Source organism: Ammospiza caudacuta, chromosome 2 (genome assembly GCF_027887145.1).
Source record: "Ammospiza caudacuta isolate bAmmCau1 chromosome 2, bAmmCau1.pri, whole genome shotgun sequence".
NCBI classification, from domain to species: Eukaryota; Metazoa; Chordata; class Aves; order Passeriformes; family Passerellidae; genus Ammospiza; species Ammospiza caudacuta.
Window position 1 is genome coordinate 25642032 of NC_080594.1, and position 114784 is coordinate 25756815.

Here is a 114784-nt window from a genome sequence, read left to right on the forward strand (position 1 = left end):
TTTACCGTATTAGAACTTCACATGTGGTTGTGAGACCAGATATTTAATTTTTGACCACAAAATTCAAGGTCTCATTGTGGACTTCTCATTATGTATTTGAATGTGCATTTCAATACCAGGGTATAGTTTGGCACCTCCTTCTATTTTTTTCTTAAATCAATTGTCTTGCTTGTTTTATTTTAAAGGCACTTTGCTACTTTTATTTCTGTAGGCACAGGATAAAGCAAAAATGAGCCTAAACACGGTCAGAAATAATGAAGGATGCAATGAATGCCATCATGAGGAAAAAAATGAAGAAATTCTGTTTCGGGTTTTCTCTTTCCTTTCATATTTAAACTGAAAATATCTGAACAATTTGGTTAATGTCGGTGACCAGAAGCAGCTGAGTACTGCATGCAATAAAATAATGAATGTAAAACTAACTACCCTGCAAAATAACCAGCAAAACTCATATTCCACTTTAGCTCTTAAAACAGGACTTACATGAAATCCAAAGGGTACATCGGTTTGTGGAAATCACTGGATAGCTGTCGACTTCCTTTAAAAACCCAGGGGACAAAAAAATTAAAATTCTATTTAATTCCTTTCCTGTTTATAATTTTACCACCATATTACTTTGACTTCAGAGAGACAGAGGAACAGTCACACTGGAGTCTGTAACTGTAGGTAGAACCATCGCAGTATTTGAAACATAGTGCAATGCAGAAGTACTAACCTCAGAGATCATTGTATCAGGGAGCTCTCATACAGATGTAAGAACTCCTGGTCAAGGCTGAACCTTTTGCAGTTGCTGGCAATTAAAAAAAAAGTTACAGCATAACAATCTAAAACAATGCACGTCTTCAATTTTTAGCAAATCAAAAGGATGATGTATTTATTTTTGTTTCATTTATTTTCGCTTAATTTATTTTCAAAACAATGGTTTCGAAAACATACTTCCAATAATTTAGTAGGTTTCTTTTCGTATCTGAAAAGCTTTGTTTCAAAGTGTTTCAAACACAAAACTTCAGAAATAAGACTACTTATTTTGAACAGAAAACCTTACCTATACTAACATACACTTATGAAATGTTTTCTTTCACAGTTTTTGTGTGCAAAGTTCTGACCAAGACATTTTTTCAGCTCTGTTTCATTTTCACTTACTGCTTTCTGTAGATGCACAGTATCAAAATGTCAATATTTCAGTCCAAAAACCATACAAGAGTGCCAAGATGAAAGGATTCCACTCTACAGCTCGACAAGTCACTTGCCTCTCCCAAATTTTTAGTTAATGAGGCAAGTATTTGCTCTCTTGCATTACACACAGAGTTTGAATAGGCGCTTTGGATCTGTAGAGTCAGACTGAGAAGTGGAAACCTGTCAGAGAAGTTAGATAAAACCATAGGATAGCATCATAGAAACATTTACATTGGAAAAGACCCTTAGGATCATCAAGTCTGACTGTTAACCAGTACTGTGATGCTTTTGGCAGATTTCAAAATCTCTGCTCCAAGAGAAAGCATACAATGAAGGAGAAATTTTGAAAGACAGCAAGAATGAAGTTCCTGTGTGTCACTTATGTATATAAAGAAACTGCTTCATTCACAGCATGTCCTGCTGAATTTCTAATACTGCAATTAAACAGCTAATGGCATAACTCTATCTGTGACTGTAACCTTAAAACAAAAATGAAATATAATTATACTCATTGTTACCACATGCCTTTTACTTTCTTGGACAAGACTATCTAGCACGAAGAGATTTATTAGTTTCAATTAGCTGCTGCTTCTCTCCATAGCTACCAGCATTTAGCTGACTGGTAACACAGCTTCATCTTCAACTTCATTCATCCAACAGACACTGGAGTGAAAAATACTGCTACTTTTGCTCTAACTGACATGACCCCTACCTCCAGACTGGATATCTAAAAATGTTTTGTCCTCCTCTGTCAATGAAGAGATGCTCTATTACAGTGCAGGCTCTGCAAATGTTACTCAGCAAAACCAAGATGGTACATAGCTTTATTTAGGTAGGATTTTTAAAATAATTAACTGGTTTTGGAGCACCAACACCACTGACTTTCACTGGGATTTAGACAAAAAGGAATACTGGGGGGAATTCCACCTCGACTGGTTGTTTTTTCTGCTATGCTACACAGTAATTTTGAATCTTTTGGGGGGATGGGGGAGAAATGTGAAGAAAATGTGAGAAAAGTCAAGAAAAACAAACTAACAAAAAAACAAGAACAAAAGTCCCAGGAGACTTTTAAAGAAAGCAAGCTGCTTTGGGAATAGCTGTTCTGAACACTTACTTATTTGAAAGTTTTTAAATACCACATTCAAAAGTTACCATTTAAATGTCTCCTTCCAGTTCTAAGAGAACAAAAGCCTGCATCACAACACCCACCAAAATAAGTCTGCCAGAGATGGCAGGGATTGCATGAGTTGCAGACATTTTTCCTTCCTGGCAAGGTGGCTGCACAATGCAGACAGCATTTCTTCCAGCGTCTGCCTCCTTGCTGGAAGAAAACCCCCAATGCCCTACCCATGCTGATTCTCCTTGATAGTGCCCCAGTGATGCCTGGCAACTGCTGAAAGATCTCCAGGGAAGATGCTCAGATCTGTGAAGTATGTCATCATGCCTCCTTCAGTTTGTTATCTGTTTTCCAGAAAGTGTCAGGCCCTGATCTACTTTATGAAACAATTAAAAAAAAAAATCAAAACCACTACACCATAAAAAAAAAAACGCACCAAAAAACCAACCAAGCAAAACACAATTTAAAAAAATGCAACAAAAAAACTTAGAAATTAATCCTACTACCATCACTTGTCTATGTTCTGTGAGGTTTTGAGGCATTTTGCAAGTTACTGTTATATTATCATATGGATGGCCTAGGCTGAGAAAAAACAACCACACCTCTGGCTTAATTCCTTTGTTAAAAAAGAAAATATATTTATGCCCAAATTTTTTGTTGTCAGGAGCTCAGGGCAAACACCCACATTATGCATTTTAAGAGAACACTATTTAAACATGGAATAAATTACTCAAAGCCACAATGTATGAACACCTCTTCTTAGATAATGGAATGTCCTTTGTAATCAGCAGGTTTAAGTCCTCTCTACTCCATTCACACTTTCATTAATTAAGTCTACTCACGGCATACAGATGAGAGAAAACTTTTGCAAGTGTGAGGGCCACATGACTCATTTCCATTCCATGTTTTACACTTCAGACATCCCGCAGTCTGACACTGCGCTGATGCTGCTGAACATTTACTTTTGCAGTTACTCAAAACAGCCTGCTCTTAGATACAGCAGAATTTGTCCATCTTTCCCTCCACATGTGGGAAAGGGATACAGATGCCGTTTCTACAGGTCATATGAAGCTACAGGTCATATGAAATCTAGCCCTAGAAGGCAAAGAGAATCCAAGCAAAGAAATCTTGTGTCCACTTGGATGTCCAAAAAACATGAAAGTTTCAATGTGAGATTCAACAACTGATCAAAAGAATTGTTTTGTTGCTGTTTGTTTTGAAGGTTAACATTGCTGATATACAGAGACTACAGTCCAGTGACAAGCAACTTCATTCAGTATTTTGTGAATAGAAATCTAAATTAGTTCAATCAGTAGCTAGCAATAAGTTCCTTCTTTTCTATCTAACAAGATTCTTCCCTTTGTCCTTCACCAGCTGCAAAAAGATAGTAGTGGCTGGGATGTGGGTGTTTTATTTCACTCTGTAACAAGTCTAAAAGAGCACAATTACTGTGCTCTTAGATATTTAGATTATTACATCTGTCAAGATTTTTAAATTCCCAGGGGATGTTTTTTAATATCGCTATTTTTTGTACAAGGCAAAGAACAAAGAAGATTTCATTTAGCTCAAGGAGTATAGGCATTATTGTAAAACAAAAAAACCCCAAACATAAATCTAACCTTTGCCACTGGCACATGTCTGTACTGAGGATGCAGCTATTGTGGAAGCTGATGAAATCAGCAACAGCTGCAGACTCTGCCCACTGAGGGCTTAGAATTTGACACTTGTGACAGACAGTCAGTGAGCAAAATAATGGAATGAAAGGGTTACACCACCCTATGGTGTTTACTGGACCAGCTGCTGTTCCTATGTAAGTAAACAGTGGTGAGGGCAGCAAGCCATGAACTGCGCCACTTCCTTCCACCAGAGACCTTGGGAAGGAGTTCTGCTAATGGTAACAGGAGGGAGCACTACTAGAATATGGCTGGGAACAAGTTCTGACATCCCACTGAGTTCTTTCCATCTGCTATTTCCTTTGTATTGTATTTACACTTCTAGATAGAAGAAAAATATATAGCACCCATACAAAAATCAGAATCTGATTTTAACACATAATTATTAGCCCTAAGTGCTAAATCAACATCATTAAATACATTTCCAATTTTATCATGCAACAGATACCCTTTCAGAATTTTTTTTTAAGAAACATTTTTTTGCCTTAAGTTCTTGTGTTTGGTCTGTAGCCAGAGGAAATTATTTTGGGAAAGTGTTAAGGCCACTTGGACAAGAGATCCATGGGAAAGTGGACTTAAAAAAAACAAGGGGGGTTGTTGTTACTTGTCACTTCAGAAAAAAGATTGCTTTCCCTCACTCTTTTCTTGCTTACAAACATACCTTCAAAAGCTGGGTTAGAAGACAACTCTAAAAATTACCTTTTCTATTATGTAAGAATGCACAGGATTCTCTCTCATAAGAAAAAGCACACACAACTTTTGGAGATGATCACCAAACAACCCAGACTATGACTTCTCCATCATGGAGTGTTTAGTATCTATCTACCATGCCACTCCTGTACATATAATTTGGAATTAACATCGCAGGTATTTTCACTCACAGATGGTTTATTATGCATGGTAACAGGCCATACTAATATCCAGCTATCAAGACAACAGAAACTTCCCAGAGAAAGACCTTTTCCACATCCACCACTGTATTACAATTCTATGGCACAAGACAAAGAAATTTCAGTTTGTTCAACCCATTTCACAGAAAGGGGGCAAAAGGAATCACATATCTGAAAAGTATTTTCATGTCCTCAGACTAACCACACATGCCTTCTATCACCTGTCTGCCCCTAGCATACGTAGCACAGAGTTTCACCTACAGTCAATACAGTGTAATTCAAATTTACCTTGATTATGCCAGATATCTACTATCAAGAACCATCTAAAGATTTAAGTGCCACTCAGTCCTCTCCAGGTTTTTATAAACACTGTGCCTGAAATATCTTCCTTTATGGTCTATTTTAGACCAACAAGGAAAAGAATGCAGAGTATTTCTATTTCTTACCCAGAAGACACAGAGTGCCTAGTTAGTCCTTCTGCAAGAAGGGTCAGCTTGATGCCTTCACTTGGTGGCATCTGTGGCATTCACACACAAGGAAAAAGTCGTCTTTTCCTTCTAATCATTTACAACCATTTGTTTTGTTGGGGCTAGAAAATTGCAGCTCAGTGTAGAAAAGGGCAGCAGGCTCTCAGGGATTTAAATAGACATGGAATCTCTGACATGGAAGGGATTTCAGTGCAGGCAAGGAAGGATGAAGGTACAAGATAAATCTAGGCATATGCATCTTACTCTTTCTACTGTTTTCCTAGCACATGTGAAAAGGATAAAACAAATAACATTTCCAAGTCCCCTGAGGTGAATCCCAGTGACAGACCTACCTCCTCCCACAGTGAGGATCTCACAGGTGCTCAAGTGGACAAGCCAATTGTCATAGTTTAGCCCTGGCACAGAGCCAGTGCCCCCATAAGAATACCCTCTCCCTGGTGTCTGCTGTGAGATGTGACCAGGAATAAGCAAAGCAGGCTTCTGCTTAGAAATAAAGAAAACTTTATTAACTAAACTACAAGAAAAGAAGAAAAAAACCATAAGGGAAAAAATGAAAAAACCTTACAAAAGCACTTTCTTCCTCCCCCCCCACCAAATTTCCCAATGCAATACATTCCCCCAAATCACCAACTCTCAGTCCGGCACCACCCTTTAGAATACTCATCTTCAGTTCATGAAGAGGAGAGGAGTCCTTCTTGCACCATAGGCTTCCCCTGGAAACACGCTGAAACCTCGTGTGCTTCCATGTCACTCAGCACCGCCCAGAAAGTCCTTTGCCATTGTGGCATCTTCCTTCCATGCCCAGTGCTCTCACCACTGTGCATGGACCAGAGCTGCTTCTAGGGTTGTCTTTCAAGGATGCCTTGTCTCATTCCAAAAAAAGGCACAGTCTCTCCTTCGGGACATCTGTCCCCCCCAAATTTTCACCCCCTGGGGCCGAGGGGTACCCACACTGAACCCTCCTGGTTCTGAGGCACTGCCTGCCCCTAAATGCAGTCTCTGTGTCATAGGAAAAAAATGGTTCAGTCTATGGCCACACAAGAAAAGTCCAGCCAAAAGGCCACTCTGTCATCTCTCCCCCACTCAAGAGTCTTCTGCACTTCCCTCGTGGCCCATTCCCTGTTATCTCTTAATCTCTCTTCTCATTCAGCTCCAGGAGGATCAGCATTTTGCAAGGTCTCAATCATGCAAGAAAAGGGTTAAAAATTTCAGTCTCTGCCTGTCCCAGAGCTCTGGAACTCCCACGCTGCCCTGGCCGGGCACTCCCCCACTTCTCCTCCTGGGCCAGCGCTGCTATCGAATTCAGACGCCGGCTCTCCCTCTCTCTCTCCTGGGGGAGGAATGGCTGCCTGATGTCTCTTGGTCTCTTCCACCCTTCCATCCTTGGGCTGGGCCTACCTCATGGCCGTGTGGCTTTTCCCCTCCCCCTGCCCAGCCACCAAAGCCTTTCCGGACAGAAGTCCCAAGAGAGACGCCCAGGGTCGAAGCTCTGGTTTTAAACCCCTGTGTATTCTCAGAGGTGTGTCCAAACCCCACTGGCCACATCAGGTGCCAATATCAAAATCTGAGCACCCATTGGTTTGATCACAGCATCCCAGAATTCCCACTTCCTGGTCAAACCAGCACACCAATATAGCTGGAAAAGGCTCCCCTGTTATCCCCAAGCAACAGGGACACATAGTTCTGTCCAGAGCAAGGCCCACTGAGAAGCCAGGGTACACTCAGAGAAATGTAAAACACTATTTATTTTGTAACTATGACACAATATTACATCATCCCCCTTACTAACAATCTTATATTGCCCTGAAATATAATTTTCCTACATGCTCAGTTCTGTGGTTCAGACTCAGCAGTGAATATTCACAGCTAGTTGTACCTGCACTGCAGCTATGATAGAACCTCTGCAAATAATCCCAATGTACACAAGTTCAAGTATTTTTCTCTCTTCTACATACTCACTGGTTTAACTATATATTCAGTGACATTTTCACTATTGTAATGATTCCATAAACACATTTTTAGATTCTTGCCAGGGCTTTTCCTATGCTAAGTGCTTGCATGTGTATATTTTTGTGTATGCTAGTTTTTATACTAAATTTTTCAGTGTACTATTCTTTCTGACTGCCTGATGGTCAGGAATGGCAGTCCTACACCGAGGTTTTTTTTCTATGAGGCTTTCCAATAACACAAAAAATTATATCCAGATGAATTAATTGACTCTGTGTTTGTTTAGTCAGCTCCCCCCCTACCTTAATCAGGCCTCTACACACATCACTTTCCAATAGAAACTCCAGGTGTAAGTCAGAGAACATGCCACAGGCCACTTCACGAGCGTGTGATTACGTGATGCAGGTACCCTGCACTTGGGCTCACAGACCAGGATATTTCACCCAGAAAATAATGGATATTGAGTGAGGCCCACAGATTATTATCTGGGAAAAATGACAGCCAAGGAGGGTTATAGTAGTGGCCCATAAAATCATGACTGTTACAGGAAAATTATGATAGTTCTTCATTGCCTCTTCACACAAGAATTATAGGACAAAGTTGTTGCTCAAATTCAAATTCTTTGGGTGGCTCTGGCAGCAATAAGTAAAGTTAAAAGCATTAAAGAAAACCATAATCTGTTACAGAAATACACGTACAATGTGCTAGAAGCTCTCTGGAGAAAACTGATAAGGTTCTGCCCAGTCACTACATAAAAATGGTTCCTTACAGCTTTTCTTTCACTTAAGGGAGTCAGACTCCAAGCAACAGGTAATATTACAGAATTAGACTCAAGTCCTCAAAAGGTGCAAACAGAACTTGACTTGAGAGAAAGAGCTTAAAAATGGCTAATCAGGTAGGAAGACTGTGCACATCACGAAAAAAAGATATGAGGAAGCTAGGAGCACAAGTTGCAAGAAGACAGCTGTATTGCAGTAGCTGTATTTGAGATCAGTTGCAAACAAGAATGGCAAAATGCATCTCATTGTCTAATTTATGTCCTGCAAGTATTTACACAAAAATAATCAAATTTAGATAAGCAAGCATGGTCAGGTAGTTCAGTATTTGAGCCTTCCAAAGCAGTTAAAGCCCTGTTGTACCCCTGGACATGTACAATAAGATCTGGACTGTGTCTCCATTGTTCTTTATAGAGATTTTTTTCCCCTCTTTTCACTCATTTAACCACTATTTCAGACATTTTAGGAAGTTATTTCAGATTTTACTCCACAGAATGCAATAGCAAATGCAACATTTTGTCTGTGTTCTTAGGTAGCACAAAGTATCTTTTGTGATGTGTGCAAGAGAGAAAATGAGAGCAACAAAATGATGGGGAAGGAGAACAAGGAGGGAGGAAATTAGAGAAGAAAAAAACCCCTCCAAACAGATGGACAAACCATTGGAATTACCAGCTTTTGCCTAATATACATTCAGTTCTCCCTTAATTACAGAGTCTGGACTTAGCATTGGTTCAATTTCTAAATGATGGTTTATTCCTCATCTTCCTCTTTGGATTTTATGTGAAGACTTCTTTCTCTCTGGGAGGAATCATTAAGGAGATAGCTGCCCTTCTTTTAAACTATCCAGAAATGTGATCTGCAGTTACAGTCTCCATCACATGGGGAATAAGAATCTAGATTTATACTTTGCTCATTGGTGCCCTACAAAGCCAACAGGATGCAATGTTCTCTCTTTGGGCTCCTTTCTTCCCTCTGCAGAGGCACCTTCTGGATGCTATGGAATAGGCTTGCTGTCCCAGACCCTGAGATGTGACCCCCTCTGTATGGCCTGCATGTTTTTCTCAGGCCATAGGGATCCTTCTGAGCCCCTGCAGCAAAGAACAACTCCCCTGCAACTCCCCTGCAACACATGTGCAGCCGAAATCTCTCTTCTCAATAATTCTTTAACTGTATTTATACTAATTTTAATTTACTACCCCTTTTCCTATGAGTACATATCACCTCTCCCTAATAAAATTTTAAAGCATCCGTTTTAAGTGAATAAAAAATTGTACTGCAGATACAACTGAAAGTTCAACTATATTTACAAATAACGCAAGTTTGAACAGGGGATGAGAGGGATTCTCCAAAGAAATGTCTAAATTTATGGCATAAATAAAGATGCAACAAGTATCAGTTTTCAAAAAATGTTTCCTTCACCAATGTTTGATTGGCAACAGTCAAACCATGAGACAGTTCAATTTCAAAAAAGTCTAAATTATATTGTTCTGCTAAGAGATGTCCACAAGTACATGCACACACATGCACAAAGTAACTCTGAACTGCAGCAGTTTATCATTTGCTTTATTCTAAAAATTAAGAGAGTGTTGGATCATGATTCAGAAACAAATATAGCATTCTGTAACAACTTTTTATAATAGTTTACTATCTTCTGATACTGTCCCTGATTCCCCGTTTTATACCTGCATGCCTCAAAATTAGGATACAATGTGAAAAGCCTGGTTTTGCAGTACTCTTCTCATCTACTGGAAGTCTGAACATTAGCTAAGACTCAGGACTTGCACAACAAGCCTGCTTTCTTCTCTTGCTAAAAGCAGCAATGTGCCATCAGTGGAATCAAAGTTATTACCTAATATAATTTAGTAAGTTATATTAGATAGTTAGTTAATTAGTTATAAGTTAACAAGTTTCTCTCCTAACATCTATTTTCTTAACTTACTATGATAGTAATCTGATTTTTTTTGATGGATGAAGTCACTTCAAGAAGAGGAGGGAAACTGAAAGGTAGGGCAAAATGTCATTTAGAAATTGTAACTTTTGTTTTCTTCTTAGTATTATGGGATTTATCTGATTTCTATGATTCTGAAAGATAATGTGAAGTGGGTCAGTGTTTCTGTTTAAAATATAATTTAGAAAAGACCTTTGGCACATATTTTCTTTTTCCAAGAAACACATTATTCTTTATTAACAGCTCTACCAACCAACAAGGGCATAAACTGGAAACAATGGGCAACTGGAAACACACAGAAACATACAGAAGAAGATGGACATGGGAGACAACAGAAAACAACCACACTTTTAAAAATTATGTCCATGTGAGAGGAAGTAATGTGCAACATGAGGACTGAATAAATGGGAAAACCTGGAAATATTAATGCTGAATGATTTACAAGGAAAAAAATACTGAATGTGGCTGGACAGTTCATAGAAATAACTTAGGTCCTTTTAGTTCAGAATTAATTTCCTGAACAGATCAGCATTCAAAATTATTTAGGTAACTTTTTAATGTGAGTATATTCCACTTTATAGACTGCACACAAAATTTTCATAATCACAATGGCCCTAAGTACATACTACTCAAAGCATGCAATGTCATTTAGAGTGTTTGATACTGATTCTCACACTAACTCCCAGTGCAACACAGAACTCTCTAAAGTTGACTGTACAGATGTTCCAACAGAACCAGACTAGTTGAGATCCTTCTGTAAATAAAGAATTTAAATGACAGCAAACTCTGCTTTTTGTTAATCCAAATTTTGACCTTTTATTCATTTGCCTCTCCTTTGTAATGTGCTTCTACATACTTCTGAAGGCTTTTAGTGTCCCCCCTAAACTTTCTCCTTCAACCAAACTACCCAAGCTCTTCTCCATTTCTCATAGGTAAGGAGTCACAGACCACTGTGATAATTTTCTGCTGTATTCTGAACCCTCTGCCTCTGTATAATCATATCTTTAGAAGCAGAGTGCCTGAAGTGGGCCCTTGTCAGCTCTGTCAACAATGTGAATAGTTTCCTATGCAGAAAGACACCTTTTTGAAGAAACAGTCATGTTTTAAAATTACTGTGTGTTATGTGAACAACCAAATGCAAAAAGAGAGAAGGTGGCACCCCAAATATTCAGGTGGTAAAAGCTAGAACTGGTCTTTTTTAGTTTAAATAAATTAATTTTCTGTCTCTGGATATCCATAATCTATGTTTTTATTTTGGTCAACCTGTGTTAAGCACCAACAGAAAGACAATGAATAACCAATCAATAGGAACACACTGAACCCATTTAACTGCTGAACATGTATCAGTCCATGCAAGTTTCATTGGAAGTTGCTGAGCAAAAATTCAAACACTCTACCTAAAAAATAGCAGGGTGTTTAATACTTGGGGAACTAAATTAAGAGCTATAAGCCACCTTTCTAATAACTTACTATTAAGCCTTTTTACATCAACCCAGTATAGCACAGCTACATATGTACATGCACACGTAAGAAAACACACTCCCCCAGTGCTAAATCAAATAATTACATGGAAACAAAACTCAAAACTTAGGTTCATTCTTATTAAAAGGTCACAGATTTTTTCCTCATATATAGTATAATTTATTCTCAATTGTTTTAGGATTGTGAAAATGTTGTGACATGAATTGCAATTTGGGAGCATTAAGAAAGTTAAATGTTTATATTCAGGAACCACCCTTGATCCTTCTTCTGTAGCCAGTGTGCACAGTGCATATTACAGATTTAAATATAACTGCATTCCCATTTAACTTACTAGCCAATCTACAGACTATGACTGGTTCCCAACGTTCATTTTTAAGTAAATAAATTAATATGTATGTTGGAATTCCCCCCCCCCCCAGACAGTCACACTTGGAATACACTATTTCCTTTCCTAAAGATCCTAAGTTCAGTCAAACAAGGGGAAAAAAATCTCTTGAGGACTGTCCTAGGATGACGTTATGATGCTTGTATCCCCAGTTGTCTGTTCTGTTGGGTATGTTCTGTGCCTTCAAGACTGGCTCTGAAAAGCAAAGTTTTGTTTTGTTATCAGCCTGCTCACTCCCCCCCCCTCTGCCTCTGTATCGGCGGGACACAGAGATGGGGCAGTACAGCTTTTGCTTTTTGCTGTTGATTTCACTTTGCTCTTGCCTTTTTGCTTTTGCTTGTTAGTTAGTTTAGCTAGGCAGTGAAAGAGTGGTGTCATCCGGTATTGTTCATTTTGTGTGCTGGGGGGTGCTGTGCCTGTTAAATAAACAGGTTCTTTCCACTTCTCTCTGAGGAATCCTTCCCAAACCAGTTGGGGGGAGGGGCCCCCTTTAGCGGTTTTCTTCCAAATTTGCTATAAACCAGGACAAGGACACTCCTATTTTCCCTTCTCATAAGTCTGGAAAAAAATATGCTGAAGGAAAATGAGCTCAGAATTGTACATGAGACCTTTTTTGATTGACAATGAGTATTATATGGGTATGCTAATGTTAGGGTTTTTTGGCAGAATTTCTACAGAACCTAACTGTTATACAGAATTTCTTCCTGAAACAGCTTTATTTGAGGGAAAATGTTGGAAGTACTCAGTGCCTTCCCAAAATTTGCCCTTTTAGTAGTTTTTAGAGGGTTGTTTGTTTTTGGGGGTTTTTTTAATGTAAGAGATCCATAAATTTGTTAGCAAAGTTTACCACAATTTTAGCGACTTCAGTAATGGAAGTAGGACCCATTGTAGGGATCTCATTGACAAAAATAACCCCCAACAAAAAAGAGCAAAAAGTGCTAATAAGAAAATAAATTAATAAGACATTTTTGAAGTATAGCCATATTTGAATCCTCAAGTTGTAATTTTTTGTAATTTTAAAAAAGTTACAAAAACTATAACAGGATTGGCAAATTTCTGGAGTGTTATCTGATATTCACTCTGTCTTGTCTCCTCCTGTGGATTAAGTTCACCTCTTCACTAGTTCTCATGAACTTCACCCTGAAATTTGCTGCTCCAGAATCATAAAGTTGGCTACAGAGGCACAGTTTGGAAAGGCCTGATGGAAACTGGTCCTCATGAACTGAACACCATGAAAAAATAAATGAAATAATTTTTTGCTGTTACCACACTGTGGCATTTGCTATTATTGTACAACTTCACCACCTGCAATACAGAGGGAAGAAAAAAATAATTTTTTTTTGCTGGGCAGAGTAAGTGAGTTTGAAGGTAAGAATCAAAGTAGAGTGTAAGACAAGAAGTGGTAAAAAACTTTAAAACAATCTTAAGCAAATGGCAAACCTAGATTTCATGAAAAAGAGTGCATTACACAGCCTTCAAGCTATCTGCAACTTCATCCCATTTTGATTTGTTTACCATAATTAAAGAAATACTAAAAATTTTAATTTGCTTCAGGCAATTTGACTGGGATTTCAAAATCCCACTGGGATTTCAAAGTGCACCCTCAGTCAGTTCACAGACAACAAGTGGGTGAGTGTTGATCTACTAGAAGATAAGAATGCTTTGCAGAGGGGTTTGAACAGGTTGGATTGATGGCTGAGAGCAGTTGCAGGGATTCGATAAGGTTCACTGAGTGCCAGGTCCTGCACTGGGGTCACAACAACCCCAGGCAGCACCACAGGGTGAGGCAAGAGTGGCTGGAAAGCTGCCTGGCAGAAAAGGACCTGTGGGTGCTGGTGACAGCAGCTGAACACGAGCCAGCAGTGTGCCCAGGTGGCCATGAAGGCCAATGGCATCCTGGCCTGTATCAGCAATAGTGTGGCCAGCAGGACCAGGGCAGGGATTGTCCCTCTGCACTCAGCACTGGTGACGCTGCCTTAAGTTCTGTGTCCAGTTCTGGGTCCCTAAATTCAGCAAACAAATTGAGGTGCTGAAGCCTGTCCAGAGAAAGGCAATGAAACTGAGGAAGCCCTGGAGCACAAGTCCTATGAGGAGTGGCTGAGGGAGCTGGGGGTGTTTAGCCGGCAGAAAAGGAGGCTCAGGGGAGCGGGCACCTTATTACCCTCTACAACTGCCTGAAAACAGGGTGTCATGAGGTAGGGGTCAGTTTCTTCCCTCAGATAACTAGTGATGGAATGAGGGATTTTGGGGTCCAGCTAGCTGCCGGGGGCCCCAAAACTGGGTGGGTGCCGTCGTGTCCCCTCCTTGCCGTATGCCGCCGCGGAGGAATCCAGCCGCGGTCCCGCGCACTCGCAGCCCCGGATGTTTCAAGCTGACACAGCCGGACAGAGAGGTCTCGGGAGGCTCCGGTGAAATTCCAACAGGCTTTATTTGCGGGAAGTCCGAGGGTGCCGACAGGGGAGCAAAATGAGATGCAGCTCTGTTGAAGAGCGCCAGAGCTGGGCCGCCGAACCCCGAACCAGGGCAGGACTTAGATTTAAAAAGGGGAACTGAGTAGGCGAGCTCGAGGTTGCCCTTTGACCACTAGGACGGGGGTACAGGGGTGGTCTTTTGTGGGGTGACTTGAGTATACCAATCGAAAACCGGGGAGGGGGTGGTCTTTTGGGGAGAAATCCAATGGAAAGGGGGAGAGCAGGGAACTTTCTAGTACAAAAGCTATGTTTTACATTTGATTGATTGCTTCATCCCAGGGGGTCCCAGCTTCATCATCTTTGCCCCTCCCCCCACATCAGAATAAAAGGAAATTAATGTAAATGTGTTCAGATTGGTTATTAGGAAAAAAAATCCTCATGGAAAGGATTGTAAAGCCCTGGAACAAGCTGTCCAGGGAAAAGGCTGAGTTGCCATCCCTGGAGGTATTTAAAAGATGTGTAGATGTGGCACCTGGGCACATGGTTTAGTGGTGGGCTTGGCAGTGCTGGGGTAATGGTTGGACTTGATGATCTTAGAGGTCTTTTCAAACTGAGGCCATTCTGTGATTCTGTATTCTTCTAGCAGTGCATCTTACCCTCTGAGATGTCAACAGAAGAAGAGCTCAGTACATGTTGTGATTTTCTTTCTTCCATAATACTAAGCAAACAAATTAATATGAAAATGTTATTAAAGAAAGATTATGGAGAAAACTAGCTGATAGTTCCAAATCATTAATGAAGTACATACAACAATGCCCTCCTCATTCAAAACTACTCATCATAACAGCCTGAGAAAGAATGCAGTCATGGTATTTTCTCCAACACCAGAAAAGTAGAAAGAATCCTCCTCTGCCTTCTGCTGGCTATCCAAACCAATAAGTGAACAAGGACTTACCCCCAGAGTTTCTCTGGAATGTATATCTGATTAGACAACATTTTGTCATGCAAAACTGTGATAAACCATGGCACAGACATAGGGGTGCAGCACATCTGACAGCATTTTACACCAAATTTCTCTTCCCTGAGTGGTTCTTTGTTCAAAGCTGCCTCAGTTTTGTTGCATGGTAAGAATATGCAGAGTTGTCAAGCAGCAGCTGACTTGCCAAACAAACTACTTCCTTGTATACTCAACTGTGTACACCCAGTTCATTTCTGAACATCTCTGGGAGGAATTACTCTAGAGTTGTTCCTGGGAAGCCTAATGGAGCTACAGAGAACTGACTCCATCAGTTTAGAAAATCAGAACAAAACACAAAAAAACCCCACCCAAAAATATGCAAATAGAAAGCTTCTTCAATTCACATAAACTTAATCTGATGTCTGTGGGACAAAACGATTTTGGCTTAGAGCTTATTCAAAAGTTAACCGTAACATAAAAACATTGAACTGTTTGAGAAAACGTAACACTTGTTCACTCCATCCAGTCCAACATAAATAGAAATAAATGCTTTAAGATATGAAGGGCCTTTGCATTTGGATGGAGTAGAAAGGCTTTCACATAACATGGTATGCTGAGAATTAAAGCTTCAGTAGTTCAGCCTGCCTTTTCTTGTTGCAAGTGCGCGAATGACAGATGCTGGAAGAGTTCCTGTTCTTTTGTAAAATAAACAACCTTGAACAGAGCACTCACAGAAATAAAACAACGTCAAGTTCTCTATACTTTTAAAAGTTTGTAACACTGAGTTTGGGCACAGAGATAGGACTATAAGCAGTTTGATAAAGAGTTTATAAGTATTCTAGTGCAAAAGAGCCGCATTGTTAGAATAAGATAAGTCTACATAACTACCAGAGGAGAATGTAGGGTCTGTACTAGACACATTACTCTCCTTCTCTGGAAGTGGAAGCACACTGCTATTAAAAAGATAAGATAATTATGGATGCCTCACCTCCCTGACATTAATATAACTGCCTGCACTAGGAGAAAAATTCTGTGAAAGAACATAAAATGTTCTTTCCTTTTACTGATGTTCCTCTTAATATGCTGGCCAAAGGGAGATTGGAGATGAAGAATACTGGAAAATCCTTTCTGCAGGTTGATTTCTAGGTTGCCACTGAAGTCTCTCAAAGAGACAAACACAAATGAAAAACAAGCTTACTAGTATCATCTTAAATGCAAAAGGTCTAAGTAAAGTAAGTGGTGAACTTACTCTCCTGTCATTGGTCTAGCATTACTGAATGCATTAATGACGGCTACTTAAAGCTTTGGATAGATTAAATTAAAATAGTAATCACTGATCTAACTCCTCCACCTATATGAAAAGGATGAGAATGTATCCATAACATAAAATGAGACAAGTTTATAAAACCAAATAAATTGTTATGAACTTAGAGTTGTCTGAATTTCTAGAGTTAGGAAAAGGCCTTTGTCCAGAATATAATACATAGAAATGACTGTTTTCTATTCAATGTTTCAAGGTAATATTTTCAATGGTCACTAGAAAAGAGGGTTTCTTTCCAGATGAAATGCCATGGCAAAAAAAGAGACCAAAGTATTAATTTGGGAATGCATGCAGAAATGCTGATATGTCATTAAGCATTTCTTTTTTATTCCTTCTCTCCTCCTGGTGAACATGCTGGCAGGCAAATTTCTTACTCAATAATAAAAATCAAACAACTTGAAAAGTCTGAAGAGCACTGAAATTTACTTAAGTGTTTTATGTGCTCAGTAACAGTGTCAAAAAAACTTTTCATCCACACCAGAACTTTTGCTGTAGCTGCTGCCCAGTAGCAATGATTTCAAAGATCAGACACAAACTGGGCAGAAAACTCATGCCTTCTTCATCATATTGCTAAGATGAACTCAGAGGATTTTTTTCCATAATTCACTGCTCTTTTAGAAGCTCACTAAAGTACTTTGTTCTTAAAAAAATAGGAGGGTGGGGGAGGGCAGGAAGAAAACTAAAATAGGGGAAAAAAACCCTGTAGGGGTCCTTCACTTCCATGAACTTAGCCAGCCTACGATTCTTGGGAATAGGTTACCATTGTTTAATGTCTACACTAAAAGAGAGCAATGGAAACACTGAACTGTGAACCAAAATCAGTAACTTGCAACTTAACTTACTGCAACTTAATATATAATAAAAAAATGGGACTGATGAAAGGTCTGCAAATGGCATTGAGCTGACAGGCTCTTTGCTGAACACTCCATAGCCTATGCTCTGATCTATTACAGCAAAGTAAGAAGACTGAAATAGAATGAAGAATTGAAAAGCAACTGTACCAAAATCTGTGAGCACTGCTAACCATGTCTCTGCTCAAGCTCCTATTTTTCCACAGTACAACTGAGAGCAGAAGCTGCCCTGCTTCCTTAATAACACATTCTCAGGAGTTAGAGTAAAAAAAATACTGTGTCCCCCAGAACTAAAATTTTAATCAATTTGAAGAAAATGAGGGATGTTGCTACAAGATCTATTTTTGCCAGCAGTAATTCCTATTAGTGCTTTTATCATAATATTAGGCAGTTTGAACATTAATTGAGATTAAAAGTTTATTTCTGCCTTTATACAGCCTCTTTTTTTTTTTGTGCTGAAGGGAAAATAATTTATAAATGCTGTAACCAGGATATCAAATCAGTCTATTATTTAAAAAATGATTAATTGTGTAGTTAGGAAGTGAGCAATATCTGTGAGATAACGCATAAGACCTAAGCAGTAAAGATGGATGAGAAAACATGAACATTTTTATTCAGGTTCTGTTTCATTCCCTTTTTAACTTCAGTGTCACTGGGCCAAGTATTTCCTTTGATCATAAATTTATTTTCCCAAGGATGCTATCTTTCATTTGAAACAGAGCACAAATTGTCTTTCTAAAATAATTTTTAAAAATCCTACACAATCTTTCAGCAGAAAGTTTTCAAAGAATATATATATCTTACAGACAAAATGTGTGCCACTTGGTTTCATTAAATAAAATTACAGGAAGCTTATATAAAATATTAAAAATACACACACAGAGTGCATAATACTGCCACCAAGCACATTCTGGTGGAATGGAACATAAGTTTTATTTAATCCTTAATCGTGTGTTAAAAGGTTATGACTTCCATGTTTTATCTTGGTTACTTCTCAGAAATGGACAAACACTAGGTTTCAATACAGGGACAATTTATCAGGTTTGATCATCATCTGGGCCAATGTCCCAATCTCTGAAATACCAATGAACTGACACCCATCTAATCTGAACTCCTGTACAATATCACCTAAGTGGAAACTCAGCGTTTTTGTACAATGACATAGCAATACAGCATCATTAGGAATATTAGAAGATCTTTAGTGGAATCAGCTCCTGCTTGAAGAAGGGTCAGTCATGAAGTCAGAACAAGCTTCTCAAGGTTTATCCACTTGGCTTTTGAAAGCTTCCAAGGACGGACCTTGCACAGCATCACCAAAAACCTGTTCTGCTGCCTGATTGCTTTTGAAGGGTGTTGTTGTTATATTGCAAGTTCCATATTGTTGTCTCCTTATTGCAAGAGTTTTATACCTCCTTGATGTTTCTTGTAGACAGCTCCTCCAAGCACTAACTCTTCCTTCTTCTCACAGTAACCAACTGACACCAGTTCCCCCTCAACCAACCAATTTACTCTTTTATAGCACTCTTCTTTTTATTGGCTACAGCTGTGGCCTGTTAAAGTCAGGCCTGCTCCTAATCTTTAATAATTAGCCCAGCTGCAACTTCTTAGGTGTAAGATTACTTTCTATACTATCTTTATTTTCTTATATTCTAACCCCCTACAGAAGGGAAGAAGCTTTTCTTTATATCCAGACACAACCTCCTTTTTTTCAACTTAGGCCTGCTGTCAGTTGTCCTTCCATCACCATGGAGCCTGTCTCCACCTTCTTAATAACCTCCCCTTAGGTACTGGAGGCAGCTGTTTGACAAACCCCAAAACTGACTGTTGGGGCCAGGCTGGACAACAGTCCAGCAGCCTGACCTCCAAGGGCAGGGGCAGCAGCCCCAGATAGAACGTCAGTGGCCCCCGCTTACCCTGATGCATTTCACTGGCATCTTTCTTGCACCAGGAGACTCAACACCAGACATGATCTTCTAAATATGGCCTAGTAAGTGCTGGGCACAGGGAGATAATCACTTTCCCAAGCTACTGGCTATACTCCTATGATTACAGTCCAAGATAATGTCCTCCTTTGCTGCCATTAACTACTACTGGCTCGCATTCAGTTTGCTGTCTAGCAAGACTTCCAGTTTTACCAGAATTCCTTCTCCAGTCAGTGAGCTCACAAATTTTATATTTTCAATTGGGCTAATGCTGTATGCTCACCTTCAAGAAAAACTGTCAGTCTTTAAGTTAACACTGTAAAGAGTTGCTCCATTAAAAAAATGTATTATCTTCTTTTTTTCCGTTTTAGTATGGCAAAGCATCAACATCGGCTAGAGAATCTCAGTGGAAATTCCAGAGCTGACACATAGATAAAGGAATTCAGTAAATATAGGAGATAAATTATGCATTTGTAGACTGGATTGACTGAATTTATATTAACAGCTTTGGACTGTATTCCCTTTTCACTGGTGGGTGTAACAGAATCAGCACAGTCAAGACATACAAAATGGCATTAGTTACAGTTACAGTACAGTCTGTATCAATTATTTTTCTTTTTTCAATTCAGCCTCTATCGGGTGAGGTGCTAAAGAATCAACCTTGTAATACTGTAGTAAACATTGTTTGAGGTAGACATGTGCTTCCTCCACACACAGTAAGGCCACGGGTGTATGCTCATCTACAATGCAAGATCTGCATTTTCAAAATGTTTCCTGATTTTGTATCCTACACTGGATGGCATACAGTGGTTTTGTAGCCAGACCATCCCACTGGCACTAATCTACAGATACAAATGTGAAAGGCAATATCAGACAGATTCTCAGTATCATGCAGAGAAAACTTTGAGAACTTTGTTCACTCTCTCACATTACTCTCCCCTCTAAGTTTATGAATCTACTATTTTAAAAAGAAACCCACCAGCCAACAATACTCTATAAAAACTGCAATACTTTCACATCTAATTCTTTAAAAGGCAAACTTGCTGGAAAGACTTTGAATAAAACTTACAATGATGGGAAGCATGACAGAAGACAGAATGTTGCCTGAAACCACAGGTTAATAAAATATACCACTGGTGAAATGGAGACATTGTTGGTGTCTGTGGTCCTACAGTCCTACAGTCAAATAAGATGAAAAGAAGAATATACTTACATGAGGGTTGCATGGGGTAACAGAAATTTACTGGTAGGCTGTTAAGCATAATTTTATATTAACAACCACCAAAACAAATTTCCTGAATCATGAATTTTTTACATTTATAGCTGAAATTTGGAAGTGTTAACTTTTACCTCACAAGGCTGCTATTGCCTGTGTTATCTCACTTTATGTTAGGAGGCCTCCTTCTCATACTTTTTGGGTTGTGATTAAAAACAACATTGACACCTTTACCTTGATAGCTAATATTCTGCCATCACCATGCTATCCAGCTGTCTAGGGACTCCCTTCCTTTGAGGGAGTAGCCACTTCCCCGAGCTACTGCTGTGATGCTACATAAACAGTCATTTATCTCCAGAGGTTCAACCTCCCAATCTATCCATGGTTATTCTTTCCACTACCAATACTTTAGGTCACATTATTTTAGCTCTGTCCCATTCAGGGCAAACTGGGGGTAATCAATTCCTTTATGGAACAAATTTAGGAACTTTGGTTTTTAAAAGACCTAGAGTGAAATGCATGCCACTTGTACAGCTATAGTTCTCACCTGTCTCTTAAGGATGATGCTACCTCTGTTATTGATTGCTCTTTTGCCATGCACTTTGTATTCCAGAACTAATTTAATTTAATAGAAGACTCTACTACTAAACAAATTGACAGAAGACTCATTGAAAAGAAAATGTGCATCATTCTCAAAAGTGTCATGAACCATCTATCCAAGTTTGAGTACTTCATTTAATTGATTCTGTTACTAGCAGTTCTGTTCTGCACTATGTATGTAGACCTACCCTCAAGTAAAGCAAGTACCTGATACAGATTTTGGAAAGGACAGGCTGCCTCAAACAATTCTCTCAAGTTCATAGCAAACCAATCTAGATATTTTGAGGCAAGAATGGAGTAAGCGGGCTAGAGTGCTGGAGAGTCTTCTTGAAAAAGTAGTTTTATTTTTAAAAGGCAGATGGAAACTGAAAGTTTGGACATCACTCCTGGTCATAGGATCATGACAACCTTTCCTGCCATGTGTCCACATTGAATTTACTGTCCAGCCCGGCAATGTGCCCTGAAATCCACTTGATCATATGATGACCTAATTCAAGTTTCCCACAGATATTTTGGTGAACTTTCATTTACTAAAAGTCTCATTAGGGAAGATAAGTGTAGCAGTGACCAGAAACCTGTGGGTCTTGGGACAGGGCAGCCATGGGTGTGTTTACAGATTGGGGAACAAGAGGCTGGAAAGCAGTACTGTGGAAAGGGACCTGGGGGTCCTGGTCAATGGAAAGTTGAAATCTGAGTTAGCAGTGCCCTGCAGCCAGGAGGGCCAGCCCTGTCCTGGGGGCATCAGGTCCGGCATCACAGCCAGGCAGGGGAGGGGATTGTCCCACTCTGCTCTGAGCTGGGGCGGCCTTGCCTCCAGTGCTGGGGGCAGTTCTGGGTGCCACAATGTAAGAAGGATATGAATCTGTGAGAGAGCTTCCAGGGGAGGTTAATGAAGATGGTGAAGGGCCTTGAGGGGAAGCCATATGAGAGGCTGAGGTCACTTGGTCTGTTCAGCCTGGAGAAGACTGAGGGGAGTTTTCCAACAAGGGGATATGCAGGGAAAGGAACCAGTCTCTTCTCTGTGGTGTCCAGGGACAGGACTCAAGGGAATGGCCTGAAGTTGTGTCAGGGGAGGTTTAGGTTGGATGTTAGGAACAGGTTCTTCACCCAGAGGGTGGTTGGGCACTGGAACAGGCTCTCCAGAGAGGCAGTCACAGCACCAAGCCTGGCAGAGTTCAGAAAGTGTTGGAGAAGGCTCCTGGGCACAGGGTGTGATTCTCTGTATGCAGAGACAGGAATTGGTCTTTGGTGATCCTTGTGAGTCCCTTCCAGTTCAGAGAATTAATAATTCTATGAAGTCTCTGCATAATGTTGTAACCTCCTCAGATAATCTTCCATATAATTTCATCATGATGGTGCTTTAATAAATATTAATATAGGTCTAATACTTTTTATCCACATTATACGTTGGTATTTAACACTTGTAAAGTGCTTTAGGATTCCCCAAAGGAAGGAACTAAAGAAAAACATTAATTATTTTCTTCTAGAAGTATAAAAAGGTAAGGCTATCCTTGAGCCTGCAGTACTGTAGGATATGTGATCAGTGCATGCAACGCAGAGCGCAGGGAGAAGTATTGACTCAGTTCTGAGAACTGAAGTGGTGCTTAGCACCTGAAGCTTATGGTCAGAAGTTTAAAAAACAAACAAAAAATATACCAACATACAGCTAGTCCTTTACATTCAAACTTTCATTCCCAAGATAATAAAAAACCAAAACTTCACCTCCTGAAGGTAATGAGTTTATAGAAATATCCACCAGTTTTAGAAGGGACCTACAAAAAGCTCAGCAATTTTGAGAGAGCAGAGCAGTTTAATCATCAAAAAAGGATGAGGGTACCTATTTAGTCTCTAACTAACTGAAAATCTCAACCTAGATTTGTCTAAGTACAAAATAATCTGATTATTTAGATGCTAGCTGATTAGAATTCCACTTTATGTGTATCACTTAGTCACTTGAACCACTACGAAGTGCCATAACTGAACTAACTACATAAATTTATTGCAGTAAATTGTACCCTTTCTTTCCCTATTCCCATGTTATAATTAGTTTGTGTAGCCTTCCTCAAAGTACACTGTAACCTCCTTACAGCAGAAACTAATTTCTTCTTGAGAACTGTAAAAATACTTCAAATGCTGCAGAAATAACAAAATAACATAAATTCTTTTCCTAATTAGTTGCAATAATGTATAAAATACCCTAGCTAACAGCAAATCAATACCGGTGAGAAATATTTGCAATTAAACTAGTCCTTTTCAGTTTGACAATTCCAAATCTCAGAGGCTACATCACCAGGGTTATGCAATTTCTTTTGCCACATAACACTGTCATCTAAGTTTATGGGCGCTTGATGTTTAAGCCTTTTTGTAAAAAGACAAGACTAAATGAAGTTGTATGCAACTCACTATATTCTGATCAATTCACTCATTACTGCTTTTTAAAAAAGAAAAATCTTACAACTCCTTAACCAGTGATCAGTTTGGCCCTTTTGCAGAAGAAGTAACAGATATCATATCTCATCTCTACAAGCTCTGCTACAAACTTATCTCAACTCTATAACTAACATACTAATTCATTTTTCTGCCTGCTCTTTGTCAGATTTTAAGTCAGGATAGACCTCTAGACTTTCCCTTAATTGCACACTACTGTTCTCCCCTTGCTGTTCTATCTTTCCAGCTTTCTCAACCTATTACATGTTCCAATATGACACAGATTTTACTTGTGTATTATGGAAAATAATACAGACTCAGATGCCTCATGCAGGAAGATACATAAATAGAGAATTAGTGGTTTTTAGATGGGTACAGCTGTTTCACCTGCAGGAGCCAGTGTCTGCAATCTGTGCCATCCACTCTTCTGAGTGGAAAGCAATGAATGAGTTAAAATGAACAATGAATGATTTTACACAGAAACCACCAGGAATGCATATTCCTACTGGTTTGTCTTTTTGGCTACATTTGCCTTTTGAGAATACGAGTTGGTAAAATTGTTTAGAACTCAGACACAGTGAACAATAAAACTGCTCTAAACTGAACTGCTACAAAGTCAGTGTGTAGATGGAATGCGTTACAGCTGCCTCAAGAAAAAGCTGTGCAGCTCAGCAAAACAGAAACTTAGGAGGGTTCCGGAGCTGAGATCTAGCAGATGTTTGGAATATAAAGGAAGTTCAATCCCTGAGAAAACAGACAACTTCAAAGATCAAGGGGCTGATTCTTCATAGCTATCCCTCTTCAGAAAGGGAAACACTGACCTTTCTGATAAAGATTTTGTATTAGTATCTGACTGCCTCAAAAATCCTTCCAACAGATTGAGACCTAGTAGTATTGTAACTGCAACTGGAATAATACAGAGATTTAAATTTAGAAAAATAAATACAGTAGAAAATCTTCAGTTAACTACAGATTTACAGAAAAACAAACAAAAAACCAAACCAAAGCCAAAAAACTCCAGCAAATAAATCCAACATTATTTTTCATGTATATGCCATCTAGCTTGCTTTTCCTCCCTCTCTCTGTTCCCAAACACTGCAATGCCTCCTGAAGGCTGTCTGCCTGCTATCTTCACTGCCCACCTACCGTGGGGAGCAGCTCCTCCCACCTGCACATAAAAGCCAAGTGCATACTACCAGCAGCAGATCAGAGCACTTTCTCAGTCCTCTACTGTTTTCAGCCAGTGATCTTCTCTCCTTGGATCTTGTGTACTCAAGGTAAGATTACTGCTACTTCAGGTTTCTGTTCTACCCAGCTCTTGTGAGGAAGTCTTAATGTGAACTCGAGCACTGCCTTGCTGGGTGGTGCTGGCTCCCCACCCCCCGCCTTTTTTTTTTCAAATGTAGTGTCATCTGACATTTAAGTTAGTAACAGTCTGTTGTTTTAGCAGAGAAATAAAAACAGATCTTGCTGGGAAACACTGTAGCTGGGAAAAGGGCTTCTCTTCTTTTCTGATGGATTTTGAAGAGATTAGTATACCCAGACCAATTATAGCGATTTATTATCCCTCTTAATAGTCTCCTTTGCAGTCCAGTCAAGTTATGGGGAAAAAAATCACTGTAAAGCTTCCTTAAATTCTGTTTGAGGAAAAAAAAAAAGTTGTTAGTGGTCATTTAAGGAAGGAACTGGGTTTTATTGCTAATATCATTGACTAGAAAAATTGAGACAATCTTGGGACTGAAGTGCATCTTCACAGGTTTCATTGCCTTTGGAAAAGGTGTGATGGAACTTAAGCCCTCACAGAAGCACAGTAATAAGACTAATGAAATTCATTATCTTGTACCAAACATACTTACAGTAGATATTTTACAAGCAAAGTTGTGTTTCTTGGAACAAGAGACCTTGTGTCTCTATGAAACTTTTAGATCAGCTTGTTTATATTTTTCTGCAGTTCTCCTACACAGGCATTTCTAGCGTTAGAGGAAGGAATAGTTAAGTAGCTTAAAGACAGCTACTAAACAGTTAAAACATTTAAAAGTGGTTTAAAAACTATATTTGCATTCCCATCCATGCATTTGTCCATCCTCAGAGATTAATCTATTAGTGACCAGTAGCAGTTTTTTACTTTGTGTGAGTCAGTGTACTTTTAGCACACACAGTCACCTGTTTAAAGAAATTCCATCACAGAAATCCTAATCCTACAATGCCTCTCCCCAGTGCTCAGAGAGGAAGGAAAGCATGAGCTGCCAGAACCAGCAGTTAATGCTGTCTGTAAATGCAAAATACAGTCTTCAGTTAAATAGTGGTATTTTCTTCCTAATGTCTAATTCTCTTTCTAAACTGAGTCCTTTTTGCTCTTTCACAGATAGAAAGTTTTCTCTAGAAAAGAATTATGTCCATATATAACTGTATTCATGTTAGCTGCAATACTTTAAGTGACAGTACTGTATAACAGCAGAACTCTGCTCCAAGTAGCCTTTTCTGCTACTTTATCTAAGATTTTTTCTGATTTTATATGTTATCTATTCTAACTAGTGGGGAAAGAAAAACACTGCCTTCAGCTATTTGCCTGCAAGATTACATAAGTATCTTTAAAAAAACCCAAACAACAAAAATCCAAAACCCAAATACATTGAACTATTCAGAAAACAAAGTACAGTGTTTTCTACAGCAAACTTACAGTAAAACTATTTTTGCATCCAGGTAATTAATATAAATTGCCCATAGAAGACAGGAAGACAGCCCAGTGGTTTTCATCATAACTAACATTAACTCTGAGCTACAAAATTTTATTTCTTAGTTAACATGTGATTTTTACCCCAAACCTCCCCTTTCCAAAAACATCCCTGTTGTAAAACACAGATATGTGATCTTAAGTTTAATACATACAGAATTTAGGTCTACAGTGAGGCAGTAAAGCCTCACACAGAGTTTTACTCCATCAGATAAATCAAAATTTTTAATAGAGCAAATTTCATGGGAAAAAAAAATGCATTTGCCACAGGAAATGTGTATGTAGCAAAATACCTTTTATTAAAGCCTGCTGGGAAATGTAATATTTTGGCATTTGAAAAATGGATTGCAGGACATATTAAGAAAACTTTATTCAAAGGAATGCATCTAATTTAGATCAGAATCTCCTCTGAGCAGTTTCTCTCAGGCTGAGTAGACAATTCAGCTTAGCATCATTTTGCAGCAAGGGATGAAGGGAAACTTCGCACAGCAGGTCTCCCAAGAGAACTCAGATGTCTAGGAATGCATTTATTGACCTCTGTGCTCATCTGAAACACCTTTTTACAAGATCAAAGCACGCTGATATTAAAATAAAAGTACTGTTTAAAGTAATGCTACAACCTGAATTAAGGAAAAAAATAAGGAAATCATTGGGAGAGCGAGGAATTCAGATTTTTTGAATAATGATCATAACATTTTAAAATAATCAAGGTAAAGAGACTATATTAATTTTTTCAGCCAAAGACCAGTTAAGTGTTAAGCAGGGATGCTAAGTCACTTCTGTTGGCAGTTATGCTTAGTTTTTAAGGTGTTCATTTAGGGCAGTAATATCTACTTAATCCGCTAGCGTAACTCTCAGTGCTGTTTAAAGTGCTAGACTAGATACATAGAAACAGAGGATAAACATATCTCTCTCTGCTTATCTGTGCGTACTTCTGCCACTGCTTGGAGAAATTCTTACCTTCAGGAATTTATTTTCACACCTCTCTTTAGGGACAGATTATGTTTTCCTCTGGCCCTACTGTCACTAAATATATAAATTATTTTACTCAAGGTCACACTGCAAATTCGTGGAAGAATGTCAGATTTAGCTCCTCTGGTTTCCAGGACAGCACTAATCCCACACTTCATTTTGTATTCCACCTTATAAAGTCCACCCCTTTGTAGCTTCTCTGTCTTTGTGTGACTCCTTAGGGCTGAACATCAGGGAGAGCTCCAGTGACAAATTTTGAGAGAGGTAATTTACTCCTAACACTTTCAAAATTCCTGTGAAACCCTTCACAAACCCCTTTACAGGATTTACAAATAAATCATTCTTGAAGGGTGTAAATAAACAATTAAACAAATAAGCAAATGCTCATCTCTTTCTTACACTCTGTGGTTAAAGGAGACCAGCCGAGTCTTGGCAGGCTGAGGAAGGAGAGATCCACTGCCATGGACAGAGAAATCATAGACAACATCTGACTATGGAACTCAGCCTTGGTAACTCAGCAGCAGTAAAGAGCTCAAAGAGAAGCTCATAGGGCTTAAGCAAAATTATTGAAAGGATCTTGTAGGGGACATTAAGATTAATCTTCCTTTCTTTTTCACTTCTATAAACATATGGGATATCATTTCATACCCATTCAAACAAACAAGCAAGCAAACAGACAAGAACCAAAGCCCAAATCACCAGCTTTGTCCTATCCCTCAAGTTTTCAGCCCTTAAGTTAATTTATTAGGGTACAGATTCATAATTGGTCCTATGGCCTTGCAAATACTGAATTTCAGAAAAACCTCAAAGCCAACAAAACAAAACCAAAACTAAATAAACAAAAAAACACACCTCACCCAGCAAATTCCAGTGCTCAATTTCCAGAGTTATTACCCTAGCAATAGAGGTCTTCTCTCTTACTCTTTTAACTTAAAAATTACTGCTAAGCATGCATTGTTTGTAGGGAAAGTTGTGAATATGTAACAGGTAACTGGAGGACTAGAAAAGGAATCATTAATGGTCATCTCACTATCTGCCACAGAAGGCAATTTTTATATATCTGTGAGCATATCTGCATGGCAGAATTTTCTGCCCCGCTATGTATCTCAGGGGAGGTAAGATTAAGTTTTATCTCTGGAGCTTAAATACATACCTATACTTTCCCTTACTTCTTTTGCCTTCCAGTTATTGTCAGCTGTATGTTCTTTCTTTCTACAGGGAGATAATTTTTAATTTACACTAATGTCATATTCCTAAAAGAGCAGTGTTTTAGTGGAGGTAATGTAGTGAGGAACAAGACAATAAAAAAACATTAGAGGTGGTGTGTTCAGCCTGTTAAAAAAAAAGCAAACATCTGTACTTAACTGTACAAATGATCTTTATTTTTGCCAGTTACACTTTCTAGAGTTTTGTGTGTTGTTGCCTTTTTTGTGGCTTTCCCTCTGCAAACAGAAATCAGTTGTGGATATACATTTATACATATATATATGTTCAGAAAGATAATGATGACTCCTGGTTGTGAAGCCTGTTTGTGGGTCTTGAGCAATAAGTATGCGTATTCCCTGTAGTCACCAGCAAACAATAATGCTTGCTCTCCCTGCACTCCTGAGATGTTGGATGTGTTTCTGTAATTGTCTTGATGTGTAATGAATTTAATGTCTCATAATTGCACTGCAGGGAGTTAATACCACTATGAAGCCTTGGGCCATGTTTAGGTGATCAAAATTTCATGCAAGTCCATATTTTATAGCAAAAGCAAGATAAATGCAAATTTGTCGCTTATGAATGGCAGATGAAACTGTATAGGGGTGACATGACATGGACCCTTTTCAGAATGTAGTGAGAATCAGTGGCCTCCCTTGGTTATAAAAAACACATAAAGCAGCCCTATGAGAGTGTTTATCACTTCCCTCTGCTGGCTACAAAGCCCAGACCAGATGAGCAGCTGTGTTTGCGGAGGCGAAGGTCTGAATTTCTCTTCTTAGTGCTGTGAGCCGGTGGTGAGCTGATGACTGTGGTGTCTGTGCACATCTGTGGACATCATTCTTTATTGGGATCTCATCAACAACCACACTGAGTTCAACATGAGGGCACTCAAAAATAATGCCTGGTAGGTAAGAAATTTTCCACTTTGGATGTGGAAGCATGACTGCAGCTATGCCATTCATAATTCTACATAACCAGGGCATCCTTCTGTTCTGCATCTTATGCACACCTTGCTTTTTCCACCTCTTCAAGACAAATGCATGTCTGTGCTCATTACACTCATTTTAGAGACATCTGGGCAGTTAGCACAAATATTCTTGGCAATCCTGAAGTGTAACACTCCAAAGTGACAGCTTCTGAGAACTCTCACATTTGCAAGTAAGAAGTAAATGGTACCAAAAAGAGCACTCTAACCGTTAAAAAAAAAAAAAAAAAAAAAAAAAAAAAAAAAAGCCAAACAAAGCAAAACTAACAAAAACTGCACCACAAAACAAAATAGAAAAAGAACCTAACTACTTCTTTTCCATTCTTCCATTCCTGTAGGATAAGGCCTATATAACCTGGGTACACAACTGGAGAAACAGGTCATAAAATTTATGCAGTCACTTTGAAATACAGCTGAGATGAAAAAAAAAAAAAAAAAGTACTGCAAACTTAAGAAAAGGTTTTTGTTTAAAAAAAATATCCATAGCACTAAAAATAACAAACTCCTGGATCAGCTATGCCAGTTTACTTCAGCTCCTAGGAATCTATCATGGCAATATATATAGGATACATAAAACCTATCACATTAAAGGGAGAATGAGGCAGAATTAACAGCTTGACATAGTAGATATCAAAGGTATATTAAAAGCCAGAACTTTGAAACATCTGCAGCATATGTTTCCTGCTAACTTAAAAAGCAACCACTCTTTCCAGACCAACATACTTCTGCATTCTTCACTCTGAAAGTGAGAGGCTGACAGTAGCACACTGTGGATTTGCATAAGGGAACTCCAACCAAAGCATTTGACCATTTTTGCAACAGAAAATTATGGAGAGTAAAACAAGTTTCTAACAAAACCCACTCTTATTATATGAAGCAACAACACATGTATGTAATACATAATTTCTGGGATGGAGATGCTTACTTTGCCTCTCACTCAACATAGTTCTTTCAGAGGGACAGAATGGAAGGTGGCACAGTCCCAGGGACACACAAACAAAAGATAATCAATTTACCACTAAAGGAATTTAGCAGTCAAGTCTGCTTATGCTAGCACATAACTCACCTCTGTTCTGCCCTTCCATTCTTCCCAGCGCACATGGAGTTCCAGTGAATGCACAGTATCAGAACAAGAGTCTTTATGTAGCTTGGAGATCTGAAATTTTCTTTCAGCTTGCCTTAAAGAATACCAGCAACAATAACAAAGGGTTCTGATATTTCCTAGTATTCCTTTTTAAATGAAGTAAGTGATCTTAGTTGAGCTCTCAGTTGATGGATATTAATGTAAAACACGCAACTGGGACACTTGTTGGCAGATTTCAGCAGAAAGCCAAGATGTAGTTGCTTTAGGTCAAAGCTGAGCAATAAAAGCAGATGTGTGAGGACAGTTTGTGTTGCCAGCGTTAATAGGTCTGCTTACGAGCAGCTATTATTGAGTGAACCCATCTCTGTGGCAAGAGTGGGATGACTTGTCAGTAGAGGTGAAAAGCCAGTCGAGCTGGGTGATAGCTGGTTGCCTGTGAAACTAATCTAATTCTAGTTCACTCTCAGTTCTTCTCCAAGGAAAACCTACAAACCCTCATGAAGCAAATTAAGGACTATTCAAAGGGGGTACAGCTCCTTTAAAAAAGAATACAATCTCTATGAGCAGATAAATACTGATTTCCCAATTACATTGTGGGCCCTCAAGCAGCCATCAAGAAAGAGTGTGTTAAAGCTATACACTACAAAAATATAAGAACTTTATGACTCCCTCCCCATTAACAGGCTAACCTATTTCAAATAGAAGAATTAATGCTACAATGAGTAACCAGGGTCCTCCCTCTACGACGTAACCTGCACTATAGATGAAAAGCAAATAAGCGAAGAGGAGTTAAGGAAGTATATCTCATAAGCACTAGCATTCACACAAAACATATGTTAGAAAATTAAGCGGAAAAAAAGACAACATTCAGTACTTATTTCCTTTCAGTCAGTGGCTTGAAGTGAATTTACCATAGTAGCATGTCACATTGTTTGCTGCAGAAAAATGCAATGCTTAGGCCTTTAGGAGTAAGTCTCTTGTGCTTTACTGATTCTAAAAATGTCAGTGCTTGTCAAAGTATTTTTGAAATAAAACCAAAACCGGGTTAATAAAATGAACGTTCCAAGACAATGCTGGCCAAAACTGTATCTTAGATTTCTTTTCAGTAATAAACTGCCTCTGTGGTTGCTGAGTTGATAGGGAAAAGGATTTAAAGAATCAAAGACAAGTTCTCAAGTTCTGGTTAACTCTGGGTAAAAACAAAAAACAACAACAACAACAACAAAAACCCCCACAAAACAAAACAAACAACAACAAAAAACCAAAACAAAAATAAACAAACAAAAAAAACCAAAAAAACCCCACCCCACCAAACAAAAAAACCCCACCACTGAAAACAGAACACAAGCCCTACAGTAAATGGACAGACTTTTGCTGAAGGTGGGCAGAGCTTAGCAAAATCTAGCTATACTTTCAAAAATAGCTGTAATCATTATTACGCTCTAGTTGAAGATACTCCAGGACTGCAACATTCACTATAGGTACACCTTGTGATATGCTGCTGTAGGTTACTGACAAGCCTCAGTACTTTAATACGTAATCACTGGCTGAATGTTAGGTCAGAACAGCTACCATGCCTGTTTATTAATTCCCTAAGTGAATTAACAACTGGAACGATTCTGTCCCATCTTATCCCAGCCTAATGGATGAATAGCTCAAAAATATGCTGCAGTGAAGGCTGAAGGTGTTCATGATTAGCTGAGTTCCTGCTGTGCACACAAGCTGCATTCAAAGCCAGGCAGTGAGAGCTCTGGACTGTTCTGCTTTATGTTCCTGTTGGTGCAGATGCAGCAGCAGGTTGTGTCTTCCATGGAAGAAAGTGGTGCCATAGTTGGACATTCTGTGTCTGTTAGAGGACTTTTTGCTCTCTTCCAGTTCAGCCACCCTGTCTAAATTTAGGATGCCTGTGCAGTACAGTCCAAGCTGCCCCTGCAAGGGTTTGTTGGGTTTTTTTTAGTTTTTATGCTTAGGAACTCCAACAGATTGTTATTATCTTTTGGATATCTTAATACATCAGGAAACATGGAAGACATTTCAGGATTGTTCCCTAAGCTTGCATTACTAGTCTCAGCTAAAAACATTGTTCATCCAGAAAACTGTATTCAGTCATCATACTTGATTAAAGAGTAATTTACAGGAGTATTTTTTTTTTTTAATGCACTGGTAGAATTAGCAGATGGCTCTTAAATTGTAGTTTAAAGGAAATCCGTTCATCTCAGGTATGTTTTGTAATGTCACCTTCATTCTGTTTTGATTTTAGATTGCTCTTAAGCAACTAGCTACAAATACTCAATGTTTTAAATCCAAGCGGTGGTTAGTTCTGGCCTGTGATTCTTATGGAATATTTCTGTTCCAGCGTCAGGATGAGATAACTCTTTGATTCAAATTTCAAGCACAAAAACTGCCTTTCACTGAGTTCAGAATTCACTTACAATGAATATTTTATATTATTCTTCTAAATACACTATTTTCAACATCCCATCTCTCCCTTCTATGCTAAACACTGTCAAGAGCTCAATACAAAATACAATACAAGCAAAATAAATTAAATTTGTGATTGCTCAAAAGTATTTTCTCTGCTACATGTGCTTTGAACTAACTTTTACTAGCTGCTTATCTCATGAAAACAAGTATTTCAACAATAAGTAAACAGAAGCCTATTATATTTTCAATGCTCCACTTGTCAAGCACATTTCAAGAGCTGGGATTTTAGCTTGGAAAATCACAACATATGCACAGCCTTATCCTTCAAAACAATGACTGCAGCTGAAACCAAGAGCTGGTCCTGCAATTCCCCCCAAACCTGAAGGAGACTGAGGAACTAACATGGCACTTTCTGGAGGCATTCAGCATCAGAGACCTCAAGCTCGGGCTGCAGCAACCCTTCCTTCCTGGCTTCTCCTTCTCTACCACCAGACAAGATGAGGTGAAATATTTTTGCTCTTTCAGCTGCCTATTGAGAGAGTTGAGAGAGCTTCAGGAAAACATGAAATGTACCTAATGCCCAAAAGCTATGAAGATAGCAGGAGTTGTGCATTCTGTATTCATTGTGTCCACTGTCAGTGGGCATCCATCTTCCCAAGCTTTGTTAATCTCACACCAGGTCTAAGATGACAGAAGCATGTGAAGGCCTAAACCTTAACATCAAGGCCTAAACCTTAACAAGGCAATTCTACCAACAAGTAATTAGTTTTTCTACCCCCTGGCCATCACTTAGAGCTTGCTTGTTAGCTGGTCTCTGTTTTGTGGATTAAATCTCCCTTCTTGTTGATTAGGCTTGAAAGTATACAAAGATTAGGCATTAAAGAACATCCTTTCTTAAGAAAATTTTACATATTCCATACTTTCCAACAAGCGGATTGCATTTAGCGATGATTGAGTTTTAATGGTGTTGTAGTCTACTCTAAAACAAAACCAAACTGCAGGGTGCCCTGAGGGCTTCACCTTACTCCATGGCCAATACCTGCCAGTGGCACGGCCTTGAGGAAAGCTGCCATGGCCTGGCGGGGGGGTGGATAGTTTACTCTCACCAGATTGTAGAGACATCTCACCCTCAACAGGCTGTGGTGAGGGCAGGGCCAGCCCAAGCATGGCCCTGGCTCAGGGCCCCTGTCAGTCAGGCTGGGCACCTTCTCCCTGAAGCACCTCTCAGCTCCTGCGGTGGTTGTGGTTCCCTCATGCTCCAATGTCAGCGCCATTTCTGCACAGGGGCAGTCAGAAAACTCATTTACAACCTGCGCCTCCCATTCCCAAAGGAGAGGCAAGGGTTGAGGAGAGCAGAAGCTCCCCACAGCCCAGTCAGCTGAGGAGCATTTATGGAAACACTCAATACATTTGAGGTTTCTTGGGTTTCAGAGTTACAGGCCCTGGGTTTTGCTGCTGTATGCCAGCCCTCGGTGCCCCTTGGAGAAGGATCTGGGCAGCATTAGCTTGCACAGATGCCGATGGTGCTGGAAGGCGAAAAATGAAGGGAGCTGCGGGGGCCGAGGGGGCTCAACTCTCAGCTGGAAAGAAAATGTCACATTATGTGAGGGAAGGCTGCTCAGAGAGAGAAGGAAAGCTGCTCCAGCACACACTCCAGGAGGTTCAGGACCTTTCAGATTTCCACATCTGGAGGCAAAACTGAAACTACTGTAAGTTAAAGGAAAAAAAATAGGAGGAAAGTAAAATAAGGTCAATTTTAAAGTTAATGTTCCTGGATCTTAAAATCAAAAAACCCACCTGCAAAAGATACTATACTGTATATGGTATCTAATGTAAGAGTAGCCAGTCCTGTGGAGTTGAAATTCTGAACCCTCAGAACTCTCCCAAAAATACCAAACGCTTGGGTGGGATGTGAGGAAAGAAATAGCATGTGAGGAAAGAAAATCATAAAACTACTGTACTCAAGAAGCAGGGAGTTCAGAAGGCAAACAGCTGAATGGAACAGCTTCATCATTTCTTTACAATGTATTTTCCTGGCACTGCTTTGTTCTGCACAAAGGTTTTTAAGTCTGAGTTCTTTTGTTCTGTATGTTACACCTGCTAGCATGGTGAAGTCCTGACTCATGATTAAGGGTTCGAGACAAACAAAAAGCAGTAGCTCCTGAACTTCAAGGCTTGTAAATTGTACACTGAAGAAAGCTGACTCCTGGACTCCTGCTCCAGTCACTTTAACACAGTCCTGTTTACACAGATGATTGGTATGTCTGGAAAGACACTATGCTACAAATGCTTCACCTCCCTTTTGTGGCTTCAGAAGCATCCAAGGACCTCACACACAGCGGGTTAATAAATTTGTCCTTACAAGCACCCTGACAACATCACTCTCATTTTAGAGGAAATTGAGGCACAGAGAAAGTTCCTTGTGTAGCATTTCAGGAGATTGTTTCTGTCCAGATTCTCAAGTGTCTTCCCATCATGATGGGAGCTAGATGGAGAGTTTGATTTCCATCTGATCACCTCAGTAAGAACCAGATTTTCACAAGTGATCAGCACCCAGTAGCTCTCACAATGACACTTGCAGACAGATTTTCTAAGTTCCTTTGATCATCTGTCCATTGCCTCAGTGGAGGCAGAGAGCTTTTGAAAAATCTGATCCTGTTAGTGGGTGCTGGGCACTTCTCAAAATTCTTCCTTAAGTGACCTGGCCAAATATGCAGACTAAAATCTGAGCAGAACAATTTTTCCTAATCCCTAGGCCAGTGATTGAACCTCAAGTGTATTCTTCCATCTTCAGCAGAGAAAGAATAGTTGGGGGGCAGCAGTCAAAATGCCAAACACCCACCAGTATCTGTGCCTGCCAAGAAAAATGCCCAGATACTTTTGGACAAACCAGACAGCCACATTTTGGTACTTTCCTGAGAAAGAATTATTTCTAGTAGCAGTGCCAATCTGGCAACCTGGTTTATGCTCTTTTCAGATGTACCTCTTTCTTTCTGGGCTAAAACCTTTGTGAACATGCCCCCATAACAGGCACACTCTCTCCACTCTTCAGAAAAAATCAGCAGCTATCCAAATACTGTCCTGTCTTCACTATTCTCAGAGAGCCAGGCACGCTTGGGCAAGACAACACTATTTTGTGTTACGATATTAAGAAGCAGTGATTGTGTCAGTGAAGATTCTTGTTTTCATTGAATATTTAATTCATTTTTGAACATAAGCAACCACTTAGATGCAGAGAAGGAAACACATGCTATTCTTGGCTAGACTTTATCTCTGTGGGAAGCAGCAGCCTCCTTAAAGCAGTCTCTGTACACTGTATGATTTAGCTACATTTATGATTGTCCTGAACCTCAAGCAAGGACCTGAGTACCCAAGAGTGTATATGTGTGCAAAACCCCCAAGCCCCAGCATGGATCCTCTATTTTATGACCTGTTTGTGTGGGGTCCATTTGCAAATTACAGTTTCTAAAGCCGTGAGCTAATGGCTAACTTATAACTTCTTCTTCAAACTGACTATGTTCATTCAGCTGCCAATTGAGATGCTGCTCTCTGTGTCACTCAGCAGCAGCTTGTTGGACTATCACAGGACTCTGTGTCAGAATCCAGCTATCATTAAGTGTTTTGTCTTTCCTCTGTCCCCAGCTTTCAGACCACCTCCCAAGTAAGTATTTGACCAGTCGGGCAATATGAAGATAAGGCACACATCACTAGTATGCTTTAAGGGAGCACAGATATCACATGGTAACATATTGAATGAAAATGTTTACAGAAAAATAGTTTTGTAAAACAGCTCAGACTAAGTTGTTGCTGATTGTTGAGCTCAAGCTTCAAGCTGTATAAGCCAAAAAACACAGCTGTATCTTTTCTAGCTGCAGCTAAAATCAGCAAAGTGTACTAGAAAAACCTTTTTGGGGGAGGGGGGTAGGGAGATATTCTCCTAACAGAGGATTACATCTAGAAGTAAGTGTGAACATTTTTCTGCTTTGCTGGTTCTGTACCTGCAATAGCACACAACATAAGTGATGATTGTGGTTTGTACTTTGATTGTTGAATGGCTGCTTTCACTTGATTCTGACATCTGCTGCAGTAATTATTCTAAATCTTGTCAGAAGCTGGACTTCAGAGTACTGCCCCAGTCTGATAATATAGCCTCAGCTTTACAAACAGAAAAAGTGAGGCAGGAAAGGATGAGCTCATGAAGCATATTTATGCAGGCAATTAATGGCACATGCTTTGATATATGTTGTGACCTAAAATTTTAGAGGGAATGTCACAGAGGAACTTGGTTTGTGATTAGTTGTACTGTGGGCCTTATGGTTTTGTTAGTAAATTCATCACTACACCTTTTCACTTCTTCCATCTTGTAAATTTTTCTTTATTTTAAATTCTCTTTTCCTGTCCAAGAGAAACCAAGGCATTTCAGTGAAAAATCTAGGGTCAACTGAGGGCCCGATCAAGAAGTCTGTCTTGGGTGTCACTGCCTGTAAACTCAAAATCTAGCAACAGTTCAAAGAAAGGTCTTAGTTCAGAGAGCAGTGAGGTAATCAGGACACAGCCTGCTGGTAAAGGACTGTGAGATGTGATCTTGGAGCAGAGGTACCAGAAAGGACTCGTGAAAAAGGCTGGCAGGTTTGATGTGTCCAGCCTGATGTGCCTTTGGAGCAAGAGCAAACAGGAATTCCACTGATGACAGGGAAGGACGCTGACAGTAAGCAAGGTTGATATGCAAAAGATAGACCCTTCTGTGCAATTGGCTTACTCTGGAGTCCAGGTCTTGGGACAGTAGGGCTGTTCCAATTTGCTTTTCGAGCTATACATATCAGCACTGACTTTTTCTCCTGGTCTTAAATGTAATTTATGGCTTACATCTTTTGTATTAACAAGATTGCACAGAGACTTAAAGGTAGGATAATCAAGTCCAGATAATCAGTCTCATTGTGAGATGCTGTTACTCTGGGAAGTCTGTGTTTCTGTCAAAATTTGTCAAGAAATGCACTCCAAGAATTGGGAAAGATTTCCTTTTAGTACAAATGCTTGAATTTTCACTAGGAAGCTGTTGTTTTGAATTTACATATTCTGAGAAAATGTTTTGCTTATAAATTCCTTCTTATTCCTTCGGGAAATAATTGGAATTATTTATTAAATATTATCACTTAGGATTGGAAGAAAATTCACTGTCAGGAGAGAACAGTCAGTATTTCCCAAATCATTCTTCTCTTTGTGCCCATGCAAACAATCACTTGAAATCACTGCCTGACACAGGACTTGTAAGAACCCAATTCCCCATTTTTAAACCAGACAAGAGAAATTTGTACTTCATGAAACTACAAAAGGCACCCTCCCTAAAATGAGTAGTGTTCCAGCCTTTACAGATTCACTCATGACAAAGCAAAACAGTCTCCTGACTGAATTTACACAGCTAAATAAATAACTTTTTAAGAGTTTAAATGTCATTGTGAAAGTAAAAAGATGAAATGTCCTGTAAATCATCTCTACAAAACCAGAAGTAGTTACATTATAAATAAACAGAGTTTGCTTGGTATTAGGGACATAGGAAATTCCATTCAAGAACAGACAAATGGCACATCTTGTCTGGTATCCTGCATCTGGCACAGGCCTATAACAGATGCTTAAAATACTTGGCTCCCTTGGTCCCACAGTCTCCCCTGTTCCACCTGCCACTAACATTATAAATCACAGTTTTCCTAACTTCTGGTGAAAGTCCTTGCCCTGCTCACTTGCATAATGTGGGAGGTGGAAGCAAGAGCCAAAGGAATATATTTGCCCTGTGTGATCGTTATTGCACTCTTTGGTACTGATTTTGCCCAAACTGTGGTTCTGACTGGTCCATAACATGTAAGGCATTGCTGCCTGTGCTGCCCATGTAGCCAGACAAAGCTGCTTGTAGGTGAGCACCATGCCTGGCTCCAGGGAAAAGGGCAGGGACCCCTTTTCATCCATATTTGCACACAGGAGGCCAGCACAGCTACCACTGGCCTGGTACTAATCAGCTGCCCTCTTTCTATCAAGGCACTGCCTCCTAATTGCCCTCTATTGCTCAATGACATTTATATCCTGATGTTGCTTTCTTAGTAACTTTGAAATTTTAACGCATGATGACTAAAATTTAAATTAGTTTATTGTTTATCCAGGAGAGTTCACTTTTGTCCTTATTCCAAAGTTTTTCAAATATGGTTCATCTACCCAGTGGGCCACTTAATGCAGGTTCTCCTCTTCAGGTGACTTATGCTTCTAGCCATTATCTCCAGTGTGACATGCCTGTATCCAACAAAACTGACTGTGACATTCTCCCTAACTAGAGATGTTACTTGCCACAGATGATCTCCGTCATAACCAGCGTTAAATTCAATGGTACAGTTCATTAAAGGTCTCTAAAACAGACAAATGAAAAATCAAAACATTCAAACTTAAAAAGTTAAAAGTTTTAATACCCTATTTATTAATTGCATTAAAGCCTCTCTGTATTCCCATGTGAAATATAATAGAATATTAAAAAGGTTAAAGAGAACTTATGACTATAGGTAAAGCAACCAGCCAGGAAAAAAAAAATTTACATTTGAAGGAAAAAAATTGTGCCCCTCGATTTGAGCATATTGTCTTTACAGTTGCTAAACGATGCTTTTAGAGACTGACCTAATAAATCTTTATGTATTTATTAATCAGGGAAAACTCAATCCTGATGGTGTGCAAGGGCTGTTGGATACAGTTTGATATCTGTTTTCTCCATGCTCAAGGATTTTCTGATTTTGGTTCCATCCTACTGAATAGAACATTCAGTGTCAAAGGTCTGAATCTAGAGCAGACGTTTGATCTAGCTACCCCAAATTTTGTACGAAGGACAAAATCCACAAGGGACAAGACTTGGCCACATCAATCTTCTTGAAAGAGTGGACATTTTAAAGCTGCTACAGTACCTAGGAGAAGTTTGCATCCTTTAACATATTCTAAACTGATATTACATTCAATGAGGTTCGGTATTAACAGGAGCTCTGGGACTTTATGTACTTCTTTCCTGTTTCACAAGAGCAATGACTTTCAGAATATTCATCTTATTCCAGTCAGGAACAGTTGTAGAGGTTTTTCAAGGCAGACAAATGAGTCAACCACTTGTTCCAAATAAATGAAAATGGTGTTCCAAGTTTCCTAGACAGCTTTAAAAACTACATACAGTAATTCAGCTGCTTAATCTATTATGTTCTACATCTCACATTTAAGAGGACACAAAATTGCTTGCATTTTATTCCAGATATAGGTTGTCCACAGCCACCTCATTTTGTCTCTGCTGTTAACATACATGCTGGCCACCTTGCTCGTGCCATTTCTAAAAACACAAGTAGCACTCTCCAGAGCAAAGAGAAACTGCTGAGATTCCCAGACAGCCACAGATATCCTAAATAATAGTGAAGCAAATGTCCTAATGTCTGTGATTGCATTAGCCCATTTGTTGAACAAAGGTGTTCATATTTTGCTCTGTGAGGAGAAATGTTGCAAACCTCAATTAATATATCCATTACAAAAAGGGCACGAATTACAGCTTTAACTGTGCAGTAAAACAGAACATCTGTGTGAATAAATAATTAAAGGGAGATATATGAAACTATAAAAATAACTTCTTTACTGCAAACCTTGCCTTAACAAGAAACATAACTCCTTCCTCCCTCAAGAAATCTGAATACACTGACTCATGTCTGTTTAAGTGTCATGGTAAATTTGTTCTTTTATAACATGTAGTAGTTTAGCTTTGAACTTCTGAGTTTTGGAAAAGGCAGAGCGGAAAAATGTTTTCATAGGAGAGGAGTGCACATTCCAGAGCTGTCGACTGTTACTCATTTATGAGGCAGAGGAAAAACTACTTTGGTTTTAGCTTTGGTTGATGCAATTTGTTGTCTGGTATTTTGTGATAAACCAGAGCTTACACTGTACACTGAAGTACTTCAATTTTCTCTCTCATCTTTCCAGCTTTTGGTTGTTTAAAATTCTGACCAAGCTTGAAATTGACTGCTGTTGAGGAGAGAAAAACTAGTTGTGTACAACTACAAAGAATGATCCTTTGTAATATACAAAGTTGTCCAGTGAGAAAATAACACAGTTTTCTGTGAATTATAGAGCTGCACCAAAGCATAGGCAAGGAACGCAGATGATATAATACATAAAAACAGAACAAACCAAAATATGAGCTGTTCATGGTGCCTTTGTAACCTGAGCAACAGTTTTAAACACAATTTTCCCTGCCTGTTTCATGTTTCTTTCATGTATTAATGTCTGATTATGTCAAAAATTTTAAAATAAGAAAATAAAATAAACTCTCAGTAGCTTGTTTATTCAAGTCAAAAATATCTTTTTGCTCTCCTGCCTTTTTGAAGGCTATTAACACACATTCTTTCTTCCTTCTCTTTCTAGAAAAGAAAATGCAGATTGTCAGAATCCTTCAAATTTGATACTCAGCACTGTTGTGATCTCTTCATTACTGGATGTGGAGTCTGGACCTCAGAATTGATATAGTGAAGTACTCCTCTATTAAACTGAGGTAATTTTCTGACATAATTAATGAAAAAGTCTAATGCTGAAACAATGCAATTAACATGCCTAAGTTCCATTTCCTAAGAAAAGTTACTGCCATCAAAAAGGATCTATCTTGTCAAAAATCTTCAGAGACAAGAGGTAGAAAGTACATGAGAATGCTGACCTCTAGGCAGAGATGAGAACTTCTCCATTCACAAAGCCAGAAGATGTCAGGATATTCTGGGAGAGGGAGGCTTTGCTGACAACAGAATCTTTTCAGATGCAAATTGAAATCAGTTTCTGCTCATTGGGATAGGCATGCCTACAGTGGTTTACTTCATAAGTATGACTCACTCAGCAGGAAAGCCCACCAGTCACTGGTCAGCAGTGTCACGTTTTCCCTGTTCAGCATCCCTCGATGCTGAACAGCAGTTCAGCATCACAGGGATGATGTAGGCACAGTGTGTTACAGGAACATGCAGCTGACGATGCAGACAGGATGGCACTCAACTGTAGAATTGTAGTAAAAAAATACAACCTAAGCAGGTGGCTCTGAGGCTTGCCCATAAGCATGCAGAGCTATAATTAACTTCAGAACCAAGCTAGGTAAAGATGATTTTCAGAAAGTATCTTTTCCTTTCCTGGCACACCAGTAACCAAGATACTGTCAGTTTTAACATATTCCAAATTGAATCGATGAGGTTGGTATTAATAGGAGCTCTGTGACTTTCTGTACTAATACATAGGGCACTAATAATTCTGTACCCTAATAGCATTGCACAACATTCATAGTATATTAACATGAATCCTGAAGATTTAAATGGGTTGTCATAAAATCACCACTCCAGACAAAAAGAAATAAAATGCAGAGCTGGGAGCACAGAAAAATCAGCTAGAGGATAGATATATCTAACAAAGCTGCTGCAGGCTCCATGTTTGCTTTCAAAGTACTAGAATTCCATTACAAAACAGTAACCAACATGGAACATAGTTCTTTGAGGTCATTTAAAGCTTGTCTGTTAAACAAATGATACTCCAGTTTTATTTTTTTTCCAAGGCTTCATATTTCTTACATATTTTCAGCAATTTTTGTCCTATCCGTCTCCTAAACTGGCACATTGGACTGCTGAGAAATTCTTTGCTTAAAGCCAGAACTCTGATTTCAATACATTTCTGTTATTAATATTCCTTAAGTTACATTTCAGCTTCCAGTCAAGGTTTGCTGCACCAGTTTCTCTTTTGATGCGAGTCCACTGTACAGTACCTTGGATTTCAGCTAGAATGCACACCATGTCATATGAGCAGTAAAAAAACAATATAGCTCAACTTCCCCAAAGTAGGTTGAATCAAGAGTGTTAAGGATAATCAAAACCATATTTTTACCAGCAAGCAGAGCCAGTAAGTCATTGAAGCTATACAAGTATATTCATGTCCACATTGCACTTCATTAGAATAAGAATCTCACACCCAGGAACACAAAAATTCAGAATATTGAATAATTGTGGAACCAAAAAAATGGAATACGATGGTCTTTGCATGAGAAGTGCATCATAAAATGGATTCCAGTAAAACAAGGTGATTCTTCAGACTTTGTATAAACTTTTTTATGCCTTTCTTAGCAGACACTGGAAAACGTGAAGGACTTTTGTACAGAGCAGTATTACTTACAGAAGAATTTATTACTTACAGAAGAATTTATTACTTCTTTTCTTCAGACAAAACTCACTTACATATTAATTGATATACAAATACTTGCAAGTATGGAAGTGCATGTATGTTTCCAGCAAAGCCTGTCACTGAATATTTAAGACCACCTGATAGTCTGTGGTAATGTCAATAGATAGTTGCCAGTCAATTTGATGTTTTATGTCTACAGGTTATTCTACACACGAGAATACCTCTGTGTAAATGCAGCAGTATGTTTCTTATAGATGTTTATATGCAAATCTTTACAGTACTTGTGCCTAGACCAAATCTGAATTGACTGCTGTCACTGAAAGCAGAATCTGTCTTTGCACAGTTTCTTTCATGTTTATTTTTTATTTTATATACTGGCTTTCTTTTCACTGCTAACTACAAAGGCTGATTTATCAATATAAGTGGAAATTACCCAAATAGCAGCCAACATAGAACAGAGTCAATAGCAGCAATTCATGAAATTAAATTTAAATTATTTAGTCAAAACTAAACACTTTCCTTATCTCAGAAAGGTAGCACTGCCAAATTCAGCCAACTTGTGGCTACCTGAAAAAGGGAAAAATTTGATCACATATGCCTGAAATCACATATTTTTAAGTTGTTCTAGCCACAGTGTAGGCATAGCTTAACTGAATGATTTCACCATGCAGAGTTATTTCCCATGTTCCTTTGTTAGTCCAGTGGTGTAAAAAAATTCAGGAACTGGAAAGTCATATGATCCATAGAAAAGAGAATATTGTAGTTTCTAAGAAAAATATTTATTACCGAGTAAGCTTTTTTGATTTATTAAATGATAGCTTCCCATCATAGTGGTTTTTGATATGGTGCTTGAAACCACAATGATTGTAAAAAGCCAGCACCTTATTTGTTTAAAGGCACTCACTTGTGTTTTTTCTTAATATCAGACCACGACAATGCCAGATTCATAGAAGCTTGTCCAGGAATACGTTTTGAAAAATTATTTTTTTCCTAGAGTGTCCATTAAGCCAGGGCAGGCACTGTGTCCCAGTCCTAGTCTTCTAACATTAGATTTATAGGATGTTATAATTAACAGCAGGTGATGGGCAGCACTACATGCACAGCAAGCAAAGTGAAAAGATTGGCAGCTAATAGCTACTTGTGAATCATCAAAGTTTTTCGTTGGATAAACTCAGTAGTAAACCTGATAGGTCTTCTGGCAGTTGTTTTGGGTTGGGTTCTTTTTGTTTGGTTTGGTTTGTTTGCTTAGGTTGTTCTTTTATTCCACCACCACCCTTGATCCTTTTTCATATTAAAGATTAGGGACCATCTGTTTGTTTTTACAGTTGTGTAGCTTTTCCACTTCTGCATTTACTATCTATAAAGAGACAAATTATGCTTCCCTACTCACAGAGGACTTAGAGGATTACAGACAAGTCTACACAAAATTTTGAAACTATGCAGATTTTTAAGAGACACTTGTGTCTCTATTATTCCAGCTCTTTCAAACTTGTGTTCTGTACAAATAACAGGGAAAAAAAGGTTCAAAACACATACACCCTCCACTGCAATGTAAAGCAAAGCTGTGCTTCAGCTTAGGGCTAAAAAGGAGGAGGAAAGACCCTGAAACACATGAATTGGCAAAACAAAAATATGTCCCAAATGAATTTTCCTTTGCATTGCTAAACAAATACCATTTTTTCTTCTTCAGCTGTGGGAATATAAACAAGGCAAGGTATGTTGGGAAAGGCAGTGACTTTGTTTAACTAAGTGAAGGACACGCATCCCAAATCTACCAACAGATCTAAACTGCTATGAATAATTCTCAATGTACTAAGCTGATGTGACCATGATATTCATGAGCTAATTATATGTTGTAACATATTGATTATAACACAGAAGTATTTTATTGTCATTAAAAAAACACATCTGTTTTGGATAACCTACTCTATATTCTTATGGACACTAGTAAATACTTTAAATGCAATAACTGGTAGAAAGATACAAAAAATAAATACTTAAAAAGAAAAAAATACTTAAAAGAAGAAATATTTAACAAGAAAAAAAAGTCAGTATTCATGCTGTAGAAAGGATTGGAGATTTTTCATAGATATTGTGCTAATGCTAATAGTCCATGATTTCCTCTACAAATAACTCTTATACATTAAAGTAATTTCTGCTGAAGTTCTTTTAGTGTGTTTCTCCCCTCTTTTCATCCTCCCCACCTCAAAATACACTTGAATCAGTAACCTTAAAGTTCTTAGTGCTATTATATTATATTAGAGAGCAATTGCTATTATTCTAGATTTACATTACCAGGTTGCCAACAGGACCACATGGTGCAGTGGTGAATTTGTCCTACTTGCTACAGAGTTTGCACTTCATTAAAATCCAGACAGCAGTGCTTATCTATAGCTGAGACAAAACATGGCCCAGGGGAGCACTTGTTGCTCTGGGTACTTAATCAGAGGTGATGGGAAATTTTTCTTAGTGTTCCTGATAATCTCTAGGGCATCATCCAACTGTGAAATTTTGGTGTTACTGAAGCGGAAAGCAAGTTGCATCAGTAACTAGAACAGGCCAAGACATTTCTCACAAAGCACTTCACGACCTGGTGTCATCTGGCAAAGTTTCTTTCTCAGTACTTTTCAGAGCTGGAGCAGCAGTTCATTCCTGTTGAATATTTCACATGCATACATTAAAAGTCCCTTCTTTTGGCAATCATAAGCATATTTTAAGAAAGGTTCTGCACATTCTTTAGGGTAAATATCTTTTTAAAGGGCTTGAATCTATACTCAAAAAAAGTCTCTCAGCTCAGTAAATTTGCAATCAATCATGTCCTCAACAAGAAACTCTTGATTTCACATGGGCAGGGAGAAAATACATAAGACTGTCAAAATGCTTGAAGATTCAAGCACATAGCTTGACACAGCTGGAAAATTTCCCCTTTATAGAGTGAGGCTCAAAGATAATTTTTTAATTAGAAAAAGAAGAATCATTCCCTCCATCAGTTGCTTAAACTTAAGGTTGTGTTAGTGAAAAAATAAAACCTTAAAAAAAATTACACCCAAACAAATAGCATCTTCTTGTTGTGGTTGCTAGGCATAGGTTTTCAAATTCATTTATGTGGAGACCAAACAGAAGTGTGTTGTTCTTACTGAAGTGCTTCAGGATAGCTAAACTTCTAGTGCATAAAAGAAGAAGGAAGTTTAAAAAGACTGAAAACATTTTCAATTCAAAAGAAGAATCTTCCCCAACCCAAAGGACTATTCAAACATCAGTCAGGTCTCTTAGAAAAAGCTCAGTTATTTCAACAATGTTGGACAGAGCTGAAACTGACTCAGCAATTTTATTTCCATTTAGCTCTTCCAGGTACCTTTTTATTACCGATTGTAAATGATGAATTAACATTTATTTCACATTTTTATAAACTATTCATTAGTTTAGCCCTTCTTATCCTATACCTAAAGATTTTTTTCCAGCTATATTTAAAACAACATTATTTCAAGAGTTATAATACACACAAAATAATTGAATCATAAACAGTTATGGTATATAGGACAGAAGTTTACAGGCTAAATTTAAATTGACCAATATTTAGGTGTTCTTGCAGCATAGAGAACTGCTGAACAGATACTAATGGACAGGTTTATTGAAGCTCACAGAGAGAGCTAGCTGCAAGCTTCCTATTTCTTTTTTAGGCTGAACCTTGGCTCACAGTAAGTTTTTTTCTGATGAAGAAGACACTGTGTTACTGCTGGATGCTCTTGTTTTGAGTGTGTTGTACAAATTTCACTGTGACAGGAGCTAAATGAAAGCTCATTTTCTCAAATTACTAAATAGTATCATGAATTCTAATTAATTCTGGACATTTCAAAAAAGTTTCTCATTGTGATGATTAATACAAGCTCTCCATAATAAATTCACAAAGAGATTAACAATTTTATGAATTTAGCAAAAGTAACTGGATCTTAGCATTAATTGCCGCCTTGAAAGTCTATCCTAAACAAGTCATCATAATGCCTCAGATCCAAAAGAGAATCAGTTCTCTTCTTAACAGGTAGATACTTAGTTGGATGTAGGTTCTTGATACTATTTCTTCTAAATGAAAGTTCATGCTGGTATTGTGCTTTTAGAATGAGCTACATGTCACTGATTGAGTAAATTATGAAACGACATTTCTGGTGTCAGGGTACCATGCATGCCAAGGTCTGCCTTTCAAGTGCAGGACCTGGATGCAAAATCTGTATGCACACTCATGAGGCACATAACTTTCCATGAATACTTCAATGATCAGCAGCAAGGTCACGCACTGCTTATGTAAGTCTGAGTACAATTTTTTTGTGTCTCAGTTTCTTTGTGTGAAAACAGGCTGGTGATACATTCCTTAATATACGAGTTAGAATGATAAATTGGTTAGTGTTTGTGAAGTAATAGCATGTTGAAATCTGCTCAGCTCACCTCCCTGAACTCAAGGATAGAGCTATATGAATTCTCTCTTAAAGAACTTACAGTCTTGCTGTTCGAGACATCCATGTTGCTTAGATAAGCAATAAGATAAGGCTCAGCTTAACCTGCTGAACCTGAGATCTCATTCAGCTGTCTTGGTCTGTGAATGGCTGGAGTTAAAGCAATGTATACATTTCATACCAGGGATAGAATTAAGTATCTCCCTGATGCTTTGTTTAATATTTATGCAAGTTTACACATGCTTATATATAGAATTTTCTTAATGGGGAGCTAAAATCAAAAGTCACATAGAAACAATACAAACTGCACCAAATTTGGACTACAGAAATAAGGGAAAAGATGCACAAATAAATTACCTTAAACCTTGTAGGTGAACAGCACAACAAAACTCATAAAATTTCCAATTCAGCAAAAATATCCTTTCTATTTCTGTTCCCTTAATAAATGAATGAATACTACCAAGCCTGCTAGAGACAAATAGGGTGGTATGTGCTTGTCATGCTAACTAACATCCATATAGATACTAGAACACTTGCTATTATTGTGTCAGGAAAAAAATCTGTGATAGCAGGAGAACAAAGGAAATTCAAAGTCTCTTCAAAGATTATTATGCAAACTTTACAGATTTACTTGCACAGAATTACTCATATCACACCACCAAACAGGTGAGTATGCCTGCCCCCAAAACTCTGCAGATAAACCCTGTAGAAACAAGCTGTATCTATATATATTTGCCTGAGTTTAGTACTACATCTAGCTACAAATTTTGAAAGTTGGTTACAGAATATGCTGCACCTCAGACCTGATGAATTAAAATAAATAATTATGAATATAATTTCTTTCAAAATAAGTAAATCCCAAATTACAATATTTTGGAAATTAGTAGGAAAAAGAGCAGCTAAAGAGACCTGGATTATTCACAGACTTAGACAAGATGGAAAACAATTAGATCATCTATCCCATTTTCCTGCCAATGCAGCATTGTTTCCTGCAGTACATTTTCTAATGCTTAGTTTTTGAAGTCCCTTTAGAAGGGATATTCCAGCATTTCCTTTGGACACATACTGGCACACTGTCAGGCAGGTTTATCCTCCCTCTCTTCAATAAAGCATTTCTTGTCTCTTCTTACTTCATCTTCCACTCAAGAATTCTTCCTCCTCCTTAGTGCCAGAGCCTTTCAGGAATCCAGAAGGGACACGCTGCCTACAGGAACAGATATTCCCAGAATAGGATATTTCACAGTATGGAAACCTGTAGCAGACAATTTTAGGAGAACATTCTAGTAGGCTCCTTTTTCTGGGCAGGATGCACCTGAAAGGTGCTTAACCACCTTGGAACATTTTCAATTCTTCAGTATGAATTTTGGGAAGAATATCTGTTGAAAACAAATGTTGGCTGCCTCAGATCAGGTTAGAAGGACTGCTGAATGGACATCCTGCAGTGAAAAATGTCACTATGTCACTAGTGATTAGCCCCTTTAAATAAGTGAACATAAGAAAGAGGCCTGAAGAAAGCAGAAAAATACATAGAAAAACATTGGCCCAGTAGAGAATGAATACAAACCCATCTGTGCTGGATGGATGTGCTCAGGAGAGCATCACATCTAGGTACAATATTCACAGTCATGCTACAAACAGTAGCCCACAGCAACTCATCCCAAGCAGTTCTCTTATTGACAGAGTAGTTGTGGAAAAAGATTTATTACCACTCAGCAGGCTGTGTGCAGACTCAGCATCGTGAAATCCTGGCATGTCTTGGTAAAGAGATCCCTCTGCAGTTCCTGCAAAAGCTGGTGGTTCCCAGGGAACCCCAGGTCAAATATGGTCTAAAGGTTTTAGATATCTGAATAGTCAAGTCAAGACAGGAATTTAAGCAGGGTTTGCTGAGTGGAAGTGTTAAGCTTGTCAGATTGAATAATACAGCGTTTTAACCTGAGCAGTCCAAGTCTGCTGCCTTGACGACAACATTGTACTACAGGTCATGATAAGTGTCATTCTTGAACTAGAGGTTTAGCTTTGTCTTGAAAAAGCCTTGCCAGAATACTCGGGGATATTTTCTGAGAACAACAACAAATGTTAAATATCTTTTTGTTCTTCAGATTTGAGCAGGTGGACTTCGTAGTCATTGGTCTTGCAAAACAGCTTGCAGCAGGGAAGAATTAAGTTTCCATTATCTAAGTCAAAAGACTGGCCAGATATAAAACAAAAATGATGAAAGAATTTGGTTGTAATTTGGTCTGGGTCTTTGAAGGGATAGAAATATTCTTGGATGTGTCCTTTGTTTTGACACATTTATGTCAATTACAAATGGAAGGGCAAAGTTGGAGTATTATTTCCTCCAACTGCCTCAGCCACACTTTCTTCTAATGTCTCTGACAGAATCCCTTTGACAGTGAATTTCTCTTTTAATATAATTGTTCTTGAAGGTGTTTAAAGCATCCAAAAGAGAAAAAGAAATAGTTCTACAAGTAATTTGTTAAAATCTGGAAAGTATCTATAGCTTGTAACTTACACAAGGCAATGTAATTTTAATAAATCTTTTGCTGCTCTTTTAGAAAAAAAAAAGTAGAGATAGAAAAGCTGTTTTAGTAACTTATATAATTTAGAATTCAGAGAGCTAAATCAGTGTCTTTTCTTTTATGTTTTACTGAAACTGTCCTGGGTGCTGCTTACTTCAGCATCAATTTCAGGAATGAAAGCTAACTAGTGAAAATAAAGACAAGCACATCTGGAGTGAAAAAGAAAAACAGGTTAAAAATTAGATCTTTACATACTTCATTTGAAGAACAGTACAAGCATTCAAACAGGAGAAAAGCAGAGCAAAAGTGCTGTGAAGTGCAAGATTTTTGGCCTGAATTACTGAAAATTGGATGATCATCAACTGACATCCAATTTCTATTTTAAAACATAGGTCAGCCTTATAAAGGGGGTTTTTTAAATTTTGATCTAAGTAGAAAAAGATATACTTGTTGTTTTGAAAAGAGGGGGGAAAATTTAGAGTGTTTTGCAGTGCTGAATTATTAATTAGTAACACAGTAACCATTGGTCCCACACACACACAATGCTTCCTACTTCAGTGATGCACTCCCTGGGAGTGCAGGGACAGTGAAGCTCCATTGGGCGCATCTGTGCAGCTTCAATGGGTGGTAAATTTGGGGTTTCAATTAATTATTTTCTAGTAAACTGTGGAAAGGCAGTTCCTGGGAAAGCAGTAGAAAACTTGTCCCATTTTAGTGCGCAAGCTTCACCCATGCCAGAGAATGTTTTCGGCAGCAAATGATGAGGCATCCTAAACTAAATTTTAAGCTGCACCCTGACAGAAGGTGAAGAACAACCATCCACCTCTAGTGAAGGTTATGTTTATAGACAGGATTGCAGCTTGGGCAAGCCTTCTCTGGTTAGGGCTTGAGGCAGTAGCTTCAGGGCAGAGACAGCACAGTAACGCTGCAAAGACCTTAAGATCAGCTCAATATTTGTGGTGAGATTAAAAAAGAAAAAACACCTTCTATTGAATCAACAGTCACAGGAACTGTGAAAAAGAAAAAAGGAACAACTTAGACCTATGCATGGAAGTTACCATCTGTAGTATTTCCAGCTATTCAATCAAATGCACAGTTAGTCATAAAACTTAGTAAAAGAAGCACTATTCCCCTGAATAATCAGAGGGAAGAGAAATCTGAATCACAGGCTTTTTCTCTTATACAAGCAGCAAAACAGTCAGGTATTTGCCAACACTTGTATGAGGTCTATAAAATTGAAAAGAGGAGGAATTTTAGGTACTTGCACTATTTCCACTCTCACCCACAAAAATCAAAAGCTTATTTTTTTCCCAATACACAGAAATCAAAGAACTTTTGCATCTATGAATTTAGGAATTTGTCATCAGAAAAACTAACAAAAAAGTAAAACCCAAAAGCCCAAATACTGCACAAAAAGGCACCACACATCCCCAAACACACCACAATCAGTTTGGTAGGTAGGTATGAAACAGAGATGTAGGTGGGCAGTATAACACTAGTTAAAGCTATTTGATTTTGACCATAGCAAAATAGGTGAAGTCTGTTTAATAAGCCATCATCTTTTAGAACACAGGAGGAACATTTCCTTGAGATGCATTTTCGGTTTTCCTCTCATTATTCTTTAGAATGGAGAGGGATGATGCCTCCTTTTCTGTCTGGGGCAGATGGTTTCATAGCTTGAGCTACTACTTTGATAAAAGCAGAGGGGGGAAAAGCTTTCTAAGTCCAAATTCCCATGAATAAGCACATCAAGCATCTTCACAAACACTTCACAACAGCTTCCAAGCTTAGTGATGGCATTGCCTTGAAACAGTCCATTGAAGAAGATTAAATCAAGTAAATACAACAAACTATAATGTGTTTATAATATTTTTTCACATCTAAAATAACTTCTTTTTAATGCAATTATGTTATTCCTGGAAAAGACTCACTGCAGAGACAGATTACAAGCTGCTTCATTCCTTTCTCCTGTAAAAGGATCTCTGTTCACTAGGAAGAACTCTTGTAAGGCAAATGACTTCTAATCCAGTTGTAGGCAGCTTATTGACTCTGTATCACTACATGTGTATGAACCACCTTCCTTATTAATCCTTGGAGATTCTACATTGAGCAGAGCAATTGAAAACCCTTTGTGGATAAGCAGTTGTCAGTATGGGTCTTCCCAACAGAAGCCATCTTGACATAAATAATTTCCATTTAAGTTTCAATTGATATTCCATGCCATTTATTTCATGGACGTTGCCTCATCCCAACTCCTTTTTCTGCTCTACATCATGGAACCCAACCCACTAGAAGTACAAGCTGTAGCAAGCAGTAGAGACCATGAAACCTGATGAAAAGCTCACTGTTGTTTGTGCTGTCCATTGCAGCACCAGCTTAGCCCACAGAGCTTGGTCAGGTATTTTAGCAATGCTGTGAAAACCACAGCCCTCCCAGCTTTGTAGACAGCTACACAAACCACTGTCGGTCTTTGGGTGTGAATGATTGCTGACAGCACTGAACTGTGAGGTGCAGAAGGCAGTTTCTAATTATGGAGGTCACAGTCAAGTCCTCTAAGAAAAAAATTCCAGTGACTTCAGCTCCTGCACAAAGCAAACATACTGACTAATAACACTTGGTCTCCCTTCTCCCTCAGATATGACACTTAAGCTCTGTCAGCCACCTAAGAGTTGCTAAAATAAATATGCAGTGCTACTAGCGGGTACTATTTCCACTTGTTTCTCCCTCCCTGCCCCAATTCATGCTATCAAGACAGTTTCTCCAAATTAAAAAGAAACTCTGGGATTTTGACAAGGAAGGAAGACCTCAATTTTGTATCTGCTTTTTTAAATTTACCAAAGCATTTGCATTTACATTATGTAGTAATATTTGTCCAGTGAGTCTGACACGTGATGTTCAGACTCCCTCTTTGTGTTGTCCATGTGACATGAACACTGCACTCAAATCAGAGAGACATATTTTATCAGATACACTGCTTTCTTTAAGGGTATTTCGAGATGCAAATTCTCTATAAACTTACAGAAATATAAACATGCAGACCTGAACTCCAAGCCTGTTCTCACACAACTAAGTTGTCTTTCTTTCCTTTTTTCTTTTTTAAACTATTTTGGTTTTATCCCATATTTCATCCATGTTTCACAATTGTTGTACTTTGGAGATATGTTTCTTAAAGCAGGTTCCCACTTCCATGGCAAGGTCTACTGAACATTTCAAATTAAGGGCTACTGTTAAGCTATATGTAATTTTTTAGGTGATAGTTCACTTTTGTTTAATTGGTTTAGTAGGGAAACTCAGATTATGCTTTTCTTATGAATATCTAACAGAAAGATTCCAGTGCAGAAACAGCTAAAGCAGAAATGAAGATACATTAATATTTTTAAATTTATTTCTGCAGTTAATTCCTTAGCTGATTCATCTGATTTCTGACTGATTTCACAGGTCACTGGACTTGCCAACACATTTTTGCTCTGAGTCACTTCTTTGCCAAACCAAAGAGGAAGGAAACAAACTTGTCTTTCTTCCTCCACTGCTAAATACAAGACAGGGCAGGAAATAATTATGGAGAGAACAAAAGGAGTGCAAGTACTTTTACTTTCTGTGCATAAGCACACATGTACTCTTCCATGAAAGAAATAATTTAATGCATAAAATTTTAGCAAATATTTCAAAGCCAACAATACTTGACTGTTTAGTTCTGAATCAGTTCTTCTTTATGGTACTTTAAATGCATACCTCTGAAACTAAAGAGCTTTATATTCCAAGCTAGATCCTCCATCAGATGCCAGTGTGATTCAAAAATGTATCAATGTGACAATCCACCCTTCAAAGTGAAGAAAATTCTGCATTTAAACCAGAACACCCTCTTACTAGATACTCAGGTAGTTTCCTATTATAAATGTAGCCAAAGCATCACACTACAACAAGTGTTTCCTGACAAAAGGCAGAAGTGCTCTTGATAATGTGATAGGGACAGATTATACAACAGCTTTCACATCATTTATTGGGACACCGTTCACCATTTTCTATGGATACAAACCTTTAAAAACGTTAGCATTTATTTATTTCTACCCAGACTTCACTGTGCTAAATGAAACAGACTGGTTTTTTGGCATCTGTAAGACCTTAAATTTATTAAAGGATGAATCTATGGTAAGTTCAAATGCTAACTCAATTAGAGTGTTTACACGGAGTCTTTGCACAATGTTTATGACATGAAGTTTGAAATAAAATCCAGACATACTCTGTTTCTGTTTTGTACCACAAAGATTGCAGTGCAGCTAGGAAACATACTTCAGTGAGTCACATCTTGGAAAAGAAAAAGATAAATTACTAAAAATGCAATAATAGTCAGATATCTGGAAATAAACACTAACTGAGCTATCAGATTTTTTGTAGTCCAGCTCACAATCACTTCTAGTCCATGTTCAGGATACTGCTTCTGTTACCCAACTTTAAAAAAAGGGAGACAATCACTTCTGTTGATGACATTATATATGTAAGAAAGGCAACAGAATTAATTGCTGTTGCTGTCCTGTATTCAGCTGAGTAAGCCCGTAGAGTTGAAAGTCCAGTTTTTTACTATTTCAGCTTCTAGCTTATCAATAGCCCATAACATATAATTTAATTTAAATAGAGGAACTTGGAGCACCGTGCATACACAATGAGCCGGTGCTTTAGTCTTGCGAAGACACACAGCATTGTGCAGGTACCCCTGCCATGAAACAGGAATTAGCAGCAGGAATTGCATATGTACTTACAGCAGCAGAAATTGAGAGGCCAAACACCAATAATTCTCTTCATATCATATACCTATGGGGGTTTTATTGCACAGAGGCATTCATTACACATAAACATCAAAGGAAAAAGGAGAAAAGGTTGCAGAAAGTCATGAAAAACAATGCCAAAATTCAGGCACTTGATGCATTTGAAGTCTTACCTTTGCAATTCTAACTTTTCACTTCATTCCTGCTTTTTGGCCAGGGTAAGAACTGTGTAGGAAGTTGCAGTCCAGTGCCTCTGTAAAGCAGAGGAGTAGGGTATGTTCTACAAGCAACTTTCTGGCAGTGTTCGGCTCCAAATATCTCTTCCTCACCTAAATACATTGCCACAGTTGAAAGTTTTTGAGTTAGGCCTACACCCTTTGTCACAAGAAACACTGCCTTACTCATGTCCTCTGCCTCAAAGCAGGGCTTTCTTACATTGCAGAGGTTTAACCAGAAACAGGACCAAAGTAATCTTTAACCTGAAGCAACCTTTTTCAAAAAGTGCATTACTATAACAGCTGCTTGCTGCATGCATTGCATTTGCAAGTATATACTGTCACCTTTTCCAAGTGACTAGGAATATATTTTGAAGCAGAAGCAAAGGGAAAATATCCAATAAGTCATCTGATTTATTGCAGTAACCCTCATATACATGCAGTGTTAAAGTGATCATATGGTTGGCTGTAGAAATGCCATGTAATTCAGTTCAGTGAAAAGGTTTAAAGGATTAAGTGATACACATATGCTTTTGTAATTACATCAACATGTTTAAAAACCCAGTTTTTAAAAAAAGTGCTAAATCACTGTATAGGATATGCAAGCTAAACCAAAAGCCTCCTTTGGAGAGAAAAGTGAAAATATTTATTTGCCAAGTTAGATAGCAAAAGTTTTGGCACCTCTGAAGATCTTGAATGTGTCTACACGTAGGTGTGATTCAAAACAGTATACACACATTTCCAACAGCAAGATCTGCAATTCCTCACCATCCTACCAAAAATCCTAAAGGATTTTGATAGTCCGTACTACCTTGGCTGAGCCTGCATGTTCACTGGTGCCAGATGCCATTCTGAGCAGTTTTAGACTCCAGCATGGACAGCAGGACTTCGTGTCCAAGAAGTCCTTAATGCTGTGTTATTTGTGAGAGGTAAAACATGAGGGCTTACCTTTCTTTCTATAGTTTTGTTTGTTCGAGCTTGGGTTTTTTTGGTTTTGTTTGTTTGTTCTTCTAAAAAGAAATGTTTATTTAGTGTGATGTTTCCTGGTCTATCCATCTATTCCTCCCCTGAATAACTTTTGAGATTGCCGGGCAATTTGAAACTCATCCTGAAAGTCTAAAAGAAAGCCATATCCTTGCACAAGTTCCTGAAATCAGTGGGTGAGCAAGGGGTAGAGACACAACTTCGCATCTTCACAGACAGAAAGGCAGACAAGATTCATCTGTTAGTCATTCAGTTTGGCTTCAGAAAAGCAAAGAATGCAAATCCAGGAGAAATCAAAATTCATTGGTTTTGCTGCTAACATAGCAACTTAGAAAATCTTAATCTTGCTATCTTGGGTGATACATAAACAAACCCTTAGGGATCCAATCCTGCTTCCTTACTGTTGATTGAGGTAGGAAGGGAACATCAGTAGAAATACAGTGAGATAATACAGTTTAGGAACTTACTCTTGTATTCCACTCCAACACCACATCTTCCAAACATCAGACTGTTTGGTTGGGTTCTTTTGTGCTTTGTTTGTTTGTTTTAAAATGTCACAGGACAGTTATATGTTTCAGAATAATGAATTTTTCTTCAGGGAATATCTGTTTGATGAGACTATTCCTCAAGGACCCAATTTAGACTAATGATACTAACTAAATAGCAAAGATACACACATAACTCACTTTTAGCCAGCATTCTGCTTCAGGGTGATCTGAATGGCAGAAAACCAGAATTCATTACATTTTTCATTGGCTTAACTTGTCTTGTAAAATCAGGCTAGGACTCCCTTGTGGCTAACTCTGACTACAGCTCTTGGGGTGCTGTACCTGTCATCAAAAGGTAATTTCCATTAACAATGCAGATATTTTCATGGTTAGGCTGTAGAATGAACAAGGGAGAGACAGGGATAGGTTGGTCTTAAAGGAAAAAATCTCTAGAATAATTCATTATGAAAAAAGCAGACAGGCATAGGAGTTTATATCCCATTTTGAAATTACCTTTTGCTAACATTAGTGACTCACAAAAAATTGCTTAAGATTTCAGCCACATGGATGTTACACTGGTTTTGAGCATGATGGAAGAATTCACCAACTTCAGTCCATTAGGTAACCTAGTTTTGACTTGGGTTCCATGTTTCCTTGAATAAAATTACAGTGATCTACCACAGCTTTTGTCCTGTGGGGAAAGAACTGTTCAAAGCTGTTTAAGTGATCTGAATGTTTTTTTCCACAAAACTTCTTTTATAGCTTTATTAGGTTCTTGTAAACCCTCTGAAAAAATATGAACCCTGATCATAAAAAATCCTGACTAGAAAAAGATGAAATAGGGCTTTTTCACTTCATTTGTACTAAAGTGTTATCTTCTACTCTTAACAATGTGTTTGTAATCAGTTTGTAATCAGAATTTTATTTAAGTAGATACAGACTTCAGCATCTGATATTTGATCAAAATATCAGATGTCCTTATGGACATACATGAGGACATATATTTCAAAGATTTTTGCCTCGACTCAGTAAGGTAATGCTCAGGTTTGCATTTTAAGGGCCAGAAATTGCCCTTACAGGTTTAAAAGCCTGCTTGCAGATGGATTCAGCTGCAGCTGGCTGCTAAAAAGAACGTGCCTAACAAAACATTTTGTCATTTAGAACTTGAGCAAAGAAGCCTAAAGACAGTCAAAAAATTCAGATGAAGATTTCTGGATTTTGTTTTCTACTACTAGTATTTGCTCAGAGAAACAGACTTACCAGAGAAGCTGAGTGAAAAAGTGGGTTGCCATGTTAAGAACACCACTGAATATGGCAGAGCCAACATGCACACCAGACTGTTGCTATTATGCTGAAATAGCCACATTTCTGTCTAGCTTGCCTTCCCATGCACTGTCTGCATCCAGCATCCTGCCTCAGTGGCATATGTGTCCCATTGAATTGATTAGGAGGAATGGTAATTATTCAGATCATCTTAATTATTTATTCTTCTGCAGTGCACATACTCGTGCCTGGTCCTTCCACTGCTCACTCACCGTCAGCAACAAAATTCAGCTAGATTTCCATGTGCAAATTCTTTTGAATATTATCCTCATCCTAACCAAATGTGCAAATCAAGGGCACATTACCTGGGTATAAGACCAGTGTTAACATAAACACAGAATTTGTGGAAGGAGAAAAGCCTGATGATCTATCTTTTTGAAAAAGAATGAGCGCTTTCCACTGCTTGTTTGTTTTTCCTCATGCAAAACCTTCCATTTAGCAACACATTTTAATCTGGAGGACAAGTTAAAGCACTTCAGATTTGTAATGAAGCAGATGACAGAAAAACAGAGCAACCATCATTCCGATCTACATGTCCCACAGGATGGAAAACAGATGGCAGTGTCCAGCGAGGGGACTGTGTACTGAATTTGAAAGAAAAGGTGAAGGAATTATTGCACTGTTGGGGGACGGGGGAAAGCCTTGCCTGAGAATGCTGTACACACAGTAGATACCTGAAAGCTTATCACATATTCTACTATACTTACTGCTATTGAAATACCAGATTCTATGTTTTGGCTTTTTTATCTAGTCCTACTCAATCTTAGGGATTAAGCAAAATGAGTTAGTAACAGAACACCTTAAAAAATAGTAAAGTATCCTTTAAAACATTGAAGTCTGCATATTTCGAAATAAACAGTTAATCACTAGAGAATGTAGTCAGATGCAGAAAAGTAATAAAGTGGTCATCAGCCTATCATAAGCAGTATTGCCTCTTACAGGAATACATACCTTTCCTTTTAACACTGTCAGAGGCCCTTCTCTCTTACCTTTGTAGCTTAGAATCTTATCTGCATCCACCGCAGGCATATTTCAAGCTTCAACATTTTCAAATATTTGCACTAAGTTCTTCAGCTTTTACTAAAATATGGAAACCATCCACATAAGGGGCCTGTTCAACACTTGGCCTTCAGGTAATGCTCCTACTTTCTTGAAAGCAGAACTTTGCTTAAGATGAGGCAGGTATAGACACAGTTCACAATATCCACAATATTTGGTGCCTTCCTGCCAGAGGTTATTTAGAATGAAAAATAGAAACAGGAACTATGCTCTCTAAACTAAGTCTTTAAAAACAGAGACTTTGTAATTATGAATGCCTTATTCCTCATTACAGTATTTTTTGCTATCAAACTCAGAATGGTAAAATGAAGGAGTTGGGTGGCATCAAATCAAGGCACTTCAAGAGCCTTTGGTGCAACATGGCTTTTCATGTTATGTAAATCCACCTCTATAGTCCAGAAGAACATGGGAAACACCAGACAGATTACTCTGCCTATAGGCTGGTAGGAGAGATCCCTACAGAGCAGAAACACAAGATACTTTCCCTGCCAGGCCTGGGAAGAGACACACAACCACAAGTAGGTTTAGCTCCCGGTGCTCCATCTTCTACAGTCACCTGCTGAGGTAGCTCTGGTAGTGTTTGTGAGGTTAATGTGCCATTGAAAGTTATAAAGCTGCTGATAGTTTTCAAAAGTATTTTTGTTCAAAACTTACTACATTTGAGTTACATTTAATTCATATTTTTCAGGACTGTTTCAAGCCTTCGTGAAGTATAAGGTTCAAAAGCAGATTTACCAAATAAGATTTGTAAAGTAAAATTCTAATATAATCCCTCCCATTTCAGGAGAACTAACCTTTATAACATCTCTGCCTTTATTTTATTAACAGATACAGGATGGAGAAAGTGTATGCATGTATGGTATAGAGCAGAGGGATTTTGGCAAATTAATTCAGAAGTGGTTAAATGCTCATCCTACCTTCCCTCCTTCCTCCCCTCCCCCAAAAGTACAAAACCAAATCACAGCACTTTTTAGAGGCCTAAAGATTGACAATCATTCCTCAGTGGTATTTTTTCAAAGTATGGTATGGCAGATATGTTATCAGCTCAAAGTTTAAAATATATATATATATATATATAAATACACACACTCGTTATTACTTTTTCCCCAGAAGAATGACATTTAACAAATATAAACCCACTTCAAAAGACTTAGTGTTTCATCCTGGTTCTGAAATTCATATTTCCATTTTCACTGTCTCCTTAAGTGTGACAGAGAAAAAAAAAAAGAGTATTAAAAATATAGCAAGAGTCAAGAGCACTTACCACTTGGAAGAAGGAGGTGTAGCAAGCTGCAAACAACTCCAAAATGGCCCCACTAGGGCTGTAACTTCTTGGCTCTACCAATAACGAGGACAAAGCCACAAAAAGAAGCACAGTGGGGAGAAAAATTCTTGTTGCTGTTTTGCCAGCTTTCAGATATGGTATTTTTCATTAAGAATTAGATGTCCTCAAGAGACTACATGATTTTTGCATTTAGAAACAAAAACAATGACCCCAGATCTTTTTTTATTAAAACATATTTGCATAGAAACGCAAGCACAAAGTATGAAAACAGTCCTCCTGCATCCAGCTCCTGAACCAGTGTAAGGACAGGGAGATGGAAATAATACACCATACTTAACAGGCTGTGGGAAGGGCTAAGTGAGACAACAGGTGTACCTCAGTACCAAGGAGGAGTTAGCAAGTGTTTTCCATCATCACAATTCTTCTAATTTCTTCCTGCATCTTTGTTTTTCATGGTCTGGTAATGTTATTTATTCGGTATCAAGAACATTTTTTAGTGTTTTTCAAGTGCTGTGCAAGTTCCAAGTTACTAAAATCGTTTAAAGCTAGTTAATATCTGTACAAGCTTCTATAAGCTCCCGGAAAGTAGCTGAAAATTATCTCTTAAGACAAAACTGAGTAAAGTTAGGCCTAATTTCATGCAGGAGTCAGAACACTTGCACATTGAGAAGTGGCTGGTAGCCAGCTAGGAAATGAACTTCCAGTGCTTTGGCTAGTTTGTGTTATCTGCCCATACATAAGCACTGTAATAAACATGAGATGATTTCTCTCTCAGCCAAAATAAGGAATAATTACCTCTGACTTTATTTTTGGAAAGCAGGAGTAGATAAATCTATTAGCATGGACAATGTAAAAAAAAAAATCTCAGGTTATCTTACAAAAAGTTGTTAAATTGCGTGTTAGAGAATATAATGGTGCTTAACTGCAACACACATACTTTGGACTGAAACTGTAACCCTAAAACAACCCCAGAGCTGCCACCTAAGCATGAGGAGACCTAAACTTCAAAGGTGCCTTACTTGTAGAACTTCCTTCTGTGATGAAGCCACTTGCCTAGAAGAACATGAAAGACAAATAAATTTATTAGGAGAATAGTGATGCTTGAAGTTTGAAGTTAAATGAAAGTAAGAACATATGAAGAATAAGAATCTGTGTCTTGAGAAAGGCTTATTCCTACCATGTGACTTTGAGAGGGTGTTCCTTTAACACAAATAAGAAAATTTTGCAGGAAAATATAATAAAAGGAGATCAAAACTTGTCACAGAAGTGAAGCAAACTTTGGAATCTGAAATAACATTTTACCATGAACATTTCCCTATCCTTACACTGCTATGCTAAGAACATGCTTGAATTGTGGAAGTTAGTCACATTTATATGAATTCTATTTTACATTTCTTGCATTGAACCTGACCTCTGATGGCTTCAGACATGAAATCTGAAGTCAGTCTTCCCTTTCACTTAGCCTCACTTCTTTCAGAATGACTCAACAGAAAAGTTTGTTGCTTAATGCTGTTCCATAAAACAGTTAATCTAGACTTGACCTTATAAAGCCTGACCCCTGTACATCATACTTCTGGCACAGATCTGATCCCATGCACATAGGGCTGGCTATTAGTGATTTGCTTTAGATTTCCAGGGACTCAGTGCAGACTGGAGTGAATTTTTTTTTCTTCTAATTATCCAGTCCAGAAAGAGTAAGGTGAAAAAATCAAATAACTCTCATGCTGATCTCTGCACTAGCCTTGTTTACACAATATTTATGGTCCTAAAACAATAACTTTTTCAGGTCAGCAGGCATAAGGCAAGGGTACTTCCAGTCACTCCTTCTGCCAACAGAAAGTCATGCAGAGAGGACTCATGTCAACATGCAGGAACTCAGTCCTGATAGATAATCAGTACGTACAATTTCCTCTGAAGAAAGAATGAAAAATACCTGCAAGATGATTGTAACAGATAATTAGTGTACCCTAAATATTCACCTTGTATGCATATGATAGAAGCTCTGTAGCTCAGCCTTGTTACATCTAGTCCATAACCCTAAACAAAAATACTGAATGCCTGGACCAAGGTGCTTATATCTGTGCTTAGCCATAGCTGAGCACAAAAATTCATTCTCCCAGTCTCTAGAAAATTTTGATGCTCAGCATCTCTGAAATGAAGCCAGGCTTTAGGCAGTGACATTTGGAAAATGTTGGCCAAAGCTCTGTGGTTAAGCTCTATGTACCTTGATAAAGAATTTTGTAAACATGGAGCAAACAAGCAATCATTGTTTGGGCTGTAGGCAGCAGTGCTTGAGATATGCTCAAAGAAACATTTTGATTGGAAGGACATAATACCAATGCAACATTATCTTGAGGTGGCTGAGGGGGTCCACCTAATGGCTGATAAATGCAAAGGCTCATAAACCTGAGGCTACTTGTTCCTGGTTGCTGTATTTTTAAGAATTACAAGTTTTGTTTTCCCCATTCCATGGATTAAACATGCAAAATCCTTTATACCATATCTCAGGGCTTAAATAGCGCTTTTCCTGATATTATAGGCAGCACTATGAATTGTGAAGAATTTTTGGAAAATTTAATAGAAAAGCAAAAAGCCCAGACACTCTAAGTGTACCCTACTTACTTGATAATTGACCCTTTTCTTTCTCTTTTGCAGCACATGATTTTTTCCTTCTAAAGTTCTTTAGGGATTGTTCTGGCAAAAGCAGATGTTACTTTACAAAACACAGCATTTACTAGTTTTTTAACTCAAGACAGTACTTTTCTGTTGGCTAATTGCCCTAATTCATGACCACTTACCACAATCTTGGTAACAGTGATAGTAAAACTGATAACATTTGTTAAAGACAAGCTTGCATTCACAGAGTTTCTTAGCAATCTTTTATTTAGGTTGGTTTCAGTTCTCAAATTGTAACTTACTTTTCATTTGAACAATCACTGATAATTATAAAACTGATTTCAATTTTTCTTCTTGCAATCAGTCATTCAGTCTGTGGGCACATATTTAGCTACTTCAAATTCCGCACACATCAGATGACTGGAACACACATTCAGAGGAAAGAGGGATTTTGGATATTTGGCTTTCCAAATGCCCAGCTGGAGACAGCGCAAGGCCAACCTTCATCAAGTATGGACCACCCATTTCTGAGAACAAAATGGCCTCAAAGTGTTTCAAACTGAGGATCAGACACTTTTAAAACAGGCATACTGTCATCATTTGTATCATGCCCAATACTAGAGTTACTTTTTTAAATAAAGTAAGGAAGGTGAGACATAAATGTTCATTACTTCTAAAAAACAGGTGTGATTTTCTTTTTGTGATAGTCATGGATTGCTCTGCAAATTCCAGCACCTTGGTGTCATCAATAAAGCAAGACTGAAATCTTAATCAGACAAAAGCCTTTTTTTCCCCCTGCTAGTTTAAGCTAGAAAAAGAGGAATAGAAGGGATCCATAATATATGAGCAAAACTATCTCTAAATTGAGTGGTTAAAAATGTTTCCATCAGGCATCAGTAGATGGGTCTTTAAATGAAAGCCAAGTATTACAATGGCATCTCTTTTAGGTCTTGCATTCCAAGAGAAAAAATATGAGCCAGATATGTTAGTCTGTGTTGACATGTAAAGTACATCGCTCCCATTAGAAGGGCTGTTGTGGATCTGAATGACCCAAAAGATGCTCTGTGGCTCAACTGAATACCAGAGAACAGAAGCGTAAATTAATTTGGACACGGATAATTCAATTGTAGTTATTGCACTTCTGTATCAGCCTGTATGTAAACTTCCACCAAACAGAAAGCACCTGGAAAAGCTCTGCTAAGAGGGCTTGATTCTATGACAGCCTACTTAAATAGACAGCCAAGAAAGAGAGACATTGTCTTGTTTTTGCACTACAGCATTGTTTTTAAGATTGCCTCCAAATGCCCAAATTTACAATTAGAAAGCATTCTCTACAAAGACAGCATATAATTACGTGCTTGAGGTTTTCAATATATGCTTGATGTTTTCAACACTCTTCAATTCATGCTGGTTTTCTTTCAGTGCTTATACCTCATTCTCCCCTGAAAGCTCTAAAACTGAAATTTTTGCATACACAAAAGCTTCACTTAGTTATTAACTTAATGTATGACATCACTTCCTTTTGTTGTTTATAAGCAAGAAGATTGTTCAGAAATATCCTGGATTTGTGTAATCTAAATTATTTGAAAAAATAATCTTCATTTAGACAAAATAATGTGAAAATAAACATGATGTCAAACTGATACTGATTTCAGTAGTAATGACAGTAATTGATTAACTTCATTCTGCTTAACAACACTGCTTACATTCTCCCTGCCTCTCCTTAAAGTCAATTATTTCAAGACTCGAGGGGTTTCTCTTATGCACATCTGCAAATTCAATGCCAGATCCAGATTCGCATTTTGGTGGTGAATCAAGCTGGCCTCAGTTCACCTAATGAGAGCCCAGTTCTTACCAGACAAACAAATTGAGGTGATTTAATTCTAGTGGGGTTTAACTGACATATTTACTTGCTTTTGCCATCTTTTTTTCTCTTCTAATGAATCAAACATATTACTACACACTGTTGATAAATTGAAAATGACAGGATAGAACAGATGAGATAGACATTAACAACTTTAAACAAAAGACGCCCAGTTTAACTCACTAATATCTGATACCACCAGTCCTTCAAAGGGAAGGTTACGTTTTTTTAAAGGATTGGGAAAGAGAACTAAGATTTAAGGATTTTTTCTTTTTATTTAAGCTAGGCATGCTAGAAATACTCAAAATTACTGCACCTTCAAAATTTTATGTCTCAGTAGCATACGCATACTGCTTAACTACACAGGTTACCTATATGTCTTCTCTTTTTATAAATGATCAGCACATCAATAGATAAGGAATTTACTTAAATCCCTGGAAAATGAAAAAGCTGAGACCTGTACACTAATGTATACTAATTTGATATGTATATGCAGTTGTTTAACCTCACTACAAAAATGAAGTCTGAGTCCGCTTTTTAGTACAGAATTGAATGATGCAAAAGAAAAAAAAAGACAATTTGTTACTTAGTGTCTAGTCATGACCTAAGCCAAGTTATGAATTGACATGAATTGGACTTTTTCCACCAATGGGAATGAAACTTGGCTGCTAACATTTCTATTCAAAGAGATACTTGACTCTACACAGAGCTCAGCAACAAGACCTAAGCTTGGCACTGCCAGTGACTTGCTGGGAACCTTCAGGCAAACAATTCTTTCAATTTTCCTTTGTTTTCCTAACTGAGGAAAGTTAGGTAGTAACAAAGTTGGTAGTAATGAAAGTTGGTAGTAACGAAACCTGAACACTTATCCTAGAAAGTCTTGTGGCTGAAAGTTGTCTTCAGCTCTAACCAGCATTACTACACAGCTGGCAGTGTTGGGCATTTCATTTTGTTGAGAGCAGAGGCATAATTTCATTTCTCTGGTTGGGGTATGTCAGCATGGTCCCAAAGGAAGCAATACCCTTTCCCAGCTGTTTTTAAATCCTGACTGAAAACCGGCAGCCTACCTGGTAATGCTGTTTCCAGTGGGCTTTTTACACCTTCACATACATTTGTTGTTATACTATTGATTCACAGGCTTTTCCATCAAGTGGAAATGAGATTGGGTGCTCATATCAGCAGTGTTGGTTTGCTGCTGAGAAATAGCAATTCATGAGACCTGAAGAGTGATCTTAAGCATATGGCTCATGTTGACTTGTACTGATCACTCCCTGAATTCTTTCATGAGAGGCGCTGAAATCAAACACTTGATCAGGCTGAGAGAAGCAACAGCATCCATGTGTAAGCCAAATCAGGATAACCACAAGTCACTCTCAGTTTTCTGCTGTAAAGAAAGACTTAATTAAAATATCGTAGAATTCTTTCTTGGTCGTGTAGAGCACAGAGTTTTCTGCTGATACCATTTGATGCAGTGAAAAAAGTCAGAGGACCAGTTTAAACTGAATGACAGGCATTTCTGCTGAGAAAGCAACAGCTGCCTCACAGACATTGAACAATGAGGTCTGCTTTGAAGAGCTAATGGAAGTTTATTTGCCCTGAAACAGAGAAAACCTTCAGTTCTGATTTTTTTGAAACATTCTTTCAATAGTTTAGCTTGGGTTTTGCACAACCTTTACAGAATTAAGCACTCTAGCAGACTTCTGCCAACAAAGGTTACTTAATTCCTCAGTAAAGGGGGAGTCTTGTTATTTAGATAAAGTAGCTACTGTAGTAGATTTGCAGATATGTTAAGAGTATTACAGGATCTAGAGGTAGATTTAGGAAGAAAATACTATAAAGCAGAAAAAAATAAACAGAGTACTTATTGAAACTTGAAAGACATTATGACATGTGATGTGATTGCATCAGATACGAGCAGGTGGAATTGTGTTACCTGCAGTGTATTGCATGTTGCAGAGTGACACTTGATCATAGTTACACTTCCCTTTAAAACAGTCACCTTTTAAATCTCCCACTACTAATTACATTGGAGGAAGAAAACAGAAGCCACAGGGTTCTTCTGTCTGCAAACCGTCATATTATGTTTTCCTAAGTACCAGTATGTTACCCACAAATTTTTGTCTGAAATTGGACTGGTGAATTCACCTACCCTAGGTTCACTGTGACAGGACAGCAGCTGCTGTTACCAGAGGAACCACAGCAACACAGACTATTTAGTCTAATGCCTTTGCTGTGGTCATAGGGTCACTTTGCAATAGCCATTCTGGAAAAAAATTTCCAGAGTCAACTCAGTTTCCATTCCTTATGTGAACACAATCTTTCATTCTGCTTTACTCACCAAAATGGAAGTATTAAGTACTTCACCATGGTACATTACAGCAGATGGGCTGCCTGTTGCTGGTTGATGGCTGACTCTGCATGCTTTGAAACAAGGCGTCAGGCTCTTGTCCATGCTTTACATAGAAACCTCACCTAAATCACACATCTGTGTGTTTAACTAGCGATATAGACACTGGAAAGACACAACCAGTCTAGATTTTTTCAGTTTGTGAAAGTTCATCTGTCAAACCAACCTCTTGAACAAATATTCTGAGATTTTGTTGGAAAAAATTACTTGAAATGTTCCCCCAGCACTCTCAAAACCCTGTATGCAAATTTGGTCACTTTAGAGACTAAACAAGTGTTTTAGCAGACTCAGCTGCAGAGGTTTTATTGGCAGGTTATTAGAAGCTGCAATTTTTTTAATGTAACTTCAAGAAAAATAATTAGACACTTATGGGAGACTGACAATACTAAAATACAGAGGAAGAAAGAGACACTTGGCAAAATACATGAGCAAAACACAGAGCTGGTTCTCCTCAGAGCTTGCTTTGCATAAAATATTTATGATCTCCATCGAAGTCCATGGATTTGCAAAACTTTGAAGAGGAGTCAGTCGATGTGTTTGCTGCACAAAGTAAATGCACAGGAATTCTTTCCCCATATTCTTGGATGATGTTTTGCTACTAGAAATTACAAACCAACTAAGCATTGAAAAGTGCTTTTCCCTAACACCACTGAATGGCCTGGTTTATGACTTTTGTTTTGGGATGACAGCAAACTCTGGAATCAATCTGTTTTTAATGTAAGGTGTGATCTATCTTTTTTCTCTACTAGATATTTATTACGCTAATAATATTCCTTTGGTATCTCAACATCCCCATTATTTGACACTGTGGATATCTGTCAGTGTATAAATATTTCATGAACCTTGTAGATACACATATAAATCAATAACAACTGTAAGAGAAATTCTGGCATGTGTCAAGTCAATGGCAAAACTTTCCTTGACTTCAGCAAGGATCAGATTTTGCTTCTGCCCTGTTTACAATGTATCTAGCAGTGTCACTGTCCTTTTAATGCCACCTGTCAGCAGGTGTCTGTGCTAGAAGTTCCAAATAACAACATTTGCCTTATTATCCAGCAAATTAAAACTGTATTTTCTGCTGGCTCACACTGAGCTTTCAGTCCAAGGTGGAGGTGGTGACATCTGCTCAAATGAGATTGCATACTGCTGGAGTGAATTCCCAGATCATTCCTTGGTGTGTTTGGAGCTAATAGAATCATAAACTGAAGCTGATTTGTGTTCTATATGGCCAGAGAGTTGTAATAAAGTCTTAGGATGGTTGGATCTTCCAAAGCCCCCTGCCAGTTATAACTGTAATTTATACCATTGACCTCATCTGAGCAACTGTCCAACACTGCGTTGCATCCAGTAGGTTTCTGTGCTGGCATGTGGCAAACACGTGAACAAATCATCTGGGTATAGAAATAATAATATTACCGAATATCTTGGATCTCTGGCACACCTTTCAGTCCAAGAGCTTTAAATAACTACACATGTTCATTAATATCTTCCAGCTTCCACTATGAGGTGTGTAAATATTAATATAATCATTCTGTAGATGGGAAGACACTAGCACAGAGCTGTTAAATGCCCTACCTGCTGTCTGGTATGACTTCTGTGGAAGCTGGACCCTGCATCTAACCTAACAAGGCTGTTTGTTGTGTGCTCTCAGGCAAACCAAGGCAGCTGAAGATAAGTTGACAACATATCTCTACATGTTCTGCCTAACGTATCCATCTTTTTCCAGTCTCAGAATTGGATCTACCATGTAGGTGATAAATGTCTTCTTGAAAACCACATTTCATTTCCTCTGCTGAAGATACTCATGTTGAATGAAATGGTGACCTCTGCAAGAATTCATCTCTAAGTAATGGAGAGTTCATCTCTGGGGGGAAATAACCCCATAGGGTTATCTTTCTCTAAAGAAGAGCTCATTTTAGGAGAATGAAATATTCATTTTCTCTTGTGATTTTTGGGAGTCAGAGCATATCTGATATTCCCCATCTTTGGTCATTATCATCCCATATCTATCCTCAGATATTTTTTCACTTCTTTCCCCAATAAAAATTCACCTGAAAATAGTGATATAAAAAGAGGATGTTAATAGCTGTGCAATTCTGTTGCTAGTTTTGATCTCTAACACAGCTATATTGATCAGTCACATACAAATCTGACCCATCTTCCTTCATCAGACCTCATCCCTGTCAAGTCCAGTATTAAATTAAAATAATATATCCTTTGTTTTACTGTTTTCATAAGCAAATATGTTATCTACTAAAACTGCCAACTATCCTACTAAGATCTGAAATATCTTTTTAATGTTTGCCAGATGTAAAACTTATCCCAGTCAATCTTGTACTATTACTGCCTAAGAAATTAAAGGCATTAACCAGCTGCTGAGGAGGGTAAGTAATTTCATGCTTTTGTTTGCATTTGTCAGTTTTTGAGGGAAGAAATGGCTTGTATTTTTCCAGTTTCCAAAAGCTAAATGTTCCATTTAACTCTGTGCTTGCATAGCTTTAGATTATAATTCTGAGGTCCCACATGAAATCAATAATAAAATATAAATTCATAGGAAATATTTAAGTCCCAAGGAAATTCAAGGCCAGGTTGGATGGGGCTCCGAGCAACCTGCTTTAGTTGAAGATGTCCTTGCCCACAGCAGAGGCATTGGAACCAGATGATCTTCAGGATCCTCTTCCAACCCAAACCATTCTAAGATTCTATGATCCCCCCATCTCCCTATGACTTGGACACCAGTGAAGGTGTTTAAGTCTGTTAAATTCTCCACACTTTGAGTCATGGAAACAGAGGACGGATTTATTTTCTATCACATACAATACAGAAATTTTCTATGGGTAAAGTTATATCCGTGTTGAAAGTTAAAAGTTTATAGATCACTTTGACTGACATATCACCAAGATGTTATCCAGAACAAGGGTGGAACTTACCTATAAAGTGATTTTACAACTGTTGTAGCATATTACTTCAGATTAACTCAGGTTAAAATACCAAGGATAAAAGTAAGTGGGCCTAACTCCTATGGAGTTCTCCCACATGCACGTAAGTTTGACTTTAGTAATAATTGTAGTTTGAACTCTAGAACGGAGAAGTTATATTGCCATGTTCAGATGGCTACAATATGTAGAACAATTTAGATTCAGCCACTCCATCCCATTCTATCAAAATCCTTCTTGCTACCTCCTGAAAAAGCAGACATCAGACTCAGTTCTATGTTTATAGAAAAGTAAAATGAAATGAATGAACTAATATCATCCTGAATTTATCTTAATTAATCTAAAATGATACACATCTGATTTAGACTTTAAAAGACCATTTCCATTCTGCTGGCCAGCATCTTACAATCCATATTTATTCAATATCTGTGCTTTCTACACATCTTCATAAATTCAGATGTATTAGAACTGTGATTAAAAACATTCTATTACCAAAATCTTTCTGTTAACTTAGAGGAGGTATCTATTTTTAGAATTAGTAAATATTTTTATTCTCAGGAAATCATCAAAGCCTGGACCTTCTGTGGCTTTTTATAGCTGAAATATTTACAGAATCTCTGCTTAGTTATGTTTCCATTCAAACGGAAACGTAACTAAGCAGAGATTCCTGTTGCTGTCTGTAGGACTTCAGCTAATTGAAAGTACTTACTTTATTTTGCAGTGCTTGTGCTATCTCTTACTATATACATTTGAGGAATTTTTCAATGCTTTGTAGCAGGGGGTCTGGAGCTAGGGGTTCTTTAGGGTCTTTTCCAACCCATATCATTCTGTATTTATTCAATGTCATCATTCTTATCAGCCCATGTTATTAATTATAAATATTCAATGTACTTGCCATGTTTATTGCATGACTCATGCCTGACATCTGAGCATTGTTGCTGACTCGTCATACAACTCACCTTACAGCTGCTGTCTCTTTAAAGCTTTTAATCTTCACAGCTGTACAGCTGAGAGCCTAATGCAGTCACGTGTGTAAGTACCACCTACATAAACCCATCAAGGGATGAAACTTCAGAGCAGAAATTCCAAGCATGATAGAAACACAGTATGTGCTGTAAGTTTTAAGTGGCAAAGTACACTCATAAGATAAAAATAATTCAGTGCTTGGAGAAGTGGAGGCATTGCTTTTTGGGGTTAGGGAGTCAAGGGGCAGGGGAACATGAGATCTGGCTGAGTTCACAAGGACGTATCCCAAGTACAACACAGTTCAAGAGGTGGGATGTGTCATTATTCCTTCAAACACAAGCAGTGTTTGTGCTGCTACTCCTGGATAAGGCTCCATGTTCCTGTAGAAAGGAAGGCAGACCCACTAAGGCAGTATCCTGAGAGAGGAAATACCTCCTTCCTATGTCCCACATCTCTTACACATCTCCTGACCAGCCTTGGGGAGAGGACTTTGCCTCATTCCAGACACAAAATGGGAATAGTACCTCTTCCCTATCTTACAAGGTACTGTGAAGATAAATATGTGAATATTTAGGTACTACTGTAAAGATGACCAAATAAGCCAATGGCATGGGCTTATTAGGTACTATATTAGCATGGAGAGAATTCTCCTTCTTGCCTGTAATGGGAAACTCCTAGAATCTTGCCTTAAAAGGAACAGACAATAAACAGCATGAATCCCTAAGGGGAATGAAGAGGAGGTCATACTTTACAGTCCGTGTAGGCATTTTACTTCCAAGGGGAGCATTTTGAACATATTCTCTACTTTTTCCTTGGTAAACCTGAAAGCATTTTCCTCTGTGATAAAATGTACAAATATAGCATTACTCCTTTTTGATAAATAGTATTACACCATGTTCCTTTTCATTTCCTACTCCTAACCTAAGTATAAAACATGTCTGTTTGAGTATGTTTCATTACTTTGATTTTATTTAGGAGGAAAAGTATGGTGAAAAAAAACACCAGCCATACTTTCCTGTCATTGGCATTTTGATCCTTGCTAAATAGTAAATTCTTTACTGAATATGGGCTCATATTTAAGTGGGGGCATTTGCACCACTTTAATATGAGCCCATATTCAGTAAAGAATCTAATCACATACACAGCTCAACATCTGACGCTTACTGTCAAAAATAAATGAGATGCCTGCTTAATTACTTCATCAACTTAGTGCTCTGGAGACTTGAACAGAAAAGTTTTGCCTTTTGTTTATGATTTAAGATTCTATAATGACAATGTAGTAACTGTTTGGCAATTTCATCTCCTTTAGGCCTTTTGCATTTGCAAAAAATCAAAGGTATAGAGTGTTCTATATTCAGTTTTCTGGGTATCATCAATGAAAGATAGAATTTACTTTTGTTTGTTTGCTTGTTTCTGCACGTATATAGTGTGCAGATGACAGTCAAATTTGTTCTCTGCCCAGATATTTTTCATCTGGATTACATTTATGGAGTTCAGATCATTCTTTCAAATATGCACTACAGAAGTTGGCATAGTCCTTATGGGTCTCCCTAACTTTTAGAGAGAAATTACATAAAAGGATGTGATGTGGGTCGTGGAATTTAGCCAAACAAATTAACAAAGCAGCAAGAATTGCCTGGTGCCAGTCAGGGAAAGGAACACTACCTATACCTGTGATAAACAGAGCACATGGGTCATTGCATGATATATTAGCAAATTATGGGTTCTAACTTTTTATTAGATTATATAAAAAATGTGCATTTCACTTCATTTTTCCTTATGAGACTAAGCTGATAAAAATTCCAGAATGGATAAAGAATTGGTTTGTTGAGATTGGCATCAGTAAGGACCTGGAAAGTTTACATTAATTTTCTTCTTTTTTTTCCTTCTTTTCTTTTTTTTCTTTAAGAGGCACACACAAATAACCTGACTAAATTACACCATGCCCTTTATACCTACTGTGTCCTTTTACAAGTGCCTCTCCCAGAAACAGCTAGTCTTGGCTGCGCTAGCAAATCCTTCTATGTGTTAGTTAGAATCAGGAAAAATTTCAAGGCAAAAGTTCAGTAGTCCTAACAGAAGTTTAGATTTCATCATAAATTTGAATTTCTGTCCAAGTTCATGGTGTATAAACATACCACAGATAAACATGCAGAGATACAAAACTCTGTCCTGAAGGCCTGGCAAAATTTCTGTCTGAACCAATAATACCTCCTTATAATCTTCTTGGCCCTCAGAGGCCTGGTCCTTAATTGCAGTTCAGCATGTGCCAACAAACCTTTTCTGGGAAGGTGGTTTTGGAGGAATTACTTTCACTGAAACGCCTGAAAAGCTTATCAGTTATAAGCCACTATTAACAAGAAACACATCTTGTGATAGTTCCAGTAAGAAACTGAGTACCATTACCCCATGTGCTTGTGTTTACCTCCAGGCACAGATCTCACACATCGCCTGGCAAGCAAATACTAAATTATTGAATTTTCATGGACTAAACAAAATACAGCAACTATACCTATTTGCAAACAAGTTGCAATCACACCCCAGTAGCCTCTGATAGTCATGAAGAATCAAGTTACTGATGTTTGATGGATTATAGAAAATGTGTTTTATACCTTTGGAATAAGTCCAAAGTACTGCATAAACTAAGGTAGAAAAATTCCTTGGGTATGATGAGGCAAATTAAAAATTGAGAAAAAGGAGAACTTTCTTTTATTGGCTTAAGAGAGCGCCTTTACAGCTAGATACTGAAAGCATTGTGCTGGTTCCTAATTATTCAGACACATATTTCTCTGAATAAAGTCCTCAGGAATTGTCTGGTCAAGACTACCCATTTAGTTCTTAAATTTTCCATAAAGTGCCATAAATTGTCCATAAAGTGCCTGTTCACTTTCCATGTTTAGTGTCTCCTACATAGCATGAAAAAGTGGCATAAATGCAGCCCAGCCCAGCATAGTATGCACTAAACAGCTACTTTTGTTATCATCTGAGGAAAAGACAGATTTTGGTAGGGAGTGGGTAGGAACAGGGCCCCTGCTCATAAACCAGAAGAACAAACAAGTGGTGTTGAGCAGTTTATCTACCTAATTCACTCTCATGATGAGAAACATGGCTCCACTTCAGTCCTTAAGAGTAACTGGTGGACTTTACAGCACACATACAATTGCACTGAAATTGTCCTAAATGGCAAAATACAGGTCTCCATGTGGATGCTTCTATCCTTCCCCACTGTTTGCTAGAGTGGGGCCTGGCAGGCTGAAGTGTCTGTCAGGTCCGTATTGAAGCCCCCATGGTGCAGACAGGGAAGCTGGAAACTCTGATAGTGCACAGACCTCCCTCAAGGACTCTGCTTGCCTCCATCAGGTACCACAAAAAGTGCATCATTTCCCACGAGGTGAGGCTGCTGACAAGCTCATGAAGGAGGTTTACTATTTTGCTGACTTGAGCTCTTTGTTGGGTACCGGATCAAGAAGAAGGAATAAAAAGAGAATGCTCAGGGCCTAGAAAACAGAATACCTTGTTCACCCAACAGTGAGTCAGATTATAGATGGTATTTTCTGATCACATCAGATGGAGTGAGTAATGTTTCTTAAGTCCAATAGTGAGTGGTAACCTACTTGAGAGTGTACCCTGTGTGACTGATCCTAATTACTGTACTCTGGACAAAAAGCAAGATTATGTTTCATACACAGACTAAGTTACCCACATATACTGAAATAATAAATTCCCTTTAAACAGCAGTCAGAATTATTCTTTTCAAAGACAGAAAACACGAGATTTTTTAAGCAGCACAGAAATCCTATAAAGCTAACAGGAGTACTATCTCAATGATTCTGTATTTACTACAACGGAAAAAAATAGGCAAGAAGATGCCATGACATCCCATCCTTCTGTTGTTACTCTAAGTCACTGGTAGAAACTTGGCACCCCATTTCTGATGCAACTGCAACAAACTCAATTTTTCTTATTTTCTATTTTTTTTGTGTGTCTGTGAAAGAGCATAAAAATGCTTTTACCTCAGTGTTGCTCAAAATTTTGGTTATGATTCAGTCATCTCAAAATATTGAAAATAATTGCAACATTATGTGCTGCCAGCATTTGCAGTACAAAACTCTGTGTCTTTCTCACACTTTATTTAAAAAAGAACATTTTGCACCTCAATAGCTAGTTGTGGTTTTGGATCATAAAGCGCTAAGAGTTTTGATCTGTTCTGATTCCCACTCCTTCTGTCTCATTTTTCTCATGGCTTAGAACAAAATATTAATGTGACTTATCTGTCATAAGTGATTTTCACATCCTCTACCTCCTATTTTGGTGTGTGATTAGACAAACACTGTAGTTATGTAAAATTATTTGTGGGGTTTTTTTTATAATGGAAGATATGAATCACAGGTACTTTAAGCAAAAAAGACAACAATGTGAGGAGAAAAGTGAATTATAAATGAAAGCAACTTGTCTATATTATAATTAATAAATACTTTAAAACATGCTATTTCAATTTACTATTTATTAGTATTAAATATTGCAGCTGTCATCTCAAACACTGTAAAAGGAAGTAATAAATGAGAAAAAAACCTGAGTTTATGGACTGTCTTACGCAAAGTGAGTCCCAACTTTGATACCAAAACATTTGCAAGGACACTAATTATACTTGGAAAGCTGGAATTCAAAATTGTAAATATCAGTTCCAGGATGTTAATGTTTTCTGGTACAGTTGAGGAAATCCTAGGTAGTATGCTACTTTCAAAAAAGGCAATTATGTGTATATACTCCTGTAACTTTTCTCCAGAGCAACCTTCTATCTCACAGTAAAACTTTCTCACAAAAAAACCCTTAAAAATTCCCTAGAAAACAGAACAGTCAATCAGTACAGAAGTGATTTTGCTACAGAGGCATTTCCAAGAGTTGACCAGGTTCTTCTTTCCTCCCTCAAATAGCAGACTGAAATATTTTACTAAGTGGATCCAGTTCAGCGCAAGCTTCATTCCACAAAAGTCATTTGCACTTGGGCTGAATACTGAATCAGTAGGACTTAAATATCTGCTTAAAATAGAAGTTGTGTTTCTGTGACTACTTAAATTAAGTATGGATCATGCTGTTTCTGTGCTAAGAGAATACAGTGATTTTGTAATTTTATGCTTTTCTGCTTTTATCTTTGTGCATTTGAATTACAAACAGAAAATGTTGTTTTCCACACTCAATTAACACCTGCAGGTAGCAGACTGGAAAGGAGAGAAGACTGCAAACCACCTCACTACATTTGAAGATTATTACACAGAATTGTACTAATTGAAGATTAGTACACAGAAAATAAGTTCTCTCCTTTCAGATACAATTTTGCACAAAATAATTCTTAAAAGCAGAGCAATGAAATGAAACACTATCGGTCAGGAAATGCAATGCTTAAATGTGCTCTTAGGAGTTATTTCTCTCATTCTCCTCTCTCTCATATTCCCTCCCTCCCTTCCTTCTCCAAGAAGCCTTCTTGGGATTTATTTTCTCCATAGCAAAGAAAGACTCTTGTTGCTTCAAGTTGCTCACATCATGGCTTTTACTTGGGATTTCTCCCAGTACTCCTAATCTATATGTCAGGATCTGCATATGACTGAAACAACACAGGGAAGACAGCGATTGTATAAGTAGGAAATCTTTCAAGATACTATTTTTTCAAGTTAAAAGAAATTATCTCACTATTTTATTTCAGGGTGCCCCCAGAGAAGGAAAATTATTGACATCTGACTCCATGGCTTTGGGATGCTGAATGCTCATTTTATTAAAACTTTATTTTAATAAATATTTTGAAATTTATATTACATTATACTATATTAAAGAGATAAATACTATACTACATCATACTTGCTTCTAACTTCTCTCCTAACTGAAAAACTCAGGACTCTCTGCCCGAGAGTCCAGACCCACACATGTGGATCCAATTGGTCACCTTGGGTAAACAATCTCCAGAATACATTCCACATGGGGACAAACACAGGAGCAGCAAATGAGATAAGAATTGTTTTGATCTCTGTGCTTCTCCAGGAAAAAATATGAGAGAGAGAATTATGTCCCTCTCTGTTCAGAGATTGTGAATGCCACATCTCACCATTACAGGTTATCAGTTCTGAAAGTAGTTAAGTGGAGGAATGCACATCAAGTGATTGGTCTCAGAACACTAAGAGCTGGATGATGATGATGATAATAATATATTAATGTTAAATAAAGCATCTCAAAGTGGCCAGGAGTTTCCCTAAGAGGAATCAGTGGAAGCCTGTTGAGTGATCTACTGGAACTGGAATTTATCTTTTTATTTGTTACACTGTGTAGCAAAACCAAACTCCCAGCTCAGGGCATCCTTGGAGCGGACAAGGCAGGCAGGGGTAGCATTGGTGGTGTGGGATGGGGAAAGATATGAGAGTGAAAGGTGGGGATTGAGTGGCCTCTGTGTGAGGAAGTTTAAAGGAGATATGGCATATTTTCTGCTTATGAAGCTGCTTCTCCTCCTTGTGACTCCTTCTTTTCCTTCATTTCTCTCCTTCTCAAAAGGAAGACACCCAGAGACCTTCCCTTTACTTCCATTGTTTCCAACATCACCATCTGTACATTTTTCTGTTCTTTCGTGATTGTCAAGGATGGGTCAGTCCTGTTTTGGAGGGATGGCAACTAGGCCAGGACCAGGGCAGAAAGGCAGAGAAATCCTGCTGCAGATAAAAGGACTGATGTGACTGCTGCTGCTGTACTGGGGCCCTCTGGTACACACTGGCACTCCTATACCCTCTCCCTAATCGCACAAAGGAAGTAACACCAGCATGGATGGTACATACAGGAGGCAGGAATGAACTATTTGGCTGAAATGTCTAATCCCTCTCTCCTCAGTCACAGGCAAAGTAGCTGCCATCCCCTTCAGTCTGGCAGGTTTCCATTTTGCTAAGTGCACAACGCTACTTCTGACTTAGTGACTTTCCCTCATTGACTCAAGAAGCTGAGCCAAAGCCCCAACCTCAAATACCTGCAAGTTGCAGAGAAGTTTGTATCCCAAACTGAACTGCAGAGCACAGAGGTGTCTCTAATAGTTCGGATAGGGTGTAGATGTGTTCTGAATTACTTCCTCATCCTTTGAAGCAGAAGGCCTGTTTGGCAGGATAAACAAGGAGAACCTACTCTTCAGAAAACTAGGAAGCAAATGACAACTAAGTTCTGCGTAACGCACTGGCAGTTTCTGCTCTTCAGGTGTTAGAGTCCTCTCAGAAAGGTGGCAAATACACATTTCCTTGTACAGCTCCAATGAATTGGATGAAATAAATTGCAAATAACCCACGCTACTCAGGCATTATCTCCTATTGGTTCCCCAGGTGATTACATATTTCCTAAACTGCACCCCAAACTCATCGGGGATCCGCTTGCAAGAGAGGGGTGAAGTCAGGAGAAAATCAACACAGATTATCTATAAAAGCAAGGATCAATTGGAGACCAGATAGGTATTGCCAGAAAACTTAGCCTGCTATCATTACAGAGATTTTTTAAAATAAATTTTACACCAGAGGTCAGAAAACTTTGTCATGATTAATCTAATCCATAGTCTAAGACAAAAGGCCTGAAAAGAAGCCAGTTTCTATCCAAAAGGGGTTTGGGCTTTGAGAGGAAGGTGCCTATCAGGCTGCTATGGTACAGCAGCTCTCATATCCTGTTCTGGGACTAGGTGGGCAACTGAAATCAACTGAAGGGAGAAACAGATTCCAGCCAGCAATCAGAAACTCACAGGCTGGGCGGAGATAGTGTACCGTGGAGGTACTGGGGCTGTTATTTGGTCTAGCAGAAAACTCTCAGCTGTCTAGAAAATTCAGTAGTTAAAATGCACTGTTCTGAGAATAATTTAACTAGTTCTTTTTGTCAGATTTGAGAGACCTTACAATAGCCCTGCTGTGGCATTCAGATGAAACAGGGTAGTGGGCACATTTCAAACAGACTTGAATAAATTCTGAGATAGAACAGTCAAGCAGGGTTCCCTTGGGAACTCAGTACTCCTCCCTTTCCAAATGCTTCATGCCCCTGAGGTTTGCATGGTCTCTTGGTGGCCAGGCCACCCAGGGCAGAGCTGCCTGGGGTCCACTGGGTGCTGGGGTACAGGGCACTGCTGCAGCACAGCCTTGCTAGTGCTCTTGAATTTGCATTTTGCCCTGGCTGATAAAATGCTTAAAGTAAATTGAGAGATACCTTTGGGTGTGTTTGGCTCCTTGGAGTTACTCTGATTGGTGGGAAACCAATGACTCTGGAGAGCAAAAACACAGGCAGGGAAGCTCTAGGCCAAATATCTCAATTTTCAAACACAAAGCAAATCAGCACATGAGGAGTGATCACCCTGCTTTTCCATGAGCTGGGTTGCAGGAGCCCATGGCTCCCTGTAGGACACATGCTGAGCAGCAAGTGCAGTGCATGGTGAGCAGCTGAGGGCAGGGGCTATGCATAGAGGTGCAGGGCCCTCCCCACCTCTGATCCAGCACAGCACTCGAGCAGGTGCTCACTCCACTGGAGAACACTCATCCAGAATTGCCCATCCACAACTGAACCCCAAACGACTCAATGGCAGCTGAACCCAGTAAATCACAGAGACTCTTCCCAGTCATGTCAGTGGGATTTGTGTCAGGCAAAGCACATAGGACTTGGTAGCAGCTGTGTGAGAATGATCAGAATATAAAATAGAAAAGCAGATTTTATTTTGTATAGAACACTAGCATTGTCTGTGGCTCCCCTTGTTAGTATCCTCATATTATGAATGCAGTAATGCTTGGGACTTTGGTAGTTCCCAAGCACAATGCCTCTTGGGAACTAATGATTTTATTCATGCATTGCATGAAAGGGTTTATATGTAGATTTTCATGGGCACGACACACATGGAGAAATTTAAGATTAGGCAAAAGTTTTTCATCTGTATTTCAGACTGATAATTTTATACCTTGTAATCTGAAAAAGTTATGCAGTGTCTCTGTAGAAGGGTGGGAACAAGGCTCAAGGCACTTTTGAAATCCAAACCCATATTTTGATTTACAGCATAATTATTACAGGATTGCCAACAAAAACACCGAACACTAGAATTTTTGGTCCATATTCAAACTGCTACATCAGTTTTCGCAAGCACTGAATAACTAAAAAGGCTACTCAGTGAATGAGTTGCCAGGTTTTCATACTTCTGAACAGTAGACCTTGAATAAGAAGCTGGAATAGGGAATTAAAAGACTAGGTTAAGCCACTATATTTGAAATTTTTGACTAATGGTTCTTAATGTTTCTGGGGGGGGTGGGCGTGGGTAAAAGAGGAATATTATCCTCATACATTTCTTAAAAGCTTTCTTTTTCCCTTAGGACCAACCTAAAATCAACAAAGTAACACCAGGCCTAACACAATCAGGAAATCTGTCCCTCAGAGTGAAAAGCAGCCAACCTGTCCATCTTCTGCCCTATCCCAAAACCTCAATGTAAGTAAGCTTTGCAGTGTAAGCTTTTGTAATGTAAGCTTTTCAATCCTAAGCAAGTTCTATGTAATGCCAAAACCAAAGCACAACAGCTTAAAACTGAAGTTGTCATAAAGCCATCACCTACACAGGATTTGGTAAGTTATTCAATTGTTTGCTATACACCAAAGCTTTTGAATTTTGACTGGAAAATTATATGGTACATAAATTTTGGTAATCATCCTCAGCAGCACTTTTTATCATAGATAAAGAAATCCACCCTTTCAGTCATTCTCCATTGTTTGATAGGAGAGAACATGTATGGCATTTGGCATATTTGTGTTTCTGTAAAGAAGATTGGTTTTATTCTGGAACTAGAGTGAGCCATGCTGTTGATGTGCTTTTGTTCCCCATAATGCATATGTACATGTGTTCACTTCCAAATGTATGTACATGCTAAAATAAACAGCAGTAACATTCATTGAGAAATCCATACTTAATACAGTGTTTAGTTTAGCTCAATAATGGGAAGAATATGTTAAACATCATTCCAAGCCTTAATGGAAAACTTTCGGACGAGACATTAGCTCATGCTGTCCACGGTTGTCTTATGCCTATGAGTATTGTTTGTTATCACATGTGACTTTTGGAAAAAAACCCACATTATTGCTTAACAAGTTGCATTGCAGTAGTGTCCTGCACTGTTTTGATTTCTAGAAAGCTAATTAATTGAAAGAATCCACATGGTAAGAACTCATCATGGAAATCCCTCAGACTTTCTGGACATCTTTTAAGGAGGATGAGTGCCACATTCAGTAGCGTGATTTGTCTGAGATGAAAAACCAGCAGGGTCACACAAACATGGGACCCCACTGGGGAGCTCTGAACTATGAACCCAGTGGGGTAGACTGGTGAATGACAAGATTTTAGGATATCTGGCCACTCCATGGCTGAAGCTGTCCCTGGTAACTGTCTTTACCTGGCATCAGCTGCTGTGACCTACCCTACATCAGGTGCTAGAAAAGTCCAACAAGAGAAAAAAGAAGGAACAAAAAGCAAAAAATTGCTCAAGACTCTAGCCCACAAACTACTGACAGAGAATAAAACACTTCTCAGTTTTTACATTCTCCAAGAGCATCCATAAAGTTTTAGAGCTTTTCCACTTAAGAAAACATCCATCCAAGAATGGCAGTGGACTTTGATAATTCAGCTGCGAAGTTTCTGTAGCAGTTGATAAAAAGACTGTAGAACAACTCTGCTCTGTTCATTAATAATTTCTTTAAACCTTTCAATAAATATTTTCTGGTGTTACATAATATAGATCACTTTTTAAAAGTATTGAGTTTTCAGTGTTTTAGAGTCCTTTATTACAACAGATGAAACAGTAATATAAGCTATTAAATATAGCTGCTAGACAGAAAAAAGCAACAGTTAAGCTAAGTATTACAAATTAGCACCCACTACTTTTCATGAGTGGCAAAACTGCTTTGAGAAAAAAAACTGTCCTCAACAATTCACAGATATCAAGGAAAAGAGAATTAAGAGGAAAACAAAAAGAGGTTGAAAGTTCTGGAAAATATTGTTATTTCCTCTTTTTCTTTTAATCTATTCCAGTGAATAGAAAATAATTTCAGCAAAACATTCAGATCTGGATAGAAATATACCTCAAATAAAAAGGAAACAAAGCCCTCTATCTGTAGCAAGAATACAGAAAATTTTCAGACTTGAGAATCAACTGGCAGATAAACCTGAAAGGCATTTGGGTCAAATAGAAGTCCTGAGCTGCTACCAAAATCAACAGTCTAATTGTCTCAGCTGAAACTGGGGCTTAGCTGTTTGGTTTCCTGTAACTAAACCTTGCCACAAACAGCTCTGTGAAGTTTTTCCTCCAATAATAAAATAAAACAGAGCAAAATTAAGATAAATATAAGAGACAGTGAAGATGAGTATATAGTTCCCAACATAAGAGGGGAGCAGATGTTAGAGAAAACTCATGAAGGTATCAAAATGGTTCTTGTCAGTTCTAAATGGCTGACATGACATTTCTTTAAAAATAAACAATCAAACATCTGAAAGTAATTGCTAGACTAAGGGATTTATTTTATTTAGGCAATAAAGTATTTTAAAAATGTACTTAGAATGTCTAGCCTGCTTAAAATTGCTTTGGTTTTCTACACAATGTTGTGGTAGTCACTACCCACCCAAAAGTGGTATTTTAATAATATTTTAAAATTGAAAAACAACAGTTGAAACAAAGAAAGCAAAACGTTACCAGAATGCACAGCTTGACTTCAGACACTTTCTAATCTGATCAGGAAGCAAAAAAAAACAAAAAAACAAAAAACAAAAAACCAAAAACAAACAAACAAAAAACCAAAAAACCAAAAAAAAAAAAAACAAAAAAAAAAAAAAACAAAAAAAAAAAAACAAAAAACAAAAAAAAAAAACCAAAACAAAACAAAACAAAAAAAACCCCAACAAAAAAAAAAAAAAAAAACAAAAAAAAAAAAAAAAAAAAAACAAAAAAACAAAAAAAAAAAAACCACCTGTGCTGAATTCAGAGGCACTGAGTCAGGTGATAAAATTATACAATTTTATGTGGATTTACTGAGGTTATATCTCAAAATCCAAAGCAAACCTAAGCAACTGAAAGTAATGTTTCAGTTTATATAGTCTGATATTTTTTCTGTCTATCCTTTCTCCTGTTGAACTGCCTTTTATGCCTCTCAGTGTACAAACTTCTTGAACATAGGTATCTCCTCTGTCCATAGTTTCCTCCTCATTTTCTCATGCTTTATGTACCTCCATTCAGTCCCTGCTTATCTGATAGTAAGAATTAGTTTACTGGTCTGCCTTTCCTGACTTGGGGAGCTGGAAATACTGGAAGATTTTAGTGGAACCTAAACCTCAAATTACTCAAGTATTTATGGAAAGGTTACCTTACATTTCCAGGACCATTTATTTTAAATAGGAGTCAGTTGTTGGACTCCTTCACTCACTTATGAAAACCGAGCTTCAGACTCCTCACAGCAGCTTTGGATGGGAGGACATTAAAGGAGAATTACAAAAGAAAAATCTTTTCCAAACATAGCAGTATTATTCAATAGCTTAGAAATTTACTTCTCCTGTTGGTGAATGTGGTTTCTTTAACTAATCCAAGCATTATTGTGAATAAACTCAGTGGTTGCTTTTGTCTGTGTTCTGAAGAAAAGGGGCTTGTTTAGGGCTTTAGTAGTGATAATTGACACAAAAAACTCCAGTACAGAAGAACACATAAAAAGAACAGGATAAACTTGCCTCCATGAATCATTAGAATTGGGGATGTTGTATAGAATCCTCCTGCTTTCTGTTAGTAACCACGATGACAAGTTCATGATCTGAGGCTGTACAGAGCAGAGATCTGAGGAACCTGCTGCTCACTAAATTCTCTGCTTCTGAGCCCCCCTACGCCCCAGACCAACTCACATGAAAAGAACTTGAAGGCAGTAGGCAGCAGATTTTTATTTTGGTAACAGGAAGTTTGTGGAAGACTGAAACAATGTGCCTCTCTGATTTGAGAAACAGTTATACCAAACAATAAATGTTCTTATGGGTTTTGCATTATGCATAAATCCTCCTGTTTATATGCTAAAGCATCTAGTTTATTAACAGGTAACTCATTAACAGTCACATATAGAGCATACAGCTGCCATCATCACTTTGTCAATGTTTTCCGCACATTTTCCATAGTTTTTACATTCAGGGAAAAGTAACACTAAGTGAAAACTCTTCTTTCAAAAGCCTTGTTAACATAATGTACCAATGAAATTATTCCTTGTGAACTCAGTTCTTTTGGATACACCAATGTATTTTCTATGCAGAAGTCTCTCAGGAAATGGCTCATTTTAAGACAGTTTTCTAGACTCTAAAATGTTCAGACACAACTCTATTAATGCCTTTGCCTTGTAAAATTCAATGAATGCTACCACAGTGTGAAATGAAATTTGAAATACAGTCAGAATAATTGCCCATCTAATACTAAGAGTTCAGCTAAAACATTTGTTATATAATTCAACCTTATATTTAATTTCAAAGGAACTTTATGTAGCTGTCTGGTTTATTTAAATAACTGATTAGGCTGTCCTGTTTTAATTGGCAAAGTTATGCAAATAGCAATGAATATTATAGTTCACAGTAGTTTTCCTCAGGAATAAGAATGGTTGAGGTCTAAAGGCACCTCTAGAAGTCACCTTGTCCAATCCCCCTGCTCAGGCAGGAACACCTAGGTTGCCCAGGACCATGTCCAGAAAACTTTTGAATTATTTCCTACTATGAGACTCCACAACCTCCCTGGCAATCGATGGTTTAGTTATCCTCAGTTTTTAGTCACCCTTAGTTTTTGATGGTTCAGTCACCCTCAGTTATCTACTCACTCTACTCACTCTCACAATTTTTACTTTATACATCTGAAATGTCCTCTGCACTTGTTCTCTGCAACAGTCTAGCTCCTCATTTACAAGGTTGGATGAATGTTGAAGCACAAGGCTGAAATCAGGGATATTTCATTTAAGAAGGTGATGCAGTTCTTTGCTGCATGTATTTTGGACCATTTAGTCAGCAGTCACCTGTGTGTTCCTGTGTTAATGGAAGATGGTGTAAATGGAGTCAGATGTGCAGCAGCAAGGATTTGCAACACAGCTTGGGAATGTGAGTTATGCCAGCTGATGGCAAAGCTAAGACTTTGGCAAAGCTAAGACTTTGTATAGAATATTTTCTGCTTCGGGTGCAAACAGCATATTTCATGCTACTTTGCTTGCATTACAGCCATTTTTAAGCAATCCACAGAATGGAGACTAAGTATTTTGAATGTGCAAAAGGTCTGGTATGTGTTCAGGTCCCCCCTTCTGTGCAGTGTTTGTGAAGCTGTCCCTTGATAAATTACAAACTGAAAAGAAAGAAAAGGCAACAGCTTGTAGCCTCTGCTGAAAGTGTAAATAGAAATTTGAGTTTAGCAGACAAAGTTCACAGTTTGCAGTGAAAGGTCAGAAGGATTTCAAGCATTTTTGGTATTTTGTCTCTGCTGTCTGCTCAATATCAAGCAAATAAAACATCCCTGATAGACAGCTTCCAATTCTGTATACTTGACTTTCCTGCTCAGCCTGAAGGAACATGTGAAGTTCTGTCTTTGGCATTCTGCAATTACTTTAAGACACACCATCCTAACAAAGCTTTAACACATACTCAATCCCAACTTTTGCTGTGATGTTTGGTAAGCTAAAAGACTTACCCAGCTCAGGTAGGCCCAGTGGTCTGCAGTTTTTCTGCTAAAAAATTAGAATGATGAGGAAGAGTTATATAATATGTTAACTCTCAACAGGACATGTTTGTTTTTTCCCAACCATTGTACACACTAAAATATATCAAAGACTTTTATGAGAAATCTCCTACAATCTGCAGTTGAACCAATTGATTCTTGGAGGAGTCTGACTTTTTATTGTTATATTATAATTTTTGCCTGCAGTGAGTTCATTCCCTCTTCTGGATATTATTAACATCTCTTTTAGGAAAGGCTTAGCTCTGGCCTCAAAAACACTGACAATGACATTTTTATTTCCCAAACTCAATTAAATATATACCAAGTGGAAATTGTTTTCCTGGAGGTATGTAACCTCAGAAATCTAAAGAAGAGTTATATTACTATGTATCTCAGATGTGACTACAACCACTGCTTTTTGTGAAATTACTACTTGCTGTATTCAGGACTGAATAAATGGAAATAAATGTGGAAAATGGAAATGCTGTGGAAATGAGAAAAAAAAATCTTCTGTGTTAATCTTGTCTTTGGGTGCATCTCTCCTAGATTCAGAATTTTTAAAGATATCTTAGGTGTGTGATTGGGATTAAATAGTAAAAATAGGACAGACGGTGAGCCAGGTGTTGGCTGATTTTTTTTGCAAAGTGTATCCTTTTAATCTCCCAAGTAAGCTTTTTCTTTGTGTTCCTAACTTCACAACCTGTGGCATATCTCAGCATGATCATACATGAGGAGATTGTTGTGCGCACTGTGAATGCCAAAATACCCAAGCCCACTTTGTGTCTACAGGTGTTGAACATGCCTGGTGGGGTTTTCCCTGTTCCTCCCACAGGCATACTTGACAATGTCATGAGAGATCTATTTCCAATCTCAGATGCTCACATACTTTGCACACCTTGTCCTTCAGGCTTGGGGAGAATACCCATTCCAGTCATTGTGCAACTTATTCTTTCATACACATATTTTTATACCTTGAAATACAAATTTCTTTAGTTATTAAACCTGATGTCCTTTGTACCTGGCTCAGAAGTTTCATTACTCGCATGAGTAACAGTGGTTCTGAAGAGCTGAAGATTTAAAGTCTTGCCAGACAGTCCTCTTTTGACTTCCCTCTCCTTTTGATTTTCTCTCCCCTCTGACTTTTTACCTAGATATGGACAATTTTTCTCTGAGATTCAGTAGTGCTGAATGGAGCAGAAAAGATGCCTAAATGTAGGTGTTTCCTCCTCCCACCATGGCCAGATGTGGAATACAAACGCCATTTCCCATTGTGATTAAACTCAGCCAGGAATTGATCTGTCCCCTAAATGGAAGTTATAATGCATAGGAAGTGCAGACACACTCAAACTTTGTTCTCTTTTTCCCCTTAATCTAAAATGGTTCAGATCAAAGGGCTGATGCCTACCCATTTTCTACTCACCAGCAGAAAAATCTGCAGATTTTGCTGTGCTCAGAGGAAAGCACATTCCAACATGATACATTTCCATCATAGCTAGAAAACAAAGCCTTTTGACAAATGAGAGAGAGTCTAAAATTTAAAACATGGTCTAAAGACAAGAAGGCAGAAACGACTAAAAGGAAAGGTATTTCTTAATGCTTAGTTTATATAATATTTGCCTTCACCCACACAAGGAATACAGTGCTTTTAATGAGCTCTCTGTAGGTGATCAAAGTACCTGAAAGAAAGGCAGACTCTCCTCATTCAAAGGCACAGGAAAACACCATGTCTTAAAATACAATTTTACCTTTACCAGAAAAAAATATCTTTCATTTATCACAACACTGAAGGCATTGTAACACAGCTGTTCTTCAGCCAACACGGCCTGCAGCACCTATATAAAGGACAGTTATGTGAGCATGTTTTTATTATTTTGCTTTTCTTCTTTGAAACACAAGAGGGTTAGATGTGTCTGTGCTGATCGGGTAACTCACGCCACCTGCAGGGCAGCTTCGTACCGAGACGTATCTGATCTCGAGGAGCACCCATGAAAACCCAATGCAGTTTCCATCCTGATCAAAAATTGCCCCAACAGACATTTGACCTGGCTGTAGCATCTATAAGAAACATTCGATCTTCAGATGCTACACCATTTGGCATTCAGTGTGCTTGATTTTATAAATATACTTTATAAATATTTTTAAAACGCCATTTTTATTGTGGTTACAGATAAGTTTACAAAGACATTTAATTCTTCTTTGTTATTGCCACAAATTAGTTATGGTGACTGTGTCTGGAGATAGAAAAATTATACAAGATGGCTTTTAAATGCCAAACCCATTCTGTCTAAAGACTGCAGTAGGGAGTCTAATAAACACCACAGTTTACAAAGCTGCAATTGCTTATAAGAGCTGATCATCCCTGAACTGCCCTGTGCAGTGTTTGCATTAAGCCAAGATGAATCCCAGAGTGCAGCTTTAGTGCTAAAGAGGAAAATGTCTTGGATTATAGCTGTAGAAATAGTACCCTATCCTTAGGACCAACACTATTGCCTTTACAGAACCGTGCAAGTATCAGCCTTCCCAGTGCTTTCAGAGGCTCATTTCTATCACCCATTTCAGCTCTCTTTTTGCTCATTAGCACTGCCTAGTCCTTAAGTCATAACAGGTCACCTCCAAAAGCAGGTCACAAGCTGAGCTGCTGAGCTTGAAAGTGGCACCACTGATGCTAGTAGGAGTCCTTCCCTCTCGAGCAAAGGGTTAATCCTCTGGGACAGCAGCCCCAGGCTGGCACTGGGAGAGGGTGGAGGTGGAGGAGCCAGAAACTGCATAGGTGAAGACACAAGGACTGCAGCACTCCTTCCCCACCCAGCCAGAGGACTGGAAACAGCCTGTGGCAGGAGTCCAGTGTATGCCCAAGACATGGCCTACCCATGCATTTTACCCAAATCATGCCTTGCTTTTCTTGTCTTCCTTCAGCAAACCAGGCCTTTTATGGCATGACAAAGACTTACATGGTCTGGAATAGTTTTTTTCACTTACATAAAGAAAACTATTCCAGACCATACTACACTGTTTTCTCTTTTTTAATGTACTAATGTGCAGCAGGTCAGTGTGATTTTTGGTCAGTGCTTCTTTACTCTCTCACCACCTACTCCCCAAGACTTCTGCAGTCTCAGTGTATGCAATATTGGAAAGTTGGCAGTAAGGAGGGTTCCCTTCCTATCTGTCAGGAGATAAATTAGCTACAAACATAAAGTAGTAGTTCTGTTCAGTCATGATATCCCAATTTTACACATGGACACTGCCATTGATTCAGTGGAGGATTCTTTTAAATTACACTACTCAGAGATGAGCATCAGGGCTTAAACTTCACTCTTCTCTCACAAAGTGCAGAGTTATTGTAAAGCTTCCTTCCAGTAAGACCTTCTTGACAAATGTCTTTTCAGGAAACAACTCTTTTGCATCTCACAGCCTTGAAGAGAACCTGAAGAAATGTTTCTGCTCCTCAAACAGACTTGTGGTCTCTGTGTGGCTTTATTTGAAGTCAGAGGTTCAGAGACACCTGTAAACAGTCACCTGCAGGGACTGGAAACTGGGAAACAATGCAGTGCATAAAAGAGCTTACTGCCACACTTAGAGTAGATTCATTGGAGAAGAGTGTAAGCCAGTACTTCCTTCATTTTCTTGGGGCAGCATGTTTTCCTAGGACATGGGAACAGTATTTCACAATTATCATTTTCTAACCCACTCCCCTCCAGCACAGTTGGAAGAGAGAATATTGGATGAGAACAGTAAACATTCAGCATGTGCCTGTTTCACCATTCTGAATCAGAGCACCAGCCCCACATTCAGAGATAGCAACTGTGGGAGGCTGTCTTTCATCTGCAGTAAAAAGCATTGGCTTTTCTGCACACTAACATTTCAACTCATTTACAATGTGCATTCTTTGGCAGCACACAGCTGAACAAGATCATAGAAATGTATTTTAAAATGTGGTAACATTCAAATTGTGTTTTCTTTGAGAAGCGTCTGTGTTAAAATGACAATTACACTGTTGCATTTCTTCGCAAAACAATTCAATTTAGGGTTATTATTTTCAGTCAGTGAGGCATTATCACCAAGAGTGAACAAGGCTGAACTATGAAAAAGTTTAAAGTATCTTAGTAATGAGTTTAATATATTTGGAAGTCCTGGATCCTCACATGCTTTTTTTGCACTAATTTTCTGTGCTTGGACAAAGATCAAACATAGTTGTGTAGCTGGCACACAAATATGCATGATCACTGGTGAAATTATAAAAAAGGCTAACATCTAACTTGTCCATGTCATGTTATTTGGCAAAATAATGATGTAATTAAATGGGTTTTAGTACCAAAAACATATGTATCCATTTACTTTTAAACTTTTTTCCTCCTCAATTTACCAAATAACGCTTTTGTTAGAGAATAAAATTCAATGAGCTTCACATGTAATTGGTGGAATTCTTCATCACAATGGGAAGAGAAGCTTCAGCACACAGATAATGCAGCAGATTTATAGATCTGATTGCAGCACTGACCCTTGGCCTGCAGAGCTCCCAAGCAGGCCAATGAGGCATAGCCTTTTCCACAGGTAGGAAGTGGGTCTGCTGGTGGCATCAGCTAACCCATGGTGAAGAATATGAGTAGAACATTTACAGCCCTACTTCCAGCTAAACCAAGAAATCTTTGGAGTATGATATGTTGATTTCATGAGTGTTTAAAGAAATTTCTGCAGGCAGTGGGATCCACATGTGCGTTTTCATGGGAGTTCGTTGTAAAACAATAGTCAAGTCTGAACATAAGTATGTATTTTTAATGTGAAAGGTTTACATTACAGGTTCTTTCCTCATTTTCCTACTGCCTGTAGGCCTGTACACCAACAGAGACATCTAAAATCTGGTTTCATTTAATTAAATGGGATCTTTGTCACCAGTTGAAAAAAAAATCTGATATATGAAATAATGTCTGTTCTCATTACATTTCCAGCCCAATTTCCAAGATTTTGGGATAGTTTTGAATAGGTGAAAAGAATGATAAGAAGAACGTTCCCTTAAAAGAAAATAATTAAATGCAAGCAACACTCCCACTTATGTTCCAACTCTTCCATCTTTGGAAAATTTTCTTTTAGCTCAGAGGGGCTAGTGAAGCTGTTCATCTGGGGCATCCCATTAAATGTCATAACTAGCAGCATAAGTTGCAGTAAAATGGACTCAGTAACAATCACTGTTGTCCACTTCAAACCAGACACATTAACCACTCTGATAATTTCTACAGCAGAATACCAATATCAATAAATAGGTGCATGCCAAATTTGGGACTCAGTGATATTGGTTCTTCTCCTTATAAATGGGAGTTACCTCCACTGCAGTCAAAATGCTTCTATAACTGAAAACAGAATCTGGGCCTGTAGTAGATACCTGTTTATTTAGCTGCACAATAGCTGGCCAAGGTTTGGGTATTTTTAAGTTAATACAAACCAGAATGATTCTAATTTTACTGCCTGAAAATGGTAATGTCATAGATCTAAACTGACATTTTTCCCTTGCCAAAATATTTTGCACTGGCACTTACTGTTGGAAAGACTAATTTTTTTTTCTACTGCCAAGAACTGAGTAAAAGTTAGCCAAATTATTCAGTTCTTAATTGAACAAAATTCTCATTGTAGTTTTGCTTGATTAGGAAAAACAGGCTGCAGTCTACTGCATGGATAACTGTCTGGGTATGTACAAGATGAGATTAATTTTAAAATATTTAACAACTAGCAAATTTTATACAGGTTACAGTTCTCATTGAAATTAATGGGGTTATCTACATATGCCAAACTGCCTGTCTGTACAAGTCACCAGTACTCCAACTCCTGAGTTTCACAAGCTTCTAATGTTGCTAATTGTTACATGGAAGTAATTAATGGAATTACTTGAGAAAAATCTATTCCAGATCATGAAGTGGCCCAAATTACTGAACTCTAGGAAATATACTTTTTACTTTACAAAACAGATATTCACCAGTATAATCAATGCACAGGAACTGGTGTGACACAACTTTCTGAAAGTCATAGTCTCTACTGCATGTAGTTTTCCATCATGCCTGTTCAGATTTCTGCATTTTATCTGTGTCATAGATCCTCCCAAAGAGAATTACTAGACCTTCATAGTCAGGAGTTTTCATAAAGTATTAAACTTCAGCAATCATTTTTTGCCTGAGGCAGACAAGGGAAAACTAGCCAGGAAATTCTTCAACAATATTGCGTTAATAATTTTGCATTTATAAATGAAAAATAAGTAGGCTTGTCTTCTCTTCCATAACAGTTATCACTGGGCTATGAATGCCACAGCAGTGTTGAATGGTCACAAAACATTGATGACTGCAAGTGCAGGAAAACACAAATCTCTCCCCTTCCTCTGGATAACTTGTGATTGCTTAGTCCTCTGAACACTTCATTTCAAGTGTCACATTTAATCAAGATGAGGACTTCATTTCAAGCCAAAGACATAACGGCATGTAATCTTTATTACAGTACCCAAAAAAGTAAATAATTTTCAATAGACCACTGTTAAGAGACTGATTTGGGGATTAAATATTAAGCACAAGAAAGGATAAAACAAAAGGATAGAACAAGATATAGCTATTAGTCATAAAGAGAGAGAAGTAAGAAGGAATTCAGGAAGACAAGAACCAGGAATAGATTTTAGCAGCGGTTCTCAAGGATGATTTATGAGATTTGTACACATATTAGGAGATAATCCAGTCTAGAAGCTGAATAGGCAAAAACCCCAAAACTGAAAAAAAAAAAAATATACCAAATTGAGGGGTTTTTGCAATTTCTTAGTGATTTTGATTACTGGTACTGCCTTTTAGGATGAAAAGGAGGGTGATAATTTATTTCTATAGATACTATTCAAAATGAATCCATTTAAAGGCAATAACATTGTAATGTGGCAGCAGTTTGTACATTCTGCTCTCTGTTTCTTAAGAGATGAAAACTCTTTGAAAGTTTGCTTTACTTCCCCTCCTGCATTACTCTGTACTGCATCCCCTCTCTGCAGCACAGGTTACTTTCAAAAACCTGTACTGAGAACAGTATCTAATGAAAGAGCAAACATGGATGCCATATACTCCCAGAGACTATAAAATCTTTTTGATTTTTGTCCAGTACAATCACTGCTGATTTATTATTAAAGCTTAAATCAGTGACGATGGAAGAAATTGGATTACCTCCCAGTTCCAAGCAGAGAGCTGTTAAATCTCTGGTATCTCAGTTAATTTCTTCACACATTCTCCTCCTATCCAGACCCAGCTCTCCTCCAGATGTTTCTTCCTTTGCCTATCATGAAGCTGCTGTGCTCTGCGGTCCCTCAGTGTGAAATAGTTATGTCAGTACAAGCTACTCATATAGATGCAGAAATACCAGCAAAGCTGATTTGGGGTTTTGATTTTTTTATTTGAATTCTCACTGATTGTTTCATTTGTGTGCATATGCTCAGATGTGCATGCCTGGGCTGTCCCAGCACTCTCCCAGCACCTTGCTCAGGGCTACTGGTTTGTCTGCTTTTCAGCTGCAAGTACCTTGTCATTTAGTGTTGTTTCAGCAGCAGAGTGCTCCTGCTCTAAACACAGCCCAAATTGCACCCCATATCCAGTGCTGGCACTTGTCCAAGTGTCTCACAAAGCTGCAAACACACCTTTGGAAACACTAGCCTTTGGGTGACTTTACTAATAAACTGTGAGTACAGTCCTCTAAGGAGCTCATTCCTGCAGGATCTAATCAGCCTTACTATTTAATTTATTGAGAAATTTGTGACAATTTTCAGGCAATACTGTTCAAACCATAGAAAAAAACCCTCCCACTCCTATCCTGTGGGCTATAATTATATACTCCAGAATATCTCTTTCATTAGCGTAGTTACCACAAAGCAGATCAGAAGTATTTCTGTCAAGAGCACATGACTTCTGTTAACATTTGAAAATCTGAGCATGTTTCTTGACTAAATGCAAAATTAACTTGGAATTAATGTAGGTGCCCCATCTCAGAGTCAAAAAACCCACACAAATGAAAATATTTTTAAGCATTGCTGATAGTCATCCTGCTGGTATGAAACACAACTCCATTTTGCTTGCTAGAGAAATACCAGCCTAGTGGGTTTATTTTTTAACGTGATTGAGCCACAGCCTGTAGGTAGCCATAAACCTTTGGTTCTGATGTTCAGCAATGAGAATCTGGTGGACAAAGTTTAGAAGGAAGGATATGGCATAATTTAAGCGCATTGTTTTTGTGGAATTAGTCATTGTTGGTCTAACTACATCATCCTGGGAATATCTAGCACATGCCTTAACTACGCCATTGCACAGATACAAGAATAATTTTTACAAATACTTAACTGCTTTTAAAAAGTCTAGATTTTAAACAAAAAAAAGGAGGATGGGGCAGGGAACGAAGGCCTTAGCTGATTGACAGTACAGATATAGAACCTTTCAGATCCTAATCCATGAGGGGATGTTTGCATCTGGCTCCATAATGGAGTTCACATGCCTGAATTAGATGCCAGCACTCTATGCATGTGTGTAAATGGAGTTAAGTGCCTTGGAGGGGGATTCACAAAAGCCACTGTTTGGAGAGTTGCCTAAGCCAGCCAAATAGTGAAGGCTGAAGACTGCAGTTCATCCTAAGTCCTAGCTCTCTCCTGGTTTTAAGTGCCTTCTGGTGAATGAAGTACACAGGCACAAGTCCCTCCTCTCTCAGCTCATAGCTCACAATCCTCTTTAGAAAGCAGGTGCCAAATTTTTCTTTCAAACTCCAAGCAACCATCATCAGCTCAAGCACAGTCTTACTTGGGCTGAGGAACATTGGTCTAATTCTCCCTTTGGCAAAAGCCGCTTCTGAGGTTTGCATTCCCTCCCTCCTGGGCATGCCTAAGCCAGCAGGCTACAGGCATCAGCTCCCAAGAGGTGGGTAAGATTTGGCACAGGTCACAGCAGACTCAAGAAACCACAGGGAGGAGGGAAACCAATGAGAGATTTTGTCTGAAAACCTGGGAAGTGTCCACAGGTAAACGGAGCCTTAAGTCCACACCCAGCACTAAGAAAGGCTTGTGCACTGCGACCAAGGTGCCTTTGAGGAGGATTTCAGTGGTCTAACAGCTCAGGCATCAGCTTCTCAGGCCCTGATAAGGGGCTTGGATTTCAGTTGTGGATTGAAGTGCTTTAATTTCCTCCAGCAATCCTACATTCTCCTGTGCTTCCAGCCCCAGCTCTACCTTGTAGTGCTGCAGGAAGGTGAAGAGAGGCTGGTGTTTACCCTTGACCCAGTTGAGCTGCTTGGTAGCTGCAAGTTTGTCAGTCTATCCCTTCATCCTAGCTGCAGTACAGATGAAACGCACGTGATGGCTCCTGCTGGCTCCCAGTGCAGATATTTTATAACTATTAGTCCCCAGAGCTGAGCACTGACCAGCTTTCCAGACTGTGCATTTGCTAGTCTCAGTCATTATGGGTCCAAATGGCTGCACTGAACATTTCAGATTGTTCTCCTTGAGTAGAGTTGAGAGACTTGAGTGACTGATAGTATTTGCTCCTCAGGGCTTGACTTTGCTTTCCTTTGGCCTCATTTGGGTTGTTCCAAGGTGTCAGATGTAGTAATTTCAAGTTCTTTAAACCATAGCACATTGGATTGCATATAGGAAATTAATTCCATCCCCTGGCATTTTTGGAGTTCAAATGACTGTATATTTTCATGGATCCAGGATAAGTGTGTATGAGTGGAATGGGGAGGGTCTCTGTGTGTGTGTGTGTGTGCGTGCGTTTCAGAAGGTTTTTTTTTTCTTTTCTGTGCTTTTGAGAGGCATGGCAAACTCTTGCTGTAAGTGTTCACTGAATCAAACCTTCAGGGAGTATTTCACAACTCAGGCTGAAAATTTTTTTGGTTATGTCCTGCTACCCTTATTTCTGCACTTGCAGAGTGGGAAGTGGATGCTACCTGTGTAGGCCTTTAAATGTAACACTAACAAATAACAGTGACTTCAAGCTTTTTCTTTCTGCCCCTACACTGATGTGTGCTTTTGTGCTGAAGCAGACTTGAGTAAGATCTATTTCTTACATGCTACACAAGAGGAAAAGACAGAAGGTCTTTAGAAACAGATCTGTTCCTGCATGACACAGGGATGTGTGTGTGCAGTTCAGCCATGACAGTAGCATAGAGGAGTTTTCAGTCATTTTCAGCCGTGTTTTTTACGCAAGTGCCAGATGATGAAGGGACCTACATTGGCACATTGGTAGATCTACTGCCACCATCTAGCAACTTCTACCTTCATGTCTGCCCACAGGTGTGACTCAGAGCACAGAGGGTCTTTCATGAAAATTACAAGCCCGGTTTTGAAACCATTTTAACCAAGTGAGTGTTCAGTTGTAGTTATTGTCATCTTAGTCTTTATCAAGAAAAGTAGCATAAAAGTAAAATAATTTATCCATTTAGGAAATATGTTTGTGAGCTAAGACCTGCTTGAATTTTGGGAGTGGAGTGTCAGGTCATGATTAGCACAAATATGATGATACCTGCAATATTTGACAATAAAATAGGAAATTAATTACTGCTAAATAATTTAAAAGCATGCTCCTGATTTCATTCTTGCTGGAGTAGTCTAGTATGTTTAACCTTCTAAGGCAAGACTATTCCACTGTTTGAGCAAAGGTAGGAAAAGCATGCAAAGGGCAGGAATGTTTTTAATTGAAAATAACCTTCCAAAAAAATTGTCGAGAGGAAGTTTTTTCAAGAAAAATATTTTACAGACATTTGTTACTGTTTTCATATCTCCCTTTGGGTTTCTGGGAAGTGGCAGAGTTAGAGCACAGCAAATAAAAATAAGGGAGAGAAGAGCTGCTCTTTTTCTCGACAGGCTCATCAAAGCACAGTGAACAGAAATATTGTAAAATGGTAACAATTTGTCTCCAAAATAAAGCCTTCAAAGCCACTTGCTTTTATTTTAAAAAAAGGGTCATGAAAAAGCATGAGGGAAAGAGCCAGGAAAACATTTTGTAGGCCATCAAAGTGGGAAAAGGAACAGAAATGCTGTGTCAGTTTCAGACAGAGGCAATCAAGTAAATTTTCATGCAAGAAGGCAATGCATAAGGCCACAGGATTGCAACAGGAGTCACAGAGAAAAATAAATTATTTCAAATTAAGATCAAACCAAGTACTTCAGGAGTCCGACACAGATTTCTTGCTTTGTAGAGCAAGAACTCACTGGACTGGTAAAGTGACCATTGCTTGGATTGCAAAGGCTGGAGTATGATCACTACAAAGGGGCACAGGAAATAAAATTTATTTATGACCAAAAGACTACAACCAAAAAACTTGTGCAACCAGAATTAGGCTCTCTTTCTTAATGAGATTTAATGGTCTTGATTCCTTGATAGGGGTTAAGCGCTCCCTGTAGTGGATCACTGTAAAGCATTTAAATTTAATCGGTATGCATACAGTGCTAAAAGGAGCTAGAAAGTTCTACACCTTAGAGAGGGTCCTGCTTCATGCTGATAATAAACAGGCTAAAACTTACCCCTTTCCAAAGAGCCATCCCTCCTGCCTACTCCAGGCACCCTAGAGCTGCCAGGAGCCCCAAACTGTCCCACAGCAGACCAGTAGCCAGACCAGGTGTTAACAGAGACAGACATCTGCCTTTCCAAAGCTGTGGCTGTGTTCTGTCCACCCATGACAGAGCAGCCTTTGCATCGCCAAAATGAAGACATGGTGACAGTGCCCATGGCATGGCAGGATGTCACACCACACAGGGTGTCATGAGTGGCTTACACGCCATGCAGGGCAGGTCAGACCTCAAGCGGCACTAGCAACTGAAACAGTACTTGCTACAGCCTCGGGATCAAGAGAAGCCCAAGGGCTGCTTCTGGCCACTTTTCCTTTGTGTTCTTAGGTTTGGCACCAAGAGTACCTCAGGCTAAGAAGTCCAGCCTACACAAGTATTACAATTGCAGACAGCTGTACTGCTTTACATAACACTTACACTCATAAGAAGACAGATTATCTTCCCTGCAACACTTGCAACAATTAGTCCCTGTCATCACCAAGAACACTTCTATAATCAGGATTTTTCTTTCTACTGCCATCTTTTGGGAAGTGTTTAAGAAAAACACATACTTCAGCACCTCTTTGTGTCTTGCAGGTGTCAATGAAGGGAATTTCTGCATGCACATCTAAGTTTTCCTAAAGGTGTTGAGATCTACTAATTCATAGAATGCTCCTTCTCCAAGAAATCCTTCAGACACAAGACATAAAATCCTAAACCATGCCATATTAGAATAAAATATATATAGACAGATTTAAGACTCAGTGCACCTTCACAAAGCTGACAAAATATTTTTCTGCTTTTAGTACAGTAATTCAGTTAATCAAAAGAGGAACTAAGAGTTCTCTAACCAGTAAAACTGGTTGATATCCTTCAGAATAGTATTCTGGCACCTATGCATATTTGGCCAAAGATTTAGGATATACTGAGTTTGTTAATTGTCGCAGAAAGAGGCAGTCTTCTTCCCTCACTTCTACCTACTCCCACACATCTGATGAGATGGAGTTTAACAGTGAACTGTGTGGATTATTCACTTGTCATTTAGAGCCAATTGCTAGCCTGTGGCTTGTTCTCAAAGCTGTAGCTGGCTAACCCAAGAGGTAGTGAAATGGAAACTCTTTACACTTCTACCAGTGAGTATAATTCATAGCAGCACTGCTAGAGGCACCACTTTAGATTAAAACAGTAAAACGTTGTGATGCACTCTGCAAACTATTGTAACACACAAACAATTGTATCATGAAAATCTGGGCAACTTCTACTGCAGGGAGCCAGCACAACCTATTCCCAGACAGAGCAAGGCCAAGGATGATGAGTGACAGCTGAGAAGGGAGGTTTCCAAAGCAGGCCTGCAGTTCCCTATTCACACTGAGACGGAACCAGTAATCACCATAGTTCATTATCAGCGCCTCAAGGTTCAGCCTCCTGATCACACACTTCTGAAGTGCATCACCAGTTTGCCTCCTGATCACACACCAGTCTGAAGTGCATCACCAGTTTTTTGTCTTTGCATTATTTTGGAGTTAGTGGATGGGCAGTAGATGTGAAGTGTTCTCACCAAAACAAAACCCAAATCAACAACACCCCTAGGAAATGGTTGGTTGACTATACAAGCACTTCCATGAGAGCCAGCCTCCTTTCCAGTGTGTTGTGCATGGCAAACCCATTGTATCTAATAAGGAGAATTCCTTGGATGGAGTCAGTGGCTGTGGCGTGCGAGAAGCTCCTTCTGCAGTGCTCAGTAGCACCAGCCCTGCAGAGAAGGAGCCCTCAGTGCAGTTCCCACGTCGAACAAACAGCTGTGCTTGGACATGTTGGCGGCCAGGCCCAGGCTCGGCGCCAGCAGCACGATTCTGTGCTGATAAGCGGGGAGGTGGCTCTGCACTTTGATCACTTGGTGTGTTCCACATTACTGGGTCTGGCTTTGTGTGCTGATCACCGCTGATCACTGAATGGGGACTGAGTGGCAGTCATTTAAGTGTCTCTGTCAAATCTGCCTGCCACCAAGACTTCAGGCAAATTGCCCAGAAGAGAGCATTAGGCAGAGGATTTGAGTGCATGCTGTATGGCAGAGAACAGGAAAACACATTCAAAGGCAGGTATTTACTAAATCCTACCTATAATTAATTCTAATCCCATAATTAAAGTCGCATGCTTTTCTGCAAACATTCCCCCACACTGGACCTTCCTCCCCAGCCCAAGGTCAGGCACCAATTCGAGCAAATGAGTACATGCCACCAGGAAAGAGAGCTACGTCCCCGGGGACTGTGGTCACCCGGCCCGTGGTGCCCAACTTACTGATCCTTGTCACGGCTCCCTGCCATCTGACTCGAAGTAGCTTTCAGGCATTTTCCAGCAAACAGCATCCGGGCCAGACCCTCAAAAACACACAGAAACAAACCCGCCTGGAAATCAATCACCAGTGCCAAGCATCTTAATATCATCGTAAATTGTGAGCTTTGTGTCTGTGCTGAGCCAGCAGAGGCCTGTGTATGGGAGTTGGGGTTGTGATAATGTGAAACTTATCATACCCAGATTTGCAGAGAGATGAGATGTGTACCTGAGCCCACATAGGTAGGCTTACAGCCCACTGGGCATGAGGAGGAGACTAAAGGCAAGATAATTATGTCTGCATGGACTGAAAATGTCCTTCTCGTTGTAGCTGCTTCCACTGGCAGGGTGTGTTTTCACACATAGGCACACATAAATACCTGCACACAAGCAACAGATACACTCTGTTTGGAAGTAAGAAACTGGGGAAGCCCAAGGGTGCCATTTTCTTACAGAAGGCTGGGTGATCATCCAGAGTGAGCACACACATGAATGTGTTTGCAGACAAACTGGAGCAGAGGCAAGTGCTTTGTTTTTGGAAATGCATTTATAAATGGATAAAGAGACCTCCCCCCAGGGATTGCAAGAAAAGATCATATCATTACCAGTGATGCCAAAGATAGCTTATGGATGACCATTGGTTTTTAAGATGAAGCCATTTATTTAGATGTTATCACACTTCTCTAAGAAAGAAGCTCTAGGCACCTTTTTCAATTTAAAAAAAAATAGAAACAAGCATCTGCCATGTGTTGAATATTCCCCATTAGCAGCAGGTTTATGCATGCATGCGTTTTAAAATGTTTATTATGACAATACTTGTTATGACTGCCTTAGATTTAGTAAATACCACATGATAATCAGACACAGTTGTTAGACCTTGAGCAAAATATGATTTTATTTATTTTTAACATACTGAACAATAGCTATTTCTTGGTAATCTAAACTGAACACAGGCACTTGAGACTACTTTGTTTCCTTGGAGGAGACAGTGAAAAGGAGGGAGGGGAAAAAAAATAAACCTGATCTCTGTGGGAGAGTTTTTCAAGAAGCAAAAAGGCAAGATTACATTTACCATAAATCCTACTTTTCTCCCTACTGAATGCACAAGCCCTTATAGACACTTTAACAAGGTAAATTCTTCACCTACTGAAGAAACAGGTATTGTCTTCAGTGAAGCTTTAGGCACTGTTACAAGCAAAATGGTGCAGGACCCCAAACCTTCTGGGGCATAGATCAACCATCTTGTGCCAGTAGCATGGCTGGGTCTTTGCCCAGGTGCTGTGCTCCCCTGTACTGTCCTCCTGCTCTTCACTGCTGAAAATAAGATTAAATCAGTACAGCTAGTGTTAACTTGGGTTACAGAACAGGTTAGCTTTCAGAGGAAATCCATCTCAAGGTATATTTGGTTCCTTCACTCCCTGCTTTTATGTGGAATATGACTGAATTTTCAAAAAAAGAAACCCCCTACACTGGTGTTTAATTAGTTTGCTGGCAAACTGGAAAACATCTGTCCAAATTATATAAAGACTCATTTGGCACAGAATGACAGAAGTGTGGCAATGTGTGCACTAAATGGTGCTTGAGCACATGCAAAATTATTTGGCATGCAAAAGGTTTTGTTTTTTCCTCTACCTGAAAACACAAGTTTCCACTAAAATTCAGCCTCTGTACAGTACAGGGTACCCTCAGATCTGTTCAGAAAGTACTACTGACTGACAGGTTAGTCTTCAAATGATCCAGAGATGAATTTAATGAAATCCAGAAATTATCCAGAGTTAATGATCCAGAGATGAATTTAAGCTGTGATGAAGTTTTGAAATAGTGTCTTTGAAAACCGTGGACAACAATGAGCTGGGAAATTCACTGCTCAAGTTGGTTACATTTTGCAGCACCAGTGCTGAGAACAACAAGCAACATTTGCTTGATTCTTGTATCTGAAAATGCCCCACCCTTGAAGTCACAATAGCTATTCACTGGATAGAAATAGCTTAGTTTCGTACAGGAACTAAAGCCTATATAGCTGCTCTTCTAATTTTGTGATGAGAATTCATCCTAAAAAGGTAGCTAGCTAACAGAACTGGTTTACAAATGCCAACACCTCCCTCCCCAATTTATAAGCCCGGTGCTCAATCCAATGCTTTTCATGTGGTGGAGACCTTAAGAAAGACATGTATTTGGTGGGGAGGTCCACACTTTTGCAAGCACAAATCCATCAGTAGTTTAAGGGATATGTATTGTAGAAAGCAGGGACAGGATAGGTACTTGTTCCCAAAGTAGCCGTAAAAATGAAAACAGAAAAAAAAAGTGCTATTACTTTGTGAGGACTTCAGTTCTCTCTAATAAGCCCTTCTGTGACATTTCTTGACTTGCCATGTACCTCTGTGTATGAACTGGGTGGGGCCTGTCAGTGAAAACCCCCCAGAGAGCAGCTGTGCACCTCACCCACCAGCTCTCTGTAAAGCAGCAGGGCTGCTCCTTATGCACCTCAACACTCTGTTTGCCATTTCCATTGCATTATACTGCTTCTTGGATGTCTCTGTATGACAGACACTTTAGTGAGCTGTATAATGCTCCTGTGGCATTGGATACACTATTGTAGATACTTGGTAATAGGATCTGTTGTCAAGGTCACTCCAGAAATCACCCTAACCCCTTCTGATCTCAACAAAACACGCTGGAGAATGTAGCTTTTTATCATCAATTGTTTTTAGTAGCACTCTTCTGTGAACAAAATCTCCAGAGTCACTAGGATTTTTATTTTGCAGCACTCATTTTCCTTGTGGAAACCAGAACACTAGCAAGGCCATCCCCCCAGTGCTGTGGGGAACTAGTCTCTGCAGCTTCAGGCAGCCCCCATAGAAGGGACCGCAGGGAACAGATTTCAGGTCACTGAGATCCACTCATGCCTTACGCCTGTTTGGGAAATACAGCAATTCAAAAGCAAGAACTGGTAAGTTAAGCCCATGGGGGTAGTCCCTGGGTGTTTATCTTAGAAGTTCTCAGACAACCCAACCTTGGTTGCATAGTGATGACTTTCCTGTAAGAACCAATAAATCAAGGGCTAATTTCCACTCTTTGCAAGACCACCTATGATTTCAAGTCCCAAGTGGATGGGCATCACTCTTTCCATACACTCTTTACATAATTACGCTAAAACAGCCATTATTTCATCACACCAATTTAAGAATTATGACTGCTGGTGCATTTTGTTTTGTCTCCTATTTCTGCTGACAAACTCAAATAGCCAAAGAAAGGTCCTTTATAGTTTTCTCAGGAGAACAGTTCTACCAAAGAGATTATTGAGAAATGTTTTCACTCACTGTAAAAATGTGTTTTTTCAAGGATTCTCTCTCACCCACAGAACCAATCAGATACCTTCACACACAAGCAACTGAACACTGTGGTTTAGGATAATGTTCCTTCACCTCAAGTGTCTTGTTCCACCCTAGGTAAAGCAAAATGTTTGTTGTGGCTTAATCTGAATGTCTGATGCAAAATGACATGTCACATTGTGGGAAAGCTCAGTGGCTCCTCTCCTCCATCTTCCTTCCAACATCCAAAGTTACAGTAAAACTTTGCTTTCTCCAAGCCCTTGGCTTCTCTAAAGGTGTACTCATGCACTTATTAACCTGCCACAAATACACAGACAAATTCCTATTGCTTTCTGACAAAAACCCTGGAAAATCCCAATCCAAAGTGAAATTATTGTTCCACCAACAGTCATCTTGGAAAGCATGTCAGATTGCATTACATGAATGCATTTGAGGGTGATCCCTAAATTGCTGGGATTTGGGTGAAGGGGGTGGAAGGTCTTACACTTTGGCTGAATCTTCAAAACAGGTTTTTCTCCTTCTCACTCTCCTTGATTTCTGTCACTGTGAGGAAAACATCTCCTTTTGCTGTTCAGAAGCTCTGGAAGACCTTTCCAACATTTAGGATCTATAGGCTTCTTTTGAAAACCAAGAGTAAGATTTTCAGTAGCTTTTAGGCATTTAAAGATGCCCATAGTGAATGGATTTCACTAGGAAACCCATTAAATGAGTTTCCTAGTTAGGTCTTCAAACTAGAGCTGTGCACCCAGGCATTCAGAAACAAACTGCAAGGCAGAAAAAACACACCTTCATCTTCTCTCAGTGCATAAATAACATTTTAGACAAGCTGAGTAGGATGAGAGGAATGAGCAGAAACTCTGAAGGACTATCCCCGACATCTCTCATGCTTCTGAGCAGGCTTTCCCTGTAGTGATGGTATCTGACAGCAATAATCCAGCAGCAGCACATATGACTCTACCACATCTCTCATCAAGACTAATTTTGTCTGATCCCTCCTTCCTTTGGGAGAAGGGGAAGATGAGCTGGACAGACAGTACCAAACACAGGCTGTGTCTCCAGTAACTGCAGCAGATCCCAAGCCCCAGACAGCTCACGAGGCCACAGGGGAGGCTCTGACCTCCTCCCACAAAGATATCAGCCAAATCACATCTAGCGCAAGGTTGTTCAGTAAATAAACTCCCACCTTCCACCTCAGCTAGTCACAGGCACCAGCCCAAGCCAAAATCAATAGATGAGAAGCCATCTGTCATTTCCAGGCCACACTGGTTGAGTTATGGATGAGTCAAAAAACACTACAGGAAACACAGATGGGGTGAGATCATCTCCTTCTCTGGAGCCCTCCTATCTCTACAAGTCTTGCCTAATCTCCCTCAAAATTTCCATGTGCATATACAAAACCATCTCGTGTACCTTGTGGTTGTGCCTGTTCCAGTGCAGGTGCATTGTGTGATGTTTGGCAGGGCCAGGCCAGCCTGGCACAAGCAACAGGAGCCTGAATTCACCTGAGCAGCAGGCAGGCTGGTGTCTCCTGTAGGAAAGTTTTTTCAGTTATTTCAAATACCTCCCACTCGCACACAAAGTCCATGTTTTGTAATAAAAACAAGGAGAAAATCTCATCCAAAGGAATTTTACCTATTTCCCCTTCTACTTATTCCACTGAAGTTATCTTTTTAAACCCTCCCCCCACCAAAACTGGCCACTAGAACAACAAAGTAGCCAAGATGCTAAATGAATAACCTAATTCTTCAAAATCCACCTTGCCCTTCATACTAACAGGTTTCAAACCCAGTCCTATATCATCCAGTCTCTTATAATTTTTTAAAAGGTTTGACTGAATTTCTCCCTTCATACAGGTAATGTTTTTCCTTTGAGAGAGAGGCAGAGAGAATAGTGCCTCTCTATAGAAAATAGAAAATTTTCCAGTAACTGAAATTTTCCATGCAAACTTAGGTAGGCATTACCCTATTCAGCTGCAGAGAAGCAAAGGTGTTGCAATTTACTCCTGTACAGAAAGGAGCAGGAAGGCCAAGAAAGACAAGGGGGATATATTCCTGCCTCCCCCATTATCCCCCACCCGTCCAAAAAAACCCCAAAAGGTTGCTTAGGGTCCATGTGCCCAGATGAAGCTGCAATGGGTTAGTTCAGTCACCCCACCCCAGCCAAGCCACAATAACTGATCATGCACAGGCTGTCCTCCCACTCCAAAGCTCACCATTGAGCTTTAAGCAGAAATATCACATCCCAAGGCCCTAATCCTTTAGCTCACAGCAGCACAGCCAGCTGTGGGCTAAAAGCCACATTAAACTCACTGGAGGAGAAGCATTTGCTGAAATGCTTTGCTGAACAGGATGAGCAACTGTGCTTGGGCTTTAGCTACCCTTACAAACTCCTGTACATCTTGGCTCTGGTTTTCTTTGCCACATGGCAGCTGGTTAGTCCAAGAATTCCTGGGAGGGAAAGTGACTGTAGAAACTCAGCTGTGCAACATATGCTCCATCTAGTGTTTATTCGTAGTATTTAATTTTCTTAAAAGGTTTGGTTTGCTGTTAACATATATTTCCATCTTTTCTGTAGTTCATATATCTGTAGGTGATCATTGCTGAAAATAACCTGCTTATTTCAACTACACCATTTTGATCTAGCCTCCATTTACACCTTCAGTAATGACTATACACCAATTTCCATTTAGAGGTAAAATCTCATAGAGCAAAATTAAGGGAAAATGTTTTAAAAAGGCAGCAAGGGTTTCCCCAGGTGCTTTGCCAACACCAAGTGAATGGAAAACGTCAAACAGGAGTAAAACATAAAACCTGGCGGGCACACAGGGGAAAGTTTCTCCCCATAAATGATACTTCCCAGACATGAGGGCACAGTGCTGAGCCCCTTCGCCACAGACTGAGGTACTTTTTCATCCTCTATGTCGATCCAGGCCGCTGGGGAAGGACAGAAAAATAAGCAGGTGACACAAAGCCCTTGCTGCCTTTTCAGGCTACCCTCATCACACCAGAACACAGCAGCTGCTGGGAGCAAGTCCTGACAAGTAATTTGGCAAAGCACCCAGGTTGGTGCAAGGCATTGCAGAGTAGAAAAAAGGAACAGCGGCAACAGCCATCAGGTTTGGCAACTGCCATGTGTATTTTGAAAGGGCAGGACTTGCATGCCAGATTTGACTGTGGACCAAAACACTTCAACACACAGAGTCTCTTTTTACCACATGCTATCCCCTATTTACATTACTTGAAGGAGTTCCTGGTTCCTAATTTGCTGTTCAGCTGATGGTAGTGCCCTTAACTGCAAAAAGAAAAGCCAACAACAGGTGGGACAAGAAGTCCCAAGCTAACATTTTGATAAAGAAGTAAAAGAAAGAAAGCCCAACCCCATTCTGTGGTCTTAGCAGGACTGGTGAGGTGCTGGGGTGGGCTGCCTTGCAATGGGCCAGGATCTGCAGTGGGGAAGACCTTCAGAAAATAGTTGAACATTCCCAGAGGAAGGCTTGGGTTGGCTGATCCTACCTGGAGTGGTGGCAGCCTAAGCAGGTCCACTCCTTCTGGGAGGAGGCCGAGAAGATCCCAGCCCAGCTAAGAGGAGAGCTGGCAAGGAGCTGTGATAGAAACAGAACAGCCCTCGGACACTGCAGCCACAGGGTACAATCCCAGGCACAGATTTAAGCTCAGAAACAGCGCTTTCATTGCTGTGGAAAGAAGAAGGGGAACTGACAATACAGCTTCTTGGGCAGAACACATTTAGGAAATCCCCACATCCCCTGCCTGCTCTTCCCATGTGCCAGAGCTTGCAGCAGAGCTCCCCAAATCTCAGGTGAGAAGGCAGCAAACTGGGAGCAGGCTCCTGTGTGAAGTAACCACAAAGGGCTCCTCTGGGGTGGCATAAAACTAAATACATAGAAGGGCATTTGCTGTAACAGCAGTGCTTGAGTAGACCCTCCAATAAATCAGATACAGGCCTTCTGCGGGATATCCTCCAGGGCAGCACACAAACCAGGGCCACTTTGCAGAGATTTAGGTCCAGTTTGCTGCAGAAAATGAGAACAGCGTACCCTAATGAGGAATGCACAACATGAAAATACATGTTCCAACTGTGTGTTTTGTGGTGCTTTTCATAGGTGATGGCCATGCTGCTCTTCCCCGTGCAGCTGCTGGTAGTGGCTGTCGCTGTTTACCTAGAGCTGGTGAGGTCTGCTCAAGGTGGTGCCTACTATGGGATCAAGCAGCTGCCACCTCAGGTGCCCCAGTACCAACCCCTTGGACAACAAGTACCTCACATGCCACTGGGCAAAGAAGGCATCCCAATGCAGCACCTGGGCAAGGAGGTACCCCGCATGCCCTACGGGAAGGAGTACCCCCATCTGCCCCAGTACAGGAAGGAGGTCCCACAGATGCCCATGCTCGGCAAGGATATTGCTCCCAAGAAAGAGAAAGGTAGGTCAGCATGTCCCTCTCTACTCCTGCACGGTCCCATCTGGCATGCCATGGGGAAACTGAACATTGGAGCAGGCTGCTGCTGCAGGCTGGGCACAGCACCCTTGTGCCCAAAGGGCTGGCCAGGTTCATACCTGGCCACAGGTGGACAAAACAGGTTCAAGGGAGCTGTGGGACAGCTCAGGGTCACCAGCACAAGACCAGAGTCATCCTCTGGGCTGCAGCACAGCCTCTGAGCAGCCCTTCCTGCAATGAGCCACCAGCATACAGGTTTGCTCAGGTGCTGTTCAACTCTAGGAAAAGCCTTGCTGTCCCACCTGTTTGTAAGAGATCCTCTGACGGGGTTTCAAATGATGGCTCAGAGTCCTGTCTGGATCTGCTCCTACTCTCACTGGAAAAAGCAGACATATGAACTAAGAGTCCCAAGGTTTAAATTTACGGGAACATCACTGTTTTTGTCTGACTTTGTCCAGACCCTGTGATTTTGAGGTTTGCCGATAAAAACATACAATTTCTCTACAGACTCTGGAGTCCTCTTTCTGTAGGTTATTTATGGGTGTAACAGGGGCCATCCTGTACAGAGGATTAATGCACAGATCTGCGCGTACAAGCACTTTGTCTGTTCAGTAAAGGAAGTTTGGACAGTATTAAGGTATTCAAGAAAACAAAAAAAAAGTCCAAAATACAAAGGGTGACCAGGAACACCCAGTGTCATAAAATTCTTGTGAGGACCTGTGCAAGAGCAGACAAACTGGGTAACTTTGTCTTACTGAGGCCCCAGCTAACCACAGCCTCCACTGACTTCAGAGAAAAATGGAAGATTTCAGGGCCTATTTTTGGAGTGTATGAACAAGAACCATTGCCTGTAGTAAAATCAACCTACCTCATAAGGAAAGATTTTTGATGCGCATAAAACACAACATGTGCAGAGAGGGAAGGTTTCTGCCTCCCATAAAACAGAGGTCTGCCCTCAAACCTCATCTCCTCTCCTTCCCCAAATCTCTTACTTCTTTACACATTTTAGAGCCAGAAAGAGTTTCCATTAACCCAAAAAGCAGCAGCTTGAAAAGCAACCAACCCCAGCAGCAATGTCCCTACCCTGACCTGCAATGACAAGTGGTGACATACACAAAAATGCGGGTTTCAACAATAAAACCTTTTTCAAAGTGTGTAGAAGAGCCATAACTAGACATGGCTATGCCAAAAGAGCAATAGTGATTAAGGCTGCAGGTTTCCAGTAATACTCTAATGGGAACCAAAGCCTTCGGGAAAATACAGACATACCTTATGTATAAACTTCTTACTAATACAATCTAATTTAATTGATCTTGCTTATTTTCGCCCATCCAGAAAAAGCACTTTTATGCCAGAGTTGCTCCCACAGCACGAGAGCACTGAGTTTCCTGCAAAAACTCTTAAAGGTAGATTGATCTACCTCAATGTGGGACAAAATGCAGATTTTGCTGTTTAAGATTGTCTAGGTAGAAAACACCACCAAAGCACAAATGGCTTTTACATATCATGCACAGTAATTACTTTGTGGTAACAAAAGCACACATGGAAGTTTGGAGTATGAAAAACAGTAACATCCTCTTTAATTCTCAACACCAACCTGTAACTCACTAGTTATCTCTGTCTACCACAAAACGACAAGGCATCATTAAAAGCATATTCAATTCAAAACCCTGTTTTTGGAAGGATGTGACTGCACTCACCTTTTATCTCTCCCTCTCCCCTTTCTTCTTTTCTTCCCAGAAATTCCCATGCGCAGTCTGAGGGGTGAGCAAGGTCCCCCGGGTGAGCCTGGACCAAGAGGGCCACCAGGGCCACCAGGATTACCAGGTCATGGTGTACCAGGAGCCAAAGGAAAACCAGGCCCGCAAGGATACCCAGGAATTGGAAAGCCGGGTTTGCCAGGGATGCCAGGAAAACCAGGGGTCATGGGGCCCCCAGGGCCAAGAGGGGAGATGGGGCCGAAGGGGGAGATTGGGCCCATGGGGATTCCTGGACCACAAGGCCCACCAGGGCCTCATGGGCTTCCTGGCATAGGGAAGGCGGGTGCTCCAGGGCTGCAGGGGCAACCAGGGCCAAAGGGTGAGCCTGGGATGAAGGGGCCACCAGGAATCCCTGGGATCCCAGGGCCAAAAGGGGAGAAGGGTGTTGGGATCCCAGGTTTGCCAGGTCTGAAGGGTCCACCTGGGCTTCCTGGTCCCCCTGGCCCCATAGGACTGCCAGGGGTTGGCAAACCCGGCATGGTTGGCTTCCCTGGCCCACAGGGACCCCTAGGCAAACCCGGACCCCCAGGAGAGTTGGGGCTGCAGGGGCCTCCAGGGGCCCCTGGGATCCAAGGCCCTCCCGGCGCACCTGGTATTGGCAAACCAGGCCAGGATGGCATGCCCGGCCAGCCCGGCTTCCCGGGTGGCAAAGGGGAGCAAGGATTGCCAGGCCTGCCAGGGCCCCCCGGCCTCCCTGGGGTTGGGAAGCCGGGCTTCCCTGGGCCCAAAGGGGAGCGAGGTGTGGGTGGTCTGCCTGGGCCCCTGGGGCCGAAGGGGGAGAAGGGGCATGCAGGGCCACCTGGCATGGGAGGGCCACCAGGGGAACCCGGCCAGCCAGGACTGCCAGGCATCATGGGACCCCCGGGGGCCGCCGGTTTCCCAGGACCTAAAGGAGAGGGGGGTGCTGTAGGGCCACCAGGACCAGTCGGCCCCAAAGGGGAACCCGGCCTGCAGGGTTTTCCAGGAAAGCCAGGCTTTCCTGGGGAAGTGGGTGGCCCTGGGCTGCGGGGGCTGCCGGGCCCCACAGGACCCAAGGGGGAAGCCGGACACAAAGGCTTGCCGGGACTGCCGGGTGTCCCGGGGCTTGTGGGGCCAAAGGGTGAGCCCGGGCTCCCCGGAGCCCAGGGGCTTCAGGGCCCCTCGGGCATCCCGGGCATCGCGGGACCCAGTGGTCCTATCGGCCCCCCCGGGCTGCCAGGGGTGAAGGGCGAGCCAGGCATGCCCGGCCCCCCTGGCTTCCCTGGGGTAGGCAAACCTGGTGCTGCGGGGCTGCAGGGACCCCCGGGAAAACCTGGGGCGCTCGGTCCTCCTGGCCAGCCGGGGGTCCAGGGGCCACCGGGTCCCCCCGGGCCGCCAGGTCCCTCGGTCATCATCCAGCCCACTCCACCAGCTGTGGGACAATACCTGCCTGAGGTGGGACCAGGGATAGACGGCTTGAAGCCCCCCTACGGCTACAAGGGCAAGAAAGACAAGGCTGGCGGCATTGTTTACGAGATGCCTGCATTCACGGCAGAGCTGCTCACGCCTTTCCCCCGAGTTGGGGTGCCCGTGAAGTTCGACAAGCTCCTGTACAACGGCCGGCAGAACTACAATCCCCAGACGGGAATCTTCACATGCGAGATCCCCGGTGTCTACTATTTCGCCTACCACGTCCACTGTAAAGGCGCCAACGTGTGGGTGGCGCTGTACAAGAACAACGAGCCGCTCATGTACACCTACGACGAATACAAGAAGGGCTTCCTGGACCAGGCTTCGGGCAGTGCCGTGGTGCAGCTGATGCACGGAGACAAGGTTTACGTTCAGATGCCATCCGAGCAGGCGGCAGGACTCTATGCCGGGCAGTACGTTCATTCGTCTTTTTCAGGGTATTTATTGTATCCCATGTAAAGCAAACAGACACACACACACACAACACAAACACAAAATCAAAACCTTTCTCCTCTGCTTTTAACTTTTATACAACAAAAGGTGCATTTTATGACCATTTGACCATCTTGTACAAAAACAAAAATAATAAATACAAAGTTTAACATTATGCACAGCTAGTTATAAAAAAAGGTGTGGCAAACATATCTAAAGATGTATATCAGGTTCATAAATAGTTGTTTTGCACCCAAGGGGGACATATTAGCTGTACATTATATATTTCTGCAATGCCATGCTTACTTAATTTCATTCACAGTAATTCAGTACTAAAGTTCAAATCAGTGTATGTCACTCACTCCTGTTGCATTGATCATAGTTATGAGACGAAAAACAGTGACTTAAAGCAGAGTAGGTCAGTCTCTAATTATATTTTAAAAAATTGAGAGGCTTATTTGTCTGGGTGGGGGTTTTCTTTGATTTTTTATAACCGGTCTACCTGACAAGCAAAGGTTCCCTTAGCTGGAGACTTTTATTTCCCTTCCCCTGTAATAAAATAATCCTGCATGTGTGAGTTTTTTTCCTGAACAATTTATTTATGATGGAAGAGAAATCCTGATAGCATGATCCTTCCCCCCAAGCCTTCTCCAGCAGTCACTGGACCTAAAATGTCACCAGTGCTTCCAGCAGGCACTGGCTTCACTTCTAAATGCCACAGCACTTAAAAAGTCTCCGTTCCCTATTCACACAGCTCAAGTAGAGGAGGTAAATCTCCCCCATTTATTTGTGCCACATCATTGAGACATTTTAGCCAACACGTAGCCATACTTCCAGGAGGCATAAATTTGCTTGGATTTCTGTGCTTGTACCAAGAATCCACTTAGCTTGTCAGAAGAAACATCTATTCTGCCACTCAGCAAAAGCTGAATCAGTTTGCTTTTCAATGACTAGGCAAAGCAGAAGTAGCTTTGTTTGCGTAACTGATTTACTGCTCGAGATCAACCAATAACTTTACTGGCAATACTGATCATGCAAATTTATCTGAGAACTTGGTTCTATCTAAAAACTGATTTCCAATCCTTATTTATACGTTACCAGTTGTCAAGGAGAACCTGCAGGCCTCAATACTTTTCTGTACTTGAGGACAGTGACTTCTGTGCACGAAGTCTCTGTCTGCTCATCAGTGGTGCTAAATCTCACCTCAGCAAGTGTTCTGTTTCCAAAGGGCAGTGGACCTTGCTGTGGTTCCCTGTACAGTGCTGCACATCACACATGGCTGCACTAGTTCAAGGAGCTAAGTGCTCATCACTTCTTCAGTGTCTCTAGCTACCGCTACTGCTTTTGATTCAAAAATGAACTAGATTTTTTCATGTAGAACTAAGATTGGATTTAACTGGCATGACCATTATTTAAATGCAGAGTTTAATGCAGTCTAACATTGACTAAGGACTCCAGTGACATAATGTGGTGCTTTATCTCAGAAATTTTATGGAATGGTGGCAGGAATGGACAAACAGTTTACCAGACACTGGTGACTTCAGTATGTTCCCAGAATATATGAGATATGTCAAAAGCAAATAATTTTGTATTTAAAATTTTTGTACTGATTTGAAAGAAATACCTTATTAAATATCTTTAAAAATAAAACCAAAAAACAATTCTGTCTTCATTCAGAACTATCAGAAGGAACATTCATCCTGCTGAACTCATTTATCAGACCACAAGGGCTCTCTGAAACCACTGACAGCCTGATAGAGGGGGGGGAAATTAAGAGATACACCCTTTTCTCTAGTTCCCATCTCCTGGTAAAACATGCTGTAAGCCAGAGAGGGAACACATCCCATTCAGTGGGAGGGCACAGCAGGGTTTGAGGGGTACATGAAGAGGGAGGGACTCCCTCAGGTAGCCCCTGGGGACAAATACTGCTCAGCATGAGCCAACATGGGAGTGCAGCTGAAGAAGGCAGAGGGACAACCAAGGAATCAGCCACAGAGGCTGCTGCTAAGGGCTTCTGTTGCCTGAAAAGGCAGAACTGGCTGCGCAGGATGAGAGGTCCTGGCTCTCCTGATGTGGTTTCCTCACCTCAAAGACAAGCATTTCCTCCAAGCTGGTGAACGCCTGAACTGTCCATACTGTGCATGCACTGAATACCTACTCTGCCAGAGAATTGTTATCTGAATCTCCCTTGGACTCCCTGAAGCCTTCAGCATCTCATTTTTACTGCACAAAGGAAAAAGACTGCACTCAGCATCTCTCTATCTAAAGCCATTTTCCCTTTCTGAAATTTTTTATCGCACACCATCTTCGCTCTTCATCTCTTATTTTAGCAGTCCCCCACCAGTTCACAGTAAGACAAACAAGATTCAAAATACAACGAAAAATTTGAATCACAAGGATGCTGCTCTTGATCTTACCCACAAAAAACATGTCTTGGCTATGGTTGTACTCCGCCTGGATCTCTAGCCACAGTACAACTCTGCCCATCTAGGTTCAAAAACTTTCAGCTGTTTGCTCTGCAAAGCACTGAAATTTGTTCCAAAACTTGAAACCATATCTGACAACACCATTTACTTGACGAATAATAACAGCCCTGGGCATACCCACACATCCACACTCACACACAGAACACCAGCCTTGCAAAAATAAGTCTGAGGTCACTGTCTTTAACAGTTTATTCACAGGAAAATAATCTCCTTCTATATGTAGCATTCAAAATTTCATTTGAAACAACTAGAAGAATTCTTCAAAATACAGGTGGCATTTCAAAGACATATAAAACTTAAGACAAATAGCAAATAAAATAAGTATTTCCCAATACCAAAAACATATGCTGAGCTTTATATGTTCTTAAAAATCAGAGTCCACTTAAAAGTGAAGGTATTTATACTCTTCCCCCAGAGCATTGCTAAAAAGGAAAGCATGGCATTGGAAACAAGAAGTACCACATGCTAATTAAACATCAAAGTTGTGATTCTGTATTATTATCACCTATATAGTCACTGGAAATATCTGGAATACATTTAGGAACATCTCCTAGACACTCAGATTCGTATTTAGTGCAATAGTCTGCGACTTCCCTTAATTATTACAGCAGAGGAAATAACAGTTTCCCAACAAAGAAACCTCCAGAAAGTGTGAGCCAAACAGAGCTTTCAGCCAACATGTGTCATCCTGCCTGTTTTGTGCACAGTCACAGCTCTAAAATACCAAACTATCTGACAGTGCAGCATTTTGAGATGGGTGACAGATAAAATGCAGAAGGACCTTTGCTGTAAATTCAGCAAGCTGCCAGAGAACATGAACAGAATAAGAAGGGAGGAAAACATCTTACTTCAGCTAGAAAAATGATGGGAGACACTGGGGACCTACACAGTTACACCATTATCAGACACATAAATAAAGCTGGCAGCACCCTGGGATTCAAAACTGGCAGCTTCACTCCCGATATGATTAAAAAAAAAAACCAGATAGCTTTTAAAGGGAAGTTTCAGTGCAGATTTCATTTTCAAAAATGGCAAAAAGGTAAAAAAAGTCCTAATAGCAGGTCAGGCCCAGAAACTAAGTATTTGATGTTAGCATTATTGTTTTATTCTAAAAGCCCCAAGTCTTTGGTACAGCAAAACACCTCTGAAAATGTGTGCCCAGACAGAAGAGACACTAATTTGTGATCACTGCTGAGAAACACACTACATATGGGTGTTTCTACCTCTGTCCTTGAG

At 39.5% G+C, this 114784-nt stretch overlaps 1 protein-coding gene across 2 annotated transcripts; it reads left to right on the plus strand.

The window, feature by feature from the left end:
- The first annotated feature begins 24808 nt into the window (after positions 1–24808).
- Positions 24809–112678, plus strand: COL8A1 (collagen type VIII alpha 1 chain). 2 transcript variants are annotated; one of them, XM_058823488.1, is made up of 6 exons: positions 24816–24865; positions 29280–29404; positions 41415–41541; positions 80417–80529; positions 107112–107427; positions 109183–112678. In XM_058823488.1, exons 5-6 carry the CDS (start codon positions 107115–107117, stop codon positions 111087–111089), a joined length of 2220 nt encoding a protein of 739 aa, XP_058679471.1. In that variant the 5' UTR covers positions 24816–24865; positions 29280–29404; positions 41415–41541; positions 80417–80529; positions 107112–107114; the 3' UTR covers positions 111090–112678. The 2 variants fall into 2 exon arrangements, with proteins under 2 accessions (XP_058679481.1, XP_058679471.1); XM_058823498.1 differs by lacking the exon at positions 29280–29404 and having other exon boundaries at positions 24809–24865.
- Positions 112679–114784: the final 2106 nt, after the last annotated feature.

Coding starts and splice junctions, on each gene's coding strand:
- COL8A1 (XM_058823498.1), top strand. CDS start 107,115: ATGGCCATGCTGCTCTTCCCCGTGCAGCTGCTGGTAGTGGCTGTCGCT. Junction 107,428..109,182: donor TGCTCCCAAGAAAGAGAAAG/GTAGGTCAGCAT, acceptor TTTTCTTCCCAG/AAATTCCCATGCGCAGTCTG.